The sequence below is a fragment of the Nannobrachium achirus genome, assembly GCF_963921795.1.
Source record: "Nannobrachium achirus genome assembly, chromosome: 4".
NCBI classification, from domain to species: Eukaryota; Metazoa; Chordata; class Actinopteri; order Myctophiformes; family Myctophidae; genus Nannobrachium; species Nannobrachium achirus.
Genome location: NC_137813.1, coordinates 34,810,304 through 34,954,482, shown reverse-complemented (window position 1 = coordinate 34,954,482; position 144,179 = coordinate 34,810,304). Strand labels below are relative to the sequence as shown.

Below are 144,179 nucleotides of genomic sequence, written 5' to 3'. Positions count from 1 at the left end.
CTCAAATCCTAAGAAAGGAGAGAAGGGAGAAAGGATTATATTTAATGAGAAAAAGACAGAGGGAGCTTTAGAGCCAGAGAGAGAGAGAGAGAGAGCCAAAAAGAGAAGAGAATATTTGGGGCAGCCAGCCACAGAGAGAGGACTGATTATGAGTCTGTGGGCAGACAGGAAAGAACCGTAACCAGAGATAGAAGTTTAGAAGTGGCAGCGTTTCTATATGTGTGTCTGTGGTTTCATGCATATACAGCACCAGTCACATGAGTTAGTCATACAAGTTATCCACTGAACACACATTACTGTCAAGGCAGCAATGCACATACATACATCATACATGCCGCACGGCTAATGAGATATTTCTAGATGGGACGGCAAACACACCAAGGCAACTTTCTATTTAAAACTATACTGATGTTGCATGTGGTAAACATGTCAAGGGGGCACACACTGTTTTTAGTTGTTGTTGTTGTTGTTGTTGTTGTTGTTGTTGTTGGTGGTGATGTTTTGTTCTTTGCTGTGTTTTGGGTGACTCTCTTTTCAGAGAAGTTCCTGAGGAACTACACACAGCCCACGCAAGAGCTAATCTAGTGTAGGTCTGAATGAACTTAAACGTCAGGAAGATGGATGGTAATTACAATGCAGCAGGTATAATATACATGGTTAAGTTTGCAGTCAGATACTGTATGCATGCATACAAATACAATAACTCATACAGTACATACAGTAGATGCATGTTCAGACACACATACACACACTCACACTCACACACACAGATAGTCAGACAGACACACATGCACGCATCCTCACACATGCACACGCACACATTCACGTTCCATCACCACATCACGTGCCAATCCTTTGACTTCAGGTGTAAGACACTTGTACAAACAGCAGGCCCAGATTCAGGAAATAAATCAGTACAGTGCACACACTCAGTCTAACACATGCTCACGCACGCACGCACGCACGCACGCACGCACGCACGCACGCACGCACGCACGCACGCACGCACGCACGCACGCACGCACGCACGCACGCACGCACACACACACACACACACACACACACACACACACACACACACACACACACACACACACACACACACACACACGTGCGTGGACGCATACACAGTCGACATGCATGCACGCCCATACACACACACCTAACACACGCACGCACAGGCACGCACGCATGCAAGCACACGTACACATACATACACATATTCGTGTGCCATCACCACATAAAAGCTGTCATGCCAACTCTCTGTTTGTAGGATTTGGAAGGCTTTCTGTTTCAGCAGGCCTCCTCTCCACAGTCAATAGCAGCTTTCATCAAAGAACGCACATGTGTGCGCGCGCACATGCACCCGTGCACTCAGGAAGCTCATAACTTCAGTGCTTCAGGCACGATTTGGCACCAGTGTCAGACACACACTCAGCACTCTGCCGGTACAGAAACATTAGGCCTAAGGCCCCAGGGTGCAAGGTTTCTAACCACTAAAGGTCTTACATATTGGGTTTACAAGGACAAAAATAAATCTGTGTTGAGTGAGGGAGTGAGCAAATGAGAGAGTGAGAGAGAGTAACTGTGTGAATTTTGGTTGGATGCTGACAACAGTGTCTAGAGTTTTATTCCCGTCTTAGTAGGGGTCCCAGGTTCACAACAGGTTCAACAGCCTCCTCCCAGCATCTCCATACCAAATGAGCCCACCTCACTGGAAAAAAGCCCCAGCAGGATGCCACTATGCCTTAGTCAGCCTGAAACTAACTTTTTTTTTCTTTTCTTTTTTAACTGATAGCAATTATAGTGCACAGTAGAAAGTTTTAAACAAGGACTTTCCATGCATGTTGGAGTTGGATTATATTAAAAAGATTGGGTTGTTTCTGTATCTGTATTGTCTTTTTTGACGCCCAGACTTAATGTCTCTTTCGGCAGTTTTGATGGAGACTGAAATGTAGAATAACTATGATCATTATGGAGAGACCATGCCCTATAGTCTAAACATTTGTCAGGTTATAAACATAAAGAATAGTATGTTGAATGTACTTACCCAAAGAGGATGATTACTGTGTGTGAAGAGTCTTGGAAATATCTCTCTATGTACTTTCTCCCAAGGAATATGTCTTAATTCCAAGTGCGAGGCTTTTATACTCACCTCTCTTCCCCCACCCACCCATTTTCCCCCCAACTCTCGCTCTTCCTCAGCCCTCGCCCACTCTCCTCCCTTCTTTTGCTATCAGCCATTTCCACCCATTCAATCTGACCAAACTATTAGCTCACTCTCTCCCTGACTCCTCTGCACACAAACACACACACACACACACACACACACACACACACACACACACACACACACACACACACACACACACACACACACACACACACACACACACACACACACACACACACACACACACACACACACACACCTACAAATTCACATCAGGCACACACACACACACACCTAGACACACTCTATGAAAAACAGACGAGGGTAAGAGACAGGAACGGAGAAAAACAGGCAGGGGGTAAACGGAGAGAGACAGAGAAGAATGGGGCAGAGAGCCGAAAGCTAGTGCTGGAGGACTACTGTATACCTGCACCATAAAAACTACATGACATATTTATTGCCTGTCTCAGCGACAAACGGTAGCACAGTATGAGGGGAGTATCTTACATATTTCCCCATAAAAAACCCTCTCCCTCTCTATTTTTAGAATGATCATTGTTTATTGTGTGCTTTTACATTTTCTATTTTTTAAACATCATTTTATACATGTGTGCTGAACTGTACTAACTGGTGTGGGTAATGTTGATAATATTATGGGCAGCATGTACCCACTAGCAGTGGTTATGGCCAAAATGTAGGATTTGCTCCGGCATTTGTAGGATGATAATTTCATAAAAGCTCCGGCACAGTATCTTCAAAGGCAGAAGTACAGTTTTAATGGGAAACACAAGGTTTTGGTCTGGAGACCTTCATCGGGTTATCTCAGATAAGAGAAACTCCTGCACACTGCCTTCAAATGCAAAAATAAAGTTTTAATGGTAAACACAATGTACGATAACATGAAGGTCTCGGGACCAAAACATTGTGTTTCCTATTAAAACTTTATTTTTGCGGGAGCTTTTCTGATGCACTGATCAGTCATTGGTCTTCTCTGATGCACCTGGCATTTCGTAGGTGCATGTGCAAAAGTATTTTTAGGATAATCTGTCATGTTCCTGGTCAAAGCTTAACTATGCGTTGAGTTTTGACCCCTTGAGGCAGGGCTCTTCAAGGTTTTCAGGCCAAGGACCCCTTAGCTGAGAGAGAGATGAAGCAGGGACCCCCACAACCTTTTCATAGATTCCATAGAGTTTCATTGTTTGACAGCACGATCGAACAACAAAGCCCTTTAGCAAAAATAGCCGATCTTCAAGCTCAAAGCGTAAGGAAGGACACTAGAGTTCCAATAGTTAATATAAAAAAAGGAAGAAAACATTTTTCTATCACAGAAAGATTTGGAGGACCCCCTGTAGTAACTCTGAGGACCCCCTAGGGGTCCCGGACCCCTGTTGAAGACCCCTAATTAAGGTAACACAAGGGGCTGTGTGGCATATATTATCTTTCGGATTAATTCATAAATTATTTATTCATCTATTATTTTTTAAAGAAGGGGGGCATATTTCACTACACATCTTATGTCAGAGTTTGTATACGCCACAGTAACTTTGATAGGTAGGTAATATGCAGAACAGCACCTCGGAGGGTTTAATGACAAATTTGTAATAGGTTGTAAGGAGAACGATTTCATTGTCACACCTTTTACAAGGTATGTTTTACATGTTGTGTTATTATGTTATAAGTGTGTATGTGCAAAGTTGTTGTATACCAGATACACCTGAAGTGTGTTAAGGCATACCACTTGGTTTAGTGAGACTGTACAAGATACTGTATATATATCCCAGCACCTTTATAGCATGTTTCCCAGTGTTGCGCAATATGCAACATCAGACTTCTTTCAACCAGAACCTGTGAATAGCTGAGTGAAACCAGAGCCTAGCCAAACAGTAAATAAACCAGAATAGGAGGGCCGAGCGGGCCGGGAGTCAGACAGACAGATAAACACTGAGAGAGACATAACTATGAAGATAAACCCCGCAGGCAGATAAGAATAGGTGGAATTCATGGAGGGGGAGAGAGAGAACGAGAGAGAGAGAGAGAGAGAGAGAGATGGGGAGCGACACTCAAAATACTGATGGAGGCAAGAGAGAAAGCACATGTTTTCAGCCTCCTAGAAGTCTGGCAGCGGGGCAGCAGAAGTACAGTATAGTCAGTGATGTGGTCACATTAGGCTTTTCCAGGGCTCTGCTGCCATTGAACAGTGGTCTGGTTCTCCAACACATATATTAAATGTCCTATATCCACAAATGAACACCAATACAAATGAAGAACTAAAGAGGAAAAATGAGAGAGAACGGGGAAATGAGAGGGAATGAGTAGTGTGTGCGTGTGTGTGTGTGTGTGTGTGTGTGTGTGTGTGTGTGTGTGTGTGCGTGCGTGCGTGCGTGCGTGCGTGCGTGCGTGCGTGTGTTGGGGGGAGGCATTTTTGCCTTGGCTCTGCAGTTGTTTATATTGACTGAGGATGTTTGGGAGTCGACAGCATTCTATGGGAGCCAAGAAAAGACGAGCTGATTTAAATTTTACTCTAAATTGGCTGCATAGGGCAAGAGGAGAAAGTTGGGGGAAGGAAGGAAGGTAGAGAGAAGTTGGAAACAGTGAGGGCTGTGGAAATAATGACTAGTATGGTGTTTTCCTTCGTTTTTGTTTCTTCTCTGTCTTCATCATCAGACACATATTTTTTTGCAGCCCGCCTTGCATTCACCCTTTCTGTTATTACCCTCTCTCAGTATTTTTCCTATTTTCATTCCATCTGCCACTTGCTCTTATGTAATTCATATCACGCGCGTCAACCATCCGTATGCCACTCTCTAAACATTCTAACCTAACGCAGGAGAAATGTTCTGGAACGAGTTTCGGAGCTCCTGGTCGCATGTTTTTGAAGGGAACAAATTGAGCCAAAGGCTGAAGATGAATGATAACGGGGGAAAAACAGGATGGGAGAGTCATAACAACAAGCAGTTGGCACCAACAGAGTGCACCTGCATGTCTGGACTTGAGACTGAAGACACAGATTCAAAATGGAGCATTACTAAGCACTGTCCTGTCCAAATAAATTAATAAAATAAAGTAAGTAAGTAGAGAGAGAAACAGAGGGAAAGATTGGACATTTGGTAAAGAAAATAAAGAGAAGAGCAAGAAGAGGAGAACAAGAAAAAACAAAAAAAAGTCTGTATTGAAACTGTGTGAGTGTAATAAAATCTGGAGACTCAATCTAACTTAAATTGATACTATGGACTTTAAAGTGCAAACAGGATGAAGGAAATGAAGGAAAAAAATCAATAATGTTGTGACTACAAGCCTGAAAACGATGAAAACAATCTCTACAAAAACAATATGGTCATATTGTAACCTGTTTGAGCAGGCTTGCTTTTCAGCCACTGGTCAGACAGGTGGACCAGAGGCTGCTATGTGGTCAGGGAACACATAATCCAGACAAACTGCTGTCCAACAACAACTCATAACGCCCCCCACGCCACCTCCACACCCATACTGGGGCGTAACCACTTGAACCCTATCGTGCCTGCCCTATTCTGGGGGCAACATTTGGCAAAGATAGCAGATTGACAAGCTCACAACAATTCACTTTGCGGTGCATTGTGAGCTTGTAGATTGGCTATTTTCAGGAAAGATATTTTGTGTCGAGCAAAAAAAGGAGGATGCTACTATAAAGCCCTTGGGAATATTTGTTTTAATTGGCTAGTACAGATATTATTCCTCATATTCTTAAGAGGTAGTTTTATATTTTCATAATAGTAGTCGGCATGAATCATTTTTATGAGGTCTATTTGCAAACAGACAGTGGACACATTAAGGATTGTGGCCCATTTTTGTGAGTGACTCAGAGATTCAAGTGAAAACATTCAATGATGTAAGTCAAGGCTGCATCAGTGTGTGGGCTGGAGTGGGTGACTGAACCACCAGACTGGCTGAGGGACAGGCAGACATTACTCAAGCCCGCATGGCCCACCTTTCTTCTAAGAATCCGGTGGCTCTGTTGTCCTACATGAGATGGTGCTGCTCGGGACAAGTGACTGTGAATTCTGTTATTTGAACGTCAACTAATGGGCATGTAGATTTATGGCTGTTGCATAACATTGGTGTCCCATAGAAACCTTGTGTCTTCATAGGTTTGATATTTGTTTTGATTGCTTTGGGGATCAAAATAAAATACACACATACTGTATACCTGTATAGGGAATTTGGAGGGAGATCATTTTTATTAATATTCATGAAGATTTGGTTTGTGACTAACGACAGCTGTGGTCAATGGATACGTGCTTAAAGGAGTAGTTCACTCCCAAAATGACTTTTTTCAATCGATTACTCACCCCATGGATTTTTTGTCGCATTCCTAAGCCAATAATTTGATTATAATAAATGTATCCCCATTGATTCCGAAAGGAGGCCCAAATGCATTTGGGTCTCCATTTAGAATCAATGGGCCTACAAAGAGTCTCCTCAAATAATTGGCTTAGGAATGCGATAAAAACAAAAACATATTATTGAACTCAAGTCTCCACATGGGGTGAGTAATCGTCATTTTGGGGGTGAACTACTCCTTTAATGGATGTTTTAGAAAGTTTTGGAAGCTGACACTGTCTTTCAAATATTGGAAAATATCTTATGGCCCAAGTCAAACAAGTACAAATATACAGACAAAACAATATCTCAAGCATGTGATCTTTCCACGTGCTTGAAACAAGGTATTTATATTTGGATTACTGATATTATCATGTTCGGGAAGCTCTGTGATTCACTGTTTAGAGATGGGTCTTACATTTTGGAACCGCAAATGAGTCAAAGGTATTCATTCACGCCCTCATCTCAACATCTGGAAACTATTCTCATAACACATACTGTATTGGGCTCAGCGTTTTAAACATCTAAAGCCTAGAAGTTTTTTTAAACCAACAAATTATGTCCAACTTGTCGACTTGATTGGTGGAAGGGATAAAGTGAGTAGCTTAGCTGGCTCCACACTGTCAAACACAAGCACCTTGTATTCTCTCACCCCATTGCCTCCGTCTTTTAATCCTGACCCCCCCCCCCCCCCCCCCCCTCCCCCGCCCATACGCTTCACTGCCAACCAGCCAACCAGTTATTATTGTGAGCTTTCATAAGTGCTCATACTTAGTCCTGCATAATTTTGGCTTTATCTTCAGCGGGAGAGAGATATTGCAAGATTGCTCTACATTTCTTTCTGTAGCCAAAGCAAATAAAGCATTATTAAACGTCTGTGCACAGGTTCCACTATGTGTCTCTCCATGTTCATCGTATCATAACATTTTAATATGATTATTGTATAATTTGCCACATTTGCCTGGGCCGTATTTTAATCTTGATTTAATTATGCAAGCTTCATGCTGCCCAGGGCCTTGTTTCTGTTAAGAGACGTGGGCATGATGTTGGCAACCTGCATCTTTTAGTAGTGTGTATGTGCAAGCTGTTAAAGTTTAAGGATGGATTAAATTATTCAAGTGTGTGTGTCTGTGTTTTGCATGAATAGTTGGGGTCGTTTCAGGATAAGACCGCAATTGGTAGGAGGTGTTTATGTGTGTGTGTGTGTGTGTGTGTGTGTGTGTGTGTGTGTGTGTGTGTGTGTGTGTGTGTGTGTGTGTGTGTGTGTGTGTGTGCGCGCGCGCGCGCGAGCACGTGTGTGTCCATGCAAGTGTGGATGGTTGTGTAGAACACGTTTACCCTTTATTTACAACACTCAGTTTAATCTGCAGGCATGTGGATATGATCTCAGTTCTTCTTTACACCATCCCTGTACATCAGCTCTGGTGCCAACTTTAACAAACTGACCCAGGGCCACAGGCTGGACTGCCATTTCTCACCTACACAGTCAGGAATGTGAGATAAACAGCCATGCACGCACACATGCACACACAGAAACACACGCAAACAACCATACATCAACACATTATGTGCACGCACAAACACACCAACGCACGCACAAGTGGACAAACAAGCAATAAACAGCACGGCTGGCTTCGTTAAAAGGGCATTGAGTGCAGTGATAGCAAAGCTCTGCCGTTTGTAGTCTGTTGTGGAGGAAATTCCTCAACCAAGTTGCCAACACTGATTGTTATGCATCACCACAATCACACTAACTGCAACAATCTGCTCTATCTATAAATAAGCATCAGATTAGTTCCCTCTCTCTCCATCATTCTGTCTTTCATATTGTTACTCCATATCAGTTCTGCCTATTCCTCCATCAGTCTGGCAATCTGTCCCGAGTCATTCTTTGTCATTCCTGTCCTCTCTGCCTTAATTTCTCATCTTTATGCGACAGTGCGGTACTGCTTTCTTTCCTCTTGGCTACGCACTCCCACTAATTATCCAAAACCAAAAGTCTTGAACTCCTCGTTGTCTCTTTTTAGGATTCTAAACATAAACTTCACAGCTGGACTCAATGCTGCTGACTGTGGACAAGAGTTAACATATGATTATGTAACTCAGTTTGTTAGTGTTTTCTGAGTTTATTAATACTGTTAGAATGTAATGCTGCTTGCTACCTAAACCGCCAGTCATTTCACACTTTTGTTTCACTCCTCCAGTAAACTCAGCAGCTCATTTCCACTCTGCCTCTCATTCTTCTGAAACCTGAGCTTTTCATCCATATTGGAAGTCTGTTTCAATGTTCATTCTGTATCAGGGGTTATGTAGCATGATTGTTCATCTAACAAGTTTAGATCACCACAGCACCTCCCAGCTCTACCTGCTTATCACAGATCTGTGTTGGTTGTCTGCATGTCTCTCTCATTCTCTACCATTTTGTATTTCTCTCTCCTATCCCTCTTTTGCTATCACAATTCCAATCATACTACCGGTACCTCTTCCTAACTCTCTCTCTCTTTCTCTCTCTCTCTCTCTCTCTCTCTCTCTCTCTCACACGCACGCACGCACGCACGCACGCACGCACGCACGCACACGTTTCTTTTCTCCCTTTCTGTCCGTGTCTTTTACTGCCTTTGTGGTTTTCAGAAGTGGTCAGTGTAATCACGTGTTGTCGCAAAAACACAACAGACCAAGCAGCCAACTAACACACAGGCTGCCATTGACAAGTGACACGCAGGCAGCCAGACTTACAGAGAGCCACTGAGCCCTGTGAAGATGCACTCGACAACCCGCTCAACTCTCCTCACCTCTCTGTTCACCCAGCGCTGCCTACTTGTTTCAGGGACTTTAATGTTATTCACCCTGAAAAAAAAAAACACACAGCCTTGACACAGTTATTCCCCAGTACCATGTTGACATTTGGTGGAGGACTATGGTACTGTATGGTTAATGTTATAAGAAAGCATAATTAACCACTATATCTATATAGGGAGCCCGGCCTATATATACTTCATAGACTGGGCTCCTCTGTACATGGTCCCCTCCTTTTCCCCTAGACTACATAAAGGTAAATGGTACAGTACATGCTTTATCTAAAGCACCAACCTGCTCGACACTAACTCTGGGCGAGCCCAGGATCGAACTGGGAACCTTCCGGTTCCCAAGTGGCCACTCTACCTCCTGAGCCCCTGCCGCCCATCAAATCAAAGCTACATCAAATATTTCCCCCTAAAATAGCCTATCTACAGGGCAGGTTCACAATGTGTCGTGTTGTGACCCATTGTGAGTTTGTAGATCAGCTATTTTTGCAGAATGTTTACCTATTATTACATGCTAATTATGGGCTGCAGTGCTTCAGGAGGTAGAGCGGCTGCTTGGGAAACGGAAGGTCCAATCCCAGCTCCCTCAGAGTTAGTGTCCTTGAGGCTTGAGCATGACACTGAACCTAACTGTTCCTGATGAGCAAGTTGATACCTTGCATGGTTTCCTCCGCCATCAGTGTGTGAATTGGTGAATCTAATACACATCTGTGCTTTGAATTCATGAACCCTATTTACATCGTATACCTATTTACATGATTTACATAATCTAAATCAATTTGTACTTTCATCATAAATTATTTATTTCTATGCACAGATACTTTAATACTTAGCATTAAACATTTAACTAAAACATTAGGTGGTAAGTTGAACACATTATCAAAGTATGTCCATTCCACAAATATCAGTACAAGGTTATTTTGTATGAATACTATACTTATACAACTCATGGGGTACATATGATACAGAGCCAAAACATTTTGAACAACCATTATACAACCTATACTGAGAAGACCTACCAGTATAATGTTTTGTCTCAGAGTGCATATGATGTTCACTAGATAACAGCGGCAGTGCAATCTCCACTCCAAACAATGGAGATGTTTTTCTGAAAACCCAAACAAATGTATACACAGACATATCATATCTAGAGATAGCCAGCAAATGTACATTCTTTGGCTGTAATGCCTCTATACTCATGCATGGGGTCATGCCTATGGGGCTTTTAAGCCGTGACATCATTTTGTAGGCAGAGGAGAATCTGCCCCCAGAGCATTTTCTGTCCCTCGCTATTTTCAACAGATCCGAGACAAAAATAACGACTAAAGTATAATTCTAACACTTTCCTTTCAACAACAAAGAGAAGAAAAATGTGTAAATAGTAAAAATAGTAAAAAGATTCACGGAAACTGGGGGCAGAAATTCTCCTCTGCCTACAAAATGATGTCATACTTAACAGCCCCATATTCCCTCAGCCCTACGTTTCCTCAGTATAGGGTTAGGCATGGGGCTACAAGGGGTTAGGGTTAGTTTTGAGGGAACGTAGGTCTGAGGGAACATAGGAACTCTCACCACTGCATCATAAGTCCTTATTGTGCGGTTCCACATGCAGGAAATCCACACTCACTCAATGTAAAGCAGCGACCACAAGCCTCTTGTAAAAGCAGCCACATAGCTTTTGTTTTATTCATAGCTGTGGTGTATGATGTGTGATGTGTGCTGCATGTAACATGTGATCTGACACACTGAAATCCTGCTAATCTGTCCTCCTTTACCCTCCCTGCCACAGTGATGGAATTAGAGCTTAAATAGATGTTGGCAACCTGTGACAGTGCAGCAAACAAGTAGCACTGTGCTCAGCTAAGTGGACGGAGCCTGCCCCCTGCAGGTGCAAATGAGAGCTTGCTGCTGCTAATGAGACCCTGGGTGCCATTATTGACTAGAATGCCTGCAGAAATCTGTCTTGCTTTTCCACTCCATTATTAATACAGCCCAAAGGGCGAAGGCATTTTGGATTGATACAGCTTTGTAGTAGCACATGAAAGATCGATTTAGGTTAATGAAACACATGAGTTGGGTACAGTACATGAAACAGATATGAATAATTTTGCTATTACCTAGGATGCAGCATCAGCCTATATGGACAGAGTCATATAAACATTCTACCAGTTTCTCTGCCTGCTTATTGCCTTGCTTTACTTTTTGCCTCTGCCTCTTTTTTTTGCCTGTAGTTTTACACACTCTTGCCAGTGGAGCAATTGGCTCCATTACACCCTCTACCATCAATATACCGATAACACCATCCTCTCCTCTCCCCACCTCACCCTCTCCTCACTTCGCTGAGCACCATCTCCAGCTTTTGGCAGCACATGCTGTCTTCCCACTAAACGCCAAAGCAAATGAAATGCCAAATGTTTGCCTTAAAGTAAGACAGACACGCCAAATAGGCAATAAGGCTCAATCTTGGACAGTACATATTATTGCTGTCGGATGGGCAAGGGCATGTCCAAAACGCTTACATTTCTGGAAAAAGAAAAAGAACCCTGTGTTCCAATGGATCCAATGCAATTATTTAGTGATAGTTTTGTGAATACTTTATATGTGTTAAGTATTTATGAAACCCAGACAGACTCAATCTGATCCTATAGTGCACATTTGAGCATTGCATACAGTTCACACAATTAAAGTGATGAACTTTGAAAGGATCTGCCCGTGAAACCTCTTTCAAGGCCATTCCTAAGAGGCTCTTCATTCCTTTCCCCTTTTATGCTATTAAGCTGTATAAGAGTCTCCCTGTTAGGCTGCCTCTCTGGAGCTTTCCTGACCTCTCCCTGACTGCCTGAGAGCCCACAGCCAAGCCTAGTAATGAGCTATTAGCCCTGACAGTGGTAACCAGGGAGAGACTCCCGCCTCGCCTCGCCCCTCTCCTCTCCTCTTCCCTCTCACCATCAAGAGCCGTCTGAAGCCTCTTACGCCACCCGGGAACTGTAGCATTGTGTTCTTTACTCAAATACCCCCTTCCTCTCGTTCTCTCTGTCTCTGTGTCTTTCTCTCACTCTCTCCGTCTGTCTGTCTCTCTCCTGTTTTCTCAGCACATTTCAGCAGTTTGAGTACAGTGTGGAACTTAAGTGAGACCATTGACTCCACACACACGCAGCCCGGTTTTGGGTGGAGGGAGGAAGCTGTCTTTGGGCTGCCAATATGAACTAAATACAGTATGCTACTCACACCATCCAGTGGGCTGTCGGAGAACATATTCATCACGTCACTGTGGGTGAGATAAGGTAACATAAACTATGTCAAACTTACCCAATGGCTAAAGTCATTTTGGATTCCATTTTGTGGTTGCTGCAGAATAAGACAGAAAATATAAAATCACACCCAACATAGTTTGTATTGCCTTTTACAATTTAAAAACTGGAATCTATTTTTCATTTAGACAGGCCCATTAGTCTCCCTGTAATTTATACCACAGATAATGTGTGGAGAAAGCGGCAAAAGACGTTAAAAGGTAATGATTAATTAGCGAATCCAATACAGCCAAAAGTAATGTCACTTGTGTCTGGTTTTCATCAAGAGGTCTTTGAAATTGGCAGAGAAAAACATAATTGCCGGCCAGAATCTAAATGTGGTTCACACGGTTTGTTTTTCTCATTTCCTGTTTTACAGTACTTTACAGATTGTGTTTTCAGCATGCTGTCAGTAACCCAGAGCGTATCACATGTAATACAACATGGCCTACATATGCCTCAGGTTATAATGACCATTATCAAACTGACATCATACCATCGCAGATCGCACCAATATAGTCTCTGTTAAGCATTAATGAGCAGTAGTCAAAACGGAAATAGAAGATTTAGCTGGCAAGGGCCGAAGCTGGCTCCATCCAAAAGAATAATAAATGCAGATGTCATATCAGGTATTTTGACACAAGGACCTGGTCTGTCTGGTCTTTTTGGTGAACATCCCTCTAAGGTTGCAAATATATAGTACCACTTCTATTACATTCATTAAAACCATGTCACACAGAGTGGGTGCATGAGGGAAATATATACTGCAGTCAAATGTGAATGCTGAGCCAAACAGATTTATTTGCTTGTTTGTGTCTGTGTGTGTAAGACTGGGGTGGAGAGAGCAAGAAAGAGAGAGCATAAGATAGAGGGAGAGAGAATTAAATCGAGTGGCAGAGAAAGAGAGAGAGAGAGAAAGAGAGAGAGAGAGAGAGAGAGAGAGAGAGAGATGTTGTAAATATTTTCAACAACACACCACTGCTCCAGTATAAAATACACAGATGTTCAATTAAAAGATCTCTGGATCTACACAACAGTGAAATGTGCAATCACTTAAATACACCATTTAATGGTAATGCATAACATATGGTATTGGTTATCTGAATTTGAGATTAAACTGAACCAAAATATCACAATGGTTTGCCTCTTTTGAAATATAAAATGAGTGGTTATTCAAGTTATTTATTACTCCATACTCATTTGGTTCGGTCACTTCGGGAAATTTAAAAATAAGTTTTCATTCAAGAATAACCGTGGCCATTTTAACCCCTCTCTCTCTCCCCCCCCTAACAACTATTAGAATCTACAAAGTAAACTAGTAACTAAAGTTTTCAAATAATTGTAGTGAGTAAAAGTAAAAACTTTACCTCTGAGATGTAGGTGAAGTAAAAGTATCGGAAATCGGAAATACTCAAGTAAAGTACAAATACCTTAACATTGTATTGGGGTAGAGTGCTGTAGTGTTTACATATTAGCCTATTAAATAATTATTGTTTGGTGAGGAGGGGAGCGACTCGCGACTAGCATTATATTAGGCTATTAATTATTGTTTAGTGACCAGTTTTTAACCGAGGAAAACTAATAATTAGGGCCCAGTTTGACATTAAAATGGCCCTGTCTGTGGGGGCCAGGGTGGGGTTGTCATCCTGGAGGATAGCGTTAGGTCCCAAATTCTGGCAGAACCCATACTCAGGTGCTAGGCAGTAGGCACGCACCTGCCAGCACTTGAAGCCCTAAATGAGAGTGAATGCATGCAGAAATGAAAGTGAATGCCAGCAGAAGAGCATTACAGGCCATTTTGGCAAATATTTGGCCGGCGCTACCCACACGTTTGGCTGCGTTGCTCATTCCACGAATGCCCGATGTTTACAAGCTGTACATTGTTGTAAAGGTGACTAACGAAAGGTGACTAACGATAAAAAATGATAAAAAATGATAAAAAATGATATAAAACACAATACCAATTGGTATTTTTAAAGGGGGGATATAATGGACCGAATTAAAATTTCCTTACTTTTTGTGCACGGTTTATGTTGTTCAAACCAACTTGAAACAAAAAGCTTTTCTCTTTTCTCTCTCGGCTGTCTTTGTGTATTTGTACAGCCTGTGAACTGAATTTGCACCAGGCGATTGGACCAAGAGATGTTTGTGCTCACCTTGAGTGCTGTCTTATGTGGAGGGACGCTGGGAGGGACCAGGGGATTGAATTAAAGCATATCTGTCCACTTCCCTGTTCCCTCCATACATTACACTCTGAGAAATTCACAGAGGCAAAAGGTTCCAATGTCATCCATGCATAAACAATTATGCATACCTGCATTAAATCATTTGGAGTATAGACTACCGGTAGTTTACTTTAATGTGTTTATTGCGACCTAAGGTCACAGTTTACCATGAGAAATGTCACAGCTTGTCTGCGTCCGTGTAGACGTGTGTGTACACATTCTCTGGAATCACTTCATAAAAAGCTCTGACATCACGTACGCCACATGAGTCAACAAAAAATCTCTGTGTGTGTGAGTGTGTATGTATGTATGTATGTAATCCGCGTATCTTGAGAACCGCGAAAGGTCCGGAATCTCCGTATGCGGAGATCCCCATTAGGGCATAAATGGACGCAGGCAGACAGATACAGATATCTACATATGGGCATAAATGGACACAGGCAAACAGATGGTCAAAACAGGTTATGACAACAGGTATAATGGAGTTTGCATTAAAGGGTGGGGCATTCATTCCCTATTTACATCGTTCCCGAGTAGGCCGGTCCTCGACTAGACGCTCGGCCGACTGTCAGGCAGATATATAGATCTCCATATATGGGCATAACATGGACGCAGTCAGACAGATATCTCCATATATGGGCATTACATGGACACAGTCAAACAGATGGTCAAACGGGTCCTATGACAACAGGTATAATGGGGATTGCATTAAAGGGCGGGGCATTCATTCCCTATTTACATCGTTCCCGAGTTGGCCAGGTCGCCTCGGGCGGCCGAGCTTCTAGTACCTTTAATTGGTCATATCCAATTAGTCTGTACAGGAGCTGAGGAGGAAAACGCTTGTCTTACTTTAATACCCAGCCAAGCCCTGAGCCTCATTTAGACAACATCGTGCAACCACATTATGCAGCAAAGATAACAGACACTGAAGGGTACGTGTGCCTTAACACAATTTGAGGTCCCCATTGAAACGCACGCACGCACGCATGCGCACACACACACACACACACACACACACACACACACACACACACACACACACACACACACACACACACACACACACACACACACACACACACACACACACACACACACACACACACACACACACACACACACATGGTTATTTGACACCTTCAAGGTTGCAATGAAACAGGCTCCATTTAGAAATCAACTAGGTGTGTGAGGACTAGGGATGGGACGATTGTCACTTTGATTATAAAAAGAATTGCTATTTACAATATTATCACGATAATCAACATATCCCCAACATCCATTATCTTGGGGTCCACCCAAAATAGTAGATCTACAAGCTCACAACGCGTCGCAACGTCCATGGCCGTTCAAGACAAATATTTGTCAAAATAATTATAATTTCACTATAATAATTAATATTCATATCTATAATTTAAATGAGCTGGCTACCATATCAGACAGTTTTAGTTTAATCTCCCGAGAACAGATGAAGTGCTGGAACAAAACAGAGAGGGCACTGTTTTCCCCTTTTCTTTGACGATGGGTTCCTAGATTGGTTTTAGTCTCACCTGATGCAGAGATGTCAAGGGCTCTCCTATCTCATTAACCTTGCAGCTGCAAACAAAACAGCTTTATTTAAGACAGCCAGCAAGCATTCTAAGTTCACTGTACTACATGTCTGGTGTGAAATGGCACGAGTGACCCCCACAAAAAGACCACGCCAAAAATTGGTGCGTGCACAGAAATGCCCTTTTGTGAGGTTTGAGCACCTGCCCCTCAGTGCTCTCTGCACGACCCTGACACCACCCCAAACGAAAAGAGTCTCACAGAAAAGTTGTAGAAATAGCCAATCTATAAGGTCACAACATAGATATTTTCACTACAATGAAAAGTATTAACAACAGATTGTGAATGAATAATAATGTTATTAATAAAAAGTACCAGTTTCGGACATACAAGGTTTCCAACCGACAGCAACAATATGAAATACACGATGAAACTTATCTTGACAGAAAAAGGGTACCCTGTGTTCTTCTCCTCCAGCAGTCTCTCACTGTGCTCCATCAATCATATGTGATTCATCTAACATCAATGTCAGGGTCATTTGAGGACTCCTTATTTCTCGTGCTTGTCATCACTCCATCTCTCTGAATTTTCCTCCGCTTTACTGTGTTTCTTCTCAGCCGGACACATTTTCTATTCCCAGTGAATGAACTAATCATTCTTTCTGCCAGATCTTACACCTCACATGCATGGCTCTCAAGTCATCCACATCATTGCTTGCAAACAGATGTGAATGGGCTTGACATAGCCTTGCTACAGAACTGCTGTTAGTTCAGCACCATTTGCCTGAAAAACATGATCTGAAATACAAATATAATTCAAATGCAAGGTTTCCTGTGTTAATAAATGAAATGAAACATTCCTCCGTCCGTCCGTCCGTCCGTCCGTCCGTCCGTCCGTCCGTCCGTCCGTCCGTCCGTCCGTCCGTCCGTCCGCCCGTCTGTCCGTCCCTCTCCTCCCTCTCTGACGTTAGCATTTCTGATCTAACATCAAAGCCAAGGTCATACAGCAGTATGACTCTTGTTCTGTGTTCCTATCTCTCTGGAGCTTCCGGTGCTTCACTGTGTTCATTCTTAGCCAACAAGGTTCTCTTCTCTCTTCTACAAGATTCCTTTCTAACACCAATGCAGCCTACACAGTAAAATCTTCAGTGTAAAAATGGACCCGCTGTAAGATGAACACTGAGGATTTTAATGTGTACATCCACCTCGGCAATCACGTCATCACACGAATTGGAGAATCGTTCTGTGTAATATCTCTCATAATGTGAAAGAATCATAAAATGTTTTAAGTAGACAGAAACCTCCATGGAAATCTAATTGTACACAGAGCACCACCACCAAGTTTGAGCTGCATGACAAAGAAAACCAGTGCTTGGTGATACGATCTTTTCAGGATCAGATAAGAAATAATTTACACAGGATAACTTTATTTTTGTGCCAACAAAAGACCAAATCTGTTACAAAGAGCAGGTCTTTCAGAAAGCAACAAACACAAAGCTATGGCTGTAATGTACTGTATAATAGAATCGATTCACTATTTGTGTAGTGACTCCACTGATCAGAGATAATAAGCTTTGTGGGGATTTTCACAGTAACCGTTGTCCTGTTCTCGGAAAACAGGCACATCTTCTTCTAAGTCACCTGCTAGATTAAATAATATAGTCTAATATATCCAAGTGAATTCTGTTGAGGTGGTGTTCCGTTTTACCTTTTAACAGCTTGAAATAACTTTCACCCATTTTTGTTGACAAATTATTTACAGAATGGACTAAGTCCACTTGACATAATTATCAATGGTTATGTCTACTTACTATAGTATTTACTGTTGTTCTCAAAACAATTTAGACATTTGAAGTAGGTTTAAGATCAGAGTAGGCAATGGGAAATAAATAACAGGGTAAAGACTGCAAAGAAAACAATGTAGTGCTACAATATAAATAGGATATTTATCTAACTATTAATTTACCGAATGTCTGCCAGTCCGCCGACCGTCTGCATGCTGACATCACTGATACTAAACAGTGTCTCCACCATGGTAACAATGAATGCCCAACTGACATCAACAAAGCCCAACTGACATCACTGACTGTCATCATTACAGTGCCCAAATTTGGAGATGAAATCACAGAATGGCCTGGACACGGAACACCATATATGGGTATGGGCATAAAAAGAGTGCCAGCCAGCCAGACGGATATGCCAGCCAGACGGATACAACGGGTATTGCACAACCGTTGGGTGACTATTCTGCCCAACGGGCACCGATCTGGGTTCTCCAACGTTACTTCTGAGACTCCTACATTGAATCCCTCATCGCACACCCCCGGGCACAGGACTAGTATTATAATATTAATAGATATAATATATAAATATAGAGATAAATAGGTTAAGATCAAACTAGCATCTGTCTAAACATGCAACCATAGCCTTTGTGTACAAACAAACGATATACCGTACGTCTCCCTAAATAGCATTATGTGAACAAGTAACCAACATAGATACTCTGTACATATAGTGTTTTATACTTGCGATGATGTTGAATTTTTTGTTGCTATTTTATATGTCGATGAATTGAATACCAATACAAGGACCTCCAACGGAAACAAGACCGCAAGGGCTTTTTGGGTGTTCCTTTTAGGCAGGGTGTTTGACTGTACTTGTGCTGTACTACATTTTTTTTTGTTCTGACTGTACTTGTCTTGAACTGTTCTTAACTTTTGTCTAATAAAATATTCAATCAATTCAATCAATATTCAAAACAGTCTTGTACACATTCCCCTTCATTCTTGCTGATACTTCCGACCTGCTTGCACTCGTTGTCTCCACCAGCCGAAGGCTGAGGGAGAGTATGTTTTCCCCTCCGTCCGTCCGTGTGTCCGTCCGTCCGTGCGTCCGTGCGTGCGTCCTCGCAGTTTGTGTGCAGCTAATCTCAGTCACCGTTGGCCCGATCGCTGCCAAAGTGAGCACACACATTCCCTGGATGCCAATCTAGAACCTCTGCCCCACATTTTTCAAATCAGCCTCATGGTGGCGCTATAACAGGCCGATTTGTGTGGCCTGGTGGAGACCTGTGCTCGGAAGAGCACTGCTTCTAGTTTCTTCTCCTTTTCCACATTCTCCATTGCTCTGGAATGTTGACCCCAAGTAAAGTCCTCCACCTTCTTTACCTCTACTCCTTGTAACCTTACTGTTCCACTTGGGTTCCTCTCATTCTAACACATGTAATCTGTCTTGCTGTGGCTAACCTTCATTCCTCTCCTTTCCAGGGCATATCTCCACCTCTCTAGATGTTCCTCTACCTGCTCACTGCTCTCACCACAGATCACAATGTCATCTGCAAACATCATGGCCCATGGATGTTCCTGTCTAACCTCATCTCTCAGCCTGTCCATCATAATGGCAATCAAGAAGGGGCTCAGTGCTGACCCTTGATGCAGTCCCACCTCCACTCTGAACTCCTCTGTCACACCCATAGTACACATGACATCACCACTGCCTTACAACTTCCATACATGTCCTGCACTAGCCTAGCTGAGCTAGACATCCCAGCCATGTTAAAACAAGGAGGAGATCTATACGCAGTTACTAGTTAGCTGCATTGTATATAGGCTGGCCCCAGGCTAGTCCTGCACCACTCTAACATACTTCTCAGTCACTCCAGACTTCCTCATATAATACCACAGTTCCTCTCTCGGCACCCTATCATACATATGCTTTCTCCAGATCTACTAAGGCACAATGCAGCTCCCTCTTCCTGTCCCTCTTCCAGTGAAATAAAAAGGAGAAAAAAGTCAAATGTATCCTCTTTACAGTATATAGAATGTTATTAACATACAGTTAAAAATATACTATTTCTACTGTTGCACACCCTCTTAAAATACAACCGGGTGAAACATCAATGCATGGTAATCAGGAAAAAAGGACATACATAGTTTGTTACCATAAAAAAATGACACAACTCAATTAATATGCTTACCCTACAGCAATCAAATCATATTCAGGAAATGCTGTGCATTGAAGTAGAAAAGCTTTGTTAAACTTACAAAAAAAAAGCTAATGAAATGGATTAAAAAAACATTACCAGGGGAAAAGTCCCCAGAATTATACTTTTAAGTCGTTACAAGGGATGCAAGCATTTAAAGTGACTGAATGAAGGGTACAAGGCTTTGGCACTTCAAAGCTAGAAGGAGCGTGGCAAATAGGAAATGAGACATGCGGAATGTGTATGAGTCAACAACAAAATCATTAGTTGCGTCTTGAAATGTGTTTTTGTAAGCCATGCCATGGAATTTCAATCTACGGAGGAGGGTGAGGAGTGAAAATATGTCTATGAATACTAAGTGACTTGATATCAAAAACGTACAAAATCATTTTTTACATAAAGGTACTGTAGGTTGATACATGGAAATAATAAAGGTAAAGCAGATTGTAAGGGCTTTCATTAGTCAGTATTATTATCTTAATTTTCATGTAATAAATGTTTAATTATGATCCAACACTCACATCATCAAGACTTGTCCTTTGTACATGCATGTGTGTAATAATAAACTTTATTGTACTGCAAAAATGTTATTATTGTATACTGTACTGCAGCATATCATATATTTATCATATATAAATACACATCAACATGTTTGTATGTATTTATATATCTATGTGTTTGTGTGTGACAGAGAGATAGAGAGAGAGAGAGAGAGAGAGAGAGAGAGAGAGAGAGAGAGAGAGGTGTTGAAGCACCATGCTGATCTTTCTGTGAAGTGTGCCACTTCAGTATGTTAATGTACAATCCCAGGTTACAGGTCATTACATTGCTGTCGATGTTCCCAGTCAACATGTGATTTAATTGGATTATCTCTGACCGCAATCTGCAACTGTCTAGGTCAACTCAGGTTCACTATACCTGACCTAATATGCAGTCTGATCCCCAGCAGTCTGTCTCTGTCAATATATGCCAGACATCTTAGAAAATATGTCTGGCATATATATTTCAAAGTGGGGGATATATGGCCCCTAGGGGTGTTGCCAGGTGGGCGGAGTGGTAAAAATAAGAAGAAAAACATAATATATCATGATTTATTTTTCGTATTATTTTTTATTTGAAATGTATGTTTTCTTCAAGTTTGCCACCCGTGCTTCCCCGCGGTGGGACAGGTCAGGGACTCAGTCAGGGCCCCCTCGTCAAAAAAAGAAATCTCTGAAGTACTGACACTAGGGGAGACGATGAATTACGATTCTGTCCCCATCGGGACATAACTCTGGCGGCGCTGAGTTGGCTGAAGGTGACTTCGTAACACTCTGCACGGCGACTCGCTCACCTAATAGCACGCTCAGCTGTGCCTATTGTGGCTCAAGCCCCCTTCAGACGGCACGTCTCTGTCGGTGAAAACTATTGCACCTTTTTCAATCTGACTGGTTTTCCATAATGTGACATATATACAATATTATATAATTGAATAAGAAAAAAACTCCCTCACTCTGCCTTCCAATGCAATTAAAAAGTTTTAATGGGAAATCACTGTTTCACTACAGTAGCATAAAAAGCATTGTGAATATAATTGGAGCATTTTAAAAGGCAGCTGCCAGCCCCCTTCTAGTTTTGCAGTGCTTTGGAAACAGCCTTGCTCATTGCCATTAGTCATCTACCTGGAGATATTCGGAAATATGCTTTCCATTTCATTCAGGTTTCCTGAAAGCCTGGAACTGTTTATTTAAATAGTTGTAGGAGAATACATATTAATTCAACAGACAGTGCCTGTTAAGGGTTCTCTCTGCATTCATAAATGGTAAACGGTGCATTTACAGTACAAATTTATCCAGCGCTTGCGATGTGCATACATTCACCCATTCACATACACATCCAAACACTGATAGTGGAGAAAACTGATAGTGAAGGCACCAACCTACCATGCAAGGCACCAACCTGCTCATCGGCAACAGTTAGGGTTTCGGTGTCTTGCTCAAGGACATTTTAACACAAAACCGGTCGGGGAGCAAATCAAGAACCTTCTGATTCCCAAGCGGCTGCTCTACCTCCTGAGCCACTGCCACCGATTAACAATCCCTATTGACCAAGAGGTCTAATAGCCTACAAAGTTTTTCATAGTTGGTCACATGTATCCATATTTTTAAGGATGATGAATGATGTTTTTTATGAACGTCTGGCACCTAAACATACTGTATATGTTTAATGTTCAACTGAATCCCATAATTTCAAGACCTGTACACATGCCTACATTTCCACTAGAGACTGTGGCTTTGCCCAGTTTAGACCACTTTAAATACGCAAAAAGCAGGGAGTCTCTGCCACTTGCACAAAACCTTTACTGTAGTCTACTGTACCTAAACACAACTACACAAACGCACAGACACACCAGAGGACGGAATGGCTGGAATTCAGGAGGCTCATGAAAGAGCTAATTTGTCTTCTGAAGGCATACTTGGCAGACCTTCATATAAAAATACTGGGCAGTAATACAGTGCTTGTGAAATTCAGCGGGCATGCAGGCAAACACATACGTACACGTGCACACACACGTGCGTGCGCGCGCGCACACACACACACACACACACACACACACACACACACACACACACACACACACACACACACACACACACACACACACACACACACACACACACACACACACACACACACACACACACACACACACACACACACACACAGACTCTTTGATGCTCCTATATAAATCCATGCACACAACAGTGTCTTATAGGAGAGCAGGTCATATCCATCCAGTGCAGTTGACTGAGTGCCTGACTCTGCTCTAATCCCATTAGGCAGCATTAAAGCTTGTTGCACATGGACAGAAATGGGGTGGGTCATGGGCATGGGCATGAAAAGATTGACATAACGACCTACAATCTATCCAGCCAGAACCTTGTTTACACTTTATTTCAGTTCAGATCAGATCACTGTGATATCTTTATCTGAGTAAACCTGTTAGTATTAGTCATTAGTCCACAGAATGTCACTTTTTGGCGTTAAAACTGCTGTTACAGTGTCATTCTGAATATGAGTTAGACCTTCCAGTGCTGCTGGACTTTGTCTTGAATTGTCTTGACTTTGACTGTACTAATCAACACCACAGTCAAAGACAAAATATATGTGTCATCATGAAGAGGGAGACACAATTTTATTTATTTTGTTGTTGCTTCAAGTTCATTTAGATAGGACAGTGTAGAGAGACAGGACACCGAGGACAGAGAAAGATAAAAACATACAACACAGTTCTCCAGACGGAATCAAAATGAGAACACCATGATCCCGTTGGTCTGCTCCTTTCCGGTCAGCCCTCCACGACACGCGCCTAAGATCGTTTTTAGTTAAAGGGCCAGGAACCTATTAGAGGGGTGGTTCTGTCCTGCTTTATCTACATGCGTCAGTATTGTCCTGACCCTAATGCCTTCCTCTATAGGCTTTTGTTGACCCCATGATTCAAAAAGGACCATACACTATTATACTGGCTGCATATACCTTGTTAAATCCACCATAGTAAGAAAATAAATACTAATCATGACTTTACAAAATATGAACTAACCTAAAGGTTTGTAACTCAAATGCTATAAATGTTGCTTAAAGTAATGTAGCAGTATTATATTGTATAAACACCTGTGTTATTCTGTGTAAGCCTTGAAAATGGGGAAAACATAAATAACATATGGTAGGTTACTGAATAAACAAGTTAGTTATCTTATTCCTAATGTAGATATAAATGAATATAGTTGTATTGTATTGTTTTGTTATTGTATCCATGTTTTTGTCTTGGTCGTTTTGCTGGAGTGAGAAGAAAATACCTTTCTCCCGCAGAGAGAATGGCCTTTGTTTCATTTAGGCCCATGACACTAATTCAACCCCCAAAAGTCATGATCATTGTAACAAAATAAAGGTGTATTATCAGTGATGTTACTAGGTTTTCAATGTAATGGGTCCCGGGACCCACAGGTGGTCATTAAAATGGGTCCCAGAAAACTTTTATGAGTCCTCAATACAATGTTTTCGAGCGCTGTGAGCTTGTAGATCGGCTATTTTCAAAATGTTTGCCTATTTCTTATATTCATTTTACAATTTGGCTAATGTTTGAACTTAGAACTACTAAAAATACTAAAACATGTGCCCCTAATGAATTCGGGCACGCAAAATGGCGTCGGACTTCAGTGGAATCAAAACATTGACGTTTCTATCGCCTGTTTAAGACTTTCTACGTGGATTTTATTTGTGTTAACGTAGGGTAAAGTAGGATGCTTTCACCCATGAACAATGGTGGTGTCTGTGGAATTTTAAAATGTTTTTCTTTGACCGCGATGCGGTAAATTATTTTAACATGGACTCCAATGGAGGCGCATCCCCAGGACCCCAGGACCATGACATGAATGAGTCCCTGGGTGACTTGAATGAGTTTTTGATGCGGGATGCGCACGTAATGACATCACTTACACGTTTTTTGTGTGAGAGGCAGTCTTGAATGTTTACGTGTGCCCTGATGTGGTAACATGTCATTAGGTCGAACACCCTTTGGTCCGACCACCAAATCCTAACCTTAACCCTAACCCTAACCTCAGTAAAACTATGCCTAAACCTAAACCTAACCCTAACCTCAGTAACCGTGACGCGGGTGATTATCTAACCTGCCGACGCTGTTCGACCCAACGGGAGTTTGACCTATGGGGCAGTCCCCCCATGATGTTACATCCACCAAAATGGTTTATTGGAGATTCTGGATAGTGTCGTTTCCCCATAGTGCATCATGAGTATTAATGTTAGGTCTTGTATGAGAGTCCCTGGCACAAAATATTTTCAGATGAGGGTCCGCAGCCAAATACATACTGTAGGCTATTCATTGGGGGGTCCTTGACACAAAAACATTTGAGAACCACTGCCCTAGATTTACACTACTGATACATGTGCTCAATGTACTCAGCTGGATGTCTAACTGGGTACATTTCATATTTCATAAGTAGGAACGTCCTTGGGGAAGAGAAGAGACATACAGTACTGTACTTCCTATTCACTGTAATTCTATATAGCTGTTTGTTCTCACATTGAAATGACCTTTAACTAAATACTACTATTGCTATGAAACTCTTTCCAAAGAGAACAACATTTCTATTCAGGATCTCCTCTGTGGTCAGTAAGAGCACACTGAGGACACTATAGCTACTCATCCAATGTCATTTCCAACATGCACCTCATGGTACCACACATGCAAGCTTCAGACCCCTCAAAACAAACTGGTCAGGTTATACTTGGCCTCACACCCAGAACTCACCAAACCCCAGATCAAGTGTTGGATGGCTCAGGGTAGAGGACAGAGTAAAGCAACTTGCAATGGGCCTGGTCTTCAAGATACACAAGGAAACAGGGATACCCTGTCAGACTACTTCAATAACGTAAAAGACACACACACAGGCACAACACCAGAGGGGGCACCACTGATCTCACTCAACCAAGATCTGGCACAAACTTAATGTAAGGCTATGCCACCAAAATGTAGAATGCCCTTCCAGCAAACATCAAAAAGTGTGACTCCTCCTTCAAAACCGCCATAAAAGAGCACCAGGGTCAGAGCAACAGAAATGACCCCCCCCCCCCCAATGTTTATACGTTCATTGCTACTAGTGTTTATTATGTCTTATTGTATGTTATTGTATGTCCCTCTTTAAATGTCTTAATAAAATGAATACACAGGACCACAACAACAAGCCGCTAGAGTTTTTTTTATGTTATCCTTTTAACAATCATTGTAAACCGTACCTCTGTACAATTGCAAACCGTTGTCGTATTCAATTCAATTAATCAATCAATCAATCAATCAATCAATCAATCAATCAATCAATCAATCAATCAATCAACCAACCAATCAATCAGTCAGAAGCTTAGTAATTGTGATTTACTAATTGTGTTTGTCTCTTGTTTTTGTATATTTTGAAAATATTATTCTCAGAAGTTTCTTGTTACAACTTACATGGGCAATTCTTTGACAATTCTTTGGAAATACGTAGGCTATTTCAAATACTTAAATATCTAAAATATTGCCCTGAGAATAAGGATAATTATGGTATAGTTGCACAGAGCAAGTATATCTGTGACATAACCACCCAGGGTTGAAAACTAAACTAAGCTAATTACTAAGACGCCCTAAGGGCGAGGTCGCGCTGAGACCACTGGAGACTGACACAATATGTACATATATGGGCATTCCCAGATATGGGCTTAATATTGATGACATAAGGGATCTACATTTAATCAAATGTGAGCAATAAAAAATAATTGAGGCCTCAATAAGGTTTTTATAAGAGCCAGCATAACACACAGACAGATCACAGTGCAGAGTGCAACAGACCATATTAATTTGACTGGTGTCAAGTTGCCATACCTTAGCTTTTGCTGAACTGACGCCACTGTTTGGAAGCTCTTTTTTATTTAGGGGTATCTATCATTGAATGAGCCTGTATGATCATACGTATCACACGATCCCCACTACACGTAGTGCTGCTTTCTGGTGACATAATACAGTTATGGAGTCCAACTTTGAAACCCAGGTGACAGTTAGGTAGAAATATTGTATAGCGTGGCGACTATCTAAACAAACTTCACCTTGTCTTGCCTCACAACTCTGCTTTATTACAGTATACTCACAATACTCACTTTGAAACAATGAAATAAAAAAATAAAATAAAAAAAACATCAAAAGGATGCAACTGGGACGTATCATCAGTGATGTAGCCTGAGTTCGACGAGTGTTTCTCACACACCCTCGCCCAGGTGCACCCAGCCGGGGTGATCAAGTCCCAACTTACGCCCCAGTAGCTATCCACGATCAGTCCTATTAGGGGAAGATAGGGTCACTCAATCCGCTGCACTGGAACTACTCTGCCGGGACTGGGGGATAAACCACTCTGGCGCATGGAAGAACTAGGCTCTATGGGTTGACTCCTGGTCGGGCTCCTCCTACGTCTCACCAGGTCCTCTCCTGCTCTCACCAGGTCCTCTCCTGCTCTCACCAGGTCCAGAACCTGTGCGTTGCACCAGACTATACCGATCCAAACATTTCATTCAGCTGCTGCAGGTGGTTGGGCCCGCAAGGGTTGGCCCGCGGTAGAACTGCAAGCTCCACTTGGGGAAAGGTGGTGCTGCAGGCTCCGCTTGCAGCTTGAATGGCCCTCCTAAAGGCCTCACCGTTCCTCACGGAAGACACAGGCTGGGGCGCTAACCCAACCTGCTCCCGGGTGCCGTCTACATTCGCCGCCAACCGTCTCTCCGGTGGTCATCAAACTATTCCTGGTTGTCACATAGTCTATTCCTATGAGTCAACAGGTGTTTCGGGTCTACCAACATCATACACCCTCGCCCAGGTGACCCAGCCGGGGTGATCAAGTCCCAGTAGCTATCCACGATCAGTCCTATTAGGGGAAGATAGGTTCACTCAATCCGCTGCACCGGAACTACTTTGCCGGGACTGGGGGATAAACCACTCTGGAGCGTACAAAACTATTATGAAGGACACACAGCAGTCTGTAGGAGATGTATGTGTACTTGTAGCTAGAATTACACCACAGAAGAAAAAAAATCACACTCGTGTGAACTGAGCGGTGGAGGCTGCGTGTGTGTGTGTGTGTGTGTGTGTGTGTGTGTGTGTGTGTGTGTGTGTGTGTGTGTGTGTGTGTGCGGGCGTGAATGTGAATGTGTGTGTGTGCCTGGCCTCAGTGGCCTGAACAACAGCGCCCCTCCCTTAACATGTGTGGTCAAAAAAGGTACTTCAGGCTACAGACAGACAGACAGACACACACACACGCACGGATACACACACGGCCACGCTATGGAGACGGTGTGACCACCGCTCAAAAAACATAGGGCTGCACAATTAATTGAGAATAATTGTAAATCATGATTTTATGCTTCACAATTATGGAATTGTGAAACATGGCAATTCAGTCAAAACCCTTATATGGTAAGCGGTTGCACCATGCATGCCCATGTCTCCTCACCAAAGTTGAATATAACTAGAGCATTGCACAACCCATCTCCCCAAGACTCACAGAGAAACAATACAACCACAGAAGCCATTACATACGGTTTGAGGACAGAAAGGCTTTAAACGAATCTTTCTGCTCAAACAAGATATTCTTAGAAAATTATCCACATCAGGCCAACATGATAGAACATAATGCTGTCACAGTCTTTAAATGAATATAATTGTAGTTATTTTCCAGGAAGAAATGAAAACTCAAGACCAGAACTGCGATGATTAGTTAAACTAGTCTAATTTACAGGTTTTTTCCCCCAAAAGATCTACTGTCCACATTGATATAACAATGATAAACATTGTACCTAATACTTTCGTTCGAAGGTTACCAAAACATTTGATAAATAATTCCCTAATGTACATTTGTCAAACTGAAATAACAAAAAGGAACTATAACTACTTTGTTTTGCCTCACTATATTTATATTAATATTATAATTTAAACTAATATTAAGTGGCATATTTCCTGAGGGACACTGAGAGATTGTGAATGTTATGTCATGGTAACGTTTCTATGTGCTGTACGTGCTGAATGCCGTCTCACGTGGACCTGAACGCGACCGGCAGGTGGACATCAGTGCTGCCGCCTCACGACAGGCTAAAAGCAGGCGTGCTGAGGCTTAAAGGGATAAACCCATTAAAAACCTCCAGTCTGACCTCTCACACTGTCCAGCCTATGGGCTGAACATGCAACATAATCAGGATGGGTCAAGGGGAAGGGGATTCGCCATGGAGGGAGGGAGGGAGGAAGGATGGAGAACATGCTGGGTCGGGTGATTGAGTCGTCTGACCTTTTTGTTGATGATCATGTGACCAAGAAGAGGAGGCACCAGGGATTAAAGGTCGAAGGATAAAAGAGCAGGACGGACACCCATCGTCACAAGGTTCTACCAAGAAGCTCCAAGCATCTCTGAGGAAGAGACCAGGAACAGTCCTTTAGAGCATCTGTGAAGACAGGTGAGGAAAAACTGCTTACTTACTTCTGTACGACTACTATTACTACAACTACTAGGCTACTACTACTACTGCTGCTGCTGCTGCTGCTGCTGCTGCTACAACAGTTACCTAGTATTATTATTGCAGCTGCTGGAACTATAATTTCAAAAAGCAATTGCTTCTACAGTACAACTGAATGTGGTGCTTGGATTGGTAAAGTGCTTAAAATAATAGCATGCATGCATGAATCTAATTAAATTGCAGTTCCTGCAGAGACTAACATTTGAGCAGTTGGTGAAACTTATTTGAAAGAAAGAAGGGAATCGTACTCTTTGTATTCATCTTATGCTGGTAGATCGGTATTTTCAACAGATAATGAAATTGCTCGGTAAGCTGGTTAAATGGAGAGTTTAATTGCCAGTATAAATGCTGAGCTGCGAATGTAAAATGGTTCAGGAATTGAACTCTGCACACCGAGGAAAGGCTGATACAAAGAACCATCTAGAAGAGAACAGGTGCTGGCATTTACTAAAGCTTGGAGAAAAGAGGATTGACTTGAGGGGCAAGAAATCACAGAGCAGATGGCTAATTATTTGTCGACTGCCCTCTGGTTGTGCCCTGGCGCAGTTCCACAGATCTATATACAATACATCAGTGTGATAGATTACTTAGGGAGAGTCATTTTAAGTGTTTTAATGTGACTGCTATGAGAGGCAGGTGGAGCTAATGCTTGAGTTACATAACGTGAGATAGCTTTCAGCCTCTCTGATTCCCCTAACGGGATTACTAGTGTCACTGGTCAGGTAAGGATAGAGACTGAGTAGAGCTTAGGAAATATACTGTTTAAGGAGATGAAGAAAGAATAAGGTGGACAGACAATGACGAGATCTATTGGTCACCTGTGCACTGATGACTGTCTGCTCTCGATACCATGACATGATGTTGTGACCTAGCTGGCCATCAGGGTCTTCTTACCTCATAGCTAGAATCAGACCTGAGACCAAAACTAAACTAAACTAATGAAAATACAGTTCGAATAGTGCATAACATAGACTGATTATAATGAGCAGAAGAATAACGTGGATTGCTGTACCATGCTATTTATACATATTGACCTGAGACCTCCAACAAAAACAAACTTACCAGCATCACACATACTGCCTCCCGAATTCATTAGCCTTCCCACACCCAAACTCTCAGACATGAACGACAGAGCCATCACACGCTTAACACTCACAATAGCAAATGACACTGATCACCCCCTCAATCATCACTTCACAATAATCACCTTCTGGATGGGAATATAGAACTTTGAGATGGGAAGTTTCTTGCTTTAGCAGGAAGTTTGTAGCCTACACTCAGCCATTGCACTCAGCCAACTAAACTGCTTCACGGACATGTTGTTGTGTGTTAAGAAGTATGGATGTATTGTTGTGTTGGAAAGAGTTGTCCAAGAGCTTCTGAGATGATTTGGTGTGGAAAAGGTTGAGGGGACACAGCCTACTTACTATAAACAACGGAGGTTAATCTCTGATTACACAGGGCATCCCCGGTGTTTAAAAGTGGCAATTAATCTGCCATGAATTAAAATGGTATTAGCGCTAGCATAATCTGTCTGTTAAACCTAATCTGCATCATCCTCACTGATTAGCAGTGGAAGGAGACAGTTAGGGATTAACAGGCTTTACAGAGATGGACAGAGAACAGGAGAGATGAAAACAGATGTAAATAACAATAACAATAATAATAATAATATCTCTCTTGTGTCTTTTAGGAACTAGCAACAGAAATGAACGCTGCACCCCCTGCAGGAAGCGCACTGGCCGCTACCGGTGCCGCTGGTCCCACCACACCCAAGAAGGGACCACCCAAGTTCAAGCAGAGGGCAGCTCGTACCTTCAAGAGCAAGGCCCCCAAGCCTGGCCAGAAGGGGTAAGCCAGGCTCTGCCTCTCTCTGTCTGTAAAACCACATGCCTCTCACTCTTTAACACCTTCTAAGCCTGGCCGCACTCCCTCGGACTTCCTACTGGGTCCCATCAGCCAATCGTCTATTCCCGTACTTCGCCGTAATTTATGAAATTAATCATAATTTTTTGAAAAATACAGTCGCAGGTCGTGCTCTGTCTCTTTAAGAGATGTTGTGCAATCGGATCACGTCAGAAACGTGATGACGTCATCGGCTGGCTCTGCCACTGGCTCCACGAGCGGCCATTACGTTCCCCTTCACTGTGTGTGCTGCAGCCTGGTTTAGCCCATCCCCCCTAGTATACCGACCAGACGACAGGCGAAATCAAGGCTTCGGAATGAGTGGAATACATGGAATTAGATCGATGTGCGTGCGACGAGGACGTAATGTACTTTCGAACGCTGTTTTTTCTCGCGGATTACCCCATCTCGCTCCATGCAAATGAACGGCAGAAATACAGCCAGCAGCAGCTTCTAAGTAAGTGGCCGCCCAAACACGTAGTGTGTGCACGTCCTGCTGGCTTGCACTGAACGACCCACGCGCGTTGTTTATCATTTGGTGTGTTTGTTTTTTAAAATATGTTTATAAATAAAACGCTGATTGCACGGCAGTACCGGGGTTCAGGGGGTTCTGCCGCGGCTTAGAAGGTTAATACATTCACTGTTCCTCAAGACACCAATAGACAGAATGAGGCCAATTCCCACAGAGGTCTAATTCTCATCACCATCATTATCGCTGACCCTTCTCTTCCTTTTTGCTCTGTTCAGCTTTGGTGACGACATCCCCGGCATGGAGGGTCTTGGCACTGACATCACAGTGGTCTGCCCATGGGAGGCCTTCGGTGACATGGAGCTCAGCGACCTGGCCAAATATGGCATCATCTAAAGCTACTGGCTTCTGCCTTGCCTGCACCTCTCCTTTCCCTCGCTCTCTCAGTCCGGCATGCTGCGATAAGGCTGCCGGCCAGCCCACTAATGCCCCTCTCGTCCATCTACTTTGCACACCACTGAGGTGGATAAAATGCATAAGAATATTCTTATGTTTATATTATTATTATTATATAATACTGTTTACAGTATATAATATATACTTTGAAGTCACATGGCGAGAAGAAAAACCTTGCTCCCCTCTCCTTTTCCTGTACCTGATTTTCCTCTCCTCATGACCTCCCTTGTACCATTTATACCTCACTCCCAACCCACGGCAACGCAAGCAAAACGCTAGCTTCTAGCCTGTATTTGCTTCTAGCTGTCTGTGAAACTGTAAATACTTTTGTTTTCAGCATGTAATAAGAAAAATGTTCTGTCTATTTTTATGGGTGTTTTTTACTCCTTGTTGATGAAAATTGTTTGGATTACAAGGAGAATGTGTGATGTATCATGACAACCAATGCTACAATGTATTTCCAGATCATTATGGCTGAGGAACTTCCTCTTTTCCCTCTTTGTTGCAAACACTAAACTCACTTGAGCCACTGAATGTGTAGCCTTCAGTGGTCATCTTTAGCCACAATAAATGGTGTAATTTTTTAGTACTCATCTTGTCCTGTGTCTTTATCTGGAATCTATACAAAGCTGGAATGGATCAAATCCAAAAAGACTGTAATGAAAATGTACAATTACAATTCTACGAAACAACCAAATGAAATCACAAAAACAGAACCATTACACTTACTTACACACCTACCGGTATTCACCTCACTAAAGGGTAACCCCACATACTGCAGCACAGCTGTAGTTTCTATATAATACAATGCATTGCCCGCCTAGAAACCATCACACACTGCTGCAGAATCACTCATCCATGCCTTCATTACATCCTTGATTACTGTACTGTAACAGCCTTCTGTATTAGAGTTCTCAATAAGCATGAAAATTAAGGCCCGGCCCTAACTGGGCCCTACCTGGCCCGACTAATTAGCATACAATTAGGCAGAAATTGTGAAAATAGCAGATCTACATGCTCACAACGACTCGTGAGCATGTAGATCTGCTATTTTCACAATAGAACCGTGCTATACAAAATGTAATGCCTCAACTCTTAGTGCTCGTCAGGGTGGGGGGGTCCCAGTTAAAATATGATTATTTTGGGGGTCGTGGGCTGAAAAGGTTGAGAACCACTGCAATAACCTACCTGACCTGGCGGAGACCTGTGGTCCGAGGAGCACTTTTTCTAGTTACTGCTTGTTTATATGTACAGCCTTTTGGGACGTTTTGTGATATTGAGCTATATAAAACTTTACTTGACCAGACCAGTATCTACTATCTACCCAATCCAGTCCTCTATGACCTTCACCAGCTTCACCAAACATAGACTCCAAGACAGACAGACAGACAGACAGACAGACAGACAGACAGACAGACAGACAGACAGACAGACAGACAGACAGACAGACAGACAGACAGACAGACAGACAGACAGACAGACAAACCGGTCACACACACACAAAACACACACAGGCGAAAACATAATTTCTGCCTCCCAGGCTTCCTGCCTAGCAGAGATAATACATGACAGTGATGGCTTAATTCTCTCAGGAATTCCTAACATAGAACCTCCTCAGAGGGGACACAGGTCCCAGGTTGGACATTCACTTCACAGATATTCACTAATGATGGGGGACATTCAGTTCCAAATCTGTCGACTCATTCAAATTGAATCACACCCAAATAAACACATGAAAAACAAATCAAAACTGGTTGCTAGGGTTATTCCCACAAATAACACTGATGACCTAATATCAACTCAGAAACACCCATTGGCTGAGCATCTTCACAAAGACGCCCTCCATTTTCTTTCCCCCAGTTAATCCTGCCCAGCAAACATCGTGAGAATGAATACAGTATACGTAACACCTCCGGGTTCTCTTAAATCATGACACCATGCTTGAATTGTCACTAACGTTAAGCATTGCACAAGCTCTAGGCTTTAATGCCCTTGACATACTTTACAGCCTCAGAATAGTGAGAATACACGATGGCACATAACATTACACTCCCCTCCAGGCTCCAAGCAAGCTTGTTGTTAATTATTTAGTTGAAAGGCATACCCCCCCCCTGTTATTCTCTATCAGAGATAAAGCTACAGTGATTCCCCCCTCTCCTCTCCACCATTCCCTAACCTTCTGACTGTATAAACACACCCTGTAAACCCTTAGTGCCTGTACAGACATGAGCTCAAGTGTTGCGTACAGACTTGCAGGGAGGATCAGTGGATGGAAGGTATGCTCTATTCCTGATGCAACGCTCCCTCGGGCTCCGCACACTATTTCCATGGGCTGTGGCAAACAGCTCACCAGTAAACTATTGTGATCTGGTTGACCAGACCTGTAGTGTTGGTGACAAAAGTCTGAGTCAGGTATTCTAATCTCCACTCCCTATTCTCCGATTCACCTCTGGGGGGCCTCTACTATGGGGATGAACAGTCACCTGAAAACAGTGACTTGAAGTATAGATGTATGGGTTTAGTTCAGTTTCAGTTAAAATTTCAACCAATCTCAAAATGACTGGTTGTTAAAATGTGTTTTGATGCTTTAGAAGGTCACTATGATACTGAAGATTATGATGTTCAGTCATTGTGGGAGGTCATGGGAAATGGGAGTCAAATATATCAGGGCGTGGAGTTTCTCTCAAGCCCCCCCACACCTGCGTGTGTGTGTGTGTGACATTGCCTCCGGGTCTTTGAGCCCCACCTATACCTTCCGAGAACCTTCCAAGAGAAAAAGAGAAAGGGGGAGAGAGACACAGAAACACAGAGAGAGAGACAGACAGACAGAGGTGAGGGACTGAAAGTAGAAGAGTAGCCAGGGGGAGTGGAGGCGGGTGCAGTAGTGGCTCTCACCTGTTGATTTACATCAAGAGAGAAGTGAAAACAATCCTCTCCTCTCGCATCAACACCCATTGGCTCAACCTCTGCGCCGTTTCTTTTCCTCCTCATACAGTCTTCCGCTTACCTGGGTGCTCACAGAGATATGGGCACATCCTGGAGAAAGGAGGCACATGGCTGGCTACACTCTCACATGAGTGGCCTCTGATGCCTCAGCACTTCAGAGTTTATCGTGAGACTTCTTGGTAAAACTTCAAGACGAGTTCTGAAAGATAGCAAGTGGAAGGAGTGGAAACGGGGCCGTGTCTTGACTTACATCCCTCAGGACAGAAGGTATGTCATCTTTTATACACAAGCTTAGCTTAAGCCTGAGTTATACAGTTTCACACAAGTGTTGCGTTGTGTTGTGAGCTTGTAGTTCTGCTATTTTTGAGGGGCGACACCCATACATGTAACTAAGTATGAATCAGGCCTTAGTCAAGTATGGAAATGGATTTGTTGCCTTGAACTACACAATAACGAGTTTTCACTATAGTATTAATTGTGTGCCATTAAGGTAAATGGTGAATGAATTTTTAAGCTGCATTAAATATGGGACTGTAATATAATTGTGTAATGCTTGTGGTTTTTTCTACTGTAATCATCATTTTGGGCATGAACCATAATGGTTCTGTGGTTTGGCCTTGCTGTGTCAGCTATTGTCAGTAAAGCTAATATAATTTCACTGAACGTCACCATCAAATTTGGAATCTTACTGACAATCAAAATCCAAGATTTAAGTTAAAAACACAAAAGCAACCACTGTGAATATGGATTTGTCTGTCAATAAGATACATTATTCATTATTCTTATCTACTATTCAAATCACATTCTTGTTAAATGACTCAAATCCCTTGTGCCTTGTACATGAATTATGTAAATAATACACTAAATGCACACTTTTCAGTCAGCCATGTTTTTATAACTCCTGTACCTACTATGATCTCCTGACCCACTATTTAAACACACAACTGGCCCAAGGGTTAATTTCTGGGCCTGGGCCATATTTACCCATTGATAAGCCTCTTAAATGTCATCTTTGGATCTCTGACACAGACACAAGGGCTCTGTTATGAGCTAGAGGAAGTGACAATCAGTTATCAGGAGTGCATATCTGTGGCTTCTCTCTCTCTCTCTCTCTCTCTCTCTCTCTCTCTCTCTCCCTCTCCCTCCCTCCACCCCCCACTTCCAATCTGTGTACTGGACACGACTTCCATACTGTATGTTTCTGCCAGGGTCACTCTATATATCTGTTCATCTGCCTCTTTCCTGGTGTGATCACAGCTTTATGATCTCATGTAACAGGGACAGTTAAGTTGTCCTTCATGGCTGTTTACACTGCCAGTGTCCCAAATTCACCTTGTTACTTGTTATTCCTTCCTTGTTAGCTCTTGCTCACGCTGTTCTCTCCCTTGTTCTGGCTTGTCCACAGCCTCTCCTCTCCTCCCTGCTGTCTCACTCTCACTGTCTATTGGCTCAAATCCTCTCTCTCTGTCTCTTTCTCTCGCTCTGCATCCCTGCATTGTCTCCTTGCTACAGTATGTGTTCTCAGTCTGCCTCAAGTGGGCCTGTCAGTATCTCTCTCACACTCCCGCCTTGTGACCTTCTTGCGATCCCATTTTCTACTTCATCCCGCTTGTTGTTTTGTGGCATCAGTCAAAGTGATACATTAACATATTTTGGGAAACTTGCACTTGTGACACACAACTCAAAAGGTTCATGAGCCAAGCAAAGCTGTAAAAGATACATGTGAGACATGAGTTCCATTTGCTGCTTGTTTCAGGCAACGAGGACCCGCCGCGTCAAAGGACCAGCTTTAAAAGGACACTTGAAAGGCGGAACTTAATCCTAAAGCGGATTACCAAAACAAGGATGGCCTTTTCATCCCAAAAGCACAAATGCCTTCCCCTCCTCCTCTTGCTTATAGTTTGCCACCAGACACAGACTACCAACAGTACCACTAACAGCACCACCATCATCCCCACCACTGCAGCCTCACCTACAGACACGCCCACCATCATCATCCCCACCACTGCAGCCTCACCTACAGACACGCCCACAATCAACACTTCCTCAAACGGTTCCCAGGATGCTGTGCCAGGCTGCGGGGCGGAGCTGGACCCCTCCTTCACCTACCTGTGTGACCAGCAGGCGGCATGGGGCATCGTGCTGGAAAGCTTGGCCTCTCTGGGCTTCCTGGTCAGCACTGGTCTCCTGGTGGGCCTTCTCTGCTGGTCCCTGTGGATCTGCGTGACGATGCAGTACCAACGCGGGGGCTTCGGGGGCACCGTGGCCTCCATGTGCCTGTTCCTGTTTGCCACGGCGGGGATCTTCGCCATTACCTTTGCCTTCATCATCCGTCTCACACCTGCGACCTGCCCCACCCGGCTGTTCCTGTTCGGGGTGTTGTTCTCCCTGGCGTTTTCCTGCCTGGTGTCGCGCTGCCTGGCCCTGCTGGGCTTTGCCATGGCGCGGGGCTGGGGGGAGCCTGCTCTGGCCCTGGGGCTCTTTGTTGTGCAGGTGGTCATCGCCGTCGAGTGGCATATCATCGTGTTGGTCCGGGACGGTAAGCCCTGTGCGTACAGCCAGGGGGAGTTTGTTATGCTGCTGATCTACGTGCTCTTCCTCCTGGCTCTCGGCCTGCTCCTCTCCCTTCGCAACCTGTGCCGCTCGTGTTTCACCTATAGCTACAGCTACACAGGCGGCTCCAACCGGCAAGGCCAGGTGCAGGCCACGCTGCTCTGCCTCACCTTGTTACTCTCGGCTGGCATCTGGGTGGTGTGGATCGCCCTGCTTACCAGGGGGAATGCGGAGATGGGGCGGCGGCCGCGGTGGGACGACCCTGTGCTGAGCGTGGCTCTGGTGGCCAACGGCTGGGTGCTTCTGCTGGGGCACGCCGTGGCCCAGGTGGCCTTCCTCTGCCGGGGCGAGCGCAAGAGCAAGGAGGGTCCCCTGAGTTTCGCCGGCTGGACCAGCCCTAATGCTGACATCGCGGGACTGGGCAGCCAGAAGGAAGGCAGGGAGAACGGAAGCTTTGAGAACGACGCCGACCCCAGGAGAGGTGAGAACACTGAGGGAGAGAACCATGGACATTTCATTAGCTTACCAGATACCACCCTAGTGTGTGTGTGTGTATACACACTGTGAATCTGTTTTTTTATTAATATTTAATTTAGTGTAAATTTAACTCTGAGAATTTGAGAATGTAATCAACACTCAGGATTTTACAGTGTAGTGCCTAGAATGAGCTAATTTCATCAGAGAGACAGAAGGAAATGAGAACAGCGATCAGTCTGCCAGTAAAAAGGAAACTAGAGACCAAATTGACAGTGATTCATCCTCTGGGCTAGGGTCATCCTTTACTCTGAATGATAGCTCTGCAGAGTCTAAATGAATGAGCTGAGTTCCACTCAGTCAGCTCAGCTCCCACTGTAGGCCTTTGTGATGAACGCTATATAATGAACAAATAATTAACTGACTACATCACGCCTGCAGGCAGGAGAACCGAGCCAGTACTACGATCACCATATGAGTCGGGATTCTCCATGACAGTGAGTAATAAGCCATTACAATTAACAATCTAACTCCATACACTCAGTAATTAAAGACTGTGACCTTTTATACAACTGGAGGCAATTACCGTATATGGCTAAGGCATATTGGAAGGTTAATGAAAATGCAACATATCACTGTGTTAATTGCACTAACATGATAAATGTGTATGTTTGTGTGTGTTTGCGTGCTTGTGTTTAGGAAATAGACCCGGACAAAGATTACACCATTCCTCGCCCCCAGACCACCAACATCAGAGAACCTTATGATGAATACTATGGACACCCTATCTCTGATTAAGATCACACAGATTTTCCTATCTGCTCTCGCTCACACACACACACACACACACACACACACACACACACACACACACACACACACACACACACACACACACACACACACACACACACACACACACACACACACACACACACACACACACACACACACACGGCACGGAATAATAATACAATACCAAATAATAAGATACCAAAGACAAACAAGAGGCAGAACCAACTCATGCACTATAATGTACATAATGTACGTGGCACAACATTTTTAAGCTCTCTTACATTCGTTCTTGTACAGATATAAATATGTTTGTGTAGAATATTCAGGAAACAAAATGTCAAGTCCTCTAATGAGAGGCTGAAGAGGGGTAAATGTGTAGCCTACTCTATTTAAAATGGCATCCTGTACATCAGTGGTTCTCAACCTTTTCAGGCCGCGACGCCCAAAATAATCATATTTGAACTGGAGACCCCCCCCCCGACCAGCACTAAGACTTGAGGCATTACATTTTGTGTAACATGGTTCTATTGTGAAAATACGCCTCGCAATGCGAGGCGTTGTGAGCATGTAAATCTGCATGCAATTTCTTCCTCTAATATTTGACAATTTGTCCAATGTTTAATTTGTCATTTTAGAGGTATTAAAAAGTCCTTAAATTGTCACTTTAGAAATGTGCAGATACCCTCTATACACTTAAACATCATGTTGGTTTGTTTACTGTTGAGTGAGAAAACAATGTTGCACATTAAGTTAATCATCTGGGGACCCCCCAGAATAATTTGGGGACGCCCCTGGGGGTCCTGACCCACAGGTTGAGCACCACTGCTTTACATGACAATGTATAATCACAGATAGACTATGTGAGCCAAACGTTTGCCTGTCAGAAGCCACATTAGTCCAACGTTGGACTAATGTTGTGGCCTGACGTTGGCACGCCAGAATCCACATTAGTCCAACATCTGCCTGTCTGAATCCACATTAGTACAACATTGGCCTGTCTGAATCTAGATTAGTCCAACGTTGGCATGTCAGATTCCAGATATGCTGCGAGACAGTCCATGTGCGTGCACACATGTGACGTGCTTTAGCTGCATGTTGCACTGAGAAGTATAATGGAGCCTGGGGTGACAGAGGGGGCATGAAGCTGTCACTCTGAAGGTGCCAAACTGCTGGGGTGGCAGAGGCATGTATGAAGGGTGACGAGAGGAAAGTAATATGAAGGTTGGACAGAAGGGGAGAGGAGGAGAGAAGACAAGAGGAGAGAGGAGATGGGGTCAATCCTAACTTCTTACTTATACTCCATCATATGACCGGTTAGTAAATAACAGCTTGGTCAAGTAACACTGTCATACTACGGAGTATGAATTAGGCTTAAAAGGCAAGATGTAGAAAGAGGAGAGCAAAGTAAGGGAGGGAAGGAGAAGAGGAACGTGGAGGAAAGGAGTCTGTGAGATGTCATCTCTGTGGGGCTCCTGTCATTGTTGCTTAACATCTTCATAAAGAAAGTTACAATGCAGTTGTCATGCTTTTACAGCAAGACAAGTCTCATTAACAAGGCACACTGAACCAGAATGGAATGGGTTTCCTTTATGCACCTATTTTAAATAATGCATTTTTCTAATGGATTTTTGTACTACTTGTGACTTTAACAAGTGTTATTAATAAAATGATCATAAATGAAAGTGTGTATTTGTTTGTTATCCTTCAAAGCGATGCCTGAGCATCTACCATACAAAAGACCACAGATGGCTCAGCATGGGCCAATTATTGTCTCTCAGCCTGAGCAGGTGTTATGCCTCCTGGCATTCACTGTAAATTATAGGTCGCATTATAATGAACGCTATGTGATAGTACACCCACAATAACCACTAGGTGGCAATGTTGAGGTATTTTAAACTGCAGTGTTGAGTAGCATTTTAAACTGCCTAAAAATTAAATATGAAATAAATAAATGCCTCAATGAAATAAATAAATAACACAATGATATAAATTAAAAATACAATTAAATAAATAAATGTTTTTTTCTAAATAGTATTATGGTTTATATGTAATTGCGTTTCTATGTATTTCTTTGTTTTTTATTTATATCATTGACTTTTCAATTCAACGTTTTTTTTATTTCATGATGCCACTTTTAGCTATTTCATCCAAGCGTAACAGCCCAAAAACTAAAAAAAAATAATAATGCAATGAATTATATAAAAAACGCAATGAAATAAATAAAAAACACAATGATATCAAATAGATCATACAATTAAATAAATAGGCCTACATTTATTGCATTGTGTTTTCATTTAAGCGCTTTTTATTCTGTTTCAGCATCTCTGGCCTAAACCATACTTTAGTAGGCTACAACACAATACTTTGACCTTTTTGTGACATATAAACACCAAAATGACGCCGTTTTGCCCTATAACGATAACTTTACCCTCACTCACCGACTGAAGGCGTGTGCGCAATCCTTCTCCCCACTGATGTTATTCAACCAATTCTTTCAATGATGGAGCACCCACGCCATCAAATTGGCAATTGGCCTCTAGTCTTGTGCATTGGAGCAATTAACAGGTTTCCGCAACATTTAAACCATTTACGGACATTAAGTTCAGATAGTTCAGATTTCTCCCTCAGTATAACAATGAGAAACGTTGGAACGGTCTTACCTCAGTCATTGTGGGACCTTGCAGTAGGCTAGATAGACTTTACCAGAGTTAACACCACCAACGCAATGCTGCAAGACGAAGTGGCGTTAATTACGTGCAATTGTCACATTTCACAAGCTTGTGCTTTCAGTTTATAAATATAGCCTACAATTATGTTGTACATAAAGGATCTTTGTAAAACAATGTTTTCCAGTACCTACATTTCTGTGCTACATGTAGGGCCCTATTAACAGCACCAATAAATGGCTCTCCCATGATGGACAACCAAAAACAACTTGCCTACCAGCCTCGCGTAGCCAGGCTTACTCATCTCCGAAGAGACCACTTTAGACATATTTTTGGAATCGGACAAGGGGAAAGAGACAGGAATACAATCATGTGAATGAAAAACTGTAGGCTAATAAATACACAACTGCCAACTCAAAAGTTTATCTGAGAATGCTCTATCACTTCCTGATAAGCACTAGTTAGGTGTGCTTTTGGCCTACATTGTATCACACAGACAAATTCGACAATACCTGAGAAAATAACCTAAGATAAGTTAATAACCAGGCAGTCAAATACCAATATAAAAACCAAACAGTTTATTATATACATTCAATAATAACAATGACAGAACAAAAAGGCAGACACAAGGATGGCAAAAAGGGAAAACAAAAATGGTGAGAAAATACACATCACTTTTCATAAAGACATAAAAGAAATAATCAATAATCACTTGGATAAATGAGCTTTTTCTTATAGTAATGATGAGCATGTGAAATCAAAAAATCCACATGCAATTGAAACCCATTTATTAAGTCCCTGTACAAAAACTTCCACTGGATTGACTTGAGCACAGTGCAGGGAGTTTAGGAGGCAGGTAGGACTAAACTGAACTGCTGATGTCACAGGAAGCTGTCAGCCATTTTGGCGAACATTTTGCAACCCTTTTTGGATGCAAAATGTTGCAAATTAAGGAGCAAACCGGGACATAACGTTCTCTTAAAGCCCAATTTATACTTAATCGTATGACATGTCACGGGCCGAAAATAGCTGATCTATAAGCTCACAATGTGTTGCTTTGAGCTTGTAGATCACTGAGAAAGGGCTGCCAGAGAGATGTTGTGCTTTCTAAAGCTATCCAGCATCCATTTACAATGCCCTGCTATCAGTACAGAACACTTGTAAAAATGTTGGGCTGAGCTGTCATCGAGTGGCCCACTACCTCCACCAGCTACTTTATTTTCATAATAAAAGTAAACACCAAGGGGGGTCCGACTTTCCAAATTGAACTCGTAGCATTTGATATGATGACTGGTGATTACAGCGACCACAGAGGAGAGATAACCTGCGTTATTAAATTGAGCTAAATAGGCTGTGGCCTTACGTAATGTGGCTGCAGGAAACTGTCTCCCACCCCCACCACCCATCTACCCACCCAGACACGCACAGTCTCTGGCGGACCATTACTGAGCCCCACTGTCTCCCCTGCCACCTCGCATCACATAACCTCCTCCGCTGACTTGTCATCTTTCTGCTCCTCTTCCTCCAATGCCATCCCATCCGCTCCATCCTAAACCTCCGTCACCCCACTACCCCCGCCCCTCCTCCAGCACTAGGATTTGAGTTCATGCACCAACGATACATTTCTGTCTCGACACCCTGCCTTTCTCACACAAAAACATGCATACTGATACTTCTGATAATACTTGTTAAGAGGAAAAACAAAAAAAACAAAAATATAAAATATATATATATATCAAAACAAACATGTTTGAGTCCTTATGATCTCATCATAGACACTCACTGGGACGTCCTCTGCAGAACACTTGTGTATCTTGATCATATGAAATAAGCATAGCCTTCGTCATTAGTGTTAGACCTCACCCAGGGCCTGTAGTGGCCACTGTGTGTCCTGTTGTACTGCAGAAGGTAACATTGTTATCCCGTCAGCTTATGATTAATGGCTCCGCTTGTCACCTTCTGCAAAGTCCCTCGACGGAAACTGCCCACACACTACTGCTCCGTTTTGAAAAAAATAACATTAAACTGAAAAAAAAGTAAGGTGGACACAGCTGGACTTGAGGATAATTCTTTTCGACATTATGTGGAGGGACAGTATAGTCTTCATTTCGAACTGTGTCTTGGGCCCTATAGGGAAATGCACGTCAGAACGAGTATTGTCCACACTAGTTCTCAATGACCACTACAAACGCGTTACAAGGTCACGCAGTCTGTTCTTATTCAATGACTGACATGTTCTTTCTCTTCAGCATGGGGGGGTTGGGTGGTTCCTATAAATGAGTGGGGTTTACAAAAATGAAATCTAGGACTTGCGTTGCTTGCGGTACAGGACTCCAATACGTTGCTACAAACAATAAAGCCTTTTTCCTCAATCCTCTTTAGATCCTGTTCCTATGACATTTCCCAGGGTGCTTTTTGAAAAAACCCTTTGCTGACGTGATCTGAAATAATACAGCTTTAACCCACAAGTTAAAACCAACAACGTAAAAGCTAAAATAACAACTAGAAACAACCATGGAAAAAAAGTGTAATAAATGTTGACCAAATATGTGCTTTTTCCAGATAATCTTTGGAACCAAAAGACAAATGATAGCAATAATAACATACAGAGAGTATATGGAGATATAATACATAGGACATACTCCTATACGTGGTTCGCTTACCACTTCCTTTACTGTACCTTTGAGCAGAGCAGTAAGGATGAGTTTGAAACTAACTGGACCGCCTAAAACATTCCCACAAGTGTTTCTGAATAAGGATGGAGTCAGCTTGCAATGCAATGCAGAGAGTATACCCTTCAAACTAATTTAGTTCCAAGGGGGTAAGTAGTGTCCTATTGGCATCAAAAAATAAACATGAGGAAAAAACACTCACACAATAAAGAAATTGTTGTATGGAGGCGGAGCCTTGGTTCTGCTTTGTTCTGCTGGACGGAGAATCCAGTTCCCCTTCCTTGAGAATAGTACTTTAACTAGAAGATTGTGACTCCTAGTTTTAAAGGGCACCATTACATTCTAATCTAACTTTTACTCTATTGGGATCTACCATTTTGGAGAATTCAGTTCAGTCAACTCGGTAGCTCTGCCTGAAGCTTGTAGGCCTAAACATCTCTAAATTCACCAATAGGGAAACCGTTCAGTGGACGATTTCCAATACATCCATAGCTAAATGTAATCTATTTACATTTTATGGTTATTAGACATCCAACTGAACCTGAACTGAACCTTAATTGCTACTTTACTCCCTACATCTGGAATGTGTGACAGTCTGGTAGAATCTTTGAATAAAGTGTTAATTAAAAATAAAAACAGAAAAATGAAGTAGATAAGGAGCACCTGCTAAAGAGTTGAGGTGTACTGAATTCTAAGGGGGAGAACTAAACACTATTCAGATTAGAAATGCAGACAGACCAATTTGAAGGCTCCAATGTCTTAATGTTGTCATTGTTTTCGCAAATAACAGCAATGAAATAACTGTAATACTTAAACCAGCAGTTAAGTGGACTATATGAAAAAAGGACAGATGATAAGACAGTTTTCTTCTCAATGGCAGCAGAATAACAAAAATAATAACAAAAGAAAGGAGGAAAAACTGAGGTAATGCAGAAAAACATCTCACTGGTTTCTTATTTTTCTCTCCATATCGTTTTCACATACTTTTTGTCTTGTTATTTTCCTTTTTTTCTTTTTTAGCTGGTCAGTCAGGACCAGCTTTGTAATCAGGTCACTTTCCTAGTTTGTTTACAGTCAGGAAAGTTGTGTAGTGTCATAAAAAGGACAGAAAAGGACTTCTCATTTCTCATGTAGTTGATTATCTCCTGTTGCCTGGGAAACAAAGCACTTTTTTCAGTTACTTGTCAGTTGTTAATTGGAGAATGTCTCCTGTAGGGTCGGCCGAATGTTCTCACTCCAACGCTCCAAAAAAACAGGAATACAAACAAAAGAAAAAGCATTTGTCTGTCTCCATGTTGAGCAGTCCAAAATGTACTTGTTTCGCATCATTCTTTTTTTTTTAACACAGGTGGGAGGTCTCTACTGCAGGAGGGATAGCTGTTGTTAACTTCTTGTTGTTTTTTCAATCAATGCAATTTGTGTAAATAAAAAGAGATGAAAGTACCTTATATTTCATTCAGGGTGGTAATTCTGTGTTGTGGCAGTTCTATCAATCTGTGCAGTTCAAGGGTTAAGGGAAAAATGTTGCAGAAATGGAAGGTCGGGGTGCTATGACATATGCGTGTGCGTATATTAGGTCTGATAGGGTTAACATAGGGCAGTGGATATAACTGCGTAGAATTCCTAAGAGGAAAAAAAAAGGTTTGTAGTGTGAAGGGTCACAAAGGCAAACAGCAGTCTCTCTCCCTCTCGCATGTCCGGTAGTGTTTCTAAATAGAACCATTTTAGATTGTGTCCCGTACTGTAGTTGAGCGTCTTCAAAAATAGCCTTGTCAGCTTTCTATGTGGGAGATCCACTGGCAGTTTTCATGGTATTCCTCGTCGCCGATAGACAGAACAGTACAGAAACTGAGTTCGAGTTGATGATGTGGCAATGACCTTGCTCTCTTTCCAAAAACACATGGTTTGTCACTATCGCCAGCCCACAGAAAAATGGAGGGTAGCTCTTGCCAAACAAAGAGCTTGGAAAGGGGGAAAGAGCAATGTAGAATTCCTTGGGTGTGATGTGGGTTTAGTATGGAGCAAACCTACTGTATCCTGCCCGGTATAAACTAGCCTGGAAGAGACAGAGAGGAAACCATATGAGTAACTAAAAGCTCTATTTTTGGTATACAAACTGATTATTACTTTGTTTCTTTGAAGCAACCAGGTATAATTAATGCACTGTGAACGGAAGGTCCAAATGTGTAGATACAGCAAACTCAGGCCCATGAATCTCTACGTCTATCCTAAACATCAGAAAAGACCCTTGTGGAGAATAGAAGGCCCATTCTGCTATATAAAACAAACAGTTGTTCGGCTTCATCTTGGTTGTTGTGTATTGAGGTGTTAAGCATTTGTAGTTTTCTCACCATGGCTCCTACTCCATACGCAGCTGCAGCTGGGGTTAAACCGTGGTAGGGGTCTGTGGTAAACACCCGCCCATAACTGACAACACAAGAACAAACAAACACACACATTTGACCATTATTTTTGTCATTACAAATCAAAATGATTCAATTAGAGGTCTGTCAAGACAAACTGACGCAACAGATTCTCACCGAGGATAGATTGTTGTATAATCCTCTCCCCCTCTCTCTCTTTTGGTTGCTTTTTACCCCTTTTTCTCCCCAATTTAGTTATTTAGCCCTCACTAGGAGGATGTAGAGCCCCTACCCAGCTTCCCTCCCCTGAACACGGGCCAACTGTGTTCGTATGAGATGCTCGACACAGTCAGATGCACCGCGGTGGATTTGAACGCCCAGACACCACGCTGGTGCCTGGTGGACAGTTACTTTTACCACTGCGCCACCCATTTTGTTTGATTTTGAGGGAAGCACTGGATTCATTTCATCTCAGTATCGTATAAAAAACAAGAGAGACTTGAAACTCGCTTGGGATAGGTAAATTAATGCTCTAAAATAGAGCTGTGCAGGGTTTTTTACATTTTGGGTCAAAGTCATTATCGTTGCATTGTAATGTGTGGATTGAGTCTAACCAAAACATGTCCTTGGGGAAAAGATACATTTCTGAGGGAAATTGTGCAGTGGTTCTCAAAGTGGGTCCCCAGATAAATTAGCTAAATAGCATAACAATCAGTTTCACCACTTTATCCCCATTATTATCCCTCTACATCGAAGGATCTCCAACCCTTTAACTTTTAAACTTCAATGTAAAACAAACTACAGAAACCATCTGGACATTTCAAATCACAGTGAGTGCCTATCAATCACACTGCCTTGCCGTGTTTGTGTGTGTTAGTAAAATTACTTCCATTACTTTATGTCTTTAACTCATACCCTGCAAAAAAAACGTTTTCTATAATAAAAATGTCTTTTTAACGTCTTTTTTTTTTCAAAAACATGGAAAAAAAGTTTTTTGGACCTCCAACAATGTACTAGGCATGATCGCGATCGCGAAATTGCATGTTTAACCCCCATACCAACCCCATCTTTCAAACATGGCAGCCATGTTTGTTTACATTTGAAGAAAACATAAGGGCTCTTTTCTCCTGAATGCCTGAACGGATTTCCAAGCGGATTTTTTTGTTTGAAAGCTGTGAAAAGCATGCACATGCATAGTGCATGATCTGTGCACGAATGTGTGCACCAGCGTGCACACTATTTTTTTTAACCCTTTGTTGGTGAAACGGCAATATAAGAGGTCCCACTTTATATACGGCACCGACTGAGTTAAGTTGCGTGTCCTGAGGTGAACTCACCTGTCACTGTAAGCGGTTGCGCCCGCAGTCGCCCCGGTTACAGCCTGCGGCTGGGCATAGCGATAGGCAGCTGCAGCAGCCGCGGCAGCAGGGTAGCCTCCCTGGAGATGCACAAAAACGCACACACAAACACACACAGACTGATTACAGAGCTGACTTGACGGCTAACTGACAGAGTGAGCCTCCCTCTGAGGTAACAGACACCAGGCCTATCTCTACACAGTAAAATCCTCACTGTTCATTTAGCGCCAACACTTTACAAATGCACCTCTTGGAACTAAATGAAGACTGAGGGTTTGACTGTGTTACTGAACAGAGATATAGTTTACTGACATCTATATAATGAAGTTAATTTAGTTAAACTGTATGGAGTTTTAATTTAACTGTGGACTCTTACAGGTACATTTATTACTGTGTTCATATAATTTGCTTAAAATTAAAAAGAAAAGAATATTCTTTATTCTGTTTCGGGCAGATCCAAACTATCTCCCTTAAATAGATTCATTAAGTTAGTACGGTTATTGAAATGTGCTAATTAAATGTTAAATAACAAGATGCATCAGAGTATTAACATCTTGTTTCAGGCATAATTGGGTGGGAGGGAGGAGGGTTGTATCTACAATGGACACTAGAGAATACCATACTAAATGGGACAGAAATAGCAGGCGAAGCATTTTTTTTAACAAAGAAAACGTGTTACAGTGCAAAATTATTATCATCATTATTAACACATTTTTCAGTTCTGTCACATGTATTTAGAGGACAGACAAAAAGATAGGGTGAGAGAGAGAGAGAGAGAGAGAGAGAGAGAGAGAGAGAGAGAGGGAGGAAGGAGGGGGATCATCCACTCAGAAACACCCACAACAAGCCCACTTGTGACTGACACTCCAATCACTGTCCTTGCATTTAGATTGCATGCATGCCCCGGGTTATAATGCACACCTATCAAAACGCAACACCTCGGATTTTGGATGGAAGTGATCCGAACAGGACATAACCTAACACAGGGAGAGGAGGGTGGGACAAAGGAGGTGAGGAGGTAAGGAAAGGAAAGAGAGAGATTGTGTAAGGCAGGGGTCTTCAACAGGGGTTCCGGGACCCCTAGGGGATCCTCAGAGTTACTACAGGGGGTCCTGGTCCTCCAAATCTTTGTGTGATAGGAACTTGTTTTTCCCCCATTTCTTATATTAACCACTTGAAGCCTAGCGTCCATAGCCGATCTACAAGCTTGTAGATTGTAGATCTGCTATTTTTGGAAAAGAGCAAAAGGTCAAGTTTATTGAGTATTGACCGTTCAAATATCTGGTTAAATATCTGAAAACACACATTAACATGAATCCAAAATACACTGTCGACCCTGCTGTCAAACAATGAAACTATATCTATGAATAGATTGTGGGGGTCCCTGCTTCATATCTCTCTCAACTAAGGGGTCCTTGGCCTGAAAACGTTGAAGACCCCTGGTGTAAGGGGGTAGGATGAGTGAAATGACTTGGATCCAAGTCGAGTGGAGGATTTGGAGAGAGAGGGGAGAGAGAGAGAAAGAGAGAGCGAGCAAGGTGAGATATTGGAGAGAGCGAGGTGGAAGGGTGGACAAGATAGCACAGTAGGATGCCTGCATGCAGCAGTGGATCGACATGCTTCAATACCCACTCTGGGAGGGCAGTGAAAGTTTGGGAGAGGCAGGGAGAAGGGAGGGTTATGTCATTCAGGAAGAGAGCATGTTCTCCATTCTAAACACCAGCGCCTTAGGGCACAGGAGTACAGCACATAATCTCACCCGGGGCTATGATCGACTGGACCTCGTAGTCCATGTTGAAAGACTCTAATTTGAGAGAGAATGATGTGAGAAACTCGGGGGTTCTGGTACAGTATGTAGTCTCTCATTATCGTAATAGCCTCCAACGTGAATGAGATGATGCCTGGAAATTATACTTTATAATGTGAGAACACCATCGCAGTGTTTTTTAGTGTGTGGGTTTTAATGTCATCCTTAGACAAACAAACAGGACGGGCATAACATTAGGATGACTATTACAAGACACCCAGCCAGCTGTAAGAGACCAGGTTCTCTTTTGAACTAGAACTGGTGGGATGAGCAACCATGAAACACTCCATTAGTTTAGTCAAAAAACAAACAAGCAAAAAAAGAAATAGAAAAGCCTTTGCCACAATTAAAAGAGTGCAGATTTCAGTGAGTTAGCAAGAAATATGAGGAAAATAAAATAAAACAAAAATCAAAGCAGTCATCATTTTTTCAACCAACTAAAAAAAGAATGTGTTCCAGATCAGACCAGGAGGTGATTCAAAAGACCAGAGGGAGAGTAGCAGAGTAAAACAATGCACACTGTGGGTTTTGGATGTTGAGATGACCCTACCTGAGGCAATCTGGGGCTAAGGACTGAGTCCTGAAACACTAGTCTATAGAGAGAACAGAAACAGCTGTTGTCAACCTGAATACACACACACGCACGCGCACACACACGCACACACAGACAGACACACAAACACACACACACACATATCCATACACCCACACTGATGCACACACACTGCCACATCTGCTCATAGAGCGGTTGAGACCGTCTATACCCTCGTCTCCCATCATTATCATCATCACCAAGTGTTCAAACTCTATTATGAGTTTCCTTTTTTTCACTCTCTAAAATCTTTGGTCCACTTGGCTGTTATCAATCTGTGTGATCAGGGATGTTATTGATTGGGGCAAAAGTCAAATATAATGAGGAGAATAAATTGTGTGTCCAAATAGCCAAATATCTGAAGAATTCAGATTTCTTTAATATATATAAAAAAAAGAATTGGACAAAATCAAATTCCTGGGTCTTAAGCATCGACTACTGCTTGCTTTTGAATGATCTTTATCACAGGAGGGCAGGGGTGGGGGAGGCTCTCAACCGCCTCTAAGGTGGGCAGCTCTGTGCAGCACATGACCGGACGCTCATGCAGATATAAACACCCCCAAACTAAAGGGAAAAACAAGGGGAGGAGGACAAGGAGAAGGAGGAATACACACCGAGAGAGAGAGAGAGAGAGAGAGAGAGAGCGATGTTGGCAAAGATTAGGTGGTGGTGGTTTACTCACGTATAATTCTGCCGCTCCATAAAAGCCACCATCCTGATACACCACACTGAGAGAGGAGGTCACACAGCAACGAGAGGGAAGAGAGAGGAGCAATGGAAAGGAAGGCACAGTTGAAAGAGGTGGGGGTTGAAACAGATGGAGAAGGATGGGGGTGGTGGGGGGTGGAAGGAGTGCATCGTCCCAAACCAGAGTGGATGAAGGTGACAGCACAGCAAGAAGACAAAACAGAGCCAAAGAGAAAGAAGGAAAGAAAGAAAGAAAGAAAGAAAGAAAGAAAGAGAGAAGAGTTATTTCACACCCATGCAGCATGCAGAAGAAGTACAATTTCCATCCATGTTCCACTATTGCAAACAACAATCAAAGGCCATTATACAGGGAGGAGAATGGACCCCTGGGGCTAATAAATAAAGTACATTGACCAGCACTGAACTGAATTGAAACCATAAACCGCTATTGTTCCCCTGCCACAGGGAAATCAAGTCGGTAAAGGCCACTTCAAATAGATTTCTTTTTCATGAGGAAAATGGTCCTTCAGACGCGAAGCTGTGGATTTATTGGGCGTTTTGAAGCCAATAGTGGAGCAGACACGGAGATGGTAATTCCTGCAGCACCCATCATTTCATAATTGCTTAGCTTTATCTGAATATAATAACAGAACACAGTCACAATCTCATTAACCAATCAGCATCTGATTTGATCTGAATATCACAGCAGTCACCACCACCACATTAGCCAACCAGCACAATCCGGCAACAATGGCATGCACGGTACACACAGTGGAAAAAAACAAGATCACAGTAATATGAATCATTTGTGACAAATCCGCGGGTGAGGTGACTGGTGCTTATGTATAATGACCGAGTGCAGTTTGTGTGTTCATGGAAATTGTGCTTTCTGTGTGATTATGGAAATCGGCACGGTGCAATCCAGTCAATAGGGTACATTCCACAGGAAAATCTCTTGACCTGATAAAACTGTGGTTTGGATGAGATTGATAACAACTCAAGTGCAAACAACATTTCAGCGGTATGAGCTACAACCGTACCGAGACCTTGTTAAATAGGAATTGGAAAATGGTTTTGAAAAATTGCTTTCGAGGTGGGCTGCACTTCAACCATACGAGCACTTCAGCTGTCTCAAAATAAATATATAAGTGAATACATAAATAATCCACAAAATAACCAACATCAACTCATCTTCACATCCTTTTTTTTCCCCACTTGGGAAAACTGCTGGCGACCTCTACTGTATATCTTGTTTTCAAACATCGATTCAAGGTTTTTTGCTGGGCAACTACAGATAACACACCCACATTTGTTTACTATTCTGCACAGGTCTGTTGTGCTTATCAACTCAAGCTCAGAGAAATGATGAAGTGATGTTTATGTGTGTGCGCGTGAGTGAGTGCTGTGTTGTGCGTGTGTGGATCCCTATGAAAGGCTAGTGACATATCTCTCTCTCTTACCCAGGGTAAGCTTGGAGGGTTGGCTGGGGCACGGCAGCACGCACTGTGCTGTAGACAGGCCGCCCCCGGCCCCTTAGGTGGGCCCCACGGAACGCTGCAGCTGCTGCTGTGGAGGCTGCCGCTGCAGCAGAGGGGTAAGGAAACCCTGGAACTGGAGGAGGAGAATAGGTGGAGGGGAATCATGGAAGGAAGGGGGCAGAGGTATGGAGATGGGAGGTGAGGTGAGGTTTGGATTGAAGGAGGTGATAAAGAAGGGAAGGGAAGTAAGGAAGGAAAGAAATAAAGAAAGAAAGGGTAGGGATGGAGAAAGCCGGAAAGGATAGGTAGGAGTTGGATAACCAGTTTGGGGCAGAGGAAGATGGAGGAAGGAGAGATATGAAGGTATGTAGAGAGGAGGGGTACAGAGGAAAAGAGGAATAAAGTAAAGGGGAGCAGAAGGAAGCAGACAGGATATATTAATATCATACGGCCTTCAGGCTAACAAAGGATATCAATAACAATGTGCTGGTGGGGGGAAAGAAAACGCTGGATAGTACATATAAATTAATAAAGCTTTGAGTGTGAGCATAATTTAAATCAAGCATTCTTCAGTGAGACAGAATGAAAGCTGTGTGAGTACAGCAGTGGCTCCCAACCAAGGTCCTCGGAGCACCGCTGCTGCTATTCTACCCTTCAAGGAAGTGAATTGCATGCATTTACACCAGGTGAATGTTTGTTAGAGCAGTGGTTCCCAAACCTTTCAGGTCGAGAGAGACCCGAAAGAGATTAGACGTTTGCCCAGGACCCAAACTAGTGAAAATAGCAGATCTACAAGCACACAGAAAATCGGCCATTTTCACTACTTCTTAATCACATTTTTATATTTATGGATTGATTGTTTTATTAAATTAAAATTAAACAAATAAAATATTTTCATAAAAATCGGTCCTGTTTGGGGGACAGTGTGTTAGAAAACCAGCAGTACCAGCGGCAGCAGCAGCACTGGTGCTCAAGAACCAGGGTTGGGACACAAAATAGGGAAATACGTATAGGAGGGAGAAGAGGCAGCCCAATTTTACCTGCATAGAGTTCTGGTCCGTACATGGCCTGCACCATAGGGCTCAACTTCCACCCCGCTGACACAGAGAGACAGGAGGGAGGGGGTGACAGTTAGTAAGCCTGGGTTATAGGGAATGTAAGTCTACTAGAACAGTGTCCAGTTTAGTAGACCTGGACAAAGCACATTTCATGGCAACGTTAACGTTGCCATTCATAGTTATTGCATCTGTTACGGGGAAGCTACATGGGAGAATGGTAGCAGCGTGTTTTGGCGTTCAGTATCAGAACTGGAGCACCAAGGCATGTTTGTTTTAATAACCTGCTTGAAGCACCAGATGCGTGGAGTTTACCTCGCCAGACAAGGGGTTTAGTAGTTCACACATTCCGACAGTTTACGGTTAAGATAACATTAAGTGTCAGATAAGTTGTCACCCACTGAATTGATTTTGAAACAGTTCACAGAAGGTTTGCTGTGAAATAGTTCACATGTCACATGCCCACGCATGAGAAAATCATTATAAATCATAAATTCCCATTTTGGGGGAGATGTAGTAGGGTACAGTATATCTCCTGTGTGTGCACTAATGCTAAAGCCTAACCACCTGGCATCCAAAATGCCACAGTTATTATAATAAGTTTGTTCAAAGCTTTTCAAAAATAGCAGATCTACTAGCTCACAATGAATTGCATAGGCCATTTTTTCTATTTTGTTGAACATATTTCTGATGAGCAAAAGTCACATAATGACAGTGTTGTCTTATATGTAATATTCATGAATTGCAGAATTCTATGTTTCATAAATATAAAGAGAGTTGGTCTGTTGACTTATGGGGTAAGCCGAAACTCAGAACATATCGTCTTATTAAGAAGGGTTATGGTCCTGAGCCATATGTCATGCAGAATGTATCTAAGAGTCAAAGGTCGTTTTGTGCTCAATTACATTCAGGGACCTTACCATTGGCGTTGGAGACAGGTAGATTCATTGGGACTCCTGAGGAGGACAGAGTTTGTTTGTTGTGTGATTTGGAGGAAATTGAAAATGAGGTTAATTTCTTGTTTTATTGTCCATTATATGATGAATTAAGACAGATTATTTTGTAAAATGTCATCTATTTGTGTTAACATTTTTTGGTTGGATGAATATGAAAGACTTGAATTATGTTTCAGTAAAGGTATTTTCTTTTTGGCAGATTATTTGTGTAAAGCTTGGGAAAAAAGACAAAGTGTTTTGTATGCTTGAAGGACAGTTTGAAAAACTGTCTTTTTGTTTCTTTGTATACCTGTATGGTACCAATGAAATGATTTATATGTATGTGTCCTGTAAGTCCATGTGGGCTGGGCACCTTTTAGGTGCACGACACGAAAATAAATAAATCTATCTCTAAATCTATCTATATATGTAAAAGCCCACCTCCTATTCCAAGCTTAAAAATGCTAAGCATTATTTGAAAATAACATTTAAAACAGCTCTGGTGAGGAATGAGCAAAGTAAAATTTCATAAACCCTTGACATTTTAAATGTAACAGTTTTTTTTTCTTCAATGTTCTGTTTAAGAGCTGAATCTTTGCAAATGTCTGACTCTAGTCACTCCAGGGATGTTGTCACTATGATGAGACGGTGGCAGGTTTCCAACTGTATTATACAGTTTTCATTCAGAGGATGATGCTTGGTGACACTGCCAATGTCCAAAGGCTCCAGTGAAATGTGTTCCTTATGTGACTGTTCGCTCTCTGCTTCTCTGCATGCAAAAGGTTTTGGATGAAAGTGCAAATTTCTCCCGCTACAAGCCAGGACCTGAAATGGGTTGCAAGGTTTGATTCTCTAGGGTCTGCAATATATTTGTTACCTACTCTTATTGAAATAAGTCAGATGTCTCTCCCAAGTTTGAGTTAAACAAGATGCATGTTAGATTCGCAAAGCTACATTTCCCATCCAAATTAGACAACAATATTATCTAGAAACTATTAACTTGTACTCTGCTGAATCCCCCAAATAACTAGCCTGATTTCAGACAGATTAGTCTGAATCTGTGCCCTATTCTGAACGATTTCTGGGGGAGGGACTTTTGTGCGAGCGTGCACGCGCGCGAGTGATCGTGACGCACGGTTCGCGGCTTGTGTGTGTGTTTGTGTTTGTGTGTGTCTCTGTCTGTGCCAGTGACTGCTTCCACACAGAACTGCGACCAGAAACATGTAATCAACATTAACAGCTTGGTGAGATCAGCACTCGTGTGTGTGTGTGCCTGCCTGCCTGCCTGGTGCGTGAACTTTGTTTGAATCATTTCAACAGCTGCGCGGATTGGATATTCGTTAGACCCAGCCCCACCCCCTGTGCTCATTGGAGCAGCCGCAATTTTTGGCTGCTAAACTGCCGATTCGTTTACTCTGCTACAGACCAGAGAAACAGTCCACTCTGAGAGTGGGCGGGGTCTATGGGCTGGAAACCAGGCTATCAAATAACCAAAAGTCAATTTGTTTTTTTCTTTTTGCATATATTTAACTCCAATCAGAGAACACATTTGGTAAAACAAAATAATAATCATAACAATAATAATAATAGTAATAAGAGTTAAATCAACACTCAGGATTATACTGTGCGGGTTACCTGTTGGCAGACCTAGAGTGTAATTGTTAAGTGCGTGAGTGTTGTTAATGCTGGTGTTTTTGGAGCTGTGTGGAACACAAGCTCCCTATACGTGGCCGTGTGTGTCTGTGGGTGGGTCTGTCTGTCTGTCTGTATGTAGCCTCTGGTGTAGCCTGACTACCCTGGGTGACCAGAGAGGTGCTGTTGAGTCTAGCCTGCCCTGAGCATCAACTGCAATACACACACACACACACACACACACACACACACACCCCCACCCCACACACACAGGCACCCCCCCCCCACACACACACAGGCACCCCCCCCCACCCCCCCCCCCACCGCTCAGTTCACACACACACACACACACACACACACACACACACACACACACAGCTCCACTTCGAACAGAGGTTCGATTTTTACCATAAGGCAGAGCGCTGAGGGCCTCTCCGTTAGGGTAGGGGCTGACCATCTTCTTGTTGGTCATGACCCTGGCCGTGGCATTATTCACCTAGGGACAGACAGGCAGACAGTCAACCGTACAGACAAAAAGTAGTGCTTAATGGAGGAAAGACAGCTTTAATGCATACTCATTTACACACACACACACACACACACACACACACACACACACACACACACACACACACACACACACACACACACACACACACACACACACACACACACACACACACACACACACACACACACACACACACACACACACACACACACACACACACACACACAGTTTCCCCACTTTCCATAATCAAAGCCTACCATTACATGGTTGTGAGATGGTGAGTGGAGTCTATGTGTGGTGTAGACCTGTATATCCAAGATGCACATATAGTCTTTATATTGTCTTTCTGTCCAAGGCCTGCAATCATTTACTGCAGTTGGATCATTAACAAAGAAATCAATATGTCTGAAATGTCATGCTTACCAGTACGACACATACAACTCCCTCCACACTGTGAGAGTGTGTGTGTGTGTGTGTGTGTGTGTGTGTGTGTGTGTGTGTGTGTGTGTGTGTGTGTGTGTGTGTGTGTGTGTGTGTTTTAAGTGTGTGTGCGTGCCTGCCTATACACATGAGTGGGAGGTGGGTGGGGTGGAGGGTTGTTAGGGGGATCTTAGTCATCATGCAATTAAAAACCTGAGCTACCCCAATAGAGATTTGATGATTCATTCTAGTGAGACATGAAGGGCACCATGGGTGACATTGTTCATAACCCACCCTGCTGTAACTCAAGGGGTGGAGGGGTAGGGGGGGGGGGGGAGAGAGAGAGAGAGAGAGAGAGAGAGATGGATGAAGCTGGATGAGGGAAGTTGAGGTAAACCTGGGTACACGCAGGCATGTTACAGCAGGGCGAAACTGAACTGCACTTAGATTTGTGTGTATGGCATGCACAGGTGGAGGTGTTGCGTGTTTGTTAGGTGTGAGTTTTGTGTGCACACGCAGGCTCATATTTTTTTGCCGTAATGCTCCAGCTTTTCAATCCAAGATGGCTCATAATCTCTTCTCTGAGCTTCAAAGGCTCATACTCAGGTCCCTTGATCTATCCCATATCTCCCTTTGATGGGCTTTATGGGAGGGAGATTGGGGCTCTCTGTAATAACCCACACTGTCTAAGCCTCATATCTAACTGTGTGGCAAGCTAAAGATTAATGACCTTTTGGCTAGGGAAGAGCCAGGAGAATGAATGAATGAGAGAGAGAGAGAGCTATTGTGTGGAGGAGTGGGAGGAGAGGTAGAAAGAGAAGAGTTTAGGTGTGTGTGTGTGTGTGTGTGTGTGATAAAGGGAGAGTGAGAAAAAGAGAAATGTCCAGAATTTGGGTGAATAAGTGAAAGAGCTACCCATAGTAGTGTGTGTGTGAGAGAGAGAGAGAGAGAGAGAGAGAGAGAGAGAGAGAGAGAGAGAGAGAGAGAGAGAGAGAGCGAGCTGCATTTAGAGAACCATTGTGAACGAGGCTGAGGTTTGTTGTATTGGCCCTCTCTGTGAGTCATGTTCTTTATTGGGCCGGGCTTCATTCAAATGGAAATGAGATTTACCTCATTCCTCCTTCATTGCAAATGAGAAGGTCACTGGAAAATGATTCAATTACCCCTAGCCCATCTAGATAGCTGATGCAACTGTCCACGGGTGGCGAAGAAGACATCTTGAAATATTAAAATTTGCAAAGTTAAAAATGTAAATGAATGCCAATGATCTATTCAATATCGCTTTTGTTTCATCGTTGGTGTGAAAAGCCAGGGTTAATATCTAATTTATGAATATGCATTTGTGCTTTTCTAATGTGTGTGTGTGTGTGTGTGTGTGTGTGTGTGTGTGTGTGTGTGTGTGTGTGTGTGTGTGTGTGTGTGTGTGTGTGTGTGTGTGTGTCTGTGTGTCATGAAAAATGGTTTGATCTTTCTGAGAGGCAGGCATGCAAATCACAAACAGTGACACCTATGAAGTAGGCAAATATAAAAAATATATATATATAACATTGAATTTGTCCCATCCACCTTTGATCCCATCCCAAATCCAGCTTGACCCTGGATTAATTGAAATCAAACTCCCATATGAAACCAAACTTGTGGGGTTTACGTACCTAATAAAAAATATTCACAAATAAAACCAAAAGGAAAGGGAGAGAAGGGGGGTGCTAAAAACATTTGTCTCATAAAATTAATAATTGTTTAACACAGAAATTACACTCAGCCAAATGGGCGCATCACATGACCAAGAGTGAGTAAAAAAAAGAGAAAAAATAAAATAAAGGTTCAGCCAATCAGCAAGCGTCAGATGCAGCATAGAGACCAATCAAAACAATCGCAGCACTCCCATATCAAACACATAAGAGACGGAAAGGGGACAGTTCAGATGCAGGTGAGAAATAGAGACAGACAGAGCCAGTCCACATACAAAAAACAGGGAAACAAAAGAAAATGGAGTGAAGAGTGAGAGAGAGAAAGGAGAACATTTTGTCTACATAAGCAACACCAAAGAAACAACCATAAAAAAGTAATTAAAACCAAATAAAAATCAATCAAGAAATAATACCAAGGTGCGTCATCCATATAAAGCAATTAGATTTGGTGACCATTCTCCTAATAATGTATTTCATGTGGAGGGGGTTGGGAGACAGAGCACCAAAGAAAGGATGAAGTTAAGAAAAGACAGAGATATAGAGAAAAGATAAAGAGCAAACCTCATTCCCCCAAAAAGTAAAGAAATCAAATAAACACGAGACACTCTGCCAGGCATTAAAACTGTGTCACAACAATTCACAACTAAGACTAGTACACAACTACTACTACAGCTACTAGTAGTACTACTGCAGCTACTGATACACACACACACAATCCATGACAGGGAAACAAAATCAAGTCAACAAATAAATAAATGAAATAAGATCATAAAAGAAAAAAAGAGAGAGAGAGAGACCCAAAAGAAGATCAAAGTAAACCCCATATCGGTTTAGAGATGCATATGGTTAACACAGCTATGACATTTCTGAGCCCATTTGGAATGGCCTTCAACTGATTTGCCAATAGTTGCATTGTGTTCCATAAATCAACACGTACATAGTGAAGGCAAAGGCACGCTATAAGTATTTAATGTGCACTGCTCACAAACCTATCTGTTCTAGAAAGGGCAAGATCTCAACATTTGTAGTACTCTGTCTAGACTGTCTTGATATCCTATAACTACTGCACCATAATATAGCGTGGCTGATTCAGGCTAGCCAAGCGTTAAAACATTTAGCTCACAAGCCTTGACTCATTCCCTTCCTGAGTTTGAGACCCACTCAGCTATCATTAAACATTAGCTCACAGGCCTGGACACATTCCCATCCCATCCCAGCTAACATTTTTGAATGTACACTGTAGCCGGTTGGCTAACATTTGCCCAATCCAACACGGCATGCCGAATGTAAACAGCTCAATGACACAAAGGAACTCTAGATCAGAGAAGCGTGATTTGCCCTGCAGCTTGGGGTCCGCATTCAAGTCAAAGCAACGGCAGGCAATACAACTCAGCGCCAGAACCGAAAGCTCAATATCACCATTCCTGCTGATTATTGTTATTAATTAGGAAAATAAATACTTATATTGACTCCAATGGAGAATTAATCAGAGGGATTGCGGACAGCCGTGTCATTGCAGAGACGAGGGTGATTACATTTTGTTCATTCTCAGTGAGGTGTTAATGAGATGGGAGGGGAGGAGGGGGAGGAGGAGTGGGGGGGGGGGGGGCATGGGGGGAAATGATTATTACTAAAAGATACAGGCTGTTGTTGATGTTTTGTCCATCTGTGTGTCTGTGCTATACCACATGTACAATACAATACAATTAGCTCTCAAGTGCATGTACAAGTAGGGCAAAATGTGCACCTACTGACTTGTTAGGATGTAATCTATATGTAAATTATAACAACAATGGACAAAACTATCTAAATCACTACTGTGTTAACCTTAATATGTTACAATATGATTGCATTGTGACTAAAGCCCATTGCAAGGGGGTGGGGTGGAGGTGGGTCAATTCAGTGATTGATATTTTTGTGCAGTACACAACTTACCGTTGCCGTAGAAACAGCGAGTGGTTACCGTGGAGACTGACAACAACACACAGAAGTCGTCAGGGAAACAGAAAAAAATATATATAATAATAAATAAAAGGAACAAATAACCCCAAAATAAAGCAAGGTCCCCCAACCCACCCGCCAACGTGAAATAAGAGTTGACAGCAGCACTGAAACAGTTTCAGAATAGGAGAGCGAAAGACAGAAAGGAAATGGGAGTGCAATTCTTTTTATGCTACACAGAGTTTAACCACTAAGTAGTATTAGGGTCACTGACGGGGAAAATACCTGGTTTTGCTCTTTACAACCGATGAAGCTTGAACCAAGTGCCGTTTAGACCAGGGGAATATTTGCTTTAACTCACACATATCCCTCAAAATAAAGATCTGCAACTGACATTTATAAGGCGGGAGTCAGATACCCACCAGGTCACCCTCTGTCGTAGCCATAGAATGTTTAGTTTTGGTTTTCTCTCTACGCGTTCTGGAAATAGGTCTAGGTTTATCTCAGCCTGGCATTCTGAGTGCGTTGGTTAAATGGGCCAAGACAAGATTTTTTAGGTGGTGAAGTTACGCCATAAGAGAACAGTGTTTATTTGGCAAAGGGTCATGGATAGAAACACGTCAATTCCCAATGGTTTCACAAGTCACCACAAAAGGAACATACTATGTAAATTGAAAAATAAATATAAAATCAAATAAATAAACAAATAAATAATAGAAACAACTAAATAAAAAGAATAGAGGCAGATAGAAACAAAAGTGAGGATGGCAATTAAAGATAGGACATATACTGTAGGTAGGTTTAGGGTAACATGAAAATTACAAACATACAGCTATAATAATTTAACAGTGGGTTACGAGACAAAACACAGGGCAAGGACTGTGAAAGAAGGGTCAAAAAAGGGTAGCGTGGACCAAGAGCGGTGAAAGAAAGACAAACTTGACTGGCATGAAGATAATGGAGGGACAGGAAAAACAGACTGAAGTTTTTCTGGGAGAAATATAGACAAGAGGGTTGGAAAGGGCAAAGTGTAAACCCTTTACCCTTTACTATCAACCGCTCACACATATTATCCGCACACTCAGACTGACACCATTTCATTCATGGATCAACCTTTACTGTAGCAAGGTCATGCAAGCTACGAGGAACCACGACTCCAGCCCGATCCAAAGCTAGGTCCAGTACATGACATATAGGCCAGATTAAGACAGTCATCCTCCACAGGACCGGGGACAAATCGCATCAAAGAAGCCTTCACCTCAGCACATCTCAAGATCTGATAGAATCAAAATTCTCATCGATTTCAAACATGCTCTCAACTCAAATTGCAAGATGACATGCTTTTTTGTTTGTGTGTGAAAATGATGGATGTATAAGGGCCAGGGCCAATGCTGATGAAGGCTGAGATGAAGGCTCTTTTTGAACGCTGGGAAAAAGTGTCTCCCTGCTGTGTGGAGTGACTGACTATAATGACGGTGGGTGACAAGGTCCACAGTTAAACATGCAGGTGAACTGGGCTGAATCGTGCCGAGAGACTTCCTCAGTCAGACTCGACTTCAGTCTCACCCTTCGTGTCACACGCACACGTCCATGCAGTGGTGGGGGAAACGCATGTGGCTTCACGACAAGGTATTTTCCTTGTGAACAGCGCCCCCAGCAGATGAGACAAAATGCATGCAGAGCTGTGCTGGCAGGCAACTCGCCTGACTTGTGTTGTGCTTTCATTTTGAAAGAGTCTGACTAAAACTCTGCGCCGGAGGAGCCATCACTTCCCATAACACTCCAACCAAAAACACACACCGACCACAAACACAGAGTTACAGAGCCAGGGGGTTAGTTGGGACGACTTGAGCCTGCAAGCCTGTCAATACTGCTAAAGGGATGAAAGATGCGACTATGCAAGACATACAAGATGAAGTTGAAGGCATTTTCCATCGTCAGATTTTGAAGTATCCCGCAGTCCAAGAGTCTGAGGTCAATGACAGACGAAATGTTAATGTCAATGACAAGACAGAATGTATATATTATTATTACTTTAAATCATTGTTTCTACCACGGTTGACGTCAGGACACATAAAAAACATAGAGAGACGATGGGGTAGAGATGCATGTAGGTGTGTGTATGTGCACAAGCACAGACTCAGATACACACCAGAGATCATCATCATATTTATATATAGGCCTACAGGACTCTATATATGGAAGCATTGGAGATGAGATGATGTCACAGACAGCAGGAAGACATAGTGAATTTGAGTTGGGCCACTTACATGGATACATTGGAAGCGCACAGGAAACTGACTTCTTCAAAGCGCAGAGTTTTACTCCAGACAAAAAGAAGTACAATGTAACTTTAAAAAGACAACATTTCTCTTTTTTTGGGTGATACAGGCTACATCCATGCATACTTGAGGTTAGTGAAACTATGAGGAGAAACCATCAAGTCCCAATAGCATGCGCTACCCAAACCAGTCAGCCAAGAATTAGAAATAACACTCAAGTTAAGTAGTAGGGATTGTAGACAAAATTAAAAAGCACTTTTTTAAAGTTAATAAAAATCAATCAACTATGCAACCATGTCATTGCTGTAGAACTGTAACAAGGACAACCAGGGTCAACAGAGTTCATGCTAGTTAAAGAACAATCTTTTTTAACATTACCATCACCAAAAATAAATACAAATGAAATCAATAGACATGCAATAAAAACCAATTGGACAACAGGATCATAGTTATCTTAAGTAATCCATACTAAAATACCAACCATGCATAGCTATTTCAACTAAACCCCATGCCAGTGGATAGCAAAATAAAATAAAAAATAGAACACTCACTACTAGTAAAACAAGAGGCATACAGTAGGCCTATATTTCAGAGTTTCTGAATTATAATGCAGTGATATGATCTCGGCAGCTGTTCTTTTTTTCCCTTTGTCTCCGTGTCCGAGTTCATAGTTCAACAAACTCTGAAATTATATGACCAGTAAAGCCACAGCTACAAACATCTACCAGAGAAAGGGATAATCGCCAGGTAGCGTGGCCTCAAAAACAAAGACGTTCCAGTCGTTTTTCCCCCTCTGTTAAAACAATGTGAGAACAAACACAAACTCCACAGCCCTCTGTCTCGACTAGCTCATGCACTGATACGCACGCACATAGAAAAAGAGAAAGAGATAGATGGACCTGGCATATTGCCACAGGCCCCACCATGCAGATGATGCATGACTGGCCTAACACGACTACTGGAGTACAACGGTACATGCAGCAGTGACAGACAACAGGAAAGGAAAAACTGCCCCACTTTATTATTGTAAAAGTAACTGATGTCATGCAGAACAACTTAGTTTGTAGACAAACAGAGACAGAAAGTCAGAGGTTATAGCAGCAAATTTGGTGTGGTCGGGTGAGGGGGTGGGGGCAGGACAAGGTTGTTGATTCAATAAAGATGCGTGACTGATGCAGGTTAGATTGGCCCCATCAGTATTCATTTAGCTTGCTGATTGACTGAAGATGGAGGTGGCAGGGGACCGGGCAGGGTTATGTTGTACCACTGGATGCAGGTGGCTGTCATCCATTCACTACCACACACACACACACACGCACACACGCACACACACACACACACACACACACACACACACACGGGAGCCCAAGCCAGGCCAGCCTCATCTCTCATGCAGGGACTGACCTAAGCATGCACACGTGAACACACATACGTCACCAGGAAATCAACACAACAAACCCATGCAGAACTTGCGTCTCAAGCTGCCTTGGCTATAGAAAATCCCAAGGCAGGAAGATGACCTCCCCCTCCGGAAAAAAACAAAAAACAAACTAAAACAACATGCGTTTCCTTCAAGACTTCATAAACGTGCTTCAGGAAAGAAAACTAAACAAAACAGCAGAGATGAACATTATTTTCTCTTTTTTTTTTTTACACAAGCTAGAGGGCACAGTTTCTCTGGTAAGAATCCAGAGTATAAAAGGAGAACATGCGTTGGTGTTGCTTTGATACCCAGCATGCTGCTGTTGTTGCACCAGGAGTCATATGCTGCTTGTCACAACCACTAAAAATCTGCCATGCACCCCCCTTTTCACCATGTTTGTCTCATGCCCTCCAGATCTAAATGCACAAACATCGTTTCAACTGGTTTTGGAAAAATTAAAAAGCTATAATATCGGTATAGCTACAAGTAACACCGGAAAGAACAAAACAAAGAAAATAATAAAAAAGGTGATGATGAACAAGAGTTTAATGTCCAAAAATGGATGCATTTTTTTTAAATAATACCCAGCATGCCTTGCGTTGTGTGATTGCATACCCAACCTCTCCCACCACAAAATAAACAAAAAATAAGGAGGGGGTCCAAAACAAGGCAAAAACAAAGAATAAATAAAAGTATACCGCAACAGACCAGGGAGGGGAATACCAGCGAGCTGCATCAGAGCATGTCAGTGAAGGGAGGATGGGAGCTAGCTAGCAAATTTCAGGCAGAATTACTTTGGGACAAGACAGAGCGCAAGACAGACAACAGAGAGAGAGAGAGAGAGAGAGAGAGAGAGAGAGAGAGAGAGAGAGAGAGAGAATGGAAAATTACCTCAATCTTACGACCTTCCACCAGTGTGCCATGGAGCCTTTCCCGGGCTTTCTCTGCATCTGCGCTGGTCTCAAATGTCACAAAGCCGAAGCCCTGTGGTGTGCGGCAGAGGATAGAGGTTGACAGTGAGAGCAGGGCACACCAGAGGGTGTATGCAGACACTGAGCCATTTTTTTGTGTGTGTTTCTTTTATTGTTACACATTGAATACCTAGTTAAGTCTTCAATGTAATCTCAATATCCCACTGTTTGCTTTTTATCTGATAAGGTGGGGATTGTGAGGGGCAGTAAAGCGATTCCTCCCTGTGGTACGTGGTGTAAGCCATAGTCCAAGACAACAGTGTTGTGTGGGATAAAGGCTCAGTACTGAGAGGGGGAGGGGATTATTGGCGAGGAGCAGAGGAGAAAGACAATGGACTCACCTTGGAGCCTCTCTCATTGAATATGATCTCCACGTCCAGGATTTTCCCAAATTGCTGAGAATGCAGACAAGAAAAAATACATTAGTCGACAGTCAGTCACAGGCAAGAAGAAAGAAAAAGAGCTGTTTTCCTTTAATTTGTCAAAATGCATTGTGAATCTCACTGTGTGTTCGCACCAAATTCTGGGCCTTGGGTACTTTAACTATTGAAAAATAGCAGATATACAAGCTCACAGTGCAGTGCCGCGCTGCGAGCTTGTAGATGAAAAAAATTGAAAATTTGTGCAAGTCTTTGAATGTTTCAAATCCTTCTAAGGTTTTTGAAAAACCTATGTTTCTATGTCAATGGTGCTCAAATCTTTTCATGTGAAGGACCCCCAAAATTATATGTATTTGGCCACGGACCCTTATCTCAAAATATTTAGTTCCAGGGATCCCCCAGAAGCAAAATTTGAGTTGGAAATGTTAGCTTAAAAAATACATATATTCAAAGATTTGCACACATTTTCACAACTTTTCAAAAATATCAGATCTACAAGCTCGCAGCACAACACTCTGTGCCGCACTGTGAGCCTGTATATCTGCTATTTTTCAATAGCTAAAGTATAAAATAATTCCAGGCCCCTCCACCTTGGGCCCTAGTAACTCAGTCCCACCCGCCTCCTCCTTGTGACGCCCCTGCCCATAAGCTTCAGACACAGAGACATTGCAGCAATGCTGCACTAGTGCACTAGAGGTCACTGCTATACAAAAACGAATAGTTGCTTTCCATGCTAGTTCTCCATCTTTTCATCCATGCCCCTCCTTCCTTTTTTCTATCCTTCCTCACCACTCTCAGCTTTGTCCTCTCTCTTTTTCCATTTTTCCTCTGGGGTCACTTTAAAACACATGTAGTTAACTGAGCTTCCCAGTACAGCCACAAGAATGTCCATGAGTGTGTATTTCCTTTGTCAGTTTAGTTCTTTTTGTCCATTCCTACCCAGCCCCCCCTTCCTATATGGTCCAGTCTGGACCTCTGGTGTTCTACAATGATTTATTGATCCTACTGGGGGGGAGAAAAAATGAGGCCAGCAGCCGGCACGTTCCCAGCTCCACCCTTACCCCAAACATCTGCCTGAGATCGGGGTCCCGGAAGCGGAATGGGATGTTGGACACGTGAAGGCGTTTGGGGGTCCCCTTGGCCTCGGAGGAGTCCCCCACAGAGCCTCCCCCTGCTACTGCCACGGTCCCTCCTGAACCACACTGGATCCCTGCCTCTCCTTGGGACGTCTCCTCTGCCTTTCCCTGGAGGGGTGAGAGAGAGAGAGAGAGAGGGAGGGAGGGAGGGAGAGAGAGAGAGAGATTAGCAGGAAGATGGGACCAAGGAAGAACAGGACAGATAAAAACAGAAAGAATGGAGAAAGTACGAGGGAGACAACAAATTTAAAGTGTGATTTAGAAGACGTCTGCAAATAAAGTACGCCATCATCATCACTTGAACAAGAGGAAATGTACGCATGTTAACAAGCTAAATTGAACAATCTTACAATGAATATCCCATAAACAGATACATACAAAATCAATCCCAGCAGGTCTTTTAAGCAGGGTTCACATTGTGCTTACATTGTTGTTGGTGGCGGTGGGTCCGTTAGCGCCCGCCACTGTCTCGGCCGTCCCCTGGGCCCCGGCAGTGAACAGGGTCCCAGGGCCAAACTCTGTCCCCGGCAGCCCGTTCTGAGGAGGGGGTGGAGGGGGGAAGGCGGCAAAGGGTGGGGCCACCAGGCCCTCCGGTCCCGCCGTCGAGTCCTGAGAACCCTGCAGTGAAGGAGGGGTGGGGGAGGGGAGGGGAGGAGGAGTGAGGAGAGGAAGAGAGAAACGTTAATATTTTCATGGTAGGTGAACAGAGAACGAAAGGGTTAAAAACATAGCTATTGAATTTCACTCTCTCTAGCTCTTGCTCTCTCTCCATCCATCACTACCTCCAAGGCTCCCTCCATTCCTCTCTCTCTCTCTCCCTCAATATCTCTGTCAGGCATGAGTTTTCAGTCAGCCAACCATGAAATATTTACGGCAAACACATCTATTATTCAGAGTCAGAAAATTTGATACACAGTTTGAGATACAAAGATGCGTGTAGGATGGATGAGCTGATGAATATCAGCCATGACACATGACGCTTTTCCACTGCATGGCACCGGCTCAACTTGACCTAAGGTCGAGGTTCCAATCGAGCCCACGGCGAAACCAAAACGTGGCGTGAATACACTGCAGAACATCTTTATTTGAGAGAATCCTCATGTAGTGCTGCATGGATGCTACTGAATAGTTAAATATTGTTGTTGTTGTTTCAATATTGAGCGAATGCATGGCACATTTCTCACCTAAAATGTTATCAGAAATGTTTGTTCAGACTGTACAGGTGAAATAGATGTAGTTTAGTTTCCAGACAACATTAAGGGTTGATTTATCTTTAGCGTTGTTCAGCACTCCTACACAGAAGGTTGGACGCTGTTAGATTTAATGGGTCCTATGTGATTCTGCAGTGGAAAAATAAAGTGAGTTGAGTTGAGCCAAGCCAGTACCAGACAGTGGAAACGTGACTTTTTATGGCCCTGGTCCATATGCACTGTGAGAGCAGGTGTTGCAGGGCTTTGGCACTTATTTATATTTCAAATGCATTGTGGGTCAGTTGGTTACTCACTGCGGGCCATTTCCTGTGCATTGTTACAATCATATCAGCAGCAGGTGTACCTGCCTACTCGTTATGCAGTAAAGCAGGGGTCTTCAAAGTTTTCAGGCCATGGACAAAGCGGGGACCCCCACAACCTTTTCATAGATTCCATATAGTTTCATCGTTTGACAGCACAATCATCAGTGTATTTTGGATTCTTGTCAATTTGTGTTTTCAGATATTTAACCACTTGAGCCATCATTACCTAATAAAACTGACCTTTCACTCTGTACTTGGTCTGTTCTTTTCCCCCCTCTACACGAAACCTCTTAGCTAAAAATAGCCGATCTACAAGCTCACAACGCCTCGCAGCGCGTGGCGTTGTGAGCTTGTAGATCTGCTATTGTTGGCTACAGTTCTCAGAATATGGACACTAGGGTTCAAGTTGTTAATATAAAAAGGATTGGAAGATTTGGAGGACCCCCTGCAGTAACTCTGAGGACCCCCTAGGGGTCCCGGACCCCCTGTTGAAGACCCCTGCTGTAAAGACACCTCAAACCTTACTCTACTGTGCAGTGACGCTGCAATATCGCATGCTTCAATCATTTTGTACACTCAAGGGCATCGTGTGGGATGAATTCCACAAAACCCCTTTACAGCAGAGAGAGAGAGACAGAATAAAAGATGGATGGCTCAGGAGAAAGAGGGAAAATGACTAAAGTGGCTCCTCCAAAAAAGCCACAGACATCCAAGAGAGAGCTTTTATGGTTTTGTTTTGCTTCAGGGGAAGGGGTTGGTCCATCCAGAGGGCCACCAAGCCAGGCACAACAACACAGCCTCCACACCACCATTACCCATTCAGGCCTACAATTATTGAATGCTTTAACCAGTGAAAAATAGCAGATATACAAGCTCACAGCGCGGCACCGAGTGCCGCGCTGCGAGCTTGTAGATCTGCTATTTTTGAAAAAGTCATGAAAATGTGTGCAAATCTTTGAATATATGTATTTTCAAAGCGAAACGTTTGTAACTCAAATTTTGCTTCTGGGTGGTCCCTGGAACTAAATATTTTGAGATGGGGGTCCTTGGCCAAATACATATCATTTTGGGGGTCCTTCACATGAAAACGTTTGAGAACCACTGACATAGTAGTCTCTCAAGAACAGACTAACTGAACTCCAGTTAAGTGAAAAGGAACTTTTCTTTGACGATGGCTGGCCAGATTGCTGACATAGAAACAAAGGTTTTTTCAAAAAGTCTTAGAAGGATTCAAAAGACACTTATAGAATCGGGTCAAAATCACGATTTTTCAAAAATAGCAGATCTACAAGCTCGCAGCGCGGCACTCGGTGCCGCGCTGTGAGCTTGTATATCTGCTATTTTTCAATAGTTAAAGCATAAAATAATGACACACAAAATGTGTAGCCGTTCTAAATGGGTTAACCATTAGTCTGGTGCTGTCGTGGGTTGGTTGAGAGCTGGGTGAGGCCAGGAGCAGACACCCCCGTCTCCAGACTGCCTTTTTAATTAGCCAGAGTAACTAAGATGTGGAACCGCAGAGCAAATGAGCTCTCTCTCTCTCTCTCTCTCTCTCTCTTACTCACTCCCTTTCTAATCCTATAGCTCCAACTGCATGCATACAGCCAGGGGCGTCACACCAAATTCTGGGCCCTGGGTAAAAGGATTCACTGCGGGCCCCCCATGAATGTTAACTATTGAAAAATAGCAGATATACAAGCTCACAGCGCGGCACCGAGTGCCGCGCTGCAAGCTTGTAGATCTGCTATTTTTGAAAAATTGTGAAAATGTGTGCAAGAAACCCATGTTTCCATGTCAGTGATGCTCAAACTTTTTCATGCGAAGGACCCCCAAAATGATATGAATTTGGCCACGGACCCCCCCGGAAGCAAAATTTGAGTTACAAATACATATTAAAAAATACATATATTCAAAGTTTTGTGCACATTTTCACGACTTTTCAAAAATAGCAGATCTACAAGCTCGCAGCGCGGCACTCGGTGCCGCGCTGTGAGCTTGTATATCTGCTATTTTTCAATAGCAGCTAAAGTTACTAGGGCCCCTCCACCTTGGGCCCTGGTAACTCAGTCCCACTTTCCTACCCCTTGTGACGCCCCTGCACACAGCTCTCAGGCTGCAGTAGTAACCCATAGACACTAACTGTACTGCAAAAGCCAGCTTTGGTCTAAGCCCTAGCAGCTCGCAGACAGACAGACAGATGGATGGATGGATGGAGAGGCCTCTGGGGCTGGGCCTGAGAGATAGAGAGAGCATCAGAGAAGTCTGCCTGATCCCCAAAAAAAGTAAAAACTGAAGGGGGAAAAAAAGAAACCCACACAAAACTCCAGGATGGAAAAATGCAGAAGGCTGCTGCCACACTCCACCGTGGAAATGCTGAACGTATGATAGGAAAGAATGCGTGACAGATGATGGTGTTTCACATTTGCTACAGTATCCGTTACCCTGGCGATAAATGGGTAACCATCAAAAAGATATGTATAAAAAGATGATAGGGCCGTGTAAAATGCATTTGGAGGGACCCCCCCCCCCCCCTCCCTTCGCTCGCTGATGCTTCAATCAAAGGACTGAGCCAACGTGTCAGGACATGTGACACTATAAACATGCAGTAGCCTGCGTTTAGCCACAAAAGGGTGTGTTCTCTAGGCCTATTCCAGCCCAAGGCTGAGTCACACGTACTGTATCTGTTATGGAGCGAAGGAGAACATATGAGAGACGAAGAGAAGGGAAAGAGGAAAAGTAGCAGAGAAAGAAAAGCCCAGATTAACCACTTAAACCCTGGCATCCCATTTTTGTGAATGTCATTATAGGTCAAAATAGCTGATCTAGTTAGCGCACATGCACTGCATTGTGGGCTTGTTGATTGGATATTTTCAATAACAGGGCCATAAAACAAGTATGGGGTTGAAGTTGTTAAAGCGGATGTGCAAATAGGGAAGGATACTTGTACTTACTTTCCATATTTATTTTACGGCCCTTGCAAGCACATTAGGGATTGTTTCCGCTCCATGTGCAGTTTTTATTTTTATGTAGCCTATTTTATTTATTTTGTGTCTTTATTATTGCACAATAAAATCAAATTAAACCAAAATCGAATCAAGAGATGGAAAACAAAGGAAGATTGGAGGGAGAGAGTGAGACGGAGAAGCAGAGAGAGAGGGGGGGGGGGGGACACTAGGAGAGAGATTAAATAGCTGGTGATTTGTACACTCAATGTGAATCATTTGCTGCTCATCCACACTCCACATGAAAAGGTATTGTAGAAGCAGTGCTTCTGCCTTTCAGATCATTCTGAATAGGAAATGTCACGCATACACAGACCGGCAGTAGTGATGTACGGGTCGATTCACAACCTGCAGCCACCAGGTGACCCGTGGGTCGGATGGGTCCCACGGTGAAATCACGTTTTGGCGACGTAGCGATAAGGCGAAGTGGACCAACAGGGGCAAATGTACTAACGGGGTCTCCTACCGTACTGATAGGGCGACATGCACATTTCCATTCACGCTTTTCTGCCGTGCCGATAAGGCGACATGTCCATTCAGGATTGGGACGGCAGTAAGATGTCCATAGTAATCGTGTGCGGTGCGCAAAAATAACTGATTTGCAAGCTTACTGTCTGATAGTACAGCATAGGATTCCTTATAGCACGGCTGTTATGTTTCAGGGCAAAATTAATCCTGTGGTTAAAAAGAACAGATCTGCAAGCTAGCATCCTGTTAGATCTGTTCTTGTTAAGCATGTGCCACCGCATATAACGTTATGGCTCACACGCATATATGCCTATGCTAGATTCAACATTTGGGACTTGGGAGTAGGCCTATGCATTATTTTATTGTTTTTATTTAGGTTATTTATTAATTTAGCTTCACATTTCCAACCTGATAAGGATAGGAAATATATTTATGGACCCGTTGCTTGTAAAGAAAGAAAGAGACAGAGAGAGATTTTGATGTGGAAACGGTGACGCTTATTAGGCTATGTTTTTATTTGGCCACGTGTTCTTGGGCTATTTATTGTTAAATGAATCAAGTAGGCTTAATAGCCTATATACTGTATATTTTATTTGTGTGTGAGAGAGAGAGAGAGAGAGAGAGAGAGAGAGAGAGAGAGACGTCCATCGCTAATTGCTGCCTGAAGGCTGTTAGTACACTTGTATTTCGCCTTATCACTACGTCGCCTTAACGCTACGTCGCCAAAACGGGACGTGCCCGGGTCCCACACGCACAAAACACATCCATGTGTCTTTTACGGGTTGGTCTGGTGGGTAGGGTAGGTTTCTCATAATCGTCTGGGAGGGTCGGAATTGAGTTTTAAAAACCCAGACCAAGCATCACTTAACAGACAACATTCCTACTTTTACAGGCGCTCATCTCATCTTCTCATCTGTGGCTGTAACCTGCCATGTGCATGTGCATGCTGAGCGACTGCACAGCGATTGACCACTGAATGGATAGTGGGTGCGCACTGTGTTGTGCCATTGAGGCACACGACATGAGGTCCTTCTGACACCGACTGAATGGAGACTAACCCCTGTGTCGCTAATGTTTGTAAATAAAATATAACTGAAATGGATATTGCAGCCTGATCGCCTTGTGTATTTCACAGGCATCTTGGGGGATCCCCTCTGTTGCATGCTGGGAAGATTATAGCAATTGACCCATTTAAGACTTCATACTGTAAGATACTAGCTTCTCCCGTCGCAGCACTTCCTGGCTGCTGTAATTATGCTTCCTCAGCTGTAGAAAACACTGTAGCTCAAAGCATAGAAAGAAAATAAATAAATAAATGTCAGATAAGCGGACACAATGATCCACACAATCAGTTCAGCGAAGCATTAATGTAGATATGACCTACTAAGTGACTGTGTACAGTACTGTGCTCTATGCGAGATCATGTGATAGCCTCACATCATGGAGCAAGGCTGCTAGGCAGAATAAATGGAGGGATGGATAGATGGATGGACGGAGCATGGTGGGTGGATGGGTAGGTAGGTAGAGAGGCTGTTTAATGGGGGCACTACTGCGTGCACGCAGGCAGCAGAGCACATCCATTAGTCAACAGAGGCATTCCTGACACACTGAGTAAAGTTGCACTGCCCTAAATGGTAGCATCGTATAGTCCGAACGAGAGAGAGGGACTAGAAGGAGAACAGAGAGACAGAGGGAGAGAGAAGGAGGGAGGTTTAACAAGAGGAAAAAGGGAAGGGTGGAAAATCATGTTACGCTCTTAGAGTTGTGTTTGGTCTATTCTTATCACCAACTTTCCAGACCAGATTTCTCTACATAGTCAGATAAGAAAGAAACTCAGTTTGTATCTGTAGTAAATTCAATTAACCCGGGTATTATGAAGCATGAAACAAATACATGATAAGCTAGGGCTGGGCGATATGATTTCAAATCATTATCACGATTACTTAAAATGTTTGCCTCAATTATGATTAATTAACTATTCTTTTTTTTAAAGTGAAAAGTAATAGTGAAACGATCTACAAGCTCTATCACAGAGCTAAAGCATGGCAAACCAAAACATGAAATTGTGTGTACACACACACACACACACACACACACACACACACACACACACACACACACACACACACACACACACACACACACACACACACACACACACACACACACACACACACACACACACACACACACACACACACACACACACGTGCACATCGCACACAGTAGAAGCACACTTCGGTTACCTGAGACACCATATGCTTTTCCATACACCAAGTGGATGAGGTCGGGGGGTGAGGGGGGAGGTGTTTCACTGCAAGCCTTTCAAGCGTGCGTCTCTGTGTGTCACTGCCAGTTGCCCCCTGCAGCCCAGCCGAGTGGGTGGAGCACACATCAGCAACACAATACACACACAGTGGACGGATCGGAGAAGAGAGCTGCTGGTCACACACTATACTGTAACTCAGCGATGACACCACCAGACCTAGTCACAATCATAACAACTCATAACAATGAGACTGTTGAGTAATCCACCTATTGCCTGAGAGGCTGCTGCTGCTGTTCAAAAGACAAAACACTGCATTCAGCGTCTTCTGCCTCCCTATGGTCTCTGCGATATTTCTCTTCCTTTTCTGTGGTTGGAGAAGTAAGTATGCCTCCCTTCATCCACCCCCTCCTACTTTTTTCCTCCCTCTTGGCTCTGGCCTGCCACGCTTGATGAAAGCCAGAAGGAGATTTTATTTTTTTCATTTTTTACTGCTGACACCCACCGCCCCTTTAGTCACTCACAGCTTCCACTGCTGCTCTGACAGCACAAGTCACCGCCCCAAATCCTTGTATGGTTAACATTGTGCCGAACCCCCAATCTCCACTTCCGTGCTGCTGACCAATGAGATAGGATAGTTGTGTAAAAAGACTGTCCCTCTGAGGTACATCAGCAGATAAATGGCTGAGACACAGAAGGCAGCACAGCTAGCAGAAAAACCTTGTGGTCATTAAAGGAAAAGGCTCCCAGTTTGCTGAGAGCCATTGTAAAGCTTCAGCTTCAGTGAGGCTTTGGCATCATTTGTAGGTTTTGGCAATGCAACAGTAGCACAAAAAAAAACATATGAGGAACATTTTTTTGCCACTAACAATGCCAGGGCAAATTACAGTGCACTAATTTGAGCAGCCTAGCAGACGTCTATAGATCCAGAATCCCTTGGCAAAGCATTGGAAATGTCCTCAGATCAATGACAACCACTTTTCACCGCATTTCAGATGCTACCCTCTAGTTGTTAAGTTCCGGTTTCCAGACTTCTTTTCAAAACGTGTAAAAAGCAATTAAATTATTGAATGAATACACTTAAGCTTCAGTTCATATCACTTTCATTTCCCGTTTTATAGTTCTGTACGTCTTGTTTTTGGAGCGGTGAAAGCGCTCCCAATAGACAGGTATGTCTGTGGCTGGCTGGCTGGCTGGCTGGCTATGTGGCTGGCTGGGTATGTCTGTAGCCTGGCAATACCTTGTGTGGCCACACAAGTTAAAGGAGGGGCGCTGTTGTGCAGGCAGGCAGGCAGGCAGGCACACACACACACACACACACACACACACACACACACACACCGCTCCACTTCGAACCGAGGTTTGATTTTTAAGGAAAGAGTATCGTTGTCTCTCCAGCTCTTTTAACAAACAATATATTTTCAGGTGGGTTGCCATCTGCCAATTTGATTCAATCAGAGTACAAATGTTCTGGCTTCTTTTTTTTTGTCTCATTACTTCAATTACAACTACAATGTAATTAGTTTATCCTGTATACTGGAGTTCTCTCTCCTGGTCTGATAGAATTGCTATCCCAACATGAAAATGCATTTTCTGGGAGTTCCGACAAGATGGCGACCGAGTAGGACGCGTTTGTTGAGCTCTGTGGAGGTGCATAGTTTTCACATTTTTTAAGCCCATTTTTTACTGCCTTTATAGTTCTTTTGAGACTTTAAACGCCCAAAACACTGGTGAGCGTCTGTTTTTGCAGTTGTTTCGTGTTTCATGCCGAATACGATTAACACGAGGTCGAGGAGTACCAGGTCTCCGACCGCAAACGCTGACAACATGGCCGGCGCAATGCAGGGCGACGCTGACGCTCCGGTTACAAAGAGCATGCTGCGCGAGGTCCTCAAGGAATCACTGAAAGAGTTTATGGATGGTTTTATTCAACCCATGATGCTTGGCTTGGAGAAGAAATTACTGAAGAAGATTGATGACTTCGGAAAGGAGCTGCGTCCTGCAGTCGCCACGCTGAACACGACCGTGGCTGAACATGGGGAGGCCATTGAGAACTTTGGTTCCTCCATGGACAGTTTGCAGATGTGTATCACTGAATTGGAGAGAAGATGTGCTAATCTGGAGGAGAAGCTCGTCATAGCAGAAGACCGGAGTCGTAGGAACAACATAAGAGTGATTGGGATCTCTCCTGGGCTAGAAAAGGCTGACCCAGTGGCCTTTATCCAGTCTTTTTTGCAGAAAACATTCCCCGACGAGTTTCCCGACTCCCCCCCGGAGGTGGATCGTGCTCATCGGACCGGCAATCCACGTTCTGATAAGCCAAGGGCTTTCCTGGCAAGGATCCATTTTTTCCGGGTAAAGGAACGCATACTCCAGCTCTCCAGGAAAGCAGGCCAACTGACATACAATGGCAAAAAGGTGTATATTTTCCCCGACTGGTCTGCTGAAACATCAAAGAGAAGGGCAGCTTTCGGGCCAGTAAAGGAATTCCTACGTTCCATCACCGCGGAAGGAGTGAAATACGGAATAAGGCACCCGAGCAAATTCTGGATAACCGTGGATGAGGCGACTTCTACTTTCAACTCACCCAAGGAAGCTCTGGCCTTTTGCAAGGATAAGTTCAAGACTCCAGGTGCTGCGGACGAGACTCTAGCTACGCAGGATGATGAGACGACAGTTACAGAGAACTAACTTTTACCAGGGACACTTTTGCTTTCGTGATCGCGTGCTTTCAAACACATTCTGCCGATGTGATATCCTTTTGCCTTTAATGGACTGTTGGTAAGCTGGCTGGGACTTTGGAGATGACTTTTACGCAGCGTCTTTCTTTCCTCACTCTCTCCTCCTCCTCCTCCCCAAAGGGTGAGTTGTTAATGTAAGCCTACTTATTGTTTTGGACTCATCATCTGACTTGACGTTGTGTTTTCAAGTGTTTCGTTTCATAATACCTATTTTATTTGTATCGAAGAATAAGATATATTTTATTTTTTAACAAGATCTGTAAGCAGATGGGTGTTACTCGTTTTAATTTAGGTTACCGCAAGGAGAGAGGATTTAGGGCTGCTAAAGCTATAAGCATAATTCACTGTCTTTTTTGTTTGAATATAATGGACATTGTTCTTGTTATTATTGTATTCCTTTTCTTTGCTCTTATTGAGCGTTGTGCTGCTTACTATATAGGTCTAGAGGGTTTTATCTCTCTCTGTTAAGCTTTGTCTAACGGGTTCCGTGTCGCGGTTCAGACGGAGCCTGCTCTCTCTCTCGTCTTCCCTCTATGTCTCTCTATCTATCTCGGCTTTCCCTCTCTCTCTCTCTCTCTCTCTCTCTCTCTCTCTCTCTCTCTCTCTCTATGGCTCTCTCTCTCGCTGTGTGTGTGTGTGTGTCTCTCTCTCTCTCTCTCTCTCTCTCTCTCTCTTTCTGTTAGGTAATGGCGGCTATGTTGGTTGTTAGTTTATGGTTCGTTTATGCCTCCTAAAACGCTACTTTCTCGGGTAGGAGGGCGAGACTGGGCTTTGGCCTTTGTATTGAGTAATGTAGCCTATTGTTTAAGGTGAAACAGATATAAATAATATGGTCTAAATTGTGAAGGCTCCGCGGTTCCAGAGACCACTCGCTCTCCCGCCCTTTCTCTATGTCTCTCTACCTATCTCTGCTTCTCCTCTCTCTCTCTCTCTCCCTGGCTCATTGACTCGTTCTTTTTTTTCCTTTTTTTTCTAATCTCAATAGCTGGCGGATGTACGATCTCGTGGCGCGTTGGCTCTACGTGCTTGTGGATCCGCTGTCTGGGGGGGGGGGGGGGTAGTTATTTACCTACTTTACTTGTTGTCTTCTAAAATGTTAATTTCTTGATGGGGGGAGAGGGGAGCTCTGTATTGGGATATTTATTTTGTAGTCGTGATTGGGTAGGTTCACTGTTTGAAGTATGGTAGTTTACTGTTTAAGACGGAAACAGACTTAACTAATATGATTGACATTTATCTAAGTTTGCACTGGCCTTTTGGGCATGTACAGGGAGCTGTATATGGCGCAGTATGCATTATGTGTGCTGTGTTGTATATGGTTTCCTGATCATACATAACTGTGTTTTATGTAAATACTTATGTATACAGACTTTTCTTTTCTTTCTTTTTTTCCCCCTTCTAATTAGTAATTGTGGTTTGTATACATGGATGCATGGGGGGGGCTGTATGTGGCGCAGTATGCATTAACACTGTGTGTGCTTTGCTGCATATGGCCCCCCGGATGTGCTTTTAATTTCTATTTCTAACTACATATATAAGTGCATATATTTTTTATATCATATACACTGATTTCCTTTTTATTTATTTTTATTATTAATATTATATTAGTGCCTTGTCGTGGTGACAGCCTTATTTCCACTTATCTGTCACAAGTGTTTGGTTATTTGCATTAACGTGGCTTATAGGGCTTTATCACATTCTAGGTGGGCCTAATGCTGGACTGATTATTATTATTACAGTTGTTATAGTCCCCTCATTTTTTTTTCCCTTTATTCTTTTCTTTTTTCTCTCCCCCTTCTTTACTAGAAATGTTAACATACCATTCTCATTTATTTAAGTGATATGAAGTGGGGAGATTGATCATAATTTGAGCGGATGGAATGTTTGAGAGCTATTCAGCCACAAGAAGGCACTTTTTTGTTGTTGTTGTTTTTACTTTGGTGATCTGTTATATATTTACATAATCACCAGAGGGCAATGTATGGTTACTTTTGGGCAGTTACTTGTTTGCACTCTCTGACAGAGTGAAATGAAGGTTGACTAATAGGTTGATGGGGTGGGGAACTGTTTTTGTGCACTCTGATGCTAATGGGGTTTTCCCCCTCAAGCTTCAATGTTATGTGTTTTTTTTATGTTCGTTTGATGTTGCTTTTTCCTTTCTGTTCCTTTTGGGGTTGTTTTGTTTTTCTGTGGGGAAGGTTTGTTGTGAGGGACCAACTAGGAAATTCTAAAATGTTCTACTGTGCTTGCTGTGCGTATGGTTTGAACCACAATTATGACAGAATATAAATTTATAAGTTTCAATGTAAGGGGAGCGAATATACCGCATAAGCGAACCAGCATTTTGGGGGTTTTGCGATCTAAATCAATTGACTTTGCATTTATACAGGAGTCTCATCTTTTAAAAGAGCATTCCAACCGATTGGCTAATAAACATTATCGTGTTTTAGCCTTTTCAGCTGCTTCTTCCAAAACCAAGGGAGTAGCCATATTGGCTAGACGTAACCTTAGGTTGGATTTTTTGGGTGATTGGTCTGACAGTGACGGGAGGATAGCTGTTGCTAAAATCCGCTTGGAGGGTAAAATGCTAGCACTAGTATCTGTGTATGCTCCAAATGTTTTAGACAAAGAGTTTTACAAATTACTAACTAAAACCTTATTGGAACTGACGGATTTCAAAATCATTGTTGGTGCTGACTTCAATGCAACATGGCAACATAACCTAGATAGATCCACTGGGGTAGAAAGCAGAGAACAAGCACTAGCGTCTGCAGAACTACGTGCTTGGGCAAACTCAACTGGCTTACTCGACATCTGGCGTTTAATGAACCCAACGGTTAGAGATTTTTCTTTTCTGTCGGGTAGGCATGCTTCATTCTCTAGGATCGATTACGTTTTTGCCCCTGTTAGCTTGTTTCATAAAATTGCCAAGGTAGAGTTGCTCCCAATGTCACTCTCGGATCACAAGGCGGTGCTGTGTGTTGCTTCACTGAAACAGGTTATAGATAGAGCTCCTAGATGGCGGTTTAACACCACACTGCTGCGCGATGCGGCATTTGTAGCTCAGTTTCAAACTGGTTTGCGCGAATTTATAAATATCAATACAGGCTCAGTTGAGGATCCCAGAATTCTTTGGGATGCAATTAAAGGCTTTATCAGGAGTAATACAACCCTCTATGCGTCCACTCAGAGAAAATTAAGGTCAGCCAAACTGGTGGAATTGGAATCTCGGTTTTCTACTTTGGATAATTCTCTCCAAAATAACTTTGATGTTAGTACAGCAACCCAGAGAGAGCTAGTTAAGAAAGAAATTAACTCCATTCTCAAGCGCCGCTCAGAATTTCAAATGAAACGCACAAGGCAAAACTACTATTTTAATAGTGCAAGACCCAGTCACTTACTGGCTTTACGTCTTAGATCCAATGAGCATTTTGCTGATATTGTTAGTGTCAAATCAACAACGGGAGCCATGGTTACAGAACCCAAAGAGGTCAATGCCACGTTTCGTGCTTTTTATGATGAGCTCTACACCTCCGAGGTCATTCACGATGATGCAGTATGCAATGATTTTTTATCCAACATACAGTTACCAACCCTTAGCGAGGCGGATGCGGAAGCCTTAGATAGACCGCTCCATCTGGCGGAATTACAGGAAGCTGTGCTCGCAATGCGTAGGGGCAAGTCGCCTGGTTTGGATGGGATACCCCCTGAACTTTATGCCATCTTTTGGGAAGATCTAGGTCAGCTGATGCTAGACATGTTTCGATATGCAATTGAAAGTGGCTCTTTCTCCAGGGATGTGAATGTAGCTATTATATCATTATTGTTGAAGAAGAACAAGGATCCCACAGATTGCGCAAGCTATAGACCGCTTTCACTTTTGAATTCTGATCTAAAAGTTTTTGCTAAGGTGCTTGCGCGTCGCTTGCAGGGTTTTATGACCACCTTAGTACACTGTGATCAGACAGGTTTCATAGGAACTAGACTAGCCTCTGATAATGCTAGACGACTATTGCATATCATCGATAGGGCTAAGGAGCTGAGGACCCCCGCCGCAGTGTTGTCGCTCGATGCGTTGAAAGCATTTGATCGTCTGGAATGGTCTTACCTGTGGGCTGTACTAGATAAAATGGGATTTGGTGCTTCATTCATACATTTTGTTAAAGTACTTTATTCTAATCCGTCAGCGATGGTCCTAACCGGTAAGATCTGTTCGCCGCTATTCACGATTGGCAGATCTTCAAGGCAGGGTTGTCCCCTTAGTCCTCTCCTTTTCGCACTTTCACTCGAACCCTTGGCTCAGACAGTGCGTCAGTCTGCAGATATTACTCCTGTTTCGATTAACAACACACAGCATCGCATTTCCCTATATGCTGATGATATTCTACTGTTCATTGAGAATGCACCACAGTCAATTACTCACGTCCTTCAAATTTTTGATCAGTTCAGTTCCATTTCCGGCTACAAAATTAATTGGACGAAGTCAGCCCTTCTACCTCTAAATGATCAGATGAGATCTGCTATCCTGCCGCCCATAATCCCAGTAGTAAGCCAATTCAAATATCTTGGCATAGATATTTTCCCCTCTCTTCAGGCTATTGTTAAGAACAACTATGGTGACACTCTAAATAAGATTTGTCTTGATTTAGATAGATGGTCATCTTTGCCCAACTCTCTCCAAGCTCGAGTTTCAATCATAAAGATGAATGTTCTTCCTAGGGTTAACTTTGTAAGCTCTATGCTCCCTTTGCCACCACCGCCGCAATACTGGAATAAGCTTCACTCTTCGATATCTAAGTTTGTGTGGAAAGGGAAACGCCCTCGTCTTAAACTTTCTCTATTACAACGTGCTAGAGATGATGGCGGCCTTTCATTGCCCAACTTTAAATTTTATTATTGGGCCTTCACGCTCCGCCCCCTTTTAAATTGGTTTAACCCAGCAAATAAGGTTTCTTGGAGAGAGCTTGAGGAGAGTTTAGTGCAGCCTGTTGAATTGAGAGATCTTATCTATTCAAACATAACTACACATCAATGCAAAGTTCGCTTTGGACCTATCATTTCTCATTTAGTGGCAGTATGGAGGGCAGCTGAAAAGATGTGTAAGATTGATTGTAAATGGAACTTATTTTCCCCAGTGTTCAATAATCAAAGACTTTTAATCGAGGATCGCCCCATTCGCTTTCCAAGGTGGAGGGCTAAGGGGATTCGTACATTAGGGGACTTATTTGATAGAAATGGTTTACGACCTTTTCGAGATTTGTGTGACATCTTCAATCTGCCTGGAAATACCCTTTTTTTCTACTTCCAACTGAGAACGTCCATGAGGACCTACGGGGTCCCATGGCAAGCTCCCCTTAGATTGCACCCCTTCCATGAGTTTATCTGTGATGGTAACAGAACAAGAGGTTTGGTTTCCACCCTCTATGGTTTTTTATTAGACTGTAGTTATGGGCCCCTATCTGTTGATACTGTTTGGAGGAATGATGTACCAAATTTGGACCCTGACTTTTGTTGGGACACAGTATGGTCTAACATTAGGCTATCTTCTAGAAATCCAGACCATCAACAAATTCATTTAAATTTTGTTCATCGGACTTATTTAACTCCCCGCAGACTATGTGCTATGAGGATTTTGAATAATCCCAACTGCACTCTCTGCGCCTCAAATAGTATTGGTACCTTCCTTCACATGGTTTGGGAATGCCCAAATGTGTCGTCATTCTGGAATATGGTTGCCTCCAAACTTTCAACTATTTTTAGTATTAATATCATATCTTCTCCTTCTTTATTTTTATTAAATGACGTCTCACAGTTGCAACTAAACAATATACGCAAGCGCATCTTCTTTGCTGGATTAACGGCGGCGAAGAAGATGGTAGCTACGCGGTGGAAACCTCCTCATACGTTAACGTTTCGCCAGTGGGCCTTGACCTTTCTAGATATAGTATATTTAGAGCAGTCGATAGCAAGGTTACACGGAGCAAAAGAAGAAAACATTAATATGTGGTCGGACATTGCAGATAAGCTTAAGGCTATGATTCAAGAAATCACTATATAGTGGTAACAGCCTAGCACAGGCATGCACTATTGTACATTCCGTGTTGGTCCGGGGAAAGGGGGTGGGTGGGTTTTCTTTTCTTTTTCTTGTTTTGCTATTGTTTGTGTTGTTTGTCTGTTAATTGCATTTTTCTTTTGATTAATGTTTTACTTTTTCTTGTTCTATTCATATGTATGTCTCTAATTTCATGTTATGGAAAATAAAAATAATTGATAACAAAAAAAAGAAAATGCATTTTCTGTTTACTGAAGAGCTGGAGAACCCGTCCCAAACCCTGCCTCTAAACCAAATGTAATTAAATTAAAAACAACTATGAACACATATTTCAAATGGGAGCAAAACATTATCATCTAGTCAGTGAGTTATTTTGCTTACCTCGAAAACCATCCAACCAATTGCCTTCCTATATTGCATGTTTATTTGACACCCCAAGGATGTGCATTGCCAAGCCATTTAATACTGCTTAGTACTACAAAGGCTTGGACTACAAGCTTTATGGAAATAACTTCTATATTTGGCCATATGAATTACATAAAATACAAGTAAACGCAATGGTCACTCACTCCAATATCAAAAGTCAATATATAAAGGGCATTTCCCATTTTTCCAACTATTCCCCAAATTAAACAAACTATGTCATAATTTGTGAGAGCCAGAAACGATCTCTCTCAACCAGAGCTGTGTATGATGTCTCCCTTGCCAATACAAGCACAAGAAGAACAAGGCTTTAGTGATGTGTCCGTCAAAGCCATCAGCTGTGTTGTCCTGCCGAGACCTGTGACATGCATGTCTGCTTTTGACAGCTCCGATCACAGTCATCATAATCATACTGACAGCGTTTTCTCTCAGGATCACAATCAACTTCAGTCGCAAAGTACACCATGTCTATGAATGTGTCTCTGTGATAAACCTCATTTGGGATTTTGGATATTTAACTGGTGGCCCGCAGCTAGTCGTTTGTCATTTGTTCCACGCTGGCTTGTGGCAAGCTGTTCTCAGCAGAGTGAACGTCTCCTCTTCAAGAGTGAAGATAAAGGTTTAATAGGCAAGATCAATAAGAGATCACAGCTTTGCCCTGGATTCACTTTATCAGCCTATTTCATGGAAAAGACAGGTGGTCCTATTCCGCAAGTCTGACTTACTTTAGGCGTACAGACCTTACATTTTTGACGGTTACGTCCATGTCATATTAACAAATATCAATACCGATATTGCAATACCAGTTTACACTATTCCACCTCCTATTGTACTGTACTGTCATGCTGGGTCATGTTTTAGCAGATTTCTAAAACACTGCTTTCTATGGTATTAGGCCCACTGAACATTACACTCGCTTTCAAGGGGGAAGATTTAAAGGTAGGATAAGTGAAGTGTTAAATAGCTCTTTATTATGATGGTACTCATTGATTAGAGTGCTTGTTCAGTAACAGGAGTCTCCATGTCTCTCCAGCGCGTGATTGGAAATGACACCCGAGCTCCAGGGAAACCCCGCCCACCGAAGCTTTTGATTGGCTGAAGCGGAGCTAGGGAGCGCTCCATTGTAGTCGCTTGGACAGGGCGTTTATCGTGGGCTTGCCCAGGCCTTACGGCCTGGGCATAAATATAACGATTGCATTCACCACGGCTTCGTAACTCGCGCCTGCGGCGCTCGGGGGCGAAGAGCAGGACCAAGGTCCGCTGGCCTGCGTGCCGCTTGCAGTGTCGTGGACAATCGAGCGGCTCCGCCTGGAGCTCGGGTGTCATTTCCAATAATGCCTCTCCAGCACTTAAACAGAAATGCATTTTCAGGCGGGGTTACCAATTTGATCCAATCAGGATAGAGCCAGTTAGGATAAGGATTAAGCAAGTGAAATTGTCTTGCTCCCTCCTTGCATGACTGAAGCTAAACAGTCATTGCAAATGGCAAATTATATGTCACTATCACACTTTGAAATAATTCCAAACAGCAGACATTGTCTCCTGTGTAGGTGGAATAACAAGAACGCATAATAGTAGTCAGCACATAATTAATGTGTCATCCTAATCTGCCAATAATGCATTTTTAAGTGAACTTCGTATCTTATATTTTGTAACTGACAACTCATTTGAATTGCCGGCGATGATGCGATAAACCCATGCATCTCTCCTTTAAACTATTATATCTGACCCACCCAATGCTCATTTTGTTGTACTTGGCACAGAATGTGTTTTACAAATCTCAAGTTCTATCTCTGAAAAAAAAAAAGAAAAAGAAAAAAGTCTGGCAAACAGTTGATGATGACTCAACATGGACACTGTCTGTTTAAACGAGGTGAGAAGTCTGGCCTCTTCCTGGTAAATGATGACCAAGTTACAACTCAGTCCAAACACACCGTAACCCTATGTTTGCTTCTACGGCTGACCTTGCATTAAGGTACAGTTTCTCAAGTGTTACCAAGGTGTAGGCCTAGCATCCTGATTATTATTCAACTCTCTGAGTCCCCAACATCCAGTCTCCAGGCATTTATGATGTCTTTTCTCCTTCGTTACACGTAGAGGTGCCATCTGAAGTGAACAATGAAAATCCGTAATTTAGTGATGTAGTCGACGGTCTTGCCCAAACTGACCAGTCAACCACAGCATGCCATCACCAGCTTAAACACAGCTTAAAGCTTTGACATGCAAGCCACGATTACAAGTAACCCAAGAGTAAAGAGGAATGCAAGGTTAAAGCCACAGTAGAAGATGGAACAAATATTCCTATGACCCAGTGTAAAAAGGGTAGCTATAGTACAAATCCTATTTATCTGGGCGAGCAGGCGACAAGTTGATCCACATAATCTTGGGTTTGATGTCCACCTCAGGACTAGTCTGTGCAGCATCTCTCCTCTCAGCCCTCCCTTTCACTGTTCCGTCTTGCTGAAGAGGGACTCAAATAAGAAGTCCCGGGTTTCTTTCTACATGCTTGCTGCACTCTAGCTTCATTCATTACATATAAATGCAGGGTTGGAGTAACTTACAAAACTGGCAACCAGTAAGCCATAATCACACAGTGCAGCAAATAGACAACAGTGAGTCCATTCAAACCCAGTGCTGGTTAGGAACAGTGACTTTGTGCTGCAGCGTAGGTGACGGTACAGCGCATGCAGATTTACCAGAGCCACCAGTGCTGCTTCCATAATGGGAGGGTTAGAGTAAGAGCACACATTACAAGACTGCACTGCAGCAAAATTGCATACCGCGTCATTTGAGACCTATGTTTGTGAGTGTGCACATTTGTGTGTGCGTGTGTGCATACATTTTATTGTTGACACCTCAGCACCATGCGCAGTGGCGGTAACAGCAGTATTAGGTTAGTGCTAGTGCCAATACTGCAGCAGCCTTCAGAGGGAGAAGAGTTAATCCCGAGGCAGAGCGCTTGTCACACAGTGCATTAGACGAGTAATACTGCCAGCTCTGCACATTAGGTTACTGCTAAATGTGCAGGTAAAAGGCTGTGTGCAACTGTGCATGTTTTCTTTTCTTTCTTATTCCATAAAAAAGGAAAAGAAAGTACTATTCAAGCTATCGTTTCTTATGCTTATGCATGCATCTATCTAAACACTCTTATAACAAATAGGAGAAGAGAACATAAGAAGATGAACCTTTACTGGTGCCTGGGGGAAATTCAGGAGTCATAGCAGGAACAGCAGCATCCTTGCCACTCTGGGTAGGGTTGGGCAATATAATCAATATGGCAATACATCGCGATAGTTTATTTGCCAATACTGTATCGATACTTCAGGATATAGTATTGCAATACTTTGAGGAAAATAAAATATATTCCCATGAACCAATGGTAGAAGTCCGGTTCTGACACTCTGCTGCCTCTAGATGTCGCTGTACTATAGTAGCTACTTCCCCTTCCCACGGTTCAGTGAGTGAGGCCTCTCGAGAAAATGGCTGCGAACGACGAAAACAACAACATTAGAGCAGCGCCATCATCTTTTAAAGCTAATATATCGCAATAGTATCGAAATAGTATTGTATTGCAAAGATTCGCAATATATCGTGATACTATTGCATCGTGACCCAAGTATCGTGATACGTATTTCATTGCGAGATTCATGACAATATCCACCCCTAACTCTGGGTTAGTGTTAGTGCTAAATGTGCATTAACAAGTAAGTTAGACTGAGCGAACGTGTGTGTGTGTGTGTGTGTGTGTGTGTGCGCGAGTGTGTGTGTGGTGTATTGGGTGTTGTCTGTCACACATGTGTGGCTGCACTATACAAACACAGACGTACATCCTCTCCGCTAAATGTGTTGAGAAATACTTGGAAAGTGTGTGCATGCATGTGTGCTTGAACGCATGTATGTGGGCAGGTCTGTGTTCTCAGCATACCGTGACACTACAGCCACTGCTGTGACATGGTACCATATAAGTGTGCATTTTACATCCATCCATTTTACATCCTCTAACTCTCTCTCTGCCTTAAGCTGGTGTTATTCGCAAGCCTGTTTCCAATGAAAATATGGAAACGAGGATGGCAAGTATAAAGACAATATGGCACAATGTAATGTCAAAAGTCTGAGTGGAGAGCTACGAGGTAACCTTAAGTGAAGAAATACAAATAAATGCTAGTGAGTGACACACTTATCGCTCTGCCTGTCGATTCACATCCAAATTATACTTTCATGACTGTGAACCAAACTGCAACATCAATTTTGAATTTCTTCAAGCCTAATCCAACGTGTCAGTTGTGACATTTTGGTTGTCACAGACTTAAACAAATGTAATTATAGTTTACAGATCGTTTACAGATAATGGGTGAATAAAACAATCTTTTTTAATACATAACAATGGCGGCCAGCTCGTATCTATACCTGGGTAATCACACACGGCAAATAGAGAAAATAGGCCATCAATCAAGATCACTTGTAGATTGTCTATTTTGCCATTTTTGATTACATGAAAGTGCCAGGTTGAAAGTGTTTAACTTCTATGTGACCCCTGACTTGGTAGTGTGCCACGTCCTGACTCCTAAATGAAATCCTTAGTGTATCTGCCCACGTTCCTGGATTTACAGCCGGCCCATCCACCATTTGGATTTTAAGACCGTCTCTGAAGAGGAAAAACGTGTTCAGAGAACAGCTGCCACAGCCTCCAAGGGGGAGAGGAAAAATAGAGGGCCAAGCAGAGAGGGGAGAAAGCTCATGAGAGGGAGACAGTTTTTTAGGTGTGTGTGTGTGTGTGTGTGTGTGTGTGTGTGTGTGTGTGTGTGTGTGTGTGTGTGTGTGTGTGTGTGTGTGTGTGTGTGTGTGTGTGAGAGAGACGTGTGTGTGAGAGAGACGTGTGTGTGTGTGACGTGTGTGTGTGTGTGTGTGTGTGTGTGTGTGTGTGTGTGTGTGTGTGTGTGTGTGTGTGTGTGTGTGTGTGTGTGTGTGTGTGTGTGTTGTTAGCATGACCACTGCATGTGGGACCTAACAAATGTGCATTGGCACCCGTCTCTCTCAATCCAGGGACGGATGGGGACTAAACTGTGGAGACAGCTGAGCCGGCAACAGAGAAAAACAGTAAATCAAACCCACCATTCTTCCCCCATATCAACAACATATACAAAATGTGACTTGACATTCTGTTCAGTCAGCATGACAGCAGCACGCACGGACTGCCCAACACACAAGCATACGCGCGTATCAAAACACCGCTCTGGTTCCAGTTAAGACCCGCCTGCGGAAGCTAGTGATTGGCTGAACCAGAGGTAGGGAGCGCTCCGTTGTGTTCACCGCATGGAGGTGCCGAAAGTGCCGCTAAGTCGGCTCATGTGACCGTCGCAACGCTCGACACGGTGACTTGCTCGCTAGCGTTCGCTCGCCGGTGTCTCACGTGGCTCATGGTCGCCTGGCTGAGACGGCTCGGTCATCTCCACCGTCCATTGTTGGGACCGGGACGGTGTTTTGATTCACGCCAAGCATACACACACACGCAGACACACACCCCTCGGTTGCTACCTAGCGTCTGCATGTTAACCTCCAAGCTCTCTCTCTCTCTCTCTCACACACACACACATAGGCCCGAGGAACCCAGAAGCACAGAGGAGGACATGTCAGAACACAACGGAGCACAAGAACAGCTCTAACCTCCTCAGGCTGTCTCTCAAGCAGTGCAAACTCATCAGCCCTTATACTAACAGCAGCCTAGTTTGGTAGCTTCACTGTATAAACAGTCAATGCTAATTTCCTTATGCAACTAATACTGTATTACAACCACATTTGACATGTTGTTTGTGCAATGTGCATGTATGGTATGTTTGTAAGCATGTTACCTGAAACTTTTGGAGTTGTCCATATATTACGACACTGCACCAATTTGACACATTTTTACAATCTAGCCATCTGCAGTAGCAAACGCTCTTATCCGGAGTGACTTTCAAGTGCAAGGTCACATAGAATAAGCAACCATGAAACCTAATCAACCAACTACAGGGATGAGTCATTACGAGTTCAGAAACGCGCACATTCCTTTTACATTTTGTACGTCGAGTCTTCTGTGATTGCCTGGGTGAATTTAGTAAACCACATTGATCCTAGCTTCCCTATTCTGGGAAGAACAGTCAGCGAAGTTTGCAGTTAATTGGTTATTTTCAGTGAAGGGATTTAGTGTAGACGGAAAAAAGGAAAGGGGGCCTAGTGTAGAACCCTGGGGTACTCTGGTCTCTGGTCAAGGATATATATAATGGTTTGGAGCAAGGGTCTTCAACAGGGGGTCCTCAGAGTTACTAAAGGGGGTCCTCCAAATCTTTGTGTGATAGAAACCTTTTTTCCTCCTTTTTTATATTAACTACTTGAACCCTAGCGTCCATATTCTGAGAACTTTAGCCAGAAATAGCAGATCTACAAGCTGCGAGGCGTTGTGAGCTTGTAGATCTGCTATTTTCGGCTAAAAAGGAAAAAAGAGCAGACTAAGTACAGAGTGAAAGGTCAAGTTTATTTAAGTATTGACGGTTCAAGTGGTTAAATATCTGAAAACACGAATTGACATGAATCCAAAATACACTGATGACTGTGCTGTCAAACGAGTAAACTATATGCAATCTATGAAAAGGTTGTGGGGGTCCCTGCTTTATCTCTCTCTCAGCTAAGGGGTCCTTGGCCTGAAAACGTTGAAGACCCCTTATATAATGGTTTGGAGGGGTTAGAAGTGGCACGGACCCGCTATGAGCCCCAGATGCCCTGCCAACTCTGATACAGGCCTCAGCTGAGCCACGATACAAACACACCAGCAAAACAAACCGCAAAGCAAACAGCGTGCTGATCACATGCATGCTCACATGCAAGCCAATATGAAAGGCTGAAAAAAAGAGAGAGAAAATAATTCATTATTAATCCCTTCGTTCAAGGTTTTTATTTTTCCTCCCCCACTCAGTTCTGAACTTGCAAGTCAGAACTTGCTCAGAAAAGTTACAAAAGAATTGGCGACACGTTACTCTGACCTTATTCCGCTGTATTAGGTTTGTATATTACCAGTGTGGAAAAACTAGCTCCTGTTGCTCTATAATGGTGTTAATACTCCATGACAAAAAATATATATACCAGTATTTTGATGATGTTCGCCAACGCACAAGGACATTACCGTCGAGTTTTACACTACAGACACATCTGCATCCTTAATAGAAAATAAAAAGTGAACATACAATGGAATGAGGCCACTGTGTAGACATGAACTCACCGGCAGCGCTGCGGGGCAGTACAGCCCCATCATTGTCTATCCTAGAGGAACAACTGTTTGACCGCCTCTCCTCCTCTTCTCCTCCTTATCTCTCTCAACTTCTCTCTCTGACAGTCTCTCCTCCTCCTCCTCCTCCTTCTCTCCGTATGTGCTCAGGGACCATAAGCTGTTGGCCACTTCTCTCCAAGTCTCTCTTGCACACACACACAAACACACTCGTAGACCGCAGACGCATTCAAATTCTCCCTCGTTCACTCGTCTTCCTCCGCCAGCGTCCCAACTTCCACTGCCTCTTCGGTGCTGCTATGTGAGCCTTGTTTCCCCGTCACTCTGCTGTATTTTTTTTCCTTTCCGCTTTCTTCCCCTCCCTCCCTTCACTGCCCCCCCCCCCCCCCCTCAACACCAGGGCCTCTCTGTCTCTCCTCCTCCTGTCAGCTCGAGTCTCTTCTCTTCTCTCGCTCCACGTCTGTCATTCACACGCTCGCGTTACCCGTCCCGGCTACTCCCCTGGCTTCAAGTTCCCTCCCTCTTTCAAAAAACACTTTCCCTCCCTCTCAGCTGCAATCCCTCCTATCCAAACTGTCCCTCCTTCAGATCTATCAGTCTATCCATCTACCAATCAATCTATCCATCCGTCATCCACTGTGGATGGGAGTCAGAAAGCGGTTGATGTTACTGTCTTTGCTGGTTTCTAAGCCACTGTGGAGAAGCGAGAGAGAGAGAAGATGCCTCCTGTCCACACGCAATCGAGGCTGACTGGAACTAACGGACTGCCAACGCTACCCCCGCTACCCCCACTGCACTGCACTGCAGCTTTTTCTTCCTTTTTGATCATTTATTTATTGCGTGGCAGCTTGTCAACTCCAGGAAGAAGCGCTCGGGTATGTAGGTAGGTAGGTAGGCCGGATGGTCGACAGCTAGCTGGCGGGGTTAAGTATTAAGACTCCAACATCAGCGTCTTGCGGCGTGTAGCTGCCATCATGTCACAGATGGAGAACTCTCTTACAACTGAAGGAGAACAAGCTCTTGATTCTTCTGATAACCCCCAACTCGGTGTGAACATAAATCTGATTTACACTGCATTGCGCTGTATTTTATCGGCTCTGGCTCTGGAATTCTCCAACTCCCCAGCCGACAACTGTCTTGTTAGGCTAGGAGTGTGTGTGTGTGTGTGTGTGTGTGTGTGTGTGTGTGTGTGTGTGTGTGTGTGTGTGTGTGTGTGTGTGTGTGTGTGTGCGCGCGCACGCGCGCGCAGGGGGAGGGTTAATTGGGCGAGATGAGAGTGCAGTTCCTCACACTGCATTTTTTTACAGGATGAGTGAGGACGACAACTCTGCGGAAAAAGCTCTGATGCCAAGATTGCAGACATCTGCTGAGCGTGGCTAGAAGAGTGGAGGGAGGGGAAGGGTGCACGGATGGAGGGAAGGGGGGTGGGGGAGAGAATGAGGGAAGGACAGAGAGGTGATGTTAGGTGGTGGGAAAGGGGTTGAAAGCAGGGGCAGTTGTTTGGGGGGGGGGGGGCTGGAGTGGACGGTCAGTGGATGTGAGCGAGAGATAACGGGATAGAGAGATAAAAGGATAAAGGGCTGGGGCGAAAGAAAAAAAGAGCGAGGGATGACGGGATTAGTGTGTAAGTGAGGAGGATGAGAGGATGAATAGCGGATGATCTGGGGATTAAGCGCACAGACTGAACACACTGATAAACACACACACACACAGATGTAGCATGACTACAATCGCGCTGCACACTGCCAGGCAGGCAGACACACACACACACACATGAAGTCAAACAAAGGGCAATTTCCATCCTAGGCACATTCAAACAAAGACCTCTTTTTCTACCAAACAAACACACAAACAAAGATGCTAGACATAATCAATAACCCAGTCATACATATCATATAGTAATGATCCAGGTGTGGTTGCCAAAGAAATGAGATTATTCATGGGGACGGAATCGTCCTCTATTGCAGTGCTTCCCAAACCTTTTAGCCTGTGACCCAAAAGAGAGATTAGACGTTTGCCCAAAAATAGTGAAAACAGCAGATCTACAAGTTCACAACGTGTCATGCTGCCTTGTGAGCTTGTAGATCGCCTATTTTCACTATTTCTTAGACATTCGTTTTCTAATTTATGGAATTTCTTAGATTTTTATTTTATTTGTTAATGAAATTACTTACCGGTAATTCATGAAAATCTTAGCTTTTTTGGGAATGTCTTTTGAACATGTTTTGAAATATTAATGATTAACAACAAAATGTAGTAAAAGATTAAGGACGCATAAATACTGTCTGCGACCCACAAATGGGTCCCGACCCAATGTTTGGGAATGGGAACTAGATAGATACCGTTATTATCCCAAGGGGGAAATTCAGTAACTAGTTCTCTATTGGATTTAAATCCAATACGGCTAAATGGCACCCCGACACAAAGGACACTAAGATAGATAGCCTCTATGACTTGCCTGCGTGTGCGTATCCAACCCTGATGTTCTCTGTGGCCTAAACATTAGGAGGTTGACAGGTACCTGTGTGTGTGTGTGTGTGTGTGTGTGTGTGTGTGTGTGTGTGTGTGTGTGTGTGTGTGTGTGTGTGTGTGTGTGTGTGTGTTTCCCAAACACTGGGTCGGGACCCATTTGTGTTTTTTTGGGTCTCGGGCTAATGTTTGGGAACCACTGTATTGCACTGTGCAGCTAGCTAAGGTGTGTGTGGCAACGGCGACTCGCACACAATCATATATATTGTACACACACACACAGTCCCTGGCTGCATGCAGCAGAGACCCACATGAGCCCACCATCCATAAACATGGTGATATTGACACAGGCAGACCTAGAGGCAGTTCAAACATGCATACATAACACAAGACAGGAACATTACCAAGACAAATGCACTGCAGCGATGAACAAGTCATCCAGCCAGCCAGCCAGCAAGGCTTTCTCCATTTGCATCTTAACCAGCAGCTAACATGCCTGTGACTCCTAATGCACGCTCAAGGGCAGAATACATTTCCAGAGAGACGACTGTTAAATCATTTATGAAACAAATGCAGTGGCGTTACGTGTTGAGTAGAAGGACTGAACCATACACATGTGAGGTTCAAAAGCACTGAGGTTCATCAAGATTCTCTGCATGGCCAGGTATATAGTTCAACAACTATGTGGACCCCTCCGAGGTTTAGACTTTTGTGCGGTCATGTAACTGACACATTTAACAATTTAAGTACAACTTTTCAGTTGTACCTACTACCACATTTAATCTCCATCCCCGCCTCAGGTCTCAATTCTTCCTTTTCTCCGTCAGCATTGGGACAAGACAAAACAAAAACGAAAAAAACTGGAAACAACAAGTCATGGAAGCAAAGCAGGGCAATCGATAATAATCGTTTTTGAACTAAAAAATATACCACTTCTCTGCATCTCTAATGTTCTCTCTCTCTCTCTCTCTCTCTCTTTCTCTCTCTTTCAGCTCCGAGTCTCTCTGCTCTTTAAGCTCTTGCCTCTGCTCTCAATCCCCCCCCCCCCCCCCCCCTCTCTCTTTCTGTATTCCCAAGAAAGGAGAAACTGAAGGCAGAGCAGGATCGGAGGATCAGTGGGAGAGAAGAGAGAGAGGGAAGACAAAAAATTAGAAGACAGAAAAGAGGGATGGGACCTTTTGTGATGTGGAGAGGAACGCACACAGACCAACGTCTCCCTCCTGTGGCACTGCCAGAGAGCTGCACATCTCTGCAGCAACACACACAGGCTGGAAATGGCACGCACGCACGCACGCACGCACGCACACACACACACACACACACACACACACACACACACACACACACACACACACACACACACACACACACACACACACACACACACACACACACACACACACACACACACACACACACACACACACACACACACACACACACACACACAGCTGGTCTGAGAACCTCTCTATAGCACTGCTGCTTGGAGGTAGATAAGAGAAGCATCAGCCACCCCACCGCTACATTGCACACATAAGGTTCTCATTACGCAGAGCGACACGCAAGGAGAGAGACACTTGGAATGAGAAAGAAAGAAAACGAGAGAAACAGAGAGAGAGAGAGAGAGAGAGAGAGAGAAAATGAGAGTGCTGGGGAGGGGACAGGGAGGGTGCAGAAAGTGAGAGAGGAGACGAAAGAGGCACTTTTATGAAAGGTTTGGCGTACGCCGTACAGAGAGTGCAACGCTGTGATTGGACAAGGTGTTCACATAATTTCACTTCTCCTCACGATGGGGGTCAAGCCTTTGAAACCCAAGATCAATCACTGGCACTTCCTCTTTTATCAATCTCCCTAACAGGCCTCATTTATCAGCTACCGAAGGCTGCAGCATGGAGGGGGGCTCTTACAGCACTTAATAATGGTCACTGTAATGATGTTGTAGTACAACAACACACAGAGCCCACACTGCCATAGCGGGAGCAGTCATAAGGCGACGGCCAACTACAACAGCAGAGGAAAAACACCAAAATGAACGGGTTTACTCTAAAGAGGGTTTATTGACAAAATGCTAAACATCTATTTAGGTGTATTTTAATGCGTGATGGCAATATTGCCCAACATCGTTTCATTGATCAAGGAAGGACTTAAATGATCTATAATCCTTTAAAAAGAAAAAGCTCTTTCTTTGAGGGGTTTTGTGGGTCATGAAGCACTCAAAGTGCTGGACAGTTTAATGTCAGTTTGCTCGCCAGACACAGTCAAGCATGTCTCAAGTCATTCCTGTATTGCATTACGTTTACATTTCTTTTCATATAGGATTGTGAGCAGTAACTAATCTCTTACCTGACTGAGAGCCGGGTATCCATGGAAACCAGGGTTTAAAGGCTCATTGTTCTGCAAAAGACAAGGACAGAGGGAGAGAGAGAAAAGAGTGTAAATGCATAAAATGACAGGATGCAACGTGACAAGTTCACAACTTTTTCGTTACAGATCAGCTGCAATGTTGTGTTCTTGGCTACCACGGCGTCAACATTAATCCCCAAAGCCTTAACAAGAGAGCAATGCAGAGAGAGAAGGACCCGACTGTGTGACAATGAGCAGTGAGGAGGAGACACGGCATCTTCATTTCAGTTATTTATTGGCTGTTTTTATTCTGGGGAGGAAAACAAAACTAAAACAATATAACAATCCCACACAATGCTTAAAATAATGCCGAGGAAGGGAACCAAGTTCACTGATAATATACGTTGCCCACAAGATGGAACGGTGAGGATAACGGTAACGCGTCTCTGGACAGGCGCGTGCCTGGCTAGCGCCATGACTGATGAGCACCTCCTAGTCCTCGCCCTTCCCCCTCCCGCCATAACCAGCCAGACTACTAATCGCACCCCATACACAGAGAGCCAACCCTCCCCACCCCTGCCCCAGAAACCAGTGTTGTGGTTAATTGCTCCATAATTACTTTTAATTAGATTATTTCTGCCCCCCCCTCCCTCCCTCCCTCCCTCCCCTCTCCCTCTTTTCTTTTCTTCTCCTCTCCCTCCCTATCATTTTCCTCCAGTAGAAGAGTCATTGTTTGCCACAGAGCTCAGTAAGGAGAAGGGATGGAGAGAGAAAGAGAGGGCACTAGAACAATGGGAAAAGTTAACCAAACGATATTTTGACAGCAGTGAGGGAGATGACACCAGCCTGCTGGCACGCCATGCAGAGAAAACAGGACTGCATATAGGGAGGCTCAGGACTATATCCACTATCACACGAGGGGAGGGGAGGGGAGGGGAGGGGGGTTCTGGAGAGAGCAGATGGAGACGTGCGGAGGAGAGGCAGGCAGTGGACGAGGGAGGTGTTCCACTGCTTTTGATGTTCGAGACTGGGGAGGTTTTTTCCTTTTCTTGACATAACTTTTCAAAGCGCTGTGAAGCCACTCAGCCTCCGGTACACGCGCGGGCACACACCCACCCACACACACAAACACAGACAGTGTGTGTGTGTGTGTTTGGGTGAATGCTGGATTGAAGAGGAGGTCTGCGCTGCCTTCTGAACAGAGTCAACAGAGTTAACCTCCTGGACCTGACCTCTGGCTGCCTGCTTGGCGGCTGCCCGGGACCACTTCCTGCTTTCGTTCGCCCCCTCCCATCCAATCAAGAGGAAGTGGCTCTGAGGAAGGAAGCCCTAGATTTGACCTGACTGACACACAGACCACTTGTACAGGTGACTGTAGAGAGCAGGTTTAGAAAGGCATATGTGGTACAAGTCATTTCTAACAACTTAGAACCTCTAGTCTTAGTGAAACAGACCTGAACTGCAACTGTACTTGGACCATTTTCTTCCCGTTTACACCAAAATCTCTTTGCCAAAAATAGCAGATCTACAAGTCAAAACACACCGCAGTGTGAGCTTGTAGATCTGCCGTTTTGTCCCGAGAATAGGAATGCTGGGGTTCTGTTCAAGTGCTTAAGACTAGCCCTTTGTGGAACTACGGGATAAGCCCCAAAAACAGATGTGAAGAGTAGACGCCAGAGTAGACAGCTGGATGAAGAGGGGCGACTAGACAGAGCAAGAGGGGACACGGAAGGAAGGATGGAATGGCGGGTATGAGGTCACTAACGAGAAGAGAAGAGAAAGACAACATTGGCGTAACGTAAAGAAGAAAGAAAAGTGCAGACCGTTTTCCTTTGACAAATACAGACTATGTCTGACTTTTGATGCATGGTCAATAAATGTGGTGACACTGTATGTGTGTACATCTATGTGTGTGTGTGTGTGTGTGTGTGTGTGTGTGTGTGTGTGTGTGTGTGTGTGTGTGTGTGTTATTATATGCCCTGAGATTCAGTCCCCGTTCTCCCGCCTGAAACAGCCCTCTCTTTGTCTTCCCCCACTCCACTTCCTGTTTCATCTGGAACCAATTTCCCCCTCGTGCCTCGTCTCCAGGGGGAGCGCTCTCCTCTGCGTGCATTTTACAGGGGGAATGGAGGAGGCTATATTCAGCAACACGCCGACTGGGTGAAATGTACTGGTGGTGCTCATCATGGAACAGATGGAAATGGAGTATAATGAACCGCTAGGAGAAGCCTCCTGAATCTACAATGCCTTTGGCAATGTCAGCCAGAATGAGAAAGCTCTTTAAATATGCCAGAGCTCAGACAGGTTAGCCGTCAACTGCAAACTCTCTGCTCTGCACCTCAAAGAAGACGACCAACTCCATAGTGATTTCAGAACATAATAAGCTTGAGCATGTTTTCCGATGATACGTGACGAAAAAAACAAAAACAGGCACTAATGAGTGTGACATTAAACTGAAAGAGCACGATTCTGCTCCATTGTACTCCAAAAAAGCATTGTTCTTTAGAACTTGTTTTTAAAATAAGAGTCAAGTGTCTAAGTGAGAATGACATTAGTGCATTTGAACCTAAACACCACCAAATTTATCCCCAACTCAAAGAAATGATAGGGTGAAACACTATAATTTCTGTACAGTATAGTAGGAGAGTCGGTGTGGTAAGAGAAAGAGAGCCAGACAGAAAGAGAGAAGGGAGGAGTTCAGAAGAACAGGAGGAGGGAGAAGGGAAGAATTTAGCAACATCTGGAATCAATCTGTCTAGAAGGAGGGGAGTGGAGGGAAGGCCAGGGTGGACGAATGGGGGATGGAAGGAAAGAGCAGAGAAGAAAAGAAAAGAACAACAGACAACGATGAAAATAAGGACAGAGTGAGAGACACAGGAGGAGGAATGTGTGTGTTTGTGTGGGGGGGATTAAGAAAAGACAAAAGCAAAGAACGAAGAACAAGGAATGAAAATGCACGGCATTAGAAGACAGAGATCAGCAACCAAATGGACACACAATGAGTCATAAGAGAAGAATGCCATGTGACTTATATTTTCTTAAGGGGCCGTGGGGGATGGGAGCAGAATCTGATACCTACTTTTCAAAACACTCAAGTTGATTCACACCAACTCAACAGAAATGCATAAAGGCACACACACACAGTGTCTTTGTCATATGGTGCTATAGTTGAATATAAACAGTACAACACGTCTGTCTGCATTTTAAGTATACATTTCTGCACCCACACTTACAGTATATCATCTATGCATTTCCCAAACGCAGAGCTCTAACCTACGTCAGGGCAGATACACTCGGAGGCCGGAGCGCTGTGCTGCGTTTTCATGCTGTAATTTAACATGTTTCTATTGACTTAATTCCATACATTTAGTATGTGGGGTTGGCCAGGGACCAGGGTCTAGTCGCCTTTGAAGAGACTGGCTGTTTGGCTGGCTGCTTGTTGGGGGGGGGGGGGGGGGGGGGCTGCACTAACAGAGTTACACAAATGCATACACAAAAACTAGTTTTATGCACGCCATACTAAAAGGGCGTCTCTCCGTTTATTTATTCTCTCTCTCTCTCTCTCTCTCTCTCTCTCTCTCTCTCCCTCTCTCTCCATTTCGCTATTTTAGGAAAAGCAAAGAAGTTGGTGTAGATGTGAGGGGGGCTTCAGAGAGGGAAGGCAGAATGACATGAGGTCAACAGATGGTGAGAGGGGAGGGGTAATGTTGGGGAGTGGGGGTACTGGTCGGGGGTGGCCTATATGGTGTGGACGAAAAGAGTGTCTGAGAGAACCAAAAGGGTGAGCAGGATGGAGGAGTGACATTTCACTCGCTCTCCACTCCACGTTTCTGCTTGTGTGTGCGTGTGCGTGTGTGTGTGTGTGTGTTGTGTGTTGAGATTGGAGTACATGTGACAGTTTGGGGCCAGCCTTGGGGCGGAGCAGGGCAAGAGACATGGGTCAAGGGGATGACAAGATGACAACACGGCGGGCCGTGTATGCAGGGGACCCCGTGTCATGTTGAAGAGGCAAGACCTGGGTCTGATTAAAGAGAGATACTAGAGAGATACTAGAGCCTGACAGTCAGATAGACTGGCTGAATGAGAGGAGAAAAGTTTAGCAACTTCTCCAGGAGAACTTTAAGCTTATCACTGCCGGTTCAAAAGGTCAAGGGTGACTCTGCTGCGTTCCAGCTCAAAGTTCACCTACACTACAATCATTAAACAGCAGCAGAAAACGTGGTGGGATGGTGTACATACCAGCCTTCTACAACACACGCACGCACACGCGCGCGCACACGCACACGCACACGCACACACACACACACACACACACACACACACCTCAACAACCTGGCCATAGACCTTAGTCTCCATTTAAAAGGTACTTCTTCTGATAATTATTTAGCTAAAGAACAACTACAGGCTAAAGATAAAGATCTCCGGCAAGAGCGCTAGTAAGGTGTATAGTCCTACCAGGCTTTATTTAAGCTTCTTAGCAATGGCATTACAAAGGATTTTCACAGTTTTAGCAGTCTGTTAACAGCTTAGTCAGCCAAATACATCAGATTATTCTTAATAAATTAGTTAAAAAAACAAAAAACGGTGAGATTATAATTGAGGATTAATAGATTATAATCTCTTCTAGCCCAGACTGCTAATACAACATAAATTTCTCATTTGAGTGAAGAGCTGAACAGAGCTGGGTATTATTATTATCTTTCTACAATACTTGGGATTCTATACCAATACCTTACTTGGTTGAGTGAAAAAATAAATAAAGTTCTACAATAACCCATCCCCTCCCCGTTTAACAAAATAAGCTTCTCAAATTCTTCACTGTTGAATATAATCTCACACTCGCACCTCCATTGTATAATAAAATACAGGATATATAGGGCAACAAAATATTTAAACCAAGCAGTATCTGGTAAGTATTTTAATATTTTAATTAAGCAGTATCTGGTAAGGAGATGTCAGCCTGTCAAGTACATAAAATTGCCACCAAATGCGTGGCCATTTACTGATACTCAGTGATACAGATGCGATTGTGTCCTTGCTCAAACTATAGAGCTGCGATACACAGCTATAGAACTGAAAATGTTAAGTACTCTCTCAGGGTGGCTGAATGTTAAAATGTAATACGATTTAAGAAATGTTTAATAACTACAAGATTTAAAATGAGATCAATTCCACCAGTGAAAATGAGAGTCTGTGTGCAAATCCTTGGGGGTTCAAAAATAGAGATTCAAACACTGTGTCAAGAAAACATTTTTTTCAAATGCTTTGAGGCTGAAATTAAGGTTTAGGCACCAACCACATTTAAATTTAATTTATTTTTAAGGCCTGGAAACCACAAAATACAACTTAAGTCGTTTCAGAACCTGCAGGCACCCTGTCTGGCAGTGCAGAAGCAAGCATGGAACCAACCATTGGTTGTGAATGCAACGCAATCCAAAACTAGAAACGTATTGTGTACTGGTTATGTCCTATCTGGATGATCTGTCCGCTCGCATCATTATCCCCTCCCTCACATGCCCCCCCTCCTCTTGCTCCAGGCCGTTAAAGCGATCAGTCTGGTTAATGCCCTCTCCTAAATGAGCTTTGATCTCGTTAGCGCGACACAAAGCCTCTTTACTGCCAACGATAGGACAAATCGGCTCTCCGAGAGAGAGAGAGAGAGAGGGGAAAGAGAAGGGAGAGAGAGAGACGGAGAAAGGCGAGAGTTCTTTCTCTGTTGCACTGCATCGGAGAGTGGACCACTGCCTGGATTGGAGGGGTGGCATCGATATTGCCAACAGAGTGGGGGGGGGGGGGGGGGGGTGTGAAAGAAAGGGAGATGAGAGTGAGAGATGAGAAATGAGGAGGAAAACACACACATGCGAGTCAGCATCTCGAGATTAAAGCAGGGCCACAGTGGCGGGGCTAAAGTATGCAATATACATTAAAGGGCCTACACCATGAATTTTCATTTTTCCAATTTTTATGTATTTTCTTGGTGTCCCACCAGCAACTTCTATCCTCACAAAGTCCTATTTCTGACCATTGTGTCTTTCTCAGTTTATGGGCAGATCTATGTTAGCATGTCTCAGAACGGTCCTGATTGTGAAATGTCAGATTTGTGATGTCACAAGGCCTGAGAAGGAGGCAGGAGGAGCTGGGAGAGGGTTGGGGAGGGGTGGGCAGGCCTGAGAAGGAGGCAGGAGGAGCTGGGAGAGGGTTGGGGAGGGGTGGGCAGGCCTGCTGAGCAGGAGGTGGGGAGGAGTATGGGGCCAAATCTGGCTCAATAGCGCAGTCCTCCCACTCAGGACAAGGTGGTACTGCAGCTGAAAATGCTCTGAAAGCCAGGCAGAAATGACAGGGGCTCTGTATTCAGGAGTGGTAATTTAGCCTCAAACCTTTTCAAAAACGTTTTTGGGACACAAAAAGTGTTATATAAATTATTTTTAAATGCATGGTGTAGGACCTTTAAGAGAGATTTGAGTGGTGCGAGTCAGAGTGACAGGGAGGGAGATGGGAGTAAAAGATGACAGAGAGAGATGGGACATCAGAGAGAGAGAGAGAGTGATAGGGGGAGGGGCGATGCGCCTCACTGGCACACTGAGTGCCTGTGAACCAGGAGTCAATTAGCAATCTGGAAATATGCCGTCGGGTAGGAGGGGAGGGGGTGTTTAGAGGACAGCTATATGGATGGGGGGGGGGGGGGGGGTGTATGAAGCATAGCGTGTAGGGAAAGGAGGGCAGGGGGAGGAGGTCAGACACAATAGAAGTGAGGATGGAGGAAGAAGGGACTGCAGTCTGTCCTGCACTCTCATTTATTATTACAGCCCCTGATTTACAGTCAACAGGGTAGGTCGGATCCCCTCCACCTTGTATCTCTGGCTCTCAATATGAACACTATGGTAATAACATAGAAGAGCAGTTCAAACCCCCCCCCCCCCCCCCCAGCATGATTGACAGTCCTTCTCAAAGCCTGAGTTGCATATCTCCCACCCGCCCTCCCCCAATGTAATTTAATTTACCCTACGCATAAAGTACCACTTCATGTACCATTCTCATGCGTAACCTATTCTCTCTCAACATCTCTCATTCTGTAGTTCAACAATCTGCCCGTTTGTCCATCCATCCATCAATTCTCTTTCAAGTCTTTGCTGTGTTCTCTCCCTTTCCTTTTTTCTGCTTTTAATTCTGCCCCCATGTCCAGCAGTCCCCCTACCACTCCCATTTGCTTTCTACCTCCTATCAAGCTCTCATCTCCCTTACTCCCGACATCAATCCCCTTTTCCTCTTCTTTCACCCCTCATCCCTCCTTCCTTCCCACCACCAATCCATTCTTCCGCCCTCCCTCCAATCCATGTGTGCTTTTCTACGGTGACCTATGGTGCCCTGCAATCGATACAGCTGATCTCTCATGAGAGTCCCCCTAATGCAGCACTGCTCATTGTCACATCATCTGCGCCACCAGCGAGCATAACCTTTCCCCATCATCATGAACAGTAGCCATCCTGCTGTGAGGCTGGCCAAACACTGTGGCATTACGCTGGCCCTATTTGTCATTGCACTAGGTCATCTGTGTGGCCATTACGGCCAACTGAAGTATTTTACTCGTTCCAAGGGATTCAATTACCCGCAGATGACCCGGAACCATGTCAGCCTGCCCTCTGACTAAAACACTGGATGTCAGCTAAAATATCCTCCTGTGCTCTATTGGATTAGGGATACTTCAATGTGTGTGCAGGCCAGGGGTGGCGTCTGGCGTGTTACTGTGCGAGACAGAGAAATCTAGAGGGAGAGAGATCAGAGAGCGAGGCATAGCTTATATCCATATAATGCACTGGTTTACTGTAATACACACACATTTGCCCAGCAGGGAGGTGAGCGACAGCCGCTCCTTTGCTGCCTCAGCAGTCCAGTCATAAGAGAGGGAGACCCTATCAGGAGGCCCCCCAAGCCCCCTTCCTCCTCCAGGCTACACCAAAAGGCTGTTCTTTGTCTTTCCCTGTGACCCCTCCCCCAATGCCTGTCTGCATCTCTCCTCTTTTAACACCTAGTGACAATCACAGAGTGAGAGTGGGGGTGGTGGGCAGGAGAGAAATGAATGCCACATACAGTCTGACTCTGTAGTATTGGATTTTATATGGTGCATGGTGGCAAATGATCAACATGAGTCAGACTAATTGTATCTGTGCATCAAAAAAATATATATATATTGAATGGCTTACTGTCTGTGTGTGATGGTGTGGTGTGTTTTCCACAATAAGCGGGATATGATGAATGGGTCTGATCTCTGCTGTGCTGCTGTCTGTCATTGCAGCGATGCCTGTATCACATTACCTTTGTCTCGCCTGGAATGAATGGTCATGCTCTCTCGCCATGCAGTGCCACGGGCATGACCACAAGGATTTCAACATTTTACACTCACTATCAGTCTGTTTACCTGGGTTAACTGTTAAACATTACACCGGCACAGAGGTTTCCTATTTGCTGCAATGATGCATGATAATGTTGTTGATGAGAGAAACGGCCCGTCAAAACATCACCATGCCCCACTGATGCTCTTGAAACAAAAGCTTTTGGAGGAGGGGGAACATGGGACTCTGCTACAATATTGCAAGCAAACGTTAACGTGGAGATGAAATACGCATAGCAATAGCACACAACGACGAATAGATATTCAATGTGTTTACACTTTTATCCATACCTGTCCAATTTCACCGACAACACCTTCGGTCCCGTCTATCCGTGGCCGCTTGCACTCCGCCCCGGCCAGGTCGATCAGAGCTGCCGCCGTTTGAGGGTCTGGCTCTGGGTCTCCTCGTTTCATCCCTCGGACTGTCGCCGGACCTCCGGTCGCGATCGTGTGGGGTCCGGTGGTTGCTGTATCAATGTCTATTTCCCGATCCATTATTCCCCGAGTAACGGGTAGCATGATGGATGCAACGTCGGTCGACATTAACATTGGACGGCAGACAGTCTCCACTCGAAAAGTCCCTTATTTTGTATTCTCACCTTTCCCCCGTTCTCTTGTCAGTCCCGGGCTCAAAAAACACAATGAAAACGTGCAAATTATATTGTACTGATCTTTAACAAATGTATCAATACAAGTCGCGTGCAACGTTTGTTGTTTAACTTAACGTTCGCTATTCAAGACAAGACAGAACGTCATGGCCGTGAGAGGCTGCTCCACAAAACACGCTGAAATATGGCTTATTTTTTTGGGGAAAATAAAAGAAACGTGTGGCTGTATCAATGACGAGCACAACGTCCAAATCTTGGGTGCCTGACAAGCTAATTAGCCAGCTATCGTTAGCTAGCCCGCTAGCAACACATTCCGCTAGCCCTCTTATAAATGTGGCTCGGCTCCGCGAGCACACTGCCAATAATAGAAAATGTTGGGAATGAGAAACGGGCTCAGCGCTCCTTGGCGTCGGGTTCCAGTCTATCCTTCCCTGTTCCTCCGCTGCAGTTTTCTTTGCATTCAATCTCTGGTGTTCTTACCACCCGTCTCTCTTGGATTTAGCTCCTTCTTCTTCTTATCGCCGTCCTTTCCCTCCTCGCTGTGTGTTGTATGGATCTGTCTTGGCGTTGTGTACCTCTGGCTGGCTGGCTGGCGGAGAACACGGTTTCCTCTAGTCTACGTCCCAGTCAGTGTAGCGTGGAAAGGCCTGGACGCACCGATCTGCGGTCAGATTTGCCTACAGTTGCCACACGCACACATCGAGTACAGAGGAGTGAAATGAACTGGCCCAGGGTCTGCGTTTCCTTTCCTCTGTCTCTCTGCCCATGGTCTCTACCCCGGACCCTCCTCTCTTTCTCACACGCCCCCCATGCTCCTACTGTACCACTACCTTCCATCAGATCAGTGGTTTTCAGCCTTTTCATATCAAATCAAGGTCCAATATTTAAATTTATTCGGCATTGATTCGTGGACCACCATTTGAGATTTTAGCCTCTCAGACCCAAAACGTAGTTTGTTATCGTTGGATAAGATTTTTTCCACGACAGGCAATGTTGAACTCAATGTTATATGAGATACTTAAATGGTTTCCCGTGTAGGCCTAAATAAGCCGAAAGCCTTACTGGGATCTCCTTTTAGGTGACCGTGTACCAGTGAACTCTGAACTGTACTGTCATAAAACTACCTTTTTCTATGCAAACTTCTAATAAAGTCTTCAATCAATTAATCAATTCCATGCTGTAGGCCTATTGAATTTGATGAGGTCTACGGTACCTACGATAGGAGAGGCAAGAGGCAAATGTTGATCAAAATAACAATTCTTCTAAATTCTATAGACTTCTTGTAAATGAAGTAATGCAGTCGTTTGACAATAATTTAACTCTTGAGACTGAGAGTGTAAAATGAAACCAAATGTACAGGTTTCATGGGCTATATGGAGCAGAAATTGTGGAAAACGTGGAAAGAAGATTATAATTAAACTCATAGACTACGCACTAGGCTACTACTCATTATAAAACCCATTTGCAACCACAAATACCGTGAACGGGAATAATAAACAGCTGATAACGCAGAGGGAAGGGTCTGAGGTGGGGGTCCTTTTTTGGGAGGGGAGGGGGGGGGGCACTACAGTATGGTCATGTTTCTAATGACATTGCGACCCCTGGTGGATAGTAAAGTGCAGGACACTCCGCTGAGTCTCATCTTGAGTAGACCTAAACATTTCAAAAGTAATGCCAATCAGATCAGCATACTTTGGCACTGTTTAAAAGTTGCAACACAACAGTAGTAGTCTAGTACATGACAGTTTACACACACACACACACACACACACACACACACACACACACACACACACACACACACACACACACACTGTGTCTCTGTGTGATAACACAAATTTTTCACTTCAGCTTGGCTGCGTCTCAAAAGATTACTGCCACTTTAGGCTGGCTGCCAGTGTGTGTGTGTGTGTGTGTGTGTGTGTGTGTGTGTGTGTGTGTGTGTGTGTGTGTGTGTGTGTGTGTGTGTGTGTGTGTGTGTGTGTGTGTGTGTGTGTGTGTGTGCGTGCGTGTGTGCCTGAGTGTGAGTCACTCTATCAAAACCCAGTGTGCATCCTGTTACCTGGCTGCCACCCACTGAACCTGCAATGACAGGCCAACATGCCTGTTTCACTGACATGAGAGCACACAACAGCTATGCTGCCTGTTAAAATGGACACAACTCTCATGGGTCATGGAATATATTGATTACTGTAAGAGCCAATAATCCATTTATATCTGGCTGGGAGGAACAGGGGTGAAAATGCATGTCATGTAATCACTGTAAAGCTAATACTATACAGTATGTTGTTGAGTATAAACATTAAAAATCATGAAATAATATGTTGAACTGCTGGAGCAGGGGATAGTGCCATCTTTATTTAAAAAAAAACAGTAGCCTACAAGGTTTATAAAATAATGTGGTCTGAGATCTGAATAATCTATTGATGTTTTTAAGTGCAAGGTTTAGTGTGATCTTCAAATACTGTATGTTTTTGAACTTGCTCAATAGGCTCCTTAATTGTCTGAGATTCTATACAGTTGAAGTAGCTCTATAGTTGTAATATTTTTTTCAAAAACATATATTGTATAATGGTTAAGGTGCTGTAAGCAACATTGCTGTATTGCTAGAACCTGTAGTAGCACATTGTGACAAGTTGTGTGATTGGCTATTGGATTGGCTATTTTTGAATAGCTGAGGTAAGTGGTAAAACTCCCCCAAGGACCCTTGGGGGTCCCCTGACCCCACAGGAGGTTATCTGCTGGTTCGTCAGCTTATGGTAGGCCAATAATGGTTCCATTATAGGCTATAGCCTATATAGCGCCATTTGAAAAAGGTGCTACATTATAGCACCTTATGATAACCATTATGATAACCTCATATGATTACGAGCCAAATAACCACTTTTAGTGGATGGTAAAATTGTCCGCTTCTGTATCTTATTGCGACAGTATAGGTCACATTTACTTTGAAAACCTGCAGCTCATGTCAGTCAGTCTCTCTGTCAGTCACGCCTCATGTCCACGCTTGTCACACTCATATGGCCAAGACAGAATTCATTTGCAAGTGTGACTCGCATCAAGGCAACCACGCTTGTAAATTAATTCTGTCCTTGTCCCCCTTATGCCCATATGGAGATCCCTGATGTCATCAATATTAAGCCCATATCTGGGAATGCCCATGGACATATTGCATCAGTCTCATGATGGTTGTCGCAACGTGAGTCACACTTGCAAATGAATTCCATCCTTGTCCCTTTTATGCCCATATATGGAGATCCCTGATGTCATCAATATTAACGGTGGACGTTGTGGGTGCTGGGGGCGTGTTCTCTCCTCCACGTCATCAGCGCCCACACCCTAGGTGGGATTGGCGAGAGGGCCTTTCTGTGAGTTTGCATGTTCTCCACATGTCCCCTAGGTATACCCTCACAAAAACATGCAGTAAGCCTGGTCTCTATAATGCCTCCCCCTGGCCACCTGGGGCGCCTGATGGAGGGGAAAGGAACTGGTTGGAATAACATGTTCCTTCCACGCACTACGTCCAGCCGGGGAAGCTCCCCCTGGCAGGTGATAAGAAGTGGCCTGCTCACTCCTCATGCACTGAAGGAAGCATGAGCTCAGTTTGGGGCACTCCTCAGGTTGGCAGAGTCTCCCAGGATTACAGCTTAGGCAATTGGCACTGGGTGAAAAATGGGTTACAAAAATCGTGGGATAAAAATTTAAGGAAAAGAAAAATGTGACACCATGTAGGCCTATGTCATGACAATGCTATGTTGGCCTACAAATTCCAGGAAAGTCTATATGGCTGTCTGTCTATCTCCAGAACTGCGATTGACTTCATACTTGCTGTTTGCACTAGTTATTCTTTAAACCTATAGCTTCTGGTGAAATTGACAAGAATCTACAGTCATACTTTTATCTATTTGTCTTATTTATTTCTTCAATTTCCTACCATAGAGTGAAAGGAGCAATTAGTGTAAAAATACAAGATATATTTCATAAGCCTGCAGTACAAAATGGTCTGGTTACAGAGACAATAAATATCATGCTGGGGCCTGGTCCCTTTTATTTGATAGACTGACTTCACTATACAGTCCTATAACAATAACATATATGAGGGAGGGCCTGTGTGTTTTAAATTCAAGTTTGGATATTTTCAGGTTTACTACTTGTATGTTGCGTTCAAATAGATTTTTTAAATTCAAAATACAATGCTGTAAATTGTAACTGTTAATCTACATTAAAAACGTTCATAAACTGTAATAATTGTGCTGCTCTCCAGTTGTCTGACTGTCAATCAATCGATCCAAAGAAGATGACAAGAATAAGATATTAAAGTGATTTGATGTCATGTCTGTGTCAGAGTCAGAGAGCGGGTAACACATGTTGTTCTCTGTTGGCATTGCACTAACCTGAAGAGAGTATTGAGCATTCTGTTACTTCAGAAACATGGACCAAGGCACCCCAACACCCTAAGTTCGCCTCTGTGTGTGTGTGTGTGTGTGTGTGTGTGTGTGTGTGTGTGTGTGTGTGTGTGTGTGTGCGTGTGTGCGCGTGTGTGCGTGTGTGCGTGTGTGTGTGTGTGTGTGTGTGTGTGTGTGTGTTTTACTTTTCAGTAATATAATTTCAGACTGAGAAGATATCAAAAATGACATTAATTGGTATTTCCACATAATAAATTAAATTACCTAATAATAAACTAGCTAGCCTAATATAAATATAGGAAAATGATCCACATAGGCTAATTAACCTATGGTCTGTTCAACTGCAAATACCATAAGGACAACAAATTATGGTCGACTATATACAACCATAATAATTTCCTAGGTAGTTAGTAGGCCAAGTCTACGTTTCATTTACGAAATATCTACGAAGTCTTCAGTTTCATTTCTCCTCTTTTTCTCACTCGGGATTCTCCCCCAGTCAAGGAGAATCCACTTGAACGCCGCCACCACTCCTTCTCTTCTCATTGGCGTGTCCTCCTATCAATCAAGCCCCTGAGCCAATGTAAATGTATTGGGACTAAGGGGGTTGCCACACCGTGATCCTATTTAGGACTTCCGTCGCAACAAAGCTTATTATTCTACCTACATGTTGTCTAATCTTTCTCTTGTCTGTGATAGTGCGACGGATCAGACCCAGGACACTTGGAGGAGCGTTCGCCGATAGCGGTATGTTATTTTGTTAAATGTATCTGCATATTGAAATACACTAAACGATGCCATCGTAATTATCCTATGCTATGATTGCGTTGTATGTCTGCATTAATGAAGATGACTTAATTAAAAACATGTTGGTGTTTCGGCGTTACTGCTTAATAATGTAGGCTAACAACACAAAACATAAAAGATGTCGCATGTCGTAATAAACTGTACAATCCAGGGATCGCAGATATAGCCTATTTGTTGGTCGTGACTGTTGTGTATCGCAGCACAGGCCTACTCCTGAAGTGGTAACGCGATTGTTTTATATCCCGCATACTTTGCAAGTGTCTTCTTGTGTACCGCAGGAAGAAAAAAAGAAGGCAAAGGTTTTAACATCATGGCACTGGACGGATGCGGCCAGCTATGCAAATATGTCCTCATCATTTTCAACATCTTTTTCGCTGTAAGTAGCCTACCGTTGATCTGATGTAATGTAATTGAATTACAGGCCTACTACCGTGTTTGATTTGGAACGGAGTATGGGAAGGATTTTCTGTTTTTGTTTTTTTTCCTCGGTTAAGTTCATGCTGAGTCCAACCAGAGACATTACATCGCAGGCGTTGTTGTTGTTGTTTTTGCTTAAATATGGATTTCTAAAAAAAACACAAAAATGTTGTTGAAGCTAGTTAATGAGTTATTCTTGTATGTACCGTTAGGCTATTATTGAGGGGGGCAAAAAAATGTTTTCTGCACATTCAGCACCTTGGACAGCGAGCATGGGTCATCCTTCAGCAGCGGGGTTGAGCGCACCCACGCATAGTTAGGCACTAGGCCAGGAGACCTGCATTTATTCCATCTGGAAACATTGTTCCAGTTCCTCTACGACTAAAGTGAACATTTGTTGCAGTACAAGTCGAGAGCCTAAAGTGTCTGTATGGAACAATTGTTTAATTTGGATGGGAACCGTTTTTATTTCTTGTCCCCTGTGTTTTGTTTTGCTTTGATGTTGGTAACAAGAATCATAAGCATGTACATAATGTGGTTTCATGTCCTGTTTGGCAGGTGGTGGGGTTTGCTATGTTGGCTCTTGGCTTGTGGCTGAGATTCAGCAATGACACCAGAGGCTTTTTCGAAATAGATATGCTCAACACAAGTGCATTTGTCATTGGTGAGTTCATCTTTGCTATCATTAAGATTTAATTTCATGGGATATTATCTCCTGTCTGCAGAAAATGAAATGAACTGACACATCGCAGCCCATTATCAAGACATTGACCAATTTTCTCTCGCTTTCGCTGTCTTCATATAACAGGTGTGACTGTACTGATTTCACTGGGTTCGGTGATGCTGGTTGTGGTTGCCTTTGGAGACTTTGGTGCCTGTAATGAGAATCGATGCGCCCTCCAAGTGGTGAGAGAGAAATTATCCTTTTCCTATAGTAACACTCTGTTGTGAATTAAAAGTAATCCTCTAGTGGGGTGGGAAGTGGTCATTCAGTTAAATTACTTGTCTGTAAGCCAGCAACAAGCTCGGAGAACAAGATGAGTTCTAAAGTTTAGCAAGCACTTACACAGCATGATACATTTGGAGAGGTAGCTGGAAGAATTAAAATGACTGATACATTTAGATAAGGATTGGACAGGAACTGACTGTACTGCGCATTCAGTCATGTGATTAAAGGATGTTCTAGTAAGCAGATTACTTTTACTTCAACAGTGAGTGAGATCCTGTGTGTTTGGGTGTGCAGTATCTTCGATAAAGTAGTGCATGGCAGAATATCTTATATGCAGTATACTTCTGCAGCTATACTAGAATTAATTAGTAGTTTAGCTCACCACAGATACTGGGATGCACGGTCAAACACCAATATTTTACACCGTTTTGTGTTCTTGTGATGGTCTGCACAATCTCTACATATAAATTGGTTTAAACTTGTTGTTAAATTAGTGACTGCTTCACTTGACACGTGTGTGATTCCACACAGTTAGCTGGTGTCCTTAGTCAGCTGATGTCATAGCTTTGTCCATTCTACTATCTCTCATCCCTCTGTCTGTACTCAGCCATTGTTAACATGACAATAGAGAATTTGACATGTTTTACATTATAATGAAGTGGGTTTTTCCAAGGAGTGAGAGCGGTATGATAATGATGTGTCACATTTCCATTTGTCTTCAGACAAATCCTGTCTTCACCTGCATGGGATATCTCACTAGATAAGCTCCTCTGCTCTATTCCACCTCCACACAAAACAAGTCAGTCAGAGCTATCAGAGAGTAATGGCTAAAATGTTCACTGGTGTTTCTGTTAGGTGAAGTGATGTGGAGAAGTGATTTAAAGACGTGAATGGTTGACCTGGGTAAATTTAGTGGGTCTGGAATGGGTCACGGCCCCTCAGAAGTCTAAAACACAAGCCAGCCAGTGAAACACAATCCCGCATACCAAAATAAGTTACATTGACTAAACACCCAAACACCACATTTCATCTGTTGGTTTTCAAGAACCGCAAGTAGTCCTATAGATGAGAAATTCACCTGAGAAGTTTTCAGTTTTGAATTGTTTCAAAGGACTTAAAAGGGTTAGGTGAATGACATAAATCAAAATAGACAAATGTTTTGTTAGCTAATTGTTGTTTTCATATAATCTCTTTTATAATCATAAATTAGCTTAATACACACTAATAAATGACTCTTAAAATGTCAGGAGGTAAAGGGTTTACTTGTTTTGCAGTAAGTTACAGTAACTGTAACTTCTGGAAACATGCAGACACCCTGTGATTTGATCCTTTTGTGGCTCTGTAACCCACTGAAACGCAGCAGTGGAAACCTGATATGTCAGGAGATGGTGTGGAATGCAGGGTGATCCTGCTTGTGGCTCAGTAGTTCTACCTCTGCTGCATGTATTTATTCTGCATCTAGCCTTTGACAAGACCCACATTGAACATATTTAACTAAAATCTTTGCTTCTGGGGGTCCGTGGAACAAAATATTTATAATACATATCATTTCGGAGGTCCTTGTCATGACAAAATGATATGTATTTGGCCGCAGACCCCTATCTAAAAATATTTTGTTCCACGGACCCCCAGAAGCAAAGATTTGAGTTAAATATGTTCACTCTCAATTTGGGTCTTGCCAACTGCTAGATGCAGAATAGAAACACGCACCTCTGCTCAGGTCCCCATATCCCTAACATTCCTGCACTCTGACCCTCCCTCGTTATTTGAGGCATGGTGTGCTTGTGTTTTATTCAACCAGTGTTTGTATACTTATTGCTGACATTTTTCTCTTGTAAAGGAAAAATGCAAGTTTTGTGAAGACAAAGCCACAATGAAAGGGTTAAATGGTTGCCGCTGCTCACAGAGCTTACTTTTCAAAAATAGCATTTCCGCATAGCATTTGTCTCACGTTTCCTGGGATTACATTGTTTTGCTGTCATACCTCTCATATCCTAGAGGGGTTTCAGGCTCAGTCTTTGTGGGGACTCCCGTAGACATTCCTAAAGAGTTTGTTTGCACATTATTTGTAAGGGGTAGTAGTGTTTTTTCCAAATAGTTAACAAAATAAAAACAAAACAATTTTATCATATAGAAATATAATGCAGTCAAGTCAATGTTGTATTTGCAACACAGCAATACATTTGCACTTTGTGTACAACACAATCCACTATGTGCTGATGGAAGCCACATAGGACCTCAATAAATGTCATAAATCTATCCCTAGTCCATTAGCTGGTCCCATTACTTCTTCCAAGACATGGCAGCCTTATTGAGAATCTGAAACTGCCTTCAGGCTGAGCTGGTATGACTCACAGAAATGGACCGGGAAAGTACCGAGCAGCCCCACCACAACAACCATTTCTCTCACCTTCTATGGTTTATGAGGTGCTTCACTCCCATAACATCAATTTCTCCTATTCAATTTAGCATTTAGGTGAAAGTTTAAGCAGCCAGGAAAGTACATTAATAGGGACACACTCCAACCTGGTCAAAATCACTCTTATCCAGGGTGTCTTAGAAGTGCGAGATCAGAGTAAATTAATTGATGAACCCCGGTCAACAACAAACAACAAAATGGACACGTAAATAGAGTGCAAAAAAACTATACCAGGTAAACATCAAACCTAGCATCCGTCTAAACAAGTATTTGTGGTAAAGCAATATGTAAACAAGTATATTAAATCAACATACAGGTCTATCGCTAATATTGTGTAAACTATTGTGTAAAAGTTCATAATATACTTAAACTTTTTTAAGATTTGTTTTTGAGGTTTTATGCCTTTATTGATAGGACAGTAGACTGACAGGAAATGGGGAATGACACGCAGCAAAGGTCATCGGGATCGGTACTCGAACCCACAACACAATGTCAGGCATCAGAGCCTATGTGGTATGCGCCTGGACCGGTAGGTCAGCAGGAGTCCTAAAATCACGCATAGCGGTACACTCCTTGGCTGCCAAACCACAACCTCCACCCCTCATTTCTCACATCGCCCTCTTCTAGCGCCACCATGAGGTCGATTCTTGCGAAACACATTTTTGGACACTGCTCGTACAGATTTTGCCCTAAAATCACGCAAAGCGGTACATAGTATCTCTAAAGTCATGTCATCAACATGGATTTCACATATTCCCTCCTGATTGCCTACCATTGCCTTTGTGTATGTGACCTGATGGTCGCTTATCTCCCGATTAGGGAGTCTTACTGGTATATTCTAGATTAATTGTGCATGCAGAAATGTCAAACTTCTGAAAGGTTATGTTAATGTATGCACTCAGTACTTGGTGTGGAATACTTTTGAACACATTTCTTCATCAATGGGGCGTGACATGAAGGTGGTCAGCCCAGGTTTGCTTTGATAGAGGCCTTAAACTCATCTGTGTGGTTTAGTCGGGTGTCTCTCACCTTCCTCTTGACACCACAACACAGATTCTCTGTGGGGTTCAGGTCAGGCCAGTTGGCTGGTCAATTAAGATGGCTGTGTTGACTCTGAACTTGATCAAATACAGCGTGGAGCAAAAAGCAGCATTGCATTGTATTGCTGGTGTTGGTAGACTGCATAGTATAAACAAGCATGTATCAAATAAATTAGACGGGGAGTGAGTCTGCAGTCCTGCCTGAGAGGGAAAGGTCATTCCACTGCCTGGTAGCCTGGAGGGAGATGAGCCCAGGACATTTGGAGCTTTGGCCAGGGTGTTTTAGGGAAGGGACGGGACGAACAGAGACAGAACAGTAAGCGGTAAAAGGGTGTGGGGGTGGATTATGTCCGGAAGGTAAACGGGGTGCCATGCCCTTGATTGCCTTGTCGGTCATCACCAGTGTTTTGAACTGTGGCCAATATCCCAATGCCAGTGCAGGGAACACAAAAGGGAGGTGAAGTGAACATTTTGTTTGGAGGTTAATGACTAGCATTAAACATCATGCACAAGAATAGGGAAATAATGAAACAAATGAACACTTGCTCATTATTCAATGCTTTGTTTACCACTTCCTTTCAGTTCGCTGTTCTGCTGGGACTCATGGCTGGGATTGAGGTAGCACTAGGGGTGCTCGCCTACTCCAGAAGTGATGAGGTGAGAAAGAGCAAAAGAAAAGTTGACAAAAGGATGAACAATACATGAAAATTCAACTACTAGCACCAGGGAAATCTATCATTGATCTGATTCATCTTGTCATTTAATCTTCACTGTGTAGGTTGGGGCACAGCTGTCGGAGTTCTACAGCAGCATGTATACTCTGTACGTGGCCAACAAAGATCCAGCCAGTGCCGTCACGCTCACGCTCTTCCACAACGCGGTATATTCAGCTTATAGTCATCATGCCCTTTTCATGTTTTGCAACTATGAAATTCCCTGGAATTGAGCTTCTTTGGGAGTTTCCTTGGAGGAACATGCCGCCTAATCTCCCTCCATTTCTCCTCTTTCTCCAGTTCCATTGCTGTGGTGTGGTGGGAGTCATGCTGGATGTGGTAAAACAGACATGCCCCAAACCAAGTGGGATCTGGGAGACTTTCACTATGCCTGTAAGAAGAGTATAAGACTAGATCGATGCTGATCAAAGTTTCTGAAATTGCAAGCTGCAATAATTTAAGACCAAGTATTGTCAAAAATCATTGTTACTTCCATTGACAACACATCTCAGTTGAAAGCTCAATCAAAGCAGAAAAATATTTTTGTGCAAAGAATAAATAAATTAACAGGTCAGAGGAATAATGCTACATCAGCATTCCTCCTTTGGGCCATTGTGTGAATGTAGGCCTGGATGCAGTGGGGCTCCTGCAGCTTGGAGACATTTGGCTTGCTACATTATGGAATTGTCCTACATCTCCCCATATCCAAGGGCCCTGACAAACCCTTCTGTCCTTTTCACCCTATAGGCCTGCCCTGCAGTCATTGCAAGTGCCTTCAAGAGTAAAGCGCCAGTGGTCATGGCCATCTTCCTCGTAACTGGAGCTCTTCTGGTAAGCAGTGGCAACATACAGAGCACTAGAACACATTATTCTACACAGTACTTTAATACAGTACTATATATGGTATGTGTATATATACAATGTATGAAAATACACAGTATGCAACTCTACTAGGTTTACAACACATTAACACAAGGGCAACATACAACACAATTTAAAAATAAATGCATACACTGTCATACAATGCAACTATCTATGATTGGCTGTAATTATCATGCAGTATAATAGGCCCATTCCATTCCATTGACAAATGTAATTTTTAAGTATGCTTCTGTGGCATTTAGCATGGGAATATTGAAAATAGGGTAATCGAACTTAAATCCGTCCTTGTTGGATTCAGGATTGTAATCAAATGTAATTCCGGTAAAATGTTCATGGTTGCATACAATCTTGTCCCATCCCACCGTAAAAGACAGAAATCCCGCTGTGACAGCCATACTTTCTGCCACATATCACTGACTGTTAATCTGGGGTAGCCCGTTTTATTTCCCATGGTTCCAGGCTAGTCCAGTTTAAATCGTGGGGTATAAAACAGAATATGCCAGAAATTACCACTTTAGCCCAGATTATACCCTTCAACCCTTGTTTTCCATCAAAATTATTTGAGTAATATCTTGTTAAGCAATACCTCTCTAGTCCAGATTATTAGTGGTTTATGCTGTTACATCGGGGTAGTTATTACAACAGTAATACAGAAATGCTCCCTGGCGGTATTCTGAAATGTAGAATAATAGCAAAATTATACAAGACACTCTCCTCCCCCCCTGTAAATATGAAGCCAAAGATATTTCCAGTATGTATACAGCACTTATAAACAATGCCAACTGGATTATAAATCAATGGAATGGGTCTGTATTGTAGCAAAAAAAACTAACACTGATACAGAGTGATTGATATTGGGCAGAGCTGCTCTTGAGGAACGGAGAAAAAAAAGCACCATGATGTTGACAGCAACAGTAGAGTATGAGCTGCTGCAATACTGTTGTAACTGTGGTTAGATGGAAGAATGGCTAGGACAGGATAAGCTGAAATAGAACACCACTGCTAGAGCTGAAATAGGACACCACTGCTTTCATTTAATGTCCATCATATATATATATATATATATATATATATATATATATATATATATATATATATATATATATAGGCTGGGACTTTAACTGATTAATTGGGATTAATTAATTACAGAAAATGTATGTGATTAAAAACAATTACGCATTTTAATCGCACTTAGTTTTTGCACCACAGAACCTTCAGTTTTGGGCATACTGATCATAGCGATGCACCAAGAGACAACAAACGCAAAGGGAGAAGTAGCCGATCAGAGCGCTTTGCTTGGCCCAGTGGATGCGAAATTTCGATTTAGAAAACTCACTTGTTGATTCACTCGTACAACAAAATGTTTTACTTGAAAAAAAAAATGCTTCTCAGGTCAAATTTCGATGTGCGATTAAAATGAGATTAATTGTGATTAATTAATCACAGAGCCTGTAATTAATTAGATTAAAATTGTAATCGCATCCCAGCCCTATATATATATAATTTATTTGGGAATTCAATGCAAGGGTACAAAAGTACAGGTGCATACAAGTAGATTTGTATAACTCATACCTCCTGTTTTCTTTTGTACACCCTCCCACTTTTCTGCCCCCCTCCTCCTCATTTCAAATCTGTCCATCCGTCTATACCTCCTTTTAGATGGTTGCTCTGATATGTAGTTTAATCCTCAACAGCAAAATCCGTCGTTCCCTCTTGGCTCCCCAGTACATCATCCTGTCTCATTCCTCTCCCACCCTCGCCAATCCACAACCCCTCTTACAGCCGGCCATGGTTTCCATCTCTTACCCCTCCTATGACCAAGACCTTGTGGTCTTTCCCCCTCTCACTCTGGCTAATATCCCAGTGGTTGAGGCACAGCAATAATTCCCCTCACGCCTCCCAATCTCTACACTCAGTTCTTGTCATCACAGTTTCTGCTGTTGTTGACTCCCATTCAGTCTTCTTTCTTTCATTACTGACATAGAGAATAACATCTTGTTGCTGAACACATTCATTCAGAGGAGAATAGCATCTTATCTTTACAAATAATTGTATTACAAATCTAGGGGATTTTAATTTGGTTACTGCATGGCGGTCTCTCTCTCTCTCTCTCCCATTTCCATCCTCCATGTTGGATATTCTTCTCCACCATCTCCAATTTCATGCATGCTTCTTATAGGTGGCAGGAAATAATTGCTTTGATAGTGGGAGCAGGGAGACAACACGCATAAACCTTTCTCGCTTCCGCTCTATATATCACATACTTTCTCACACTGCAGCTGGATTAAACCCGGACGGGAGGTGATAAAAAGGGAGAGTGTTGTTTACTACCACCACACACACACACACCACTTCTACTGCATCCCATTTTCCGCTTAACCCTTTGCTTTGCGTACTTCTCTTCCCCCTGGCCGTCCCAATGATAGATCACAGCCCTGGTGTGCACGGCTATACTCATCAGACGGATCAGGAGAGTCCAGCAGCCAGTGACTGCATACTACACTGCAGTATACTGAAACGGGAAGAGGACATGAGGAGGATGAGCGATGGTTTCCCCGAGACCCTAGCGTGCCCCTCCCCCCATCCCTGCCCCCATCGTCACGACTGCTGGACCTCGAGCTGAGCCGGCATAGATATGTTTACAGATTCAATTTCTTTCCATATGCAAACTACTGATAGGTTTATTTTTACCTCGTTATTTTACTTACATGATTTGCTTTCAAACCATTCTGTGGTTCTGCCACTGATGAGTGTGAGATACGTTTATTTTTTACCTATGTGTTTTTGTTATTGTTGACATTTTTATTCTTTCAAATCATTCTGTGGCTCTGCCACTAATTTTTGTGGACCCCCCCCGCTCCAAAGTATTTCAGGGCATTTCTGCAGTGCGGGGTTTAACTGAACTGAGGTCCAGAAACATGTTATATCCAGACTTGTCACCACCATAAATCTTTTTGTTTTAATCCTGCAGTGTGGCTGTTGAGATGGATGCCATTTTTAATTAGCCATTATTCTTCTTGCTTGGGTAATGTCACTGTCAGACAGGATTTGCATACTATCCTGACAGGCCTGTATCTCATGGGGCATACCATTAGCCATCGCTCCAGGATGACAGCAGTCCATCCATTTTACAATGTATCTCAGCAGGGCAGAATACTGAGATGATGACCTGATGGGCTGCTATCAAGTTCCAGCTCTTAAAGACGTCATGAAATGATAAATATGTTATTCACACTTTTAGAGCATATCTGTGGTCATAATGGAGATATTATTTATTTTGAAAAAAACAAAATCTATTTTTGTGTATTTTTATGTAAAAAGTCCCTAAAAGTTCAATCTTAATTACTTCCTGACAAACGAAAACGTAGTGTGTGGCAACATCTGAAAACCCGTCATGATTTCATTCACCTGTCATTCCCTCAGCTAGGCCTGGCATTTCGTCATTTTAGGGGCAAGGGAACGTTGGCCAAATACCAGGGCAAAGTACACAGAAATAAAATAAAAACGTATGGATGATTTAATTTTAATATAGTACAAGTACAGTATAACACAATCTGTTTATTACACAAATTAATCTATTGGCAAATGCCAATAGTTGTACAAAGTCATATTGGTCTCAATATTTATGACATTCAGTCCTGGACTCACCTATTGAAGTAGTAATCATATGGGCATTCACAGATTAGAGCTGTTATTTACCAACAAAAGTTATTTTCATTCAAGATGAATTGTGATAGGACTTGCAGTAATGACTTTTGTTGATTTTTCACTATTTAATTTTCACTATTTAAAATATAATATTTCGGATTATTTATAATATACGATTAATATTTTGATCGATAAGTTGGTTAGCCTAATACACATTAATGTTATCAACTGTCATCCAACAGGTTTTTATTCATTTTTCATAATCTATTTCTCTAGGGCCTGTCATAATTATTACATAATCGCCTAATCACGATTATTTGAGATAATCGCATAATCATCATAATCATTTCCATGTTCATATATTTTCCAACATTTTAAAAAATTGTGGAAATAGCTATTTCCAATATTCATGTTTTTTTATAAAGTATAAAGTTATTAAATATGCAAGTTATTACGTAGTCATATCTGTCCTGTGCAATTTTAGTTTACAAAGCCTAAAAGCCAAACAGAAATATAATTTCTATTCATTCTATGTTCAACAAACAAACAAATCATTAATTATTTGAGCAACAAAAAATCTAATCATTAATTATTTGAGTGACAATTAATCGTCAAGTAAAATTGTGACAGCCGTTTTTGGTGCATACAAATCGCAAAATTGTTTGGCAAAGCCAGGCTACTGGACATTCTGTTCACTCGCTCCCCCCTCTCATTACACTCACAATATAGTACAGTCTAAATTCCAGTCTGTTACGATTGTTTATTTTAACGTTAAACAGCAGCTATCTCTCTGTCTAGTGTTTCTCTCGCTCTGTCAAAAGCGTCGCTTGGCTTCCGCTGCATTTTTTAGCTGCACAAGACTCATATCGGGCTCGAAATCAAACCTAACACTGTTTAATACGAAGCGTTTCACTTAACAATCTCAACCACAAACCAACTGTATAGGGTTGCACCACCAGAACTAAGTTCTGTCCTAAGTTAGTGAGTAAAGTTCTTACTAAAGGCTTTGTAACTACTAGTTAGTTTGTAACTACTGAGTTACTTACTTATGTTGCACCACGACTGTTTATGGCATAACGTAACTAGTAATGCGTAGACTGATCTTAAAATAATGTATAGTCGCATAAAATGACGCCATAGCTCCCGAATCCAACGAACACAAGTAATTCTACAATCAAGAAGTAAAACTTGTATGGTCTTTTGTCAACAACGCAGGAACACAGGGCAACACATACTTTGAGACTCGGGGGAAGACTCTATAGGACTTAGTGCTGACAAAATGCTTGGGTAAATATTTAGTTGTTACTTAGAGATACGTTATAACTAATTTGTGTGGTGCAACAGCTGAAATTGTAGTAATGCTTAAGTCTTGACTTAGAAGCCATTTACGTTACAACTAAGCTCGAACTTAGTGTGAGTTGGTGCAACCGGCCAAAAGTGTCTAAAAAACATATTGACAGAAAGGTAGAGGAGAAAACGGTTTAAGCAGCTGGGACAGTACAAGTCGGGCAAAAAGGCCTCTGATTTCACGGCCAAATAGGGGCAACGAGGGCCATGGCTGCCATGAAATCCCTGCCCTGCCCATTGTTCATGTTCCTCCATACGCAATGAGGTCTCGTTAGGTAGACACTGTTGGGCTGCTACCCTGTTGTGAATCTTATTCAAATCAAGGTGATGGCCAAACGGTGCATTACAAATGTTACCGTTTTTTAAAACTTAAACAGTGCGATAACAAACATTCGATCTGAAAACATTTGAGGTGGCAGTAACATAAACATCCTTCGTACTTCCTCTCTCTCTGCCTTGCAGCACAATACTGTGGACACAAGGCTTTGTCGTTTTACATCCTATACCCCGAGGGGACAATAGACTGCAACTGGCTGAGACACAAGCAGCCAGTTTGACAAGAATTTTCAGAATAAAATCAGTCACAAAAAAGCCATTTCATTACGTCTTTAAGCATGGAATTTGATTGTTTTCCTTTTTTTTTTATTAAATGAACTTAATCTGTATCACATTCTTCAAACACAATTTGATCACATCAGGTTTAACCACATGAACCCCATCATTCACATTCTGGGATATGCAGAAATAGCATATCTACAAGCTCACAATGTGTCGAACTACAACACATTGTGAGCTTGTAGATTGGCTATTTTTGAGGAAGAGATTTGGTGTAGAGGAAAATACTAGCAGACCTAGTAGAGCCCAGGGGGACCCTGGTCAACTAAATACTTTACGTATATTGGAGTTTAAGTGGTTAAACCCCATTTATAATGCTCACGTGAACATTTTTTTGTTGCTGCTTTGCATAACAGCGGAATGCTATTTGCACATGCTAAAGGGACCATTTCTACATTTATAATTAGCTATACTATTTAGTATTTGTGTATTATAGGCTTGATATCTGACCTTAGGTCAAATTACTGTCTTGACAGCATGCCTTTGTGTTGGCTGAAATGCTATCTCTCTCATTAGTAGTGTTCAAGTGTTCAGTGGCGGGCAGTTGGCTTTCACATTACACGGCTGGTGTTATATCTGACTGGTGTATTATGTTAACTTTTCTTTTGTTCATTGCTCCAGTTGTTTCTACAGAAAGGGCACCTTTATAATTTTGCTGCTGTGCCATCATTTCAGCTATAGTTTTGCAACTTGCTTTGCACGAGATAATTGCCATTTGAATATCATGTTTCAGATTTGAGTCTATCAGTAAGACCCAGGCCATATGCACAAGCCATGAGGACCAAGGGCCCCCTTGGTTCTTAAGAGTCAATTTCCCTTATTCTTTCCACCATCAAGTAGTTACAAGTGAGACTGTTGAACATTGATTGTATAAACACTTCACAAGAAGTGCTTTACAGCTGTGAAGCCAAAATGTTGCCTTCCGACTTCCTAAAAAAGCCAGCATCTAACAAGAGAATCCGTTAGTCTTGTGTGAGAGAGTCAACTGTCACTAAATCACGAATGTTGTGAGATACGTCTTATGTCTTGGAGAACCTATTTGTTTTGAAATGTATACATTGCTTGTCTTATTGCAAATGTTATGCTACTACCAAGTTAACTGGATGACTAATTATAGCATTGCATCTATGGAGTTTATTGTCAAAGAAATAAATATACAAGAGCTTTTTTCACCCTCACCAAATCTATATGTTCACTTATTTTCAGAAAATGGCTGAGGAAAGCAAAACAAGGACACCATTTTATGAGTTGGAGTGCCTTTATTTCTTTATTTTTGCTCAGCTGTCATTATTGGGCCCTAGATAGAAAGGGAAAAACATTTTGTTACTATACTGTTAAATTTACAGTGAAATCATGAAGACTATTGTACTGTGATAGCGATTAGATCTTTGCCGTCTAGGATTCAACTTCACTTTACAATGAGTACATTTATTAAAATAACAGTTGCATGTATTTTATTATCTATTAGTTAGGTTTAGTTATTTTGAGAATTTTATTATCTTGTGCTTTACTGACTGTTATCTGTAACCACATTTGAAGAGTGCTACATAAAACGTAATTATTGTGGAGTTAAGGGAATGTACAATGCACTAGAGCTTAAATGACATTGGTGTTGGGTTGAACTCACTCACCACTGATACAGCCAACAGAACAGTGACCATCAGCAGTATCAGCATCAGAGCACACATGCGTTGAGCACAGGAAGTAGATCTGAAAGTAAGAAGAAGACCTCAGGTGAACAGATCTGCACTCCACGGTTACAATGACGGAGCTCAGCCCCCTGCCACCACAATTATTGTTTTTATGGCTTAAGACCTGGCTTCAAAAGGAAGAAGACTCTCCCGACTTAAACCAGCCTTAACTTGTAAACCTGTGTTATTATGTCACATCAAAGCATGGAAAAGACATTCACTGGACAGGACATGTTTAAGTGGGACCTACCTCTGGCTCCGCCAGGTGAAAGTGGTTTACTGTATCCAGGTAAGGAGGACTTCCTGTGGGTAGCGATGGGAAATGGCTGACAGTGAGTCTGAAGGTGTGGTTGAGGTGTGTGGGTGAAGGAAGAAGAGTCTGGGAGTCTTCATGGCTTGGGCAGCTGAAGAAATACAGGGTGAGTGCAAGGTCACTTGATATAAACATACGGTACAGGTGTCCTGCAGTGAAAACAGCAGATCTAGAGGTTTGTGAAAACGCATTGTGAAATTAGGCATCAGAAATTAAATGGGTTTGACAATTCCTAGAGAGCACTTATGAGGCTGAGAAAGATAGCAGTGTATAATCTGGGCAATTACTTCTTGGTTTGATTCAACCCCAGTGAGTGTACAATCTGTCAATGTACAATTAGCCAGTAGCTATGCCCCTCCCAAAAAGCTTTTGTCCAATGCTAGCTTAGAATAACTTCCTGCTTGCCAAGGTTTGCCTTGGTAACAGCCTTGGCAAGCTGCCGGTTGCTAAACTAGCATTGGACAAAAGCTTTTAGGGGAGGGGCATAGCTACTGGCTAATTCAGTGGTTTCATTCCAAATTCCTAGTACAATACCTCATTTTGTACAATTACCTGGATTCTATCACTCAATATCTCACATTTAGAGCACCCAGTCTGTACAAATGTGTCATTTTAGCAACCAATGTCCTTTTACAAGTGCTTTAAATGTGTTATAAATTATGTTTTCAAATAGATGCTCTTAACCCTGCAAGGCCCAGCGTTGCTTTTTGGCAAAAAAAATTAAATAATTAAAAAAAAAATATATATAATTAGTTTTCCTGTTCTTTTTTCACATTAACATCACCATTAAATCCTATTGTTTAGTATTACACTGCCATTGGCCACGATATTTGTATATAAATACCCCCCACAGAGGCTGACATTCACACCTCCCAGAGAAGTTGAAATTCCAGCGTCTGGACGAACAACATCTCACTTTTTAACTGAAGCTATTCCTCACTAAAACATAAGTAAAATGCTGTAATATTTTTTTTCGTGATCATTAGAATGTCTAGAACATGTACATATGTTATTATTGTGAAAAATATCCCCAAAATGCAAATTAGAGCATGATTTATGGCTATAAAAACTTACAAAAACATTATACATTTTTTAACATTACATTTTCCTGTGATTAGGACTCCTACAACACCATCTGATTTTTTTTTTTTTAATTGGCCAGTAGAAATTAATTCGGGTCTTGCAGGGTTAAGTAACTATGCAAGTAAGTCTTAATGACAATCTAAAAATAAGCTATACCGTTTATCCATTATCTATAGAACATGACCTACCCATCATATATGAGCATCCAGTTGGGATATGGAGTATAAGTGTAAGCCAGGCAATAATCAACCAGGAGTAGCAGGTCTGTCTCTGGGGGGTTCAGCAGGGCCACCTCTATGTAGACAGGTCTACCTTGTACAAGGCTCAGTGGAAGATGGGCCTCTGGATGGTAACTGGTAAAAGACTCATCTAATAGGACAAACTGATTTACGTAAGATTATATCATGTCAAATGTTGAGCAAGAAAGGAAAACAAACACAACAACATTGACTAAAAAATGATAGTTGAATGCAAATCAACCATGCTCCATGTCTTTGTTGGGGAAGTAATAGTAGTAGAAGGAGTAAAATATAAACTGTGTTGGTTCTATAGTCTCGCGTAGCCAGAGAACTATTCCACAATCTCCGAATGCTATATAGAGTCTGGAACTAAAGCTCCTGAACGGCACGTAATGGAAGCTGGATGTCGGTTCCCACTGCCAACACATCCCCAAACAAGATTTGGTGCGTCCTCCGCAGACCCACGCAGGCATGGACAGACAGATATTCATAGATGCATCCCAATAACTGAAAGGTTCTCAGAAAGCGTACTATTTGTTCCATTGTACATTCTGCCATTTATATTGGCTAAGTGGCACAAACGTTACGCATAGCTCAGCCAATCAGTGAAGCAGACGGGTCATATTCTATACGTTTCTGTTGAACTTGAATCTCTTATAACCTGTTCCCATCCGATTCTGTACCGTATTCCTTCCTGCTGTGATTATCTACTTTCCCCACAGAGACCAATACTGTGCATCTTATCTTAGGGCCACTTTCTCACCAGTAGCAAGTCTCAGCTGGACAAACGTGGCAGCAGACGTAGTCTGGACGGATGGTGGTGGAGAAGGACACATCACCTGGAACCTGACGTTACCTGGAGAACCCGGGGAGGACCTGCACTCTACCATCAACCTAGGCACGGACACAGACAACTTCATTAGTAAATCTATTGCTGTACATAATTATATTGAGAGACAATGCATAACATCATCATGGAGGGGAAGAGATGAAGTGAAACATAAACCCATTATTGATTTTTATTCCTTCACCTTCACCAGTCCTCTGTGGGGGAGGGGAGTGCGTGACTATAGGTCTGCACTCTGCACATCCATCTGTCTGAGATCTTGTCTGGAGCATATATCCTATACTATGAAGCCTATTGGTATATGGTTACAGCTGAAGGTTTGTCACTTATCATATGTCCATTTGTCATTCCGTCTGCCATTTTGCCTGGCTGATATATTTATCGCCGGCTTCTTCTCCACCATAGGATGACCAAACTTGGTATATGCTTACAGCAAGGGAAACTGTGTGTCACCTAATAAAAGTAGGTCCCCGAGACCCAATCACAATCATTATTTGTCCGGGGACCCCAGTATATGAAGTAGACACAGACCTGATTGCCCTGAAATACTTATTTTCTATACATGTTTTCAACCAAAGGCTAATTTACACTTCACATTACCATTTTGACAATAATGGTCCATGCATTATGTTTTAATAGTTGTAGTTTTACAGTTTCACAAATTACCTACTCGCTGTATGATCCCATGCTATGGGCATCTGGATTTGAAATGCATTTACAAAAAGGCACAGAGGAACTACTTTCTCATATACACGTCCAGAGCAACGTACCTTACGGGATATCCTTCATGCATGGTGCTGTGGTCTTGTTGGAGATACAGGATACCTTGGACTTCCAACAAATAAACCACCGTCTGTCCAGCCACCTACCAGGCACACAGGGCAGGGAAAATTGCCAAGTGAATGAGACAGGATGATTGATTTCGTTCAATAACATTAACACTGCAATTGAGAGAGTCACACCATTATAGAGTACACTAATAATTCAATGCGAAAGCTGCAGTAATGTTATCGATTACCCATTCTTCTATTTAGACGTATCAAACCTCATGTAATACACCCTGTACAAGGCAATGTGACCCAGTCAAATAAAGTCATCTGAGTAGAGTGTAATTTCCATGAGCTCCATATAATGCACAGATACATCAGCGATGTGTGGTGGTCCATGTTAAACTATACAGAGTAGAATATTCATTTGAGGCATTTAGCTGACTAGCCATACGCGGCAGTGAATTACACCATTTGCAACAGTAGAATCAGATGCCATTTCCGAAGATCACCCTCATTATAATCTAACAAATAATGTGCAGAATTAGAACAGGCACATGAGCTAAGAGGAGGGTACAATGAGGAATTGAGGATGTGTTTGTAATTAAAATAAACAGAGGCCCCTGTCCCTCTGAGAAACTGAAGCCTGTATCAGAGTGTACGGTGGAGACCTATCCACCGCAAATTTGAGGTGGAAAGTCAGAAAATAAGTGCAGGCCATCATAGTCACGGCACACAGTGAAGTCCTTTACCCCGTCTAGACCGGTTCAGGTCGACCAATCAGTGAACGGGGTGTAGAGCCTGTCTGTCTGATAGTAAAAACAGAGAGATGTGTTGGGATGCACGGTGGAAAGCTCTCCACCGTGAGGAATGAACGTTGTAGTTTCATGACTCAAAAAGACTCGAAAAGACTACACTGCGGTGTAAAGCCTTCCACCGCGGACCCGACTATGATACGGGCTTGAGAAACAATGTCAATTGAATGAAGGGGTTAAATAGGCAGGGCTTACATGTGTGTGTATTCCACAGCCTTCCAGAGGTACCGTATAGAGGTCAGGGTTAGAGGTCAGTCTGTGAGGCATACAGGACCCATCATGGACATAACCTGACAAATGATCAGGAGGGGCTACTGTAAGGTCCATCACAGAGTCAGGGACTGCAAAGACCAAGTGCTGCCCCACTGTGCAGTCTGTGGGTTCACACACACACAATCACAGAGTCAGGGACTGCAAAGACCAAGTGCTGCCCCACTGTGCAGTCTGTGGGGACACACACACACACACACACACACACACACACACACACACACACACACACACACACACACACACACACACACACACACACACACACACACACACACACACACACACACACACACACACACACACACACACACACACACACACACACACACACACACACGGTACCTCAGCAATCTTTCAAGTGTCCTAATATTTTCTAATGGTGAATGTTGTCAGGTTCGTTTGGGAGTGACTCACCCTTCACAGGGTAAGAACTGTCAGGCCCAAGGCCACACGGTGAAGCAGTGGGAACAAATGCACTGGCCTTGAAGAGATCTGAGAGGGAAGAAAAAGTGAAATGGGACCCAAGACCAGCCAGACAGATTTTATGGCACAAGTCTTGAAAGTTTAACACATTGTTAGATATGATATACTGTATACATAGTCTATATTCCCACAAAGCCAGCCTAAATAAGTATCCCATCAAGAAAGAAAATATATGAAGCGATTCTGCCCCCTTGTGGTGATTTATCATACAGACAATGAAATATTCAGTTAACACCACCCAGATAGATAGGCCTCTCTCAAAACTTTAGTTTTAACACCTAATAATTTAAAGATTATATTTTCGCATGAGATTATACTAAAACAGTTCAATTCATTTTATTGTTATTATTTATTATTATGTACAACAAGTACACAATGAAATTGTGAAATTGCATATCAGCAGGGGACAGTACAACATGAGACAAATTAAATTAAATTACACCCCCCCATACACACAAAATACAGTCAAATACAGGTCCTGTTATTTATATGGTACCGCTACTCTATAATAGCGGATGCCCTTCCAAAGCAATTTATATTGTGATGAGTAAGTTCCATCCGTCAGCATAACAAGGTTAAGGAATAAAGAACGTGGTCGGTGAACAAAGGTGTCTCCTCCCACACAGAATACAAGATCTCCCTATTAACCCACCCGTATCCACGGTACAATGCATCCAAGGTAATGCTCTTACCCTAAGGAACTGCTCGAGCTGCTCTGTAAACTAACTGCCTCAGTCCCCCCACCAAGCTCCGCAGCATGGGTGACCGAGCCTTCTGCTCAGCTAAAGACTTTCGTTTTTAATAAAGCAGATAGATGTTAGATATTCTGGCTTTAAGCCCTAGATTTTCTTTTCCCCCTTGTTTGTTTTTAAAACTAAATGTCTTATATTGTTTTTTATGCAAATGTGTTTTTATTCTGTACTGTAGCACATTGAGATTTGCAATACAAACTAGAAAGGTGCAATTATGGGAAATTGCAAGTGTAGTTGCCTATACATGTATATTATATTGTGATGTCATGTGAAGTTTGACCAATCCTGTCTTATTGGACATTATATTTACAGATAATGTTACAGAAAAAGTCCATTGAACACAATGGACTTTTAGTTTACTCTAGATTAAATAAAGCTGAACAAGAACAATAGTCTGATTTCCTAATAGGCAACCACACTAATAAAATGTATTATTATTCACCGTCAGAATGCGGAAGCTGATCTTGTGGATGTTGAAGGACATTATGTATCGAGGGGTTATGGAAGGATTTGGGTTGTGGCTGGTGCATGCTGGGAGATCCTTCCGCATCCTCGTCCTCGTCCTCCTCCTCCTCTTCCTCCTCCTCCTCCTCATCAGTTTGGACAGGGGAACCCATTATGTAGAACACAGGTTCAGAGGACACCTTAGCTTCATTCTTTAATGTCACCTTTGCAGAATGACTCCCATCTACAGGGTCTGGTTCTTGGTTGTTTGGGGACACGCTTGGCTGGTAGTAGTGGTGGTAGTAATAGTAGTAAGGGTGTAGGGGAAAGTTTTGGTCATTGTAAGTTGATTCTGCATTCTGAGTTTGGATTAGAGGTTCCTTACTGTCACCATGATCCCCAGCAGGCTCCATGTCTTTGTTGGGGTAGTAATAGTAGTAGAATGGGTAAAATGGCAGCTGTGTTGGTTCTGCAGCTGAAGAGGCATAAACCTGAGCTGGAGGGTATGAAGGTGGAGAAGCCTCAGTGGGAGAGTTGGGTAAACTCTCTGGTCCATGGTACATATGATAATAATAATAATAGTAGCTGGGGTGATAGTAGTATGGGAAAAGATAAGGGTCAGGGTTGGTTGACTGCACAGTGGAGGAGAGCTGTATAAGGTTTGGTCCTTGCTGATGGTTGCTCTGAGGTGGTATGGGAAGAGGGTCGTAATGGTAACTGGGAGGGAGGAGAGGCTGGCTTGCAGAAAGTACAGGTGCTGGGTTTATCTCTTTATTGTCTCCCTCTTTCTCTGTGTTTTCTTCTACGGACGAAAGCAGAGCAGGTGGCTGCTTCAGTTGAGGCTTGCCTGGATGTTCAGGTATGGCTTGTGATAGTCTGTGAGAGGATTGATCCACAACATGTCTGAACCATTCGCGCATTTCAGGATAAGAGGGTGTATCTGGGTTTGGCTGGGGTACATATGAAGGGACATCATAGTAAGCCAGAGGCCGTGGCAAGATAGGAAGTGTGTGACTGCTCACAACGGGTCCCACAGTTAGAGGGTCAACAGGTGAGCTTGTAGTGGTGACAGTCACCTGATCAGCATGGCGTGACCTTTCGAGCTCAGCCTGAAAGACATGTGGAAGGTGGTAGAAGTAGTGGTGAGGATAGGGCTGAGGAGGATAATGGGAATAAGTGTCAGGAATCGGATCAGTGGCCATAAGGGGAGATGGTCCAGGTGGAGCTTCAGGTCCAGGTGGAAATGTATGGGCAGGTTGCTCATCTTTATGAGGCCTTTCATAATTTTTTTCATTGCCGGGATCGGTGTCTTGATGAAGGTCAGGGGGAGGGACAGGGATTTTAGGGTGATGGTAGTAGTGGTAGTACTGGTCAAAGGCGTAGCTTGAAGGCTGGAGTGACGAAGGCTGAGCATGAACTGGGAATTCTGCAGCAGAGGGAGAACGTGAGCCGTGTTGACTTTCAAGGTGACTTAATTCAGGAATGACTTTATCGTTTCTTGTACCGGCGTGTGGTCCATTTGAATCTTTTGATCCATCTGTTGGTGATATGGGGGAAGTGGGGGTGGTGAACTTCTTATACCTCTCACCAGGAAGCATGTGGTAGGGGTGATAATACTGGTAGAATGGCTGGGACTCTGGCCCCGAACCAATATGTACTAGAGGAGCCTGCGAGTGAACTGTGGGTGTTGGAGTGGATGGATTGCGTGGATCAGAATTGTCAGCACTACTATACTTCTGTGGATAAGTAGGGTGGGGGTAGTAAAGTGGTGCTAGGTAGAAAGGTGGACCCCACGATATCGGACGCAAGGTTTCAGCGGCTGGCTCCGTGGGTCCTTTGGTTGGATAATGGGTGCTGTCAGTCGCAGATTGATGTGTCTGGGCGAGTTCTTCAGGTGGAGAGATCGGACAGGCCAGTGTGACAGCCTTCTCTCCTATCTGAAGGTAAAGAGTATATTTTCCATCCTAGAAACCAACAAGGGTTATTTTAGTAAATAGGTTACATATCAGATGAATATGGTTAAGAATAAAATACATTTGATTGAATGTATATGCAGTGGAAATAAACCTATCAACATTTTAAAAGAAAAGAAAAGAAAAACCTGGAAATCAAATTAAATCAAGTTGGCCTCTGTAGCCTCTGACCTTTACTGTGATGCCACATGCAATGAATGGAGCAACCATCTGAAGCTCTCCTGGCTGTTTGATCAAAGTGTAGCCACATTGCTGGGCCAAAGATACCAGAGGGGTCCACTCTCCTCTCACTGTAGGGAATTACATTTCCATAAAATCAATGAATAGATACAATATTCTAAAACGTATGGAAACAGTGGAAATATCAAAATGTTGACCATGTAAAGTCTTCCCATTCATATATACACAAATCTATCCTGAATGTATATATACCTAATCAGTATTAAAAGTGTCAAAAATGTCTATACAATACAATATACAGTAATGTTTTGTAATACTGTTAAATCTTCATAATGATCGTATGATGATCATCTGTCCCTGAGGACACAGGGGTCGGCAACCCAAAATGTTGAAAGAGCCATATTGGACCAAAAAAAAAACAAATTTGTCTGGAGCCGCAAAAAATTAAAAGCCTTATAAGTGTCTATATTAGCTATATTTGCCTACTATCAAAATGACTAAGTAGGCTACAAATACATAATGAGCATTTGTGATTAAATGTCTATTTCCCCTGCAGCACATCCTGGAGAGAATGTTGACATTTAATATTTATCCTACACATTTTTACAGCATTGGAAAACGTTAAGAATGTTTGTGTCATGTCTGTCCCCCCCCCCCCATCTTTTTCCATTTTCATACATTTTTTCCAGGGAGCCACTAGCTAAAGAGCCGAGCCGCGTGTTGCTGACCCCCGGACTAGAGGCATTGATTAATTTAGTCGTTATGTTTACCTTTCACTGCGAGCTCCTCTTCAGCTGACTGGCCCTGCAGTGTGACGGTCATATCATGGGGAGAGCAGCAGAGGGAGGAAGGGTCCAAGGCTGGAGGATTGGACTGAGGAACAGGGCAGGACATCTTCACTGGAGTCCCTCTCCACAGCAAGGGCAAAACATAGACACCATCCTGGGAAGATCAAGAAGGATGAAGCAGACTTTCTGTTGCTGCCGATAAAAAAGAAAGAAAACCATCTCATCTTCATAAAGGAAGGCTGAAATGGACTGAGGAGATTCTGAGAGAAAGATTCAGTTGTGCTTCTGTCTCTTTAAGTTAAATAGGGACAATCAAAATAAAAATTAAGTTAAAAGAAAAGAAAGGAAAAAAAAACAATCAATCTGCATTTGTATATTTTCAGGGTCCAGCACCCAGCATAGGCCAGGTTGTTGCATGGATGAAAATGAAGCATAGCATTAATTTATCCATTAAACGTGAGTCTCACCCGCCTCAGCTGTAATCAGCCGTCAGTCAGATCCTTTCCTCATTCACAGATCTGCTGATCATTACCAACTGCCCCCACCCTCCATGAATATGAAGTATATGGGCATATTTACACACCCACCACAACTCTATACAGTAGAATAAGTAGATATTGCACTGATCAACATATCAATAAGTTACAATTATTTGTATTTCTTTCTTTATTTTTACTATTTGTTATGCTCATTTTACAATGATAAATGATTGCACTCCTGTTAATAGGACAACTGAATTCTAAAAATGCCTTCACTTGTGAGAAGCTCAACGAATAAATCTGCTAAAACAACAACAATAAAACAGACACTGAAGGCACTCCCTTGTGAACGAAAAAAACAAACACATTACAGTACTGTAATCAAAAACATTACTAGCATATGTTGAACATGGACTGTCTCAATGCTGTGAGGGGTGTGGTCGATGAGATTTTAGTCACTCCTACTTGAAACGTGTGACTCAGTCATTTGTGATTCAGTTAATCCACAGTGAAATATCGTTCTTAGTGTTTAGTTGGGTGTGGTTAGCATGATACCGACGGCATTACACTGACATACAGTAGATCGGCATTATACTGTCATTATTAGCCTCAGCACAGGTTTGAATAAGGGATGCACCTGGTATCTGTTATAAGTTATTTTGGTACCAATATGACAAGATCTCCCCATGATTATTATGATTTTCAACAATGAGTCATGTGTACTGTAGGATGCGAGTGAGAAAATTAAGTTCAAACAAAGATGTTAACATCTCTGGACTATTCGATTACTTGCCAAAGGTTAAATGAAGACTTCTTAAATGAATATTGTGCTTCTTTACAGTGGTATGGCCAATTTGCAGTCGCTGGCATACATAGAGTACTGTACCGTTAGTGTGATGTAGCAGGCATTGTAAGCAGCCACTAGAAGCAGGTCCTTCCATGTGGTGTTGACAGAGTAACCACAATCAGATGACAGCTGGGACAGGGGAAGAGCTGAGGAATTCACTGAGACAGAGGGAGAGGACAATGTACAAAAATGGGATTCACACAATGTTGGTGCATACTGGTGCATATCATCCTGATACAATCATGATACTTTTGAGAATTCACTATAAAAAGGATAGGAAGTTTGCACAGAACAATCCACCTTGACATAAAAAACAGTTATACAAATGAAATCAAAGGTTATGCCATAAACCAAATGTATAATCCCTATTGCGACGTGAGCAACACTTTTAAGTCAGTTCTTTTTGTGAACCGATTTAAAAGTTAAGTGACACTTCATTGCCATGCGAAGGATTAAGCTTGATTTCATCTAAAGTGGCCCTGCTTTATCAATCATTCCTTGCTAGAGAGCAACATGGTAGCTTCACCTCTGTCCAAACGTAGCTGAGCAGCTCGTCTCCTCCGGACAGTGAGGAACATGGCATCATCTCCACACTCCACCACAGGCTCCAGCCTCTTCCAACTCACTTCTGGACTGTTAACCAACAGGCCTCTGATCTTTATGGGGCCTACCATGGTCTGTGCTGCCAACAATAAATCATTCATGATGTGATGTTGTATCTGTTGTAAGTATGTTTTCAGGAACAGCCTAACATTCATGTTTTTAGGAGTAACATTCAAAACTAGAAAAAAATAGTTTGCCTCAGAATATTGCTGGCTTTAAAAATAAATAAATAGTTCTACATCTTGCAGACCTGCAGATTACTTCAAATGACAAGCTATGGGTGATGTTCTCTCTCTCTCTCTCACACACACACACACACACACACACACACACACACACACACACACACACACACACACACACACACACACACACACACACACACACACACACACACACACACACACACACACACAGTCACACACACTCTTGCAATAGCACTACACATGCAATGGGTAGACTATAGCATAGGCCTATGAATACAAAGATAAATATTTAGCCTACCTGAATCTAAAGAGTCTGATAGATATCCATCATCAGGGATGCTTGTATCGAGGTGCCCATCATCCATGTAGAACCTGCCATTCATATACGTCTTGATTTGTCCTCGAGTACACCTTTGTGTGTCAGAAACAGTGGAAGAGTATGTCCATGGCCGTTTCTGTTTCTCGTCATCACTGTGTTCTAAGCGGCTGTCAGTGAAGTGCACCATCCTGCGTTCGAATCTCTGTGCGTTTGATCCAATAGGCCTCCCAACAAGTTTAGAGTGCGACCTTTTCGGATCCAAGTTTAGGCTCTGGACGAAAGGATTTCCAGCCACTGGTCTCGGCCTGGATTGGTGGTAAAAGTGTCTTCTAGGTCCACTGAGTCTCTCACCGCGGAGCCTTGGGTGAACTGTCCCGGGGGCTTGATGATCGATGAGTTTTCCCTTCAAAGTTTTCCAACCCTTTCTTTCATCATGGAAGTCTGCGCTGAAGGGGTTATGTTGTGGAGATTCACCAGAATGACGAGATAAGTAGCTGTTTGTTTTTGTAGGTTCACAAAGACCACGTGAAATTAATATAATTGTTGTTATGGTGTAAATGAGAACGGCACCGTAACCGTATGCTTTTGCTTTTGCTTTCAAATGCATTGTCTAGAGGAGTTTCTCTCTGTGCACCAAAGACTGTTGATGAAGTCAATTTATCAGAGAAAACAAGCACACCTGTTAACGCCCACACATTCCACTTAATTGGCCAATTAGGGATTGGTGGATTAGGCTACTCCTTCAATTTGGGGTGAGTTGCAAGTAGAGTGATTGAAACCACAATGAAAAAATGAAGTAGGACTACAAGTAGGCCTACTACTATGTAAAATGTAGCTTTAGCTGATGGTCTGATGAGATGCTAGACATGACATAATAACAGAAAAGTTATTATTATGGTGAATGTGTGAACTGTGAATGAAACATATTATTCCAAGTTTCCAGTACCGCGTCGTTCCACAAGAGGGCAGCATTGCCTAACGCACGCAGCACATTCTTTCACATTTCTCAACAAGAAATGAAATAGACATGTGAATTTTATGTAAGCCTAACTAGTAGCCTATCTGCCTTCTTTAATACACATTCACCATTGCTAAGATTATCATACTTGCTATTTTAATGTTATACCTGCTGTTTACTTAATTCCATCCATTATAATTATTATGTAGACTACTAGCACGAGCACATCACGTGTTTATAGCACAATCTTTGCTGTCCCACTGACATGTAACTGTTTGTAGCCTACCTGTGGTAGTGAGTGACAATTGAACTCATTGATTCTCTTGATAGGCTAGTGCCACAGACCAAGCTACTGGACTCATAGTCATAGAGAGCTGACCTGGTCCCTGGACACTGCTGTGACTGCCCACTGCTCCTCAAGGTATATTATGAGGATTATATACGCATTATTTCTCCACGAGAATCAAGAAAGCATATGTTAATCCTTTCACTTAAGTGTTTGAAGTAAAAGTTGAATTTAAAGAATAATGCTAAAATTAGTGGTAGCTTAAAGGAGTAGGCCTACACATTTTCAACCATATCTTCGTATAATTGGTCCTCACTAACAAGATGGTACCATCTTGGACTACTCGGACTGCAGCTCAGATATGGGCTGTAGATAGTTCCGAAATGGCTGTAGTTTCTATTATATTGGAATCCCCATTGATGATGTGATTGGTAGGCATGTTTCGGTACTACATTCACAGTCCACCTCTGAGATGCAGAACAAGTAGACAGAAATGGTACCATCTGGACTGGCCCGGGCTGCTGGCGTAGTGGTCCTGGCACCTAGGCTCCAATGCCAATCCCTTTCCCGACAACTACGTCTATGTGTTTCTCCCAATCTCTCTCTCCTGTCTAAATATTGTATCAATAAAGGCAAAAAACATATTACTTATTATTTCTTATGGTACCATCTTACTAGTAAGACGCCTCAGGGCGACATGCAATGTGCCAATTCTTGGCCATCTGGCCAGTGATGTATATCGGACCAGTTACCCATATATGGAGACCCCTGGTACCCATATATGGAGATCCATGTACTGTATATGGAGATATGCTGTGAAAGCCCAAACATGCTTATACTCAGTTATTCGTTATGTGAAAGTCTGAATTTCTCCTTTAACTTAACATTCCAGATGTTCCATCCATTGAACACAAGGATAGGCCTGCTGTCATACAAGAAGGAATACAAGTCTACTTTTTCCTCTGTGAAAACCTGATCATTCTGTTTCCTACTGTGAAATACCTGAACAACCAAGGTGAATGATGGCATCTAGTGCCATAAATCTATTGGTTATATTCACACGGTTGGCATTTTGCTCTTACGTCATCATACTCCCATTGGCATTTGTTCAACTGAAACATTCCGTCCACACACAATGATCTGAGCAGCTCCCTGAACTCCACGAGGAAGCTCTGTGTGTGTGTGTGTGTGTGTGTGTGTGTGTGTGTGTGTGTGTGTGTGTGCACACGCGTGTGTGCGCGCGTGTGTGTGTGTAATATGTAGGGGGTGGGGTTAAGCTGACGGGTGCGGCAGTGGTGATGACTCATATTTGGAGTTGCCTAGCTACGACCAGGAGCTGTTTTCCTTTCAGGCGCGAGCGACTCTCAGATGGAGAGCACTTGGTGTACAGTGTCTGGATTTCATTGAGAAAACAAGACTATAGTTGGGGGGGGGGGGGGGGGGGGGGGTGTCACAGGCTGCCACAGCAGACACGCAGCGGTGGCACTAGTCCGGAAACAGAAGGAAGTAGACGCACTCCCAGAGAGAAGAAATCACATGTGGGGAAACTGAAGTTAAATGTAGCAACAACAGAGAGCAGGAGGGTGGGAGGGGGGGGGCCTTGGGGTGAGGGAAACGGATTGAGAATAAAAACCTGACCAGTAACCATGGAAACGGTCCGTCCAGCTAAATAGGAGGAATTCTTTCTTTTATTTGTGTTGAATGTAAACAGTGACTAGACCACCACAACAACTGACACGCACAATATCTGCTCTCCGTTCTGATTCCCTCAAGAGTGAAGTGGTTAAAAACCCCACCGCACACAATGTACACAAATTCAAGTTGCAACATGATATAGAGCTGTGAAACGGCTCGTTCCATGAGTAATGAGTCAATGTTCAAACCGTAGGCAGCAGGCCAGCGGAGCACATGCTAATACTTAAGAGAGACACGCCATTTTCTTTGCTGCATGTTTAGTCTGTTTTTTATTTTTATGCCTTAATTAGATTTTGATTGCCCACTCACTCACAGTTTATTCCTGATTCACGGACACGTTTTTCCTGGTCTGTTGGAATTCCCCTCACTAAGAGTATTGGGGAACTTAAAGGGATAGTTCACCCAAAAATGCCCTTTTTTCTATCGATTACACACCCCATGGAGACTTGAATTCATGGATACTGTTTTGTTTTTGTTGCTAATTTCTAAGCCAATAATTCAATGACCAGCAGTGGTTCCCTATGGAGACACAAAGAGCCTCATTTGTTCCCTATGAAGAGTCTCCTCAAATTATTGGCTTAGGAATTCGACAAAAACAAAACGATATATATGAATTCAAGTCTCCATGGGGTGTGTAATCGATAGAGAGAGAAAAAAAATAGTCATTTTGGGGGTGAACTATCCCTTTAAGAACCCTTGTAACCATGGCCTCATACTACAGTATATTTCTGCTTTAATAACATGGCTGTATGCACTCATTCTGTGATCGTTGTTCTGCTCTATTTTCACTCCATTTAATGCACCATTGCCAAATGAGTGAACAGGATCAAATTTGAATCCCTTTATTCTAACGCTGTGAATAGCTGGCAGTGGATTCCAGCGTTTCTGCTCCAGGAGAACCAGTCAGCACGCCCACAGTGAAACCACAGTGACAGTATCATTCAAATATTAAGAAGATTCTGCCTAGTGAAACAGCCGGTGCCTATCTCAATGACCTGAAAAACGTTTTACCGATGTTGAAAGACCCGAAACTCTAGGAACATCACTGAGGATTTGTCCAGAGGCGTCAGTAGATGAATGTACACAATACATTATATGCTTAATATCTAGTAATCACCATACAAATGAGAGTTCCTGCACAGTAACATCCTCATTGTTAATTTTTTCTATTTATAACTCAGAGAGTGTAAGAGTTAAATTAACATTTAATAGGATTATGAATTATGAATACTACCAAAACAAGCCCAGACATTTATCATGAGTATTTGCCAACCAAATAGTGAGGCATACCACCACGTTGGCCCCTTTATCACCAGTTCCATTCTCACTCACCACTGGAGACTCATTAATCGGCTCTGTGCACAACTGTAGTCCCAGGTTTCCAGAAGGTGGCATAACTGTTTCCTGTTTAGGTTCAGTGTCCCATCCATGGCTTTGTTTGATTGATTCGGCAGCAGATTTGAACGGGAAGCCCAACTGACACCGAGCCAATCAAAGGAAGCTATGGGGAAATGAACCGGAACAGGACCTTCTGGCTGGAGACCTGGGACTACAGTTATGCACAGGCGCGTCACAAGGGGTAGGAAAGTGGGACTGAGTTACTGGGGCCCAAGGTGGAGGGGCCCTAATAACTTCATCTATTGAAAAATAGCAGATATACAAGCTCACAGCGCGGCACCGAGTGCCGCGCTGCGAGCTTGTAGATCTGCTATTTTTGAAAAATTGTGAAAATGTGTGAAAATCTTTGAATATATGTATTTTTTAAGCGAACATTTCTAACTCAAATTTTGCTTCTGGGGGTCCCTGGAACTAAATATTTTGAGATCGGGGTCCGTGGCCAAATACATATCATCTTGGGGGTCCTTGACATAGGTTTCTTGCACACATTTTCCTGATTTTTCAAAAATAGCAGATATACAATACAAGCTCGCAGCGCGGCACTCGGTGCCGCGCTGTGAGCTTGTATATCTGCTATTTTTCAATAGTTAACATTCATGGGGGGCCCGCAGTGAATCCTTGTACCCAGGGCCCAGAATTTGGTGTGACGCCCCTGGTTATGCACAGAGGAGCCTATTAACGAATACACCACAGTTGGCTGCGGTTAGATGCCTGGTAGTGTCCCTAGGTGCACCCAAAGTGCTTGGTAGATTTTTCAGGTATACAAGACACCAGTGATCTGATGTCAGAGCTGCATGCAACAACATGGACAATCGTGTATATACCATGTACTGTATACCCTTCAGTCAGTGGTAATAACAGCAAATGGAACTGGTCGGCTCAGTCATTCACAATGCTGGGGAGCAGGTCCTGCCTCCCTGGCAGCACATGACAGTCTGGAGGGAGGGAGGGAGGGAGGGAGGGAGAGAGAGAGAGAGTTTAAAAGTTTGTTTTGCACCAGAGCTTATGTATCATTCCCTCAGGGATATAGGGTGAGATGGTATGTTCATACTGTGTGTGTGTGTGTGTGTGTGTGTGTGTGTGTGTGTGTGTGTGTGTGTGTGTGTGTGTGTGTGTGTGTGTGTGTGTGTGTGTGTGTGTGTGTGTGTGTGTGTGTGTGTGTGTGAGCGCTCGCGCGCGTGCGTGCGTGCGCTAACCACAGATTTGCATGTGTGCTATGTGCAGTGTGTAGGTTTATCCATGTTTGAATCCATCCAGCAGTGTGAGGTGGGCGATTGTAGACGTTTCCAATTAGTCAACAGGGTGAGGTGAGAGTTTCAACATAGAGCCACCTGCACGGGACCTGGTGTTTTCCATAACTTACGCAAAAGTATACACCCACAACCGTCCCCTGCAAATCCTGTAAATATACACCTAGGGTTGGTTATGTTTTCCTTTATGAAAAGGAATTCAAGGAGTCTCTGAAGGGAGTGACGCTGTGTAATTCCTCATTTATGCTCCGTGGTACAGTGTCTTACGCCAAAAATAGCTGATCTACAAAACTCACAACAACACGTCACAAACTTGTAGGTCTGATTGTAGATTAGCGTGCGACATCATACAGCAAAGTATAAGGCAGTGTTAATTAACACTATTTACTATCTACACCTATTGTTTAAAACTTTGTTCTCAATCATCTGTAAATTCCATAGATTTATATTGAAGTCTCTTTGCCCCTACCCCGTCGTCGTCTTTTCATCGTAAAAGCAGCCAGTGCGACCATACACTAAACTGGGCTTAAGGCAGAGAACGTAGGCTGAGAGAGACAGACTGACAGACAGACAGTCGGTCGACCACAGACTTACAGCTTTACTATTGTGTAAAAACGGCAGTGACTTTTCTGTGGTAGCATTCACTCCACTGGCATCAGTGGCATGTGAGGCGGCACTTTGCTGGCATTGTTTCACATGGTGGTGTGGAAATACACTGTCACTGGTGGGGCTCCTCACAAACATCTTAATTAAGGGATTTTAACCCTGCTCAAGTGGGCTAAAGTGATCTATGCCACCCCATGTTTACCCACTGATGTCACATTCTTTATGTTTTGGTCAATTCAGGTGAGCTTTCATCCCATTGTTCTGTTTTTCTCTGTCCCTTCAGTATTCATGGTGAGCAAATAGAGTCTGTGCAGGGCCATCCTCTCAGCATGAAAGGTGAGATAAAGCAGTTTATTTGGATTTTGGGGAAATAACTCAATATGTTATCTTGAGCCAATTCAGCGCAGGCAGGAGTCTAGTTATAATGGTTTCCTGTGGAAATAAGCTTAGTCTTTTCATGGATCTCCTTTTAGTAGACCTTGTACCAGTGAACTGTACCGTCATGAAACTGTACCTTTTCCTATGCAAACTTCTAATAAAGTCTTCAATCAATCAATCAATAACAGCAAAAAATTGTCCTATAGCATAAAAATGTACAGTAATGTGAAAGTGATCAATGGTATGTGCAGCATACCGCACGATTGTTGTGTTAAGGGTGCTCAATAGCAGCTTAACCCATGCAGTCAACTCTTTGGTGAGTCCACAATGAACTCTAAACCATGAATTGTAACGCATAGACCCACCCTGAACCAGCCTGAGAAAATATCTTCACAAAACATCGTCCTTAATACTTTGTGCAAACAACACTGGGACTATGATACAATATCACAAGGGTTCCAAGTGCTTTTTTATGACTCTTGTTTTTCCAGTACTGATTAGAAATTATGCACAACAAAGACCTAGTGTTTTTGAACAAGGCACCCTATTGGTCCTCTTCAAAAGTTACACAGGCATGTGATTCGTCGGGTTGTGTTTGGAGATAGACAGAACCTGTATTTTAGTTAAGCCCCCCCCCCCCTCCCCCTTTCCACACACACACCCCGGGGGGACACACGGCATCAGGCAGCGTTGGTGTGTACAATACTGCAAGTTTCATGTTGAAATATTAGAGGGGAGGGAGGTGTGGCTCATGGTATTTCCTCTCCGTGAAAGGTATCAAAAACTGAGGAAAAACTCAAAGTAATAATAAATATAGGAAGAGGGTTTGCTGATGGACAGCAGTGTACGCTTTTTCCACACTGTTACTGTGCAGTATATGTGTACAAGTGTGTTCTGTGGAGTCGCTGCACCCCAAGCTACACAGGCTTATTACCTCACCTGTGAGGTGGGGCTGAGACACCGAGGACAGGTCTGACCACATTCTACAATACATTCTACATCTTCATCCTCTCTCTCTCTCTTTCTCTCTCTTCTGCTAGTTTTCTGCTCTACTCTCTTTCTCCTCCCTCTTCTCATCTCCGGGGCTTGTTTATGGCAGAACACTGATGTATCGAGTATCAAATCGTCACTGTCGGGCAGAAACGTATCGTATCTCCAAGTTTCAAATGTGTAAGTTTTTTTGTGAAGTAAAGCCCTGCTTCATCAGACAAGGCCGTCGCACAAAAGTAGTGAAAACAGCAGATCTTGTAGATCGGCTGTTTTCACTAGTTTAGTTCATTTTTTTAAATGATAAAAACGAACGGTTTTGGACATACAAGGTTTCCACCCGACAACGAGGAAATATTTATCTTTCTTTTCTTTTTTTCCAAATCAAATATCAGCCCAGTCACTGGTATAGACACACCCGGCAGACGCTGATGGGCGTTGTTTGTCACCTTGGGGTCTGTAGCGAGGGTGTAGCCTAATGCACCGATGAGAGTCAGGGAGTTACAGCTATAGGTGTGGTGCCCCGCAATAGATTTAGCAGGGATTACTCCAAACGTTCTCCATGTCTGAGTTTCAAACCGCAGCACTGGAACAGATAGACTGGACATTCTTGTTCAATTCAACATTCATCAACAGTGATATGGGTGGTATGGATAGTGATAAACGCATGGTGCCCTACAATAGAGTTACAAAAGATCCCCCCCCCCACCGCCCATCCATTCAAATGACAGAATTTGAATGGATGGAAATAGACATTCAAATTCAAGTCTTAATTTTTTTTTATTACACCATGGGAGGTACTAGATGGAAGATGAGATGCATAGCAGTGTTGTCATGGAAATGGTCATTTGTGTCATGCCCACGAGCTTGGAAAGCTGATCTGTTACCATGGCACCATGTTATTGAACATTCCTGTGGCGGCTACGTTAAACATTCCAACTTTCTGAGTGTCATGCTCTGTCTAGTTCATACACACAAAACCATAGCATTACTGAAATACCAAGCTAATTCCTCTAGCCTTTTACCAAAGGATAGCAAGCACGATACCAAAGAAATGCCTTTTGTATGTTCTTTTGTTTGAAATCAAGAACAAGGTGTAAAGATAGTGATCTGGTACGTGTGTGTGTGTGTGTGTGTGTGTGTGTGTGTGTGTGTGTGTGTGTGTGTGTGTGTGTGTGTGTGTGTGTGTGTGTGTGTGTGTGTGTGCGCGCGCGTGCGCGCGCATATGTGCGTGCGTGTGCATTTGCTAGATTGATGAATGGTGTCGGCCACTCTAAAATGTGAACATACAAGAAGCCCTGCTTTAACCTCTACCAGTGAGGTCATAATATTGACAGGCAAATTGTCACTGTGGACTGTTATTATCCTGCTGGTTCACACCTCAAGCCAAAGCAGATCAGTATGATGCTCAACAGGTAGTCTGATTTGACTCAGCTTTCTGGTGGTGTGGCAGCATCATGTACTTACTGTATTTCCATCAGAGTCAAAACATGTGACCTCAGCAGTGTGGTGGACTCCTATGGTAGTGTAGCGTTCCGGGGTGTGCCTATTCGGCTTGGAAGGATTTCCCCACATGCCTCAGGGCATGCCCACGCTTGAACGGCACAATAAAAAGAGTTTCCTATATTAAGAAGTTAAAAGAGCAGAACATTTGCACACCTGCAGCTTCACAGAAGACAATGGACCAGCTA

General features: G+C 43.0%; 5 protein-coding genes across 6 annotated transcripts in view; 3 read left to right on the top strand and 2 right to left on the bottom strand.

Annotated features, from left to right (window-relative positions):
• The window catches only part of mgp (matrix Gla protein), a 3,920-nt gene extending 1,790 nt beyond the window's left edge, over window positions 1-2,130 (bottom strand). The window contains exon 1 of the mRNA XM_080725072.1: window positions 2,051-2,130. The gene's annotated coding sequence lies outside the window, so the exon portion shown is untranslated. The remainder of the gene's footprint in view (window positions 1-2,050) is intronic.
• Window positions 2,131-31,163: 29,033 nt separating this feature from the next.
• On the top strand, window positions 31,164-32,225 carry pde6hb (phosphodiesterase 6H, cGMP-specific, cone, gamma, paralog b; the record flags this gene model as incomplete). The annotated part of the gene is made up of 2 exons (XM_080725035.1): window positions 31,164-31,306; window positions 32,108-32,225. 2 exons carry the CDS (start codon window positions 31,164-31,166, stop codon window positions 32,223-32,225), a joined length of 261 nt encoding a protein of 86 aa, XP_080581161.1.
• A 4,851-nt stretch (window positions 32,226-37,076) lies between these two features.
• LOC308282859 (G-protein coupled receptor family C group 5 member D) lies at window positions 37,077-39,056 on the top strand (the record flags this gene model as incomplete). Its single annotated transcript, XM_080723247.1, has 3 exons — window positions 37,077-38,265; window positions 38,700-38,755; window positions 38,958-39,056. 3 exons carry the CDS (start codon window positions 37,077-37,079, stop codon window positions 39,054-39,056), a joined length of 1,344 nt encoding a protein of 447 aa, XP_080579373.1.
• Window positions 39,057-43,178: 4,122 nt separating this feature from the next.
• LOC308284147 (RNA binding protein fox-1 homolog 2-like) lies at window positions 43,179-105,140 on the bottom strand. The gene is made up of 13 exons (XM_080724696.1): window positions 104,269-105,140; window positions 95,589-95,639; window positions 67,480-67,671; window positions 66,979-67,161; window positions 65,879-65,932; window positions 65,458-65,550; window positions 56,707-56,794; window positions 53,717-53,773; window positions 52,659-52,809; window positions 51,194-51,239; window positions 48,092-48,192; window positions 46,743-46,818; window positions 43,179-46,447 (listed from the first exon to the last, which is right to left on the bottom strand). Exons 1-13 carry the CDS (start codon window positions 104,524-104,526, stop codon window positions 46,403-46,405), a joined length of 1,395 nt encoding a protein of 464 aa, XP_080580822.1. The 5' UTR covers window positions 104,527-105,140; the 3' UTR covers window positions 43,179-46,402.
• Window positions 105,141-109,623: 4,483 nt separating this feature from the next.
• On the top strand, window positions 109,624-122,992 carry cd9r (CD9 molecule related). Of its 2 annotated transcripts, none has more exons than XM_080724191.1 (9): window positions 109,624-109,738; window positions 110,077-110,174; window positions 110,774-110,879; window positions 111,024-111,121; window positions 115,206-115,280; window positions 115,402-115,503; window positions 115,637-115,729; window positions 116,084-116,167; window positions 118,645-122,992. In XM_080724191.1, the coding sequence occupies exons 2-9, from the start codon at window positions 110,109-110,111 to the stop codon at window positions 118,732-118,734; spliced, it is 714 nt and encodes a 237-aa protein (XP_080580317.1). In that variant the 5' UTR covers window positions 109,624-109,738; window positions 110,077-110,108; the 3' UTR covers window positions 118,735-122,992. The 2 variants fall into 2 exon arrangements, with proteins under 2 accessions (XP_080580317.1, XP_080580316.1); XM_080724190.1 differs by having other exon boundaries at window positions 117,878-122,992.
• The last annotated feature ends 21,187 nt before the right edge of the window (window positions 122,993-144,179 follow it).

Excerpts from the sequence above, each read along its gene's own strand:
- LOC308284147 (XM_080724696.1), bottom strand. The coding sequence starts at position 104,526 with ATGTTAATGTCGACCGACGTTGCATCCATCATGCTACCCGTTACTCGG. Across the intron at positions 56,795-65,457 it reads TGGAAGGTCGTAAGATTGAG|GTGAATAATGCCACGGCCAG; the intron begins GTAATTTTCCAT and ends GTCTGTCCCTAG. Across the intron at positions 46,819-48,091 it reads GCAACCGCTTACAGTGACAG|TTATGGGCGGGTGTTTACCA; the intron begins GTGAGTTCACCT and ends TTGTGTTGTCAG.
- cd9r (XM_080724190.1), top strand. The coding sequence starts at position 110,109 with ATGGCACTGGACGGATGCGGCCAGCTATGCAAATATGTCCTCATCATT. Across the intron at positions 111,122-115,205 it reads ATCGATGCGCCCTCCAAGTG|TTCGCTGTTCTGCTGGGACT; the intron begins GTGAGAGAGAAA and ends ACTTCCTTTCAG. Across the intron at positions 115,504-115,636 it reads TCACGCTCTTCCACAACGCG|TTCCATTGCTGTGGTGTGGT; the intron begins GTATATTCAGCT and ends CTCTTTCTCCAG.